This window comes from Seriola aureovittata, chromosome 17 (assembly GCF_021018895.1).
Source record: "Seriola aureovittata isolate HTS-2021-v1 ecotype China chromosome 17, ASM2101889v1, whole genome shotgun sequence".
In the NCBI taxonomy this organism is placed as follows: domain Eukaryota; kingdom Metazoa; phylum Chordata; class Actinopteri; order Carangiformes; family Carangidae; genus Seriola; species Seriola aureovittata.
This window is the reverse complement of record NC_079380.1, coordinates 25472460-25604959: the sequence shown is the minus strand read 5'-3', so window position 1 is coordinate 25604959 and position 132500 is coordinate 25472460. Positions and strand designations below refer to the sequence as shown.

The following is a 132500-nucleotide window of genomic DNA, read 5'->3' as shown; positions in this document are numbered from 1 at the left end:
TCTGACCTGTCTCTCTCTCGCCCTTCTCTCTCTGACCTGTCTTTCTCTCTGACCTGTCTCTCTGTCACCTGTCTCTCTCTGACCTGTTTCTCTCTCACCCTTCTCTCTCTGACCTGTCTTTTTCTCTGACCTTTCTCTCTTTCACCTGTCTCTCTCTGACCTGTCTCTCTTTCACCTGTCTCTCTGTCACCTGTCTCTCTCTGACCTGTCTCTCTGTCACCTGTCTCTCTCTGACCTGTTTCTCTCTCACCCTTCTCTCTCTGACCTGTCTTTTTCTCTGACCTTTCTCTCTTTCACCTGTCTCTCTCTGACCTGTCTCTCTTTCACCTGTCTCTCTGTCACCTGTCTCTCTCTGACCTGTCTCTCTGTCACCTGTCTCTCTCTGACCTGTCTCTCTCTCACCCTTTTCTCTCTGACCTGTCTTTTTCTCTGACCTGTCTCTCTCTCTCACCTGTCTCTCTCTGACCTGTCTCTCTTTCACCTGTCTCTCTGTCACCTGTCTCTCTCTGACCTGTCTCTCTCTCACCCTTTTCTCTCTGACCTGTCTTTTTCTCTGACCTGTCTCTCTTTCACCTGTCTCTCTCTGACCTGTCTCTCTCTCTGTCACCTGTCTCTCTCTCACCCTTCTCTCTCTCACCTGTCTTTTTCTCTGACCTGTCTCTCTTTCACCTGTCTCTCTCTGACCTGTCTCTCTGTCACCTGTCTCTCTCTGACCTGTCTCTCTGACCTGTCTGTCTTCAGACATTCATCGTGCTCAGTAAAGGAAACATCATCTACAGGTTTAACGCTGACCCGGCCTGCTACACCCTGAGTCCATTCAGTCGTCTGAGGACCATCGCCATCAGGATCCTGATCCACTCATATCCTTTATGATGTCACACTCTACCAATAGCTCCTTAAGACAGACTCGATCAAAGACTAGTGAGTTCAACTAATTGATCTAACAAACACAGGCAGCCAGCTGCAGTGAAACTCGACAGGATTAATAAGATAGAAATATTTGTTGTATAATTGGCTCTACTTCGTGATTGATCTTTGATCAGCAGGTTATTGATTGATGATCAGCTTCCTTAAAGCCAAAACTTTATTCAGTTTGTTCATCATGGTGACGATTCTGACCAACTGTGCGTTCATGACGATGAGTGATCCTCCAGCATGGAGCAAGACTGTGGAGTGAGTCTGACACACACACACACACAAACACACTGATACACACATAATTACACACTGACATTATACACAGTTGATGTGAAAACTACAGATCATGACCTCAGGACTGAGACAAATAACCAGTCTGTCTTCCTCTTCTGTCGTCTGTCTTCTGTCTAAAGGTCACTAAAGTTCAAACAGTTTGAACTTTGACCCCTGTGGTATGTTTGAGTTCTGCTGTAATTCTCTGTTTTCAGGAATTGAAACTCTCAGTGTTTAGATGCTTTGAACTCAGCCCATCTCTAAAGGACTGGTCTGGTTCCAAGTGAACTCTGGTGGTCTCTCTGGACCATATGTCCACAAGTGCAGGACTTTCCGTGATCACTCAGACAGTGGTTCTCCTGTAAAGTTTCTGCAGAAACACTGTGACTTTATTCACAACCTGCAGCTGATTTCAGTCTAATAACACTAATAACATTAATGACGATATACACTTAATGTGAAACGTCCATCACAGTTGTTCTTGTATCTGAATGAAAGAATGAATGAGTGTCTGAAGTGTTTCCTGTCGTTGAACAGGTACGTCTTCACAGGCATCTACACGTTTGAAGCGACGGTCAAAGTTCTCTCCCGAGGATTCTGTGTGGGAGATTTCACCTTCCTCAGAGACCCCTGGAACTGGCTGGATTTCATGGTCATCAGCATGGCGTAATAATCAATATCAATAATCAAAAACTGAAACACAAACACAAACACATCTATGATAGAAAGACTCACAAAATCACATTGTTTCAAACACTATTCCCTTGGTACATTTTTAACTTTTTAGTCCAAACTGCTGCTTAAAAACTTCAAGTTCTATACAATGAGAAAGTTGAACAGTCACTGACGACGATGACGACGATTACAATAACGCTAACAACAACGACGACAATGATGATGACAATGACAATGAAGGTGACATCGATGACTACAAAGGCATTGATGACGATGATGATGACTACAAGGCAATGACAATGGCAATGACATCAATCACTACCGAGGCAATGACAATGATGGGGACTATGATGATGAAGATGCAGAGAACAACAACAATGATGGTGAAAATGGCTGTGACGATGATGACTACGAGGCGATAGAATCAATGACGACGCAGTGATGAATGACGATGAGTACAAAGACAACGACAATGACAATGACCATGATGACTACGAAGGCAATAATGATGACAACGGTAATGACGACAACAACAATAATGACAAAGGCAATGATGGCGATGACTATGACGATGATGACTACGAAGGCGACGATAACTATGAAGGCAATGTCGACAACGACAGCGATGATGATGATGATGATGTCTTCTTCTTTCTTTCAGGTATCTTACAGAGTTTGTAGACTTGGGGAATGTTTCTGCGTTGAGAACATTCAGAGTTCTCCGAGCCCTGAAGACCATCACAGTCATCCCCGGTCAGTGTGTGTCACATCTTAAGGTGGATTTAATGCCTTAAGTCCACCTTAAACAGCTGCTACTGAGACTTCTGCTTCTTACACACACTCTGTTTTTATGAGTTGATGATTTTATACCCCCACCTCCAGGTTTAAAGACTATTGTGGGAGCTCTCATCCAATCAGTCAAGAAGTTGGCTGATGTCATGATCCTGACAGTGTTCTGCCTCAGTGTCTTTGCCCTGATTGGTCTGCAGCTCTTCATGGGAAACCTGAGACAGAAGTGTGTCCTGATGCCACAACAGCTTCGTAACCACACACCTGACGTCAGTCTCAACATCAGTTACCATGGCAACAACACCTACGGCAATGACACAGGAAGCGGTGACTTTGTTTTCTATGAGTACATCAATAATCCAGGTATGAGAAGATTCTCGTCATGACACTGAGCTCAGTCAGATCAACATCTAAATGAATGAATGAATGAATTTGTCTGTGGCAGGGAACTACTACTACCTGCCTGGGCAGCTCGATGCTCTACTCTGTGGAAACAGCTCTGATGCCGGGTACGTTCACATGAAGGACTGACTAGAATAATGATGATGATGATGGTGGTGATGATGGTGATGATGATGTGATGGTGATGGTGGTGATGATGATGATGATGATGTGTTCAGGGTCTGTCCCGAGGGTTATGTCTGTCTAAAGGTGGGGAGAAATCCAAACTATGGCTACACCAGCTACGACTCTTTTGGTTGGGCATTCCTGGCTCTGTTCAGACTGATGACCCAGGACTTCTGGGAAAACCTCTTCCAGCTGGTCAGTAACTGGTCCCAGTACAGAGGCAGGTCCTAACTAGTTAATCACTACCTCGTTCACTCCTCCCTGTAACAGAAGCTCATCAGGTGCATTGCATTGCGGGATTGTTAGCAGGCAGCACATGTTGTACTGTTTTGTTCTATGTTGACAAATCAAATGGACAGGAAGTATGTAGTAAACAGCAAGTGAAGACAGTGATTGATAGGTCACGTGGAAAGGTAAATGAGAGCAGGTTTCCTCTCAGTCCTATTAAACATGAAAAGTTTTTTTATCTGAACGGGTTTCAGAAAGTTCAAGCACCTGGAAATATATATACAACCTGTCTGTCTCTCACCTGTCTGTCTGCAGACACTACGAGCGGCAGGTAAAACCTATATGATTTTCTTCGTGGTCGTCATTTTCCTCGGCTCGTTCTACCTCATTAACCTGATCCTGGCTGTGGTTGCCATGGCGTATGCCGAGCAGAACGAGGCCACGTGTGCCGAGGCCAAACAGAAGGAGGAGGAGTACGCCGAGATCCTGGAGGCGCTGAAGAGGAGAGAGGAGGAGGTGACCCACAAACAAGTACAAACACACAGACAAACATTAACATACACTGAAACGCTGAACCTTTATTATCACTGTTGTTCCAGCAGGCAACCTGCAGGGCTACACCCTCCCAGAATCCAGACTCAACACACCCACCTGTTGACGGACAGGAAGTCGAGCAAGAACACACTGCTATGGAAGGTATACACACACACACACACACACACACACACACACACACACACACACAAATAGTTGAGGACACTCTTTCTCATTCTAACCGAAGAAGAGATATTTAAAATCAGTCTGCTGATCCAGGTTCAGTCTTTGATGATTGAGTGTGATACAATGAGGCTTCTTCACAGCCAATCAGCTGTTTCTTCTAACACATCTGATGTGAATCCTCAGACAGGTGGAGGTGACTCCTCAGACATGTGACGGTGATGACTCCTCAGACAGGTGGAGGTGACTCCTCAGACAGGTGGAGGTGACTCCTCAGACATGTGAAGGTGATGACTCTTCAGACAGGTGGAGGTGACTCCTCAGACAGGTGGAGGTGACTCCTCAGACAGGTGGAGGTGACTCCTCATACATGTGACGGTGACTCCTCATACAGGTGGAGGTGACTCCTCAGACATGTGAAGGTGATGACTCCTCAGACAGGTGGAGGTGACTCCTCAGACAGGTGGAGGTGACTCCTCAGACATGTGACGGTGACTCCTCAGACAGGTGGAGGTGACTCCTCATACAGGTGGAGGTGACTCCTCAGACAGGTGGAGGTGACTCCTCAGACAGGTGGAGGTGACTCCTCAGACATGTGAAGGTGATGACTCTTCAGACAGGTGGAGGTGACTCCTCATACAGGTGGAGGTGACTCCTCAGACAGGTGGAGGTGACTCCTCAGACAGGTGGAGGTGACTCCTCAGACATGTGAAGGTGATGACTCCTCAGACAGGTGGAGGTGACTCCTCATACAGGTGGAGGTGACTCCTCAGACAGGTGGAGGTGACTCCTCAGACAGGTGGAGGTGACTCCTCAGACATGTGAAGGTGATGACTCTTCAGACAGGTGGAGGTGACTCCTCAGACAGGTGGAGATGACTCCTCAGACATGTGAAGGTGATGACTCTTCAGACAGGTGGAGGTGACTCCTCAGACAGGTGGAGGTGACTCCTCGGACATGTGAAGGTGATGACTCCTCAGAAAGGTGGCGATGACCATGTGTCTCTTTGTGTTTCAGACTTTGAGGATGACCAGAGACCGTGTCCTCCATGTTGGTATTCCTTTGCTGACATCTTCCTGAAGTGGAACTGCTGTGGTTGCTGGCGGTGGCTCAAAATACGGCTCTACACCATCGTCATGGACCCATTCTTCGACCTTGGCATCACCATCTGCATCGTCCTCAACACCGTCTTCATGGCCATGGAGCACTATCCAATGACGGATCAGTTTGAGGAGCTACTGAGTGTCGGAAACCTGGTGAGTGCCTCAGGTAAAACCTGGATCGGGATGATGTTAAAGTCGCCATATGAAGAGTACATTAACCCTAATGTACTCTAACACTAAACTGTCAGCTATCTTTTATCTAACTGACGCTAACTTTAAAAGTAGTTTCATAATCAACTAGATCTGCAAGCAGGAATGAATGGGGTCCAAGCCTCCTGAGGTAATCGTACCCGGCCACCTGTCGAGGCGGCGCAAGTTGAACATGTTTGGGGCGCCCCCTAGTGGCTGATTAGTAGCACATTTTGTACAGACCCTCAGAGTGATATGGGGAACAAATGTGAAAGTTTCATGTCAATAGAAATAATTTCTCCAAAGATATGCAACACTACCCGTTTTGACTGCTAGCTACAGGAAGCAGTGCATTTTCCGAGCATTTTTTGTTGCTCAGAAAATGCACAAGTTACACAAGCCAGTTTTGATCAGAAGCAGCCGAGAGAGAAAGAGAGACAGGGATTGAACCATCGACCTTCTGATTAGTGGCTGACCCACTCTAGGTAGGGCTTTTTCCTTGTTTATAGCACCATTGGTTGGTGGACAGGCTCCCAGCTCCCTCAGGCTCGGACCCCTAAATGTATAACATGAAGAAAAGACACATTTTTAATTCAACAGTGAGTTTCCTCTAAGGGAAACTGTCCACAGGTTCATAACGGGGAGAGTCTCTGCCTCCAACAGCTGCTCCTCCATGGCAACGTGTTCTTTATGATCACAGTTTGACCTGAACATTTCCATGGACACAGAGTCTGTTCTTTACACTGTGCTCAGGGTCAGAGTGATGATACTGCCCCTACTGCGTAAAGACAGAACCACTAAGACCTTCATCAACCAGTGAGAGTGTAGACATGCTGACCTCTGACCTCTGACCACTGACCACTGACCCCTTTGCAGGTCTTCACAGGGATCTTCACAGCAGAGATGGTGCTCAAACTTCTGGCCATGGACCCGTACTACTACTTCCAGGTCAGGCTTCCTGTTTGTCACCAGCTCAGTGATGACGACCGATGGCTGTTCCCACTGTGACATGTGTCTGTTCTGTTACCATGGTTACAGGTGGGGTGGAACATCTTTGACAGCATCATCGTAACCATGAGTCTGGTGGAGCTGGGATTGGCTAACGTTCAGGGCCTGTCTGTGCTGCGCTCATTCCGATTGGTCAGTGCAACATCATGGTTTCATGTCTACCTGTCTCCTCACCTGTCTACCTGTCTCTTCACCTGTCTACCTGTCTCCTCACCTGTCCAGATGCGTGTCTTTAAGCTGGCCAAGTCTTGGCCGACCCTCAACATGCTGATCAAGATCATTGGAAACTCGGTGGGGGCTCTGGGGAACCTGACTCTGGTCCTCGCCATCATCGTTTTCATCTTCGCCGTCGTCGGGATGCAGCTGTTTGGGAAGAACTACAAAGACTGCGTCTGTCGCATCTCGGGGGACTGCGAGCTTCCTCGCTGGCACATGAATGACTTCTTCCACGCCTTCCTCATCATCTTCAGGATCCTGTGTGGAGAATGGATCGAGACCATGTGGGACTGCATGGAGGTCTCGGGTCAGACCATGTGTCTGATTGTGTTCATGATGGTCCTGGTCATTGGAAACCTTGTTGTGAGTCTTCTGACCTGACCCTGGTTCAGTATGTCACTAATCCTCCAAAGGCCACCAGGGCAGAAACAGACCCAGGTCTGGGTCAGTGGTTGGGGGTTCTGGTGTGAATGAGACTGACTGGGGACAATGAAAAAAAGAAGTTAGCCAAGTCTGAAATTTTCTAATTCAAGGTACAGGTCCTGAATCTGTTCCCGGTCTTGTTTCAGGTCCTGAACCTGTTCCTGGCCTTGTTGCTGAGCTCATTCAGCGGTGATAATCTGGCAGCTCCAGAGGATGAAGGTGAAAACAACTTGCAGATCGCCATAAATCGGATCAACAGGGCCGTGGCCTGGATCAAGTCCTGGATCCTAGAGCAGATTTGGACTGTCTTGGGAAAGAAGAGGCATGTCAACCCAGACCACATTGGTAGGACCATAACTGGAACTACAGTAAAGACTTTGGTCTCCCTCTGTGTTAAGGTTTAGTGTCGTGTGGTGTTTTCATTAGGTTTGTTTCCATGGAGCTAATATTATAATCAGCTGATCATGTGACATCACCAGCTGTTGTACTAAATGAAATCATCATGACTTCACAGTCGACGGTGACGACAACGACACAAAGGAGGTTTTGCATTTGACCTTTGTGACCTCAGACCAGCCAGTGTCAGAGGTCAATGCCCTCGGCTGTAGCCACGACAACCTGAGCAGCAACTACCACAACATCACCTTCCTGAAGGTGCCCATCGCGGAGTCCGAGTCGGAGTCTGAGTCCGAGTCGGAGTCTGAGTCCGACTTTGAGACACCTGAAAATGAAGATGAAGAAGAGGATGAAGAGGAAGACAAGAAAGAAAAGCTTTCCAAAGTAAACTACTAACTACCCTACTTTATTATATTGTACTCTACTCTACCCTACTCTACTCTATTCTACCCTACTCTACTCTACCCTACTCTACTCTACTCTATTCTACTTTATTCTACTGACAGTTTAAAACTCACCATTTTCATAAACATGAAAACAGCTGGTAACATGTTTTAGTGCAGTCAGTGATTTACAGGTCAGAGATCGCAGATCAGGTCACAGGTCATGGACTAGTATAACTGCTGAGCTCAGTCAGATGTGAACATGTATAAAGTTATTCATTGTAATAATATTGATTATTTGATTATTGTCTGATGTGTTTGTTCAGGGTGAAGAGTCGTCAACCTGCAGCACAGTACAGAAACTTCCTGAAGTCCAAGAGGAAGAGGACGATGAAGATCAGGATACTAATACACCTGAGGACTGCTGCACTGACAGTATGAACACACGCACGCACACGCACACACACACACACACCTGAGTCCTTGTCATGTAACTGATTATATGTTTCAGACTGTTACCGTCGCTGCCCGCGCCTGGACATAGACACATCCCAGGGCAGAGGGAAGGTCTGGTCTAACTTCAGGAGAACCTGTTTCTCCATTGTGGAACACAACTACTTTGAGACCTTCATCATCTTCATGATACTGCTCAGCAGCGGAGCTCTGGTAAACACTGTTTTTAATTATTACAGGTTATTGACGAGATGTGATCAGAGTTTGTTGGTACATGTTTGTGATTTTAGAGCTCGCTTCTCCTGGTGCTGCTTGTTCTGTTTGATCTGGTCATGTGACTGAGCAGGTCAGATCTGAATGCAGGAATGTGTCCGACGTGCATACTAACCATATGGAGACAATACGGCTGGCATGGCTAACACTGGACTACAAACATGGCTGACACTGTGACTACTAACATGGCCACAACAGGTTACAAAGGTGAGATTATATTTAACTAACACTTAATAAACTATGGATAACAGTGGTGGCTGCTGGTCTTATAATGAGGGGAAGCTCATTTTCTGCCTACATCATAAAATGTGTCCGTTTATTTATATGTAAATTTGCAGAGTGGCAGAAGAGAGTCGCCAAACACAACGCTAGTCGTTTTTGACAAAGACAAAGTCGCTGAGGATCAGTAACGTCTCCAGATCAACTCCGAACAACATAATGAAAAACTTGAAAACTGCTCCGGTGGATGCTTATACTTCAAGATTGCTGATTCGCTCATTTCGCTGTCAATCAAAAAGGGACTCAGCCTCAGACAGATCATCCAATCATCAAGTAGAAGCCGAGCGTCAGGGCCAGCCCACTGTCCCATAGACCCCCAGAGACGCTGAGCGTCCGATGGGCGGGACAAAGCCCAGCATTTATCCAATGACCGTCTAGTTTGGCTGCAGTGGAACAACCCACTCTCTGCTTCCCCATTGAAGTCAGGAGACGCTCGGCGTCTACACTGTGTAAAGCTCTGTGGCGCTGCGGGATGAATGAGAAGAAGTCGTGTCGGTTACCTGTGATAAGCAGCTGATTCTGAACAAAAGATGAACGTGTTCTAGCGCATATTTAGTCAATGAAATGTTCAGACAACAGCACATATTTGACACTTATTTTGTTGACATTTTAGGGGAAGCTGAGCTTCCCTTGCAGTCTTAGAGCAATCGCCACTGATGGACAATGACAGTGTCACACAACACTAGATAACATGACAACACATCATATGACATCATATCATATGATGACATCACACAACCAGAAGTAACAGAGAATACAATAACACAAAATAAAACAAAAATAAAATAACAAGAGGATAATGAACAGAATGATTTTCAAGTCTATTCAATTCAGTTTTATTTATATGTCACCAAATCATAACATACATTATCTCAAGGCTCTTTACAATATTGTCAAGGCCGGGTAGACGGACTCAGGAGTAGGGAAGGAGGCAGAGGCAGAGGTCAGGTAACAAGAGTGTTTATTGTGTGATGAGCAGTAGATGAGAGGCCCCGACTCCAGCACAGCAGTCTCCCATCTGTAATCAGACTTGAACACACAACTAGGGAGCAGGGGCAGAAGGCATGACAAATGTTATATAATCGCATTATAATAAACTTTGTTTATAAAGAATCTCAGCTCAAAGTGGTTTATAATATAAGTAAAAATGAGAAACGAGACAATAAAAAGACAGTGGATGATCAAATATGTGAATGAAAATAAAAACAAAAACCAGTAAGACCAGTCAGAACAAACAGAACAAATCTGCAGTGAGGTCAGACCTGTCCAGGTGCTAATTTTGGTCTGTTATAAACAGGCATTTGAGGACATCTACCTGGAGCAGCGTCGGGTCATAAAGATTGTTCTGGAGTATGCAGACCAGGTATTCACCTACGTGTTTGTGGTAGAGATGATTCTCAAGTGGATCGCCTACGGATTCAAGATCTACTTCACCAACGCCTGGTGCTGGCTGGACTTCCTTATTGTAGACGTAAGAACACGATCAATCATAGTGGTTCTTGGTAAAATCTTCAGGTGGTCACCAGTGATATGATGTTACCAGGTGTGATTTGTCTTGCAGGTGTCTCTAGTGTCTCTGACAGCCAACATCCTGGGATACTCTGAGCTGGGAGCCATCAAGTCTCTGAGGACTCTAAGAGCTCTGAGGCCTCTGAGGGCCCTGTCCCGCTTTGAGGGCATGAGGGTGAGACAGGCACTTTGAACACTGACATACTGACAGACAGGTACATCAGAGGGTAATCTGTCTGTCTGCCCACTTACACCCAGGTCAGATGATTGTAACTCTCTATATTCCTGTCAGAGTCAATACAACCGTCCAGACTTCATCTGGTCCTGGTTCTCACAGGATCCAACAGAACATGACCCTGATAATCTGTACACTGGTCTCCTGTACATCTTCACTTCTGAGACATGTCTGTCTCTGTATCTTACCTGTTAGCTCCAATGAGCCTCTGTTCGGGGTTTGGTAGTCGTTCCTGGCTTGAGGCTGAAAACCAGAAGGGGATAGTGTGTCTCTCAAATCTGGAAGAAAAGGAGTTTCTTCATTTAAATCTATTCTAACAAGAGTTTTTTATGTTTTCTGTGATTTAGTGCCATTGTGTTTTTGTTTCTCATTTCATTCTATTTTAATGTCTTTGTAAAGCACTTTGTAACTGAAAGGTACATAGGCATAAAGTTGTTAGTTTTAGTGTATTTACCTGTCTCCCTGTCTGTGTGTCTGCAGGTGGTGGTGAATGCTCTGGTTGGAGCGATCCCCTCCATCTTTAACGTGCTGCTGGTGTGTCTGATCTTCTGGCTGATCTTCAGCATCATGGGAGTGAATTTGTTTGCAGGAAAGTTTTATTACTGTTTCAATGAGACGTCAGAGGAGATGTTTCACCCTGCGGACATCAACAACAAGACCGAGTGTTTCGCTCTGATCAATGAAAACTTCTCTGAGGTCCGCTGGAAGAACCTGAAGGTCAACTACGACAATGTGGGAATGGGCTACCTGTCGCTGCTGCAAGTGGTCAGTCAACACCTGTGACTTCACTGACAAACACTGAGATATTCAATCTAATACATGAAATAGCAAGACCATCAGGCATGACATTTATAGCATCAATTTCAATATCAACTAACAGCAGTACAGCGGAGGATCAGACTGCTGTACGCTGCTGTATCCGACATGCTGAGTGTCACTGTTTGCAGACGACCAGACTTTTATTCAGCTGTAAATTGATGTGAATGAGTTTTGTGTTTCAGGCCACATTTAAAGGCTGGATGGACATCATGTACGCTGCAGTGGACTCCAGAGAGGTCAGTACTACTGGAAATGACACTGTTACTGAGACTGAAAGTATTACTGACTCTAGAACTGTTTCAGATACTTGTACTGATAGAGGTGCTGATGCTCGTACTATGAAACCATTGTTTCCATCACAGTGGTCAAAGATTAGACCTATAACTTGTCTGACTTGTCTCTGCTGAACATGGCTACCTATTTTGTAGGTGGAGGACCAGCCGGTGTACGAGGGTAACCTGTACATGTACCTGTACTTCGTCTGTTTCATCATCTTTGGCTCCTTCTTCACCCTCAACCTCTTCATCGGAGTCATCATCGACAACTTCAACCAGCAGAAAGCCAAGATATGTTTCTACTCACTGATAGGCTCAAAGATAGCTTTGTCCATATGAAGCCATGATGATGAATATTTTTTCTCTCTGTGTGTTAATTTTGTTTTTTCTTTCATCTTTACTTGGGAGGAACAGATATTTTCATGACAGAGGAGCAGAAAAAATATTACAATGCCATGAAGAAACTGGGCTCTAAGAAACCTCAGAAACCTGTTCCACGACCTGATGTAAGTTCAGTTACTTCCTGTCTAACTTCATCAGATCCAGACTGTGAGTACAGGTCTGAAGGTTCAGGTTCTCCTTCTGTATTTGCAGAACAAGTTCCAGGGTCTGGTCTTTGACTTGGTCACTAAACAGTTTTTCGACATCTTCATCATGGTGTTGATCTGCCTCAACATGGTGACCATGATGGTGGAGACGGACGAGCAGAGCCTGGAGAAAGAGACCATCTTGTACTGGGTCAACCTGGTCTTCATCATCGTCTTCACCACTGAGTGCTCTCTAAAGATCATCGCACTCAGGCAGCACTACTTTGCCGTTGGCTGGAACATTTTCGACTTTGTAGTGGTCATCCTGTCCATTGTAGGTGAGTTGGCCAATCAGTGTCTGGTGATGTCATCAGGGAGTGGTATGAGCCAACCCAGAAAGGGTTGACCCTAGACAGGTCTCTAGTCTATCACAGGGCCAACACACTCACATTCACACCTACAGCCTATTAACCTAACCTACATGTCTCTAGAACCGATAACCATCTTGCTGTGAGGCAGTGGTGTGAACCACTGCACTGCTGCGCTGTCCTCGCCATTCATTAACCTGTATTATATCAGGAAATGGCTTATTTGATTTGAGAGAGATGGAGTGCAAGGGTATGAGTCCTTTTTTAATTTACATTTTGTCTATTTTTTAATCCACAATAATCCCCTCTTTCTTTCTCTCCTTCCTCCCTCCCTCCCTTCCTTCCTTCAGGCCTTCTCCTCGCTGACCTCATAGAGAAGTATTTTGTTTCGCCCACTCTCTTTCGTGTGATCCGATTGGCTCGTATCGGTCGAATCCTTCGTCTTATCCGAGGAGCTAAGGGAATCCGGACGCTTCTGTTTGCCCTGATGATGTCACTTCCTGCCCTCTTCAACATTGGTCTGCTCCTCTTCCTCATCATGTTCATCTTCTCCATCTTCGGAATGTCAAATTTTGCCTATGTGAGGAAGGAGGCCATGATAGATGACATTTTTAACTTTGAGAGCTTTGGGAACAGCATGATCTGTTTGTTTATGATCACCACATCAGCCGGATGGGACGGCCTGCTGAGTCCCATCATGAACACAGCGCCAGACTGTGACCCAGACATCGAGAACCCTGGATCAATGGTGAGAGGGAACTGTGGCAGCCCGGCGGTGGGCATTGTCTTTTTCACCACCTACATTATTATGTCCTTCCTGGTGGTGGTCAACATGTACATCGCCATCATCCTGGAGAACTTCAACGTGGCCACAGAGGAGAGCACCGACCCGCTGTGTGAGGATGACTTTGAGATGTTTTATGAAACCTGGGAGAAGTTTGACCCCGATGCCTCACAGTTTATACAGTACAGGTGAGTCCCACCGCATGTGTACTTCTTAATCTGGGTTCTTACTGATCTTAATCTGTCTCTGGACTCTAATGGTCTCTCCTTATTACCACAGTAAACTGTCAGACTTCTGCGACACTCTCCAGGATCCTCTGAGGATTCCCAAACCCAACACCATCAAACTGATCCACATGGATCTGCCTCTGGTTCCTGGAGACAAGATCCATTGTCTTGACATTCTGCTGGCACTCACTGCACAGGTAACATCACCTGATCACATATTATTATCTTATCTTATCTTATCTTATCTTATCTTATCTTATATTATATTATATTATATTATATTATATTATATGTGTGCAGGTGTTGGGGGATTCAGGAGCAATGGATACACTCAAAGCCAGCATGGAGGAGAAATTCATGGCTAACAACCCCTCAAAGGTTTTTTTTCCTGTTTTCTTTCTTCATTCATATCAAATCTCACAACTTTTGTTGTCATCATATTTATTCATTCTGTACATAAAGTCTGTCAGACAGGAAACCTTCAGGTGTGAACTCACCTGGACTTTTTCACGTTCAGTGTTGAGTGTAGCTCAAGAAGAAAACATCAGTCATTGGCCAAAATCAATATTTTTCTATTGATGAAATATTTTCTTTATTAATATTGATTGGCTTCAGCCCCATGGTCCAAGTAACAGATGTTTATTGTCACTGCAGGTGTCTTATGAACCGATCAGCAGCACCCTGCGGAGAAAACAGGAGGAGGTGGCGGCGATGGTGATCCAGCAAGCGTACAGGAAACACCTTCTTCGGCGGACGGTCAAATTGGCATCTTACAAATACCGCGAGAAGACAGATAGACGGCGAGACGAGGATTCGCCCCCAGAGACAGAAGGACTTCTCTTTAAACGAATCAGTCAGCTGTATGGAGACAGCCAGGACACAGAGGAGCAACCTCCTCCAGCCCGAGTGGAGCTTCAGAGTGAGTTACTCCTCCATGCCACTCCTCCCCTGAGCACCCCCGACTTTCTGCAAGATGAGAACCTGAGGGAATCGATCGTGTGATGACGACTGATGTTTACTGGTTCTCCTTTTCTTCCTTTGTTCTGCTCTCTTGTGGAGCGTCACCTTGTGGAGGGGCAGCAGACAAACCTCTCTCAGCAGATCGATGACTGATGACAATCCTATTCATCTGTGTCAGTGCTGAAGACACTGTATGTCATATTATATCGATTTAATACTTAAACAGGTTGTTAGTGACACTAATAAAACACATCATTATTATTATGTTATTAGTCATTAGTCCCAGACCAGCTGATTATCAGCTGATGAGTCAAATCGCTTCACAGCTGCTCCACAGTGTTTTCAAAATGTTGAGGAGCTTTGACCAGAAAAGTCTTTTGATGGACATTTGAAATGACCAATGACAGTATTCAGTGTACAACTGCTCCCCTCAAACAATAAATCATTTAAATCTTTATTCAAACATCAGACAAAAACAAACAAGTCATTCATAACAGCTTCACTGGTGACTGACAGAGACACCAGGTGCTGGAATGTAACTCAGACTATTTACTCAAGTACTGTAGTACATTTTATTTACTTGTACTTTATTTGAGTATTTCCATTTTATGCTACTTTATAACTTTACTCATTTCAGAGGGAAATACTGCTACTACAGGAAGTTTATTTGACAGCAGCAGTAAATAAAAAGAAAAAAAAATATTTGCAAACTGCTACTGCAAAACCTTTTACAATGAGTCAGTGTGGTTGTTTCTCTTGTCATGTTGTTATCAGTTCAACCAAAGAAAGATTTCACCTCCAAACTAACATCAGCATTAGCATTAGCAGCAATTTACTTACCAGTCTAGAAGAAACATTGTGAGTTCAGCATCAAATTTCATTCCTTTACCCACCAACAGCTGTCTGCATAGGTGGAAACAAACACAAATGTTAACTCTCGTCTCTGTCACATCTTTTCTTCTACTGAAGTTAGCATGCTAACCAGCTAACCATGACTCATCTCTTCACTGTAGCCTCCGATCTGAAGACGTAGCGTCTCAAAGGACGTGTTATAACCTCTTGTATTGTAAACACAACTTACGGCTGTTATGGCTGGTCCCGGCAAGAAGCCCCTATAAACAAACACTTCAAGATTCAAAGAGGTAAAATGATCCAATGTTTCACAAAAAGAAAAGAGTTCAGTCAAAGAAACAGATTTTATTTTTTTCTTCTTCTCTCCCATGAATCATCTGACGACCTGTCAGATTTATCTGGTGACCCTTTGGAGGGGTCCAACCCCCAGGGTGGGAAGCAGTGGACTAAACTGTCTAAGAGTAAGTGACATAGTTAAAGCAGCTACAACAGTGACATCAGTCAGGATCAATGATCTGATGAATCACAGGAGGAACGTTCATTCTGCTTTTACTTGTCATGGAGTTTTGTATATTGCTGTATTCGTATTTTTACTAGTAAAGGATCTGAGTACTTCCTGCACCACTGCAGACAGCCAATAACAGCGCAGCATCTGAACACATGACTGATGAGAAGGAAACAGTATTTTTGTTTTTATAAATAGAAATGTTGTTATTTTACATTTCAGTCATCTACAGTTTGATTTAATCTGCCTACATCATGTGTGACACAGTGAATCACCTGTTATCAATCACCTGCATTTATGAACTTTCACTTTCCTTACATTCACTCTGATTGTCGCTTCAGCTGCTGTTCTTCTTCACAGATGACAGTATACTGCTGTGATGATAAGGTGAACCGGCTAATAGGAGTATACAATGGACCAGGTAACAGCCAATCAGAGCTGGTTTAGACTAACGTATTGGAAATTGATCATTCATGAATGATTTTATCTTCAGATCCTACATTTTTTCTTTCTTTTTCTTTCCTTCTTTTTAAATTTCTTTATTTTATTTTTTTTTGTATGAAGATTGGTTTATCACTAAATTATAGTATTCATGTTTTTCGTTTCTTTACTTCATACAGAGCTGCAGGGACGATGTTTTTGTAGTCCAACCCTGACGTTAGCATCTCCCTGGTTCCATCCACAAACAGCCAATGGGATGTTTCCACTGTTTTTTGGGATTATTAGACAAAATAAACAACAGTTTCTGATCCTGACAGGTTTAGTTCAGCAGGATCATCTTCACTAATGAACACCATGTTATGATGTTTGAAGCCTCAATACAATCAGAAGAAGTAAAAAGGTAATATTAAAACCAACTACAACATGGTCACGACTTCAACACCACGGTCACGACTTCAGCGTCACCACCACTAAACTTCAACTTGTAGTTTGATTTAGCTCTGATCTCTTCTACAAAAGCCTTTCCTCTGACAGAATTAGTGACAGTTTGTATAAACACAACGAGGCTGTAAAGGTGGACTGGTGAGTAGATGGATTTTCATGTTCAACATGACAACGACCTCTGTAGTCTCATTTAGACACTCGTTAGCAACCGTGATGTAAAAGCTTCAAGAAATCAGGACTTGAGTATTTACAGACTGATTTTATATCATAGAATAAAACATGAAAATGTCTTGAGCTTGTTTTAAACTCAGACCTGATTTCAGTCATCAACCAAAAACACATTCAAACAGAAACCATCTCTTCATGTGATTGGTGGTTAAGTGTCAGAGTCATCAGCTGATTAGTCAGTTTTGATGTTTGGGATGATGAATGACAGCTGTGACCTGAAAAACAAAGTGATTAAAGTTTCCAACTGAAAAATGTTCTGTTGTTGTTTTTCAAGCTCAACTGATGTTTACACCTGTACATGTTCACCTGATGTTTACACCTGTACATTTTCACATATGTTTCCACCAGTACATTTTCAGTGGCGAGGCCTAGCATCTTTGTCACAGCCAGCATAAGCTACGTTTTACTTAAGAAAAATACCCCAAGGGTCAGCGAGAGCAGGGGTGGAATATGGCTCACAGGCAGACTATACGGCAACGGACACTGGAACGGACATGTCTATGAGCTGGATATGCGAGTAAAAGCAGTGGAAAAGGGCAACAGAGGAAGGGGGGGGATTAATGTGTTGCAAGAAGATTTGAGAGGCAGACTAGCAGTACTTAGAAGGGCTGAATATCTTAGGAAAAAGAGAAAGAATAAAGAGTATGTAAGGACAGCGTTTTACAGGGACCCTTTCAAGTTTGTTAAAGGATTGTTTAACCAGGAAAAGGGAGGGCAGCTTAAGGCAACAAAGTTAGAAGTAGAAAAATATCTAAGAATCACGTATTCAGATTTTGAGCAGAATAGAGTAATAGGCCTTCCACCTGACATGCCACCAGTAGGAAAGATAGATCATGAGATGGATGTTAGACCACCCAGGTGGAAGGAGGTTGAGGAGGTAGTCAGGCGTGCAAAGGCTTCTTCAGCCCCAGGGCCAGATGGTGTTTTTGTGGAGGCAATTAAGAATAGTTTGGGAGAAACAGGTTATTCCCAGAGCATGGCGTAGGGCAGGAGGTGTTTTTATTCCAAGGAGAAGGAATCCTCAGATCTGAGTCAGTTTCGAATGATCTCTCTCCTAAATGTATAGGGGAAGATCTTCTTTAGCGTAGTCGCACAGAGATTAACTAGTTATTTAGAAAGGAAAAGCTTAATTGATACTGCAGTACAGAACGCAGGAATACCAGGTTTCGCAGGGTGTTTAGAGCACACTAGCATGATTTGGCATCAGATTCAGGCAGCCAAGACAGAGAAAAGAGACTTGCATATTTTTGGATTTAGCAAATGCGTTTGGTTCAGTGCCACAAAGCCTTATTTGGGAGGCATTTGATTATTTTAAAGTGCCTGGAGTAGTGGTTAATTTAGTAAAATCGTATTTCCAAGATATTAGGCTATGCTTAAGTACAGCAGGCTTTACAACAGGATGGCCTAGGCTAGAAATAGGCATTATGGCAGGGGGCACGTAATCATTAGAGCTTCTAAGTGGGTTGTAGGTGGAGAGAGGCCATGACGTTGATAACTACAACGGTTCCATGTATGAAAAGAATACTTGAGAGACATAATAAAAACTTAAAGTGGGCTAGTAGGAAAATCAAGCCTAGTAAGTCTAGAAGTATCTCAATAAGCAGAGGGAAGTTAAGTGATAGGAAGTTTGTAATAGACAAAGAGGAAATTCCAATAATTAGGGAAAAATAAGTAAAGAGTCTAGGTAGGTGGTACAAGGCAGACTTGAATGATGGAGAACAAGTAGTGCAGTTTCAGAAAAGATGTTGCTGAGGGACTGGATAGAATAGATAAATCAGGGCTTCCAGGAAAGTTGAAGCTGTGGTGTCTGCAGTTTGGGTTATTTCCCAGGCTGATGTGGCCACTGTCTGTATATGAGATTCCATTATCTGCTGCAGAAAAAATGGAAAGATTAGTTAGCTTTTACATTAGGAAGTGGCTAGGTGTTCCTAGATGTTTAAGCACGGTGGCACTGTATGGGAAAGGCATACTTCAGCTCCCAGTAACTAGTCTAGTGGAGGAGTTTAAATGTACCAAGGTTAGGACAGAGCTCCTGTTATCTGGGAGTAAAGATACAGTAGTTAGTAAGGTGGTTCCAAACCCAATCAAGGGGAGAAAGTGGAATCCAAGAATGGCAGTGCAGGAGGCGGAAGCAACGCTCAGGCATACAGAGATTGTAGGTAATGTCCAAATAGGCCGGGGAGACTTGGGGCTTGGCCCAGGCAAACCGGTGTGGAGTAGAGCAGGTCCCAAGGAGAAGAGAAAGGTAGTCGTGGAGCAGGTTCGTAGACAGGAGGAAATATTAAGGGGTGCAAAGGCAGTGGCCCAGGCTAAGCAGGGACAGTGGGTGAATTGGGAAGGTGTAGACAAGAAAAAGCTTAGCTGGAAAGAACTCTGGAGCATGGAGGAAAGTAGTATTAGATTTTTGATAGGGGCAACTTATGATGTATTGCCAACTCCCCAGAACCTAAAACTCTGGGTAAATGGAGACCCACTATGTTCATTGTGTTCAGGTACTGCAACTTTAAAGCACATTCTTTGGTAAGTTGGTAAGAAGGCAAGGCAGCTTAGAAGGTGCTTGTGATTGGGAAATGCAGGTAGATTTAGGAAGAAAGCTTGTTGTTCCCCAGGAAATAGCCAGTATAAAGCTAAGGCCTGACATAGTCTTGTGGTCTAGGAGTAGAATGAAAGTATATTTCATAGAGCTGACTGTTCCGTGGGAGGCCTTAGTTGAAGAAGCATATGAAAGGAAAAAGCTCAGGTATGTGGAGTTAGGGGCAGAAGCAGAGCAGCGAGGATGGAAAGTTAGGATTTGTAGGATGTAGAGGATTTGTAGCAAGGTCTGTTGTCTCTTTGGTAAGGGAGTTAGGAGCAAGTGGACAGAGTGTGAGGAAAATTGTAAAAGACATGTCAGATGAGGCAGCAAGATCCAGTCAGTGGATTTGGATGAGAAGGAGTAATGGTAGCTGGGAGCCCAGCAGGGGGAGCACTTAGGATAGACAGACTCATAGGAGAAGCAAGGAAGAAATCGAGGAAGTGTTTTTAAGTGGGGGGTGTGGCCTGTGTGAGCCTCTTTGAGGCCATGCGGTTAGTCCAGGTGAGGTGGCCTGTATTGTTTGCTTGTATTGTTTGAATTGGTTTGTAGTGTGTCTGTGGCTGTTTAGGTGAGTTTGTTTGTTTTAGGTGAGTTGAATGGTGTGGTGTTGGAGAGTGGGGGTGGGGGGGTAGAGCACAGCCTAATCCGGCGGGGGAGAGCTAGCCCAAAAACGCACATCTCCCTGACTCTACCTCCCTCATTGTCTTGGAGAGTGGGGGAGTAGGGGGAGGTAGAGCACAGCCTAATCCTGCGGGGGAGAGTTTAGCTCAAAAAGGCATCTCTCCTTGACTCTACCTCCCTCATTCAAAATGGCCACCACTTTCTCCAATTGTTTAGGGGAGTTTGTTTGCTGAATCTGCTAGTGTGTTTTGTCGGAGTTGATGATGGTGTTGTTTGTGGTAGCATAGGCAAGATAAAGAAAATAGTTGTGGTGTGAGGAGCAGTGATGGCTGGCATTAGGGGAGTGACTCTGGGACGCCAGTGATCACTGTCTAGCCTCCTGGAGGTGTCGTGGGACCAACTAGACAAAACACTGGTGAAAGGAGGTTCCCACCTGATGACCCCCAAAGACATGTTAGTTATCACTGCTCATTAGTCTGTACAGCTAAATTAATAGTTATCATAAGACATGTTAAGCTTAGGGAGCTATTCACTGAGTCTGGTCCATTTTCTGTAGCACAAGTTTCTTGTGTTTACCTTAAATTCAGGACTCAGGGATCCTGACCCAAGGACAGATGGTGTCTTATGATGTACAAACTGTTAAAAGCCCATTGAGGCTAATTTGTGGTTTGTTATGTTGGGCTTTAAAAATGAAATTTGACTCGATGGGTGTGATGTGATGAGGTTGATGGTTCCACTTCCTGCCTGGCTCAGAGGCAGTGGGGCAGCAGCTGTTGTCACATCTCAACAGCCAAAGTTAAAAGAGAAAGACAAGAAGAGCAACAGCTGCCAACAGAAGTGACATTACTGAGGATTACATCACACACACTATCACACACTAACACACACGCACACACAGAGTTTCTTGTTTCAGAGGAACAGTTCAGTTCGAATCATTTTGTTGTCAGTTAGCAATGTCTTCTCTCTTGCTCTCTCTTTCCCCCTCTCTCTCGCTCTCCCTCCCTCTCCCTCTGCTCGGTGTGTCTGACGTTTAGTTATTCCTCTGCCTCCTGCAGTAATAATGACACATGGAATTGAAATAGTTTATTTGCTGTAATTGAGGCGAGGCTCAGTGTGTTGAAGTGCAGCTTGACTTCCTGTAGTTCCTGAGCAGCCGGGAAACTAGAGTGTCTGGGGACTGCCTGAAACAAGAGGTGTAGGAGGGAGAGATGGTTAGGGTTAGGGGAGAGAGGGAAAGAAGATATCGCTAACTGCTAAAGAAGCTAGCAGATCTGAACAACATGTAAACAACAGAAACACCAACAACAGGATATGAGACAATGTTTAGTGACGTTGTCAGACGATGTTGTGGTTTTATAAAATCAGGATTTTAGAATTGTCTGCTGGTCAACATGGAGTTTTAGTGTTTCAGTCACTGTTTCAAACTTGTTCTGTTGTTATGACAACGGAAACAGAAAACCAGCTGACACTAGCTTCAACTACTGACTGTACAGACATAGACTTGGTTAGACCTGGTCTTGTTACAGTGTATCCGGTCAAACAGTCAATATTCTTCAGTGTTATATCTCTGGAGTTTTAAATTTGAAAGCTGTCAGGACACAAAATACAAGAACAATAAACAAAAATTTACAAATCTTTAGTGATAATCACTCATTATATTATCATAGAATATATTGATATAGAAGAGCTCAGTAAAATAAAGTTTACTGTTGATACAATCAAATACAAGAGGATTCAGATCAATGTGAACTGATGTGAAGAGTTTATTTACTCAGTGTGTGCTGCAGTTGCCCTCTGCTGGACAGTAACTGCACAGATCAATATATGAGGCAGACACATCACAGTTCTTTAATTAGAACAGTTCTTTAGATCAGGGGTTTTCAACTGGTTTTGTCCCAGGAACCACCATTATAACCAAGAAGCAACTCAGGGACCACTGCTTTGGCGGATGTTTGTTTTATTTTGCACCAAGCTTTAAATTAAGGAGGATAGACCTATACAGGCTATTTATTTGCATCAGTGTATGTCTATTTATTTGCACCTTGTGCTAAAAAGAAAAACAGACAAGTGGTAATGAACGGAAATAATATGTGGGAAGCCAAGAGGGCTTATAATATTACAAACTTCACTCTCACTCTGTGGGACAAGGGCTGAGTTGATAGTTTTCTTACCCATCAGTGGGATTTCTGGGCATGGTGAGTTGCACACAGTCTGTCTATTCGTGGCAATATGGTGGATAGGCACAGTCTCATGTCACTTTCAGGCTTCACTCTTGACCTGTACTTGTTCTTCAGGTAGGCCAGTGTGGAAAATCCACTCTCACAAAGATAAGTACTTGTAAAAGGTAACAGAGAGTTAACTGCCTTTGCTGCAGGTGCTGGATATTCTGCCTGACAACCCAGGGACTCACGGTGTATCATGCAATGTGTCCAAATTATCCCAGGCGCTGCTTTCCTTATGTCCAGTCTGATAGCCACTCATTGCTCGGGCTCCATCACTGCATAACGCCACACAGTTTTGCCAGGAGATATCGTTGTCTTTAAAAAAGTTGTTAATGACTGTAAATATTTCTGCGCCTGTTGTGCGCCCTGGCAGTGGTTTACAAAAAAGGAACTCCTCGCACATAGTGCCACTGTCCTCAAACTGCACAATCGCCAGGAGTTGCGCATAATTGGTAATATCCGTAGTCTCATCAATTTGAATTGAGAATCCTTGAGCTGATCTTAGTTTCTCTATAAGCTGCGTTTTAACGTCATCAGCCATTTCCACAATCCGACGTGCGATAGTGTTATCTGACAAGGGGATGGTTTTTAATTTGTTTGCACAGTCTTCACTTCATATCCAAAGCTGCTGGCAAAATAAGTTGTTCGGCGATTGTGTGGGGTTTTTTACATTGTGCAACTCTAAGTGCCACCTGGTATGAGGCTTTAAGAGTATTTTCACTGCTTGTTGCACTCTTTTTCATGAGTGACTGCTGTCCCTTAGAAATACGCAGCATTTCTTCAAAATACTGGATAGGCTTGCCTTTCAGTGAACTATGGTGGGTCTCCAGATGCCGCGTTAGTTTTGAGGGCTTCATTGCTTCATTTGACAGGCGTGCCGAGCATATGAAACATACTGGAATCTCATCTCCTGCTTTGTTGGTGATGAAAGTGAATCCAAGTTTAATATACTTTTCTGCATCATATTTTCTTTTTGCCGGTCTCTCCCTCTTACGTTTCCTTGAGTCCTTCTCTTGGGGGGCTGGTTCTTCAGGGGGGGCGTCTGGTTCTTCAGTCTCCTCTGTAACTGTCGTTCCAGCGGAGGCTGCAGCCTCAGCCTGCTCTGCAGGTTTTTTCCTGACAACGAATCGGTCCATGATTTCGATTTACAATTTCACGGACCACTTGCAATACCGCCACGGACCACCAGAGGGACGCGGACCACCGGTTGACAATCCCTGCTTTAGAACGTTGCACAGAAATGCATCACTTAAAATAACGTACAGGTAGTTTGTTGTTTGGGAGACAACCAACTCATGGTGGATGGGCCACAGAAAGTCAAACTGTATAGATGGATAGCACACAGTACAAATAGAACCAACAACAGTAACACAAGAGCACATGATACACAATATCACCAACAACATCATAAATCACTGATTAATTTTTAAACCAAAGAATCATGTTTCCCCCTGGGATAAAGCTTCAGCAGAGAGAGTAAGTGGCTGACATCAGGAGATCCTACCAGTGTCTGAAGGCCAGTCTGAAGGACAGTACAAGAGGCTCTGACTACGGCAGCACAAGAACCAGATCCATAGAGGCAGGGGTCTACCACAGCAGGAGGACCTAAGGTGCAGGCCCCCGAGTCAGTCCAGTAGGGTGTAAGATGCTGGGACACTGGGACAGTGAACAGGAACATCTGTGTACAGGATGGATCAGAAGTCCCCAGGTCCTGATGGGACAACAGGACTGAGATCCTGCAGGAATCCAGGTTCCAGACTGACGAACAGGTGCTGGTGAACCATCAGACCTGGTGGTGGCTGACCAGGAGCAGATGAAGGAACAACTGGAACAGATGTGGAGGGTGAAGCGCAAAGTGGTGCCAGTGGTGACAGGAGCATTCGGGGCTCTGACCCCCGGACTGGGAGAGTCAATCAGACTCCAGGTAAAGGTCAGAGGTCAGAAGAGTGCAGTCCCACGAACAGATAAGATACTGTGTGTTTGTGTGTGTGTGTGTGTGTGTGTCATTATCGCCATGGAGATGAGATGATGGAGGTTAAAATTAATGAGTTTGTTTCTGCTGTTCAACTTTTAATATTCAAACTGAGAAACGAGAAAATCAGACACAGATTTGTAACATACAACACACACACACGTCATCAATATACAACACACACACTGATAAAGCAGCAGCAACAGCAGGTTTATCTCATTATGACTAGTGGTACAGTGTGATACTGTTAATACACAGTTGATGTGTTAATGATGTTAACAGTTTGAGTTCATGTGTTTGTGTCAACACGATAAATGTTTAGATAAAGCTGTAAATGCATGAACTCTACAGTCTAATGTTGGTGTTCTCCATACATCACTCTTCTTTATTCACCAGATGTTTACAGCTGTCAGTGTCATGTTTCATATGTACACAACATTACAATCATTCTCTTCTGTGTTTCTAATGTAGATGAACAGGGATGATATTCTGTAAATGGAAAGTAACCAAGAACATTCACTCAAGTACTGTACTTAAATGACCTATTGCTACATAGCTAACATTAGCATTAGCAGCTGTTCACTTACCAGTCTAGAGGAAACGTGAGTTATTTAACGAGGTGAATCAGATCAGCCTGTTGTTGTCGTCTCTGTGTCAGGTGGTGCTGAATTTATTCAGTTTCCTGTGATGTAACGGTGTTAAATGTCTGACCTCAGATCAGTGACAGCTGTGAATAAATTCACAAATCTGAGTTGAAAACATCTGACTCTTTTTCTAAAAGTGGCTTCAACACTTTACATGTTTCCATCAGTTACGTGTTTCCTGTTCATCTGATTCCTCACTAGAGTTTACATCATTTATCGATTACTGTAGATTTCCTTTATGACTTTGACAATGATTTGTTCTTCAGCTGTTCTGAATCAGTCGTCCTGATAAACAACATTTAAACAATGTAAACAACCTGCTGCAGTCTCGTAGAAAACAAAATGATTTCTGTTCTGTGATCATCTGCTCTCACTGTTAAAACCTGTCTGCTTTTAGTTATGTTACATTCAACTTTATGAACTCACTTCAAAGTTTAAACTGCATCATCCGTAATAGATGAAGGCCCAAACAATAAAACAACAAACATGTCAACTGAACCGAAACAACAAGCGATTACTGTACAAAGACGTGTGTGTGTGTGTGTGTTCCATGTATATCATCACCCTCTGTGTGTCAGTGTTAAATTACTTTTGATTTTCCAGTACAACATCAAAAACAAAGTTTTGTGTGTCACCATCACTTTGTCCGTCATGTTTTTACCTCACAGTACATTTTGAAGCTCTATAAATATTATTATTTGGGTGTTAATGTTGAATGGAGGTGAAAACACACACACACTCCATGGTTGTTTGTTCGGTTCATGTTTCTGTTGATTTAATCATCAAGTTTTCTGCTATAAAACCACAAACCTATGAACTGCAAAGATCACAACACACTGAACAACTGAACTCAGCTCAGATTAAACAGAACCTGAACCTGAAGCAGACCCTGAACCAGAACCTGAACTGAACCCTGATCAGCCATGGACAGAGGTAAGACATAAAATCTGTGGTTTTATTAGCTCTGTTCAGACAGGACCCATTTAATTTTTCATGGAATACATTTATTTTATTTTATTTTAGTTAGGGACTGAACATTTTGGTGTCCTATATGAAATGTCATCATCTATCAATAGCAGAGGGCTGTGGTTTTCAAGAATCAGTTTAACTAACCCTGTAGTCTGTGTCGTTAGTCAGATAAAGTCTTTTCAACTGAATTCTCCGACTTCCTGTCTCGTATTTTTCCATTTCATGACAGACTGTTGTTCAGCTAAACCCATGGCAAGTAAACTCATACATGCCCTAGATTCTTTGGCCTTCCTCGCACTACAAATCAGTTTGCTGAAGCCTATCAAAGAAATGCCATTGCAACCTGTTTACTGCTGCTGAACTTCTGCTGAGCTCAGATAAATTAATTTCTCTCTTCCACTCCCCCTGCTCAGTTATCCTGGACTCGGTTGCCCCTCAAATATAAAAATCCCAAACTCAAATCCCATCTGTGGTTGAACAACTGAGCTCATTCTCTTAGGAAGGCCTGCTCAAAATTGGCTGTTTCTAACAGCTGTCATTCCACCAGCAAACATCTGGATTCATAGCCAATAACTAACCCAAATTGTGTGAACTGGTCCAGATCTGGATCCTGTGAGCCAGTTTCAGGGTGTACATTATTGTTTCTTATTACAGGCTTTCTTTTGCTAAACCTGCTGACAACATGATTAGTGATGAGGACACACCTGAGCCCATCCAGTGTTACCTGTATCCTGATGCATGGAACATAATGTACATGACTCTTACACAGTGATGTGAACAGCAGGTTAATGATGCTACAGCAGAGAAAAGTACCTGGAACTTTAAGGGCCTAAAGTCCCAGGAAGATTATGCAAAATCATTACTTGACATAACATTATTCAAAGCACTTTGAGGACATAACATGAACGAAAATACGGGACAAATTGCTTCCCGTATATATTCAATACAGGATGCAGCATTTTATTTTCAAAAATACGGGACTATCCCGTATTATACGGGGGGAGACCCTAGCCACTCCAGTTGTTGTGGTCCTTTATTTTTTTGAAGTCCTGTTTCAGTTTTTTTTTTACCTTATCCAGAACCTGTTTCGCAATGTGGAAAATGTGTTTGTATAATACACGGACTTTTAAACATGCAGGTGAAATAAAAATGCAGCAAGGACTCGACCAGTCAGAAATGTTAAGCACTGCAGACCACACCCCCCAAAGTTCCTGAACCTTTGGAAAGTACTACCCCCCGACCAGGTACCTTTTTGGGGGTCGATCAATTACCCTGGAACTAAATTTAAACCCTGGTTCTAAAGGTTCCTGGGGAAAGTTCCTACGGAGGAAATGCGGCTAATGATATGGTTATTATGGGAACTAAAAGTATTGAGGCTTGACAGACTTCAGTGATGTGACACTCCACTATAGCGTAGTATGACATCGCCAGGTTTAAAGCTGCAGAGTAAAGATGAAATGAAGTATAATAAACATGAATGTGAGCATCAGTAATGACTGTCTGACCTTCACCTGTCTGTCTCCCTCTCAGTTGTCCTTCTGCTGTCAGTCCTGTCTCTGGGCGTCTCCTCTCAGCCAATCACAGACAGCCAGCATCTGTTCTCCATCGCTGTCAGCAGAATCCAAAACCTCCACCTGCTCGCTCAGAGACTCTTCTCCAACTTCGTAAGTTTCCAGCCCGACAGCAGCACTGTGTATTACTGTGTATTACTGTGTGTATTACTGTGTACCTCTATGTATTGTGTTTGTTAGGAGAGTACTCTGCAGACGGAGGACCAGCGTCAACTCAACAAAATCTTCCTACAGGATTTCTGTAACTCTGATTACATCATCAGTCCCATTGACAAGCATGAGACACAACGCAGCTCTGTGAGTATACTACACTGCAATGCACTGTACAAAAGAAAACCACAGACAATAAGAATCACACAGCTGCCAGTTCTCTGTAGATACGGAAAACTACAGTAACTTTTAAACTGCAGTAACATTTAAAATCAGTTACATTTAAACTCAGGAACCGAATCAATTGTTGTACCTTCTAATCTGACACATCAGATGCTTTGTTACACAGAAACATCTGGGAGGGCTTTAGTGGAAACTGTTTGGAAGGCAGGAACTTTCAAAAATAACTGGCAGATGATTGGATGAACCATCTGTCTATCATCATCTTTCACAGGCTAACTTCGACCAATCAATTCAGCATCCTTCCCATTTTTTCACCACCAGCGGAGCCGGTTGGTAAATCAAACTCCTGCTGAATCCAGTCAGGAATCTCCCGTTCTTTCAAAGAAGAAATACCAGGAGCCACTATTATTAATAACAAACAGTCACTTCTCGCTGTCATCACACCTAAGACCCGCCCATAGCTGCCAGTAGCTCCTCCCTCATAAGACGCTGATTGGTAAAAACCAATGTGGTTCAGACATAAGCAAATAGCTTGGAGCCTGGCAAGATGGATTCTCACTGCTTCGCAAGGTTAGGTACCCTCAGAACGTTGGGTCCATTCATTGTTCTGAAGCTCTTTTACATAAAGCATCATGATTTAAAAAAAAAAAAAGTATTAAAAAAATTATTTCAGTAACATTTTAATAAGCTGTAATTAAGGAGTTCTTTTTTTTTTTTCTTTTTTTTTTTTAAGAATTTTTTGGGCTTTTTGTGCCTTTGATGGACAGGACAGTAGAGACACAGGAAATGGGGAGGCAGAGAGAGGGGGAATGGTTTCAGTTAAAACAGAGCGACCTTCAGAATGATTTTGAAATTTGTTAGGGTTGTGTTGTTTCTGAAGCTATTTCCTATCAATTGACTTGTTCTTGATCTCCTATTGATTGATTGGTTCTTGATCTCCCGTTGATTGACTGGTTCTAGGGTCTGAAGCTATTACTTACTGATTGATGGGTTCTTGATCTTCTATCGATTGAATGGTTCTAGGGTTGAAGTTATTACCTATCAATTGATTGGTTATTTATGTCCTGTTGATTGACTGGTTCTAGGTTCTGAAGCTGTTATCGATCTCCTATCGATTGGTGGAGTCTTGGGAGTTCTCCAGTCGCTTTCTGTCTGGAGGTTCTGCTCTGAGGAACCAGATTTCACCCAGACTGTCTGAACTCAAGACAGGAATCCAACTGCTGATCACAGTGAGACCACACACAGACATAAATCACACTGTACACACTGACCTGATCTAACCAAGCGACCACCAACGATCTGACCACCTGACCCCGCAGGCCAATCAGGACGGAGCAGAGATGTTCTCTGACGTCTCGGCCCTCCAGCTCGCTCCATATGGAAACTTCTATCAGAGTCTGGGAGGCGAAGAGTTGCTGAGACGAAACTACGAATTGCTGGCCTGTTTCAAGAAGGACATGCACAAGGTGGGAGTGCGGGGTGGGGGTGGAACAGTGGGAGTACAAGGGGGTGGAGGGGGAGGAAGAGGGCGTTGTGATGATCTAATGATGATGATGTCTGTGTTTACAGGTGGAGACGTACCTGACGGTGGCTAAATGTCGGCTCTCTCCAGAAGCTAACTGCACCCTGTAGCCCCGTCTCTCCACAGTGAAGCCTGTCGTTGATGATGTAATCCTGTATGTTCTCAAGCTCCGCCTCTATGTTAGCATTAGTGTTTACCTCTGTCAGGTGCTGAAGTCCAAACTGATGATGTCATAGTGATGTCATACATTCAGCTTGTGAAATAAAGTGTGTTAATTCATTTGTGTCTTCACTCTATTTCTTGTTCATGTCCTCAGATTTATATTTTTATTTTCTCATTTTCACTAAGACCTGGTCTGTGATTCTGGAGTTCCTCCTCACCACAAACATCAATAAGAGTTCTGCAGGGAACGTGTCGGTTCTGTCTGTGACAAAAAAAAGCAAAAAAACAAAAAAACACGTACACAACAATTAAAATCATAAATGAAATTAGTTTCCTGGTGGTCTGTGTGGAGGGTTAGTTCTGCTTCTGACACAAACCATGGTGACATCTTCAAACTGAAAATCACCAGAGTTACAGCTTTTGACTGTTAAATGATTAAAACATAATGAAAATAACTTACAACTTACAGATAAAACACAGAACAAGGTGTCAGTCAGCAGTTATGGAAAACGGTTCAATTTAAATTAGATTTGCTAATTAATTCCTCATTATTTATGAGTGGAGACTTTTATGTTCGCCTTCAGACACGGCAGTTAATCAGAATTAATTAATTAGAATTGCAACAATTTAACCCAGTGTGTATTTAACTATAGTGTACTCACTCTAAGATTACATAGTTCTTTCCATAAACTTCCAGTGAGATTATTAGAAATAAGACCTTTAAAATTGAATTCATTTATATATTTAAGATAAACACAAGAAACTTGTGCTACAGAGCACAAGTTTATCTTAAATATATAAATGAATTCAATTTTATATATACTTGGAAATGTTTGTAAATCGTTGTCAATACATTGTCAATATTTCCTTATTAAATTGTCATTATACTACGCCAACAGGGGGCAACAAAACGTGCTTCTCACATTTACAGCCTGTGATTTCTGACCTGCTTTATTGCAATTGTATTGTTTTTATTTTTATATTTCATTTTTATTGTTGTTAATTAATTCTTAATATGTTTTTAATCTCAATTTGTGTAACTGTGTACGGTGTCCTTGAGTGCCAAGAAAGGCGCCTTTAAATAAAATGTATTATTATTATTATTAACCTCACCGGTGGAGGGCGCCGCCCTTTCGGTTCTTTTCGTTGGCAGTCGTTACTCTCCGCCTCAACCTTCTACCCTCCTCGGTAATGTTCGACTGAACTCGGCTGGTAACGGTCGGTGTGTTCAAATCTTCGGGTTGCAGCTCTTCCAGGAGACTCAAGTAAAGCAAGAGCCGAGAGAAAAGAGGGAAAACAGACGACAGGAACAGATACACGGAGTCTCCGACCGGAATGACGGTGCTGCAGGAACCTGTCCAGGTAAAAACACATCTTCAGCTCGTTGTCATGAGCGGGGAGCCGAGTATTTATGACGCCCGTACTACCTTCTCCGTGCCGGCCTCATCGACTGGTCCAGTCCGTGGTGTGAGAGCTCTTACCCTGCATCAGGCCCCGCAACCCGCCACTAGCAGCACGGGGCGTTTTATCGGTGTTGTTGGAGTTAAAAATCCAATCAATACAATGAGGTTGGGCCATTACTGTGGGCGTCTGGATCAAGACTTTAACGTAATGCTAGTTCGTTAGCTAACGTCAGCAGCTTGGTTTCAGTTCACGTCGCTCATGCCAGACTCCTTTTAAAACATGTCATTTGAGGTGTCCCTTGGTGTCGCTTAAAAACAAGGAGAGTGGAACAACCTATACGATCCTCTGTGACTTGTTCGGTGCTGCTCATCGCTTCGGCATACATCCAATAAGTAACTTGTCTTTTACCTAAAAGATAATACAACATTCGTTTCGCATGTTGATCTCATTGTGCTGCACTCTGGACGAGGTCAGAATGCACCGCGGAGGGCGGCAGTACCGGCGCTAACAGTTATTAAAGTTGATATTCTATCGTAACAAACATTGTGTGTTTGAGTTTATGTGTGCTTAAGTTTTCGGTGGAGTGTATTAATCGCTTGAAGATCTGATAAAGAGCTGGACAAGCAGGACAATACAAAACGGTGAAAATTCAAATGGAGTTTTGTATTGATAACGCTGCTAATGCTAAGAGTAGAGTTCTGTTAGCCGGCTAACTCCGTGTCTAAAAAATCAGCCGAGCGGTTTTAGTCTGCAGAACTTGGCGTTAAAGTTCACAACTAAACATAAAGTGTCAGGGATTTATTCGGTTTGTGTTTATCGTCCGACCCCAGACCAGCCACAGACGTCAGGCTATAGTTAGCAAACAGTGACTTAGCCTCTTGTTGCTAACGTTAGCTAACGTCAACTAGCTGCCGGTTAACGTGAACAACATTAGCTATCAGCTGGTTAGCTGCAATATAAATCACAGGTAACCACACTGTAGTTCAGTCTGATTGTGTACGGCGAGTCTAAATATTTACTGATTAAACTTCAGGTCACAGGTCTGCTTGTGACGTCATGACCACGAGCGGCATATCACAGCAAAAGAATGTATGTGGAACGCCATTTACGCAAATTACGTCTTAATGATTTACGTGTTTACACGACGTTACAATGCGTGTTAACAGTCTTCCTGTATTTTACGGGTTGTGTTTGTCTTTTCTGATTGTGGCCAATGAGGGACCGTCAATACATATTTACAGAGGGTTGCATTGATGATGTAGATCAACGTCAGGCAGCATGTTGTGCATAGATTACTGATGTGGGGTTATAGTCCTTACAGGAGCTGTGTTCATGCAAGGGAAATTCTTCTGTATGAGCCATAGGTCAGAGTTAGAGTCAGAAGAATCCAATTTAAAGTTTGAAGCAGGAGAAAGCAGCTCAGTGATGTATCTGCTGCCTGTCATAATACGCTTCATCTGTAACACCTGTGGAGCCACAGGAAATGGAAGAAATCAATGCTCTTTTCCTCTGGAGAAATATTATGACACCCACTGCTATATAACACCTCTATTAGACCAGAATGGATCAACCTGTAGGCAGAGACAGGTGTTTGTCATCAGATGTAGAAAATCCATCTGTTAAAATGCTGTTTTACGATAAAATACTTCAGGCCTCTTGACTCTACTGTTATATCAACATATACTGACAGGCTCTACGATGGATATATATGTATGTAACATGTCTATAATATAATCATACATACACAGACATATTTGTATGGGCTGGATATGTGTCAATATATGAAACTGTTCCAATATTGGAATTCAATATAAGTACATATATTTATGAGTTTTAAATCTGCTGTCTGTGACTTTCCCGTGCTGCACACAGGAAGTGATGCGAGTTGGAGAGAGTCTTTAAAGTCCGTATTAGAGGACAGTGCAGAGAGACAGCAGATAGAGAGCAGGGATGCTGCTCTTACCACCCACACTGCAGGTGTTACATCAGGACAAGTTAATGCACCTGTCTGATGTCATACCTGTCTCTCTGATCAGGCTGCAGTATGGCAGGCTCTGAACCACTATGCCTACCTGGACGCTGTTTTCCTCGCTGAGAGACTCTATGCTGAAGGTAACACCTGTCTGTCTACCTGTTTGTCTGCCAGTGAGGTCATAGGAGGCTCTCTAACTGTCTGTCTGAACACCGGTCTGTCTGTCTGTCTGCCTGTCAGTGAGGTCAGAGGAGGCCCTCTACCTGTTGGCTACCTGTTATTACCGCTCGGGGAAGCCATACAAAGCGTACCGGCTGCTGAAGGCTCACAGCTGCTCCACGCCGCAGGTTCGATTCCTGCTGGCAAAATGCTGCGTCGAACTCAGCAAGTAAGAACTCACACACACACACACACACACACACACTAGTTAATGTAGTAGACCAACTCTCATTTCACGGCCTCTCTCTCTCTCTCTACACCTGTCTCTCTGCCTCTCTCTCTACCCCCCCGTCTCTCTCTCTCTCTTCCTGTCTCCCTCTCTCTACCTGTCTCTCTGTCCTTTTATGTCTCTCTCTCTACCCATCTCACTCTTTCTCTACCTGGTTCTCTCTCTCTCTACCACCTGTCTGTCTTTCAGGCTGGCTGAAGGAGAACAGGTTCTCATTGGTGGAGTGCTGAACAAACAGAAGAGTCAGGATGACATCATCACAGAGTTTGGAGACTCCGCCTCTTACACACTGTCATTACTGGGACATATTTACTGGTAACAAACCAGTCCACCTAGTCTGTTACTGGTTTTAATGATGTTCGATCTGTTGACTAATGACCTCTCTCTCTCTCTCTCTCTCTCTCTCTCTCTCTCTCTCTCTCTCTTCTCTCTCTCTCTCTCTCTCTCTCTCTCTCTCTCTGAGCAGCAAGACAGATCGTGTTGCTAAAGGTGCAGAGTGTTTCCAGAGAAGTTTAACTCTCAATCCGTTCCTCTGGTCGCCTTTCCAGAACCTCTGTCACCTAGGTAACACACACACCTGGCCTTACCTTTGCTCATGTGACCATGTGCCTTCAGTGAATAATGTGCTCTTTGTGTTGCAGGGGAGAAACCAGATCCAGACCAGGTCTTCAAGTTGTCCTCTCTACAGAACTCCTCTATAGCCCCACCCCCTCCATCTGTTAGTCCTGCCCAGAATCCCTCCCACCGTCTAGACACCGCCCTCATGGAGACACCACAGGACACACTGGTACACAATACAAACAAACCTACAGTCCAGCACTATGCTCCAGTCATCAGAACTAACGTGTTGTTGTTTTCCAGGAGTTGAATCGTTTGAATCTCGAGTCATCAAATGGAAAGCTGACGTCTGATTTGTCGGTCTCCTACATTGACTCCTCCCTCATATCCCCGGAGACTGGTTCCCTACTGGCTAACACGGTTTCCATGGCGTCAGCTGGCTCCTTATTGGCTAAGCAGAACAAGCCAAAGAGTGGGAGGAGTTTACTGGGAGGACCTGCTGCACTGAGTCCACTGACGCCCAGGTGAGTGATTTAACAACACCTGTACAGAGGCCTGAACTACGAAGCAGGATTTGAGGTTATTAGGGTAACTTCAGTTTTAACTCTGAGTTTTTAGTCCTACGACGGTGGTTCACTTGTTACTGGGGTAAATCACCATTTCAACGCTGACCTCCTAACCTGGCGCAGGTTAACTTCAGAGGATCAGATCAAAACCTGTCAGCCAAACTACTGACCAATCAAATGACTGGAAAACCGAGTCATCATTCCTACAGGATCCAAAAGAGTTTACAATAAAGTGATCAATAATAACGAGCAGTAGATATAAAATGTAAATTATCGGAATCGTTTTCCTGTTTGGGTCTTTCCATGTGTCACTCTGGTTTAAAAAAAAAAAAGCTTCTAAAAAAAATGCACGGAGCGTATATCATGCTAAAAAAATATATAATAACTATTATAGCTTCATTTGTTTGAAGAAATATTCTTTAATCCAACAGGATTCCTGACAGTGATGAAGCTTTTACTCTCTTCATCACTGCAGCTCAGAACAACATGAGGAGACTCTGACCATTAACTTTAACTGTTTTATCTGCATCACATGTTCATAACAGTTTGTTCATCATCAGACAAAAGAGCAAAAATACTCAAATGTAATGATAATTCATGCATTTATTTACAATATATCATTAGTCTGACTTTAACAGAAATTATATGTAGACATGGATATAATATTTTTTTATTCCAGTCATGTGATCATATTTACATTTCACCTCGTTGAATATCACTTGTGGACGTGGTTATAACCGAAACAACGATGTTGCTTATAATTAATAACTCCGCCTCTTTCACATGAACGCGATCGTAACCGGACATGTAAACCCAAGGTTAACTGAGTCAGCTGATAGGCAGCTTCGCAGTACAGGTTATCAGTATGGTCGAAGTTAGGTTCAGTCAAGCCAGATTGCTAAAAGTTATCCTGGGTGTGTTGAATTTGCTTCATAGTACAGGCCTCTGGTGAGTCTTTAGTTATCGTGTTGTTAGTTTATCTACTCAAACTGGAGGTGTTTAACTGTGTGTGTGTGTTTGTGTGTGTGTGTGTGTGTGTGTGTGTGTGTGTGTTGTGTGTGTGTGTGTGTGTGTGTGTGTGTGTAGTTTTGGAATCCTGCCCCTGGAGCCCAGCCCTGGAGACCCCACATATCTACAGAACTATTCAGCTACCATGGAAACGCAAACTACAGCTCCCAGCAAGAAGGTACACACATATATAAACGTGCACTAACACACACACAAAGGCTTTAGGTGTCCAGGTGTAAAAAAAGACAGGACTTTTATTTTTAAGTTGCATGATGTTATTTATCTGGGGGGGGGGCTGGCTGTTCATGGGTGATATCATTTGTGTTTATCATCCTAATGAACAAAGCGAGGGGGCACTGTACAGGATACACAGTGAACCTTCACAATAAAGGTTCTCTGGATTGTTTTGCTTCACACACTGCTGCTGCTCAACTGTCTGTCTCCTCACCTGTCTGTCTCTCTGCTCACCTGTCTGTCTCTCAGTCTGTCTCTAGGATAAGTCAGTCAAAGTCTGTCTTCAGTCAGAGTGGAAACAGCAGAGATGTTCTCCCTATCCCCTTCAACCAATCACAGACCTCTGCACCTCACACCAGGTAACTATTATAACCAATCACAGGGCTTTGCTCCTCTTACTGTATATGCAGTGACATCAGTGTCTCTGGTCCAATCAAAAAACAGCAGCAGGCAGAAAGACAGACAATAAGTGCGTCTGACGACTGCAGTCACTTCCTGTAGTGAGAGTGAGCTCAGTTCACCTGTGTCGCAGCGGCAGGTCGTTCACTCGAGTGTCACCCTCAGTTTGTCAGGCTGTTGTCAGGCTGTTGACTGACTTTTGTCTGTTGACCGTTATCATCCTGTTGTCAGACTGTTGACCGACTGATGACTGTTGTCAGGCTGTTGTTTGTTGACTGACTGTTGTCAGATTGTTGTCAGACCATGGTGACGTTCTGGGGCCGGAGTAAGGTAAGGTCAGTAAGGTCTGTCCAATGACCTGTCTCTCTGACAGCCTGTCTCTCTCTCAGTGGCTCCCCGCAGGTCCTTAGTCCAAGTATGTCTGGTCCTCCGAACGTTCAGCCCAGAAGAAGCTCCAGACTGTTTACTAGTGCCAGCTCTACTGCCAAGGTACTGCACTACTACAGTAATACTACAGTACCGTTCTGTCAGAGTACTTCTGTTAAAGTACTACAGTACATGTATCAGTACTGCAGTACTCTGATCCTCCCGTCTGTCTGCAGGAGAACAGTAAGAAGCTGAAGATGAAGTTCCCCACAAAGATCCCCAACAGAAAAACTAAATGTAAATCAGCAAAGACGTCAAACAGCAGCAACCTGAACGAGAGTCTGGACATCCTGAGACTGGATCCAGGTCTGAGTCTACCAGACACCAAGATCCCCCAGTACCAGAGAGCAGCTGCAGGTAATCATACTATTTAATATCCATGTCTAGGTGTGTGTCCAGGTGGTATTAGCAGGTTAAACCAGGTAGCCCACATTCAGGAAGTAGTTTCACAGTGACCCTTGGGGATCACTGCTGATGATCCACCTGTTGATCTCAGCTCCATCTGCAGTGACCAACAGTCCCCCACTGATCTATTGATCTACTGGTCCACTGGTCCAGTAGATCAGAGCTTTAATCATTTGATAATTATGGGGCCTGGTCATTCTGATACTACAGACATTTGTGTAAACAGTGTTCAGATAAACTGTGTGTGTGTGTGTGTGTGTGCGTGTGTGTGTTCAGACAGTGTGATGGCTTTGCTACGGGAACTGGGGCGTGGTTACCAGGCGCTGTGCTCCTATAACTGCAGAGAAGCCATCAACATCCTGACCTCCCTCCCTCCCCAGCACTACAACACTGGCTGGGTCCTCACTCACATCGGCAGGGCCTACTTTGAGCTGGCTGAGTACACACAGGTAACTCACCTGACTCACAGGTAACACACCTGACACACAGGTAACACTCACCTGACACAGGCAAAGTGATGATGATGTGTTGCAGGCGGAGCGTCTGTTCAGTGAGGTTCGCAGGATCGAGTCGTACAGAGTTGAAGGGATGGAGATTTACTCGACCACTCTGTGGCACCTGCAGAAAGACGTGGCTCTGTCAGCCCTGTCCAAAGACCTGACCGACATGGACAAGAACTGTCCTGAGGTCAGACCTGTCCCTCTGATCACCTGTCTGTCTGTTCACCTACCTGTCTCTCTGATCACCTGTCTGTCTGGTCACCTACCTGTCTCTCTGATCACCTGTCTTTCTCTGATCACCTGTCTCTCTCTCTGATAACTTGTCTGTCTATCTCTGATTACCTGTCTGTCTGTGTCTTTCTGATCACCTGTCTGTCTCTCTCTGTGTACCTGTCTGTCTCTCTCTGATCACCTGTCTGTCTCTGCAGGCCTGGTGTGTAGCAGGAAACTGTTTCAGTCTGCAGAGGGAGCATGACATCGCCATAAAGTTCTTCCAGAGAGCCATCCAGGTGAGCTGCTGTTACCATAGTGACCAAGGTCAGGCTGGCTTGGTCTTTGTAGTTTGAGGGACAGGTGCAGAATGGACTAGTGTAGTCTCACCTATTCCTCTATAACCTGTCTGTCTCTCTGTCTCTTAGGTGGACCCAGGCTTTGCATATGCGTACACTCTGTTGGGTCATGAGTTTGTTCTGACAGAGGAGCTGGACCGAGCACTTGCCTGCTTCCGAAACGCCATCAGAGTCAACAACCGACACTACAATGCATGGTATGGTCACCGTGGTAACCAACATACTGTATGTAGACACATGCAGTCAGTGAGCACTTTATTAGGAACACCACACTAACACAGGTACTTCTTCATGTCATGGATCCACCAGATGTTGAAACTTTACTCTGAGGCTCTGCTCCATGTTGACATCCCCACCATCATCATCATCATTCCTCACTGTCATGTTGATGAAACCAGTTTGTGACATGGAGCATGATCCTGCAGGAAGGAGCCATTAGAAGATGATCAACAATTCTCAGACTGAGGCAGTCAGACCAGGATTGATTGATTGATTGATTGATAGATAGATAGATAGATAGAAGAAAACATTGCCCACACCACCACCAGCCTCGACTGTGGACACAAGGCAATAAGCAGGTGTTCCTAATAAAGTGCTCAGTGAGTGTATATATACAAATGTAGTAGGGGTTTAACAAATCTGAAACTGAGACAGAAGTCAGTCAGATGGTCATATTTTAAGGTTACACCACAAGGTCAACAGACACAAGATGGTAACTATGGTAAAAACATACAAATATTTAATCTATACTATACCATTAAAACACAGTGCATCTGATAACCATGGCTCTGCATTACAGTTGTGACAGACCCCTGTTCCGTCATCACAGGGTCGTGACACAGTACAGTGTGTAATGTTGTTGTGTCTGTGGCGTTCAGGTACGGTCTGGGGATGATTTACTACAAACAGGAGAAGTTCAATTTGGCAGAAATCCACTTCAAGAAAGCTCTGAGCATCAACCCTCAGAGCTCTGTGCTGCTCTGCCACATCGGAGTGGTAGGTTAGCATGTAGCATCCTCCATTCGTAACAGCTGCTGTGTTAGCATGTAGCATCTTCCATTCACAATAGCTGCTGTGTTAGCGTGTAGCATCCTGTATTCATAACAGCTGCTGTGTTGGCATTTAGCATTCTCCTATCATAACAGGTGCTGTCTTAGCATATAGCATCCTCCAATCATAACTGCTGTGTTAGCATGTAGCATCTTCCATTCATAACAGCTGCTGTGTTAGCATGTAGCATCTTCCATTCATAACAACTGTTCTGTTAGTATGTAGCACCAACCCCATGCGATAGATCACCAATAGGTGTTTGTGGTTGTGTGTGTAGGTGCAGCATGCGCTGAAGAAGTCTGATGCAGCTTTAGAGACTCTGAACAGAGCGATCGGGATCGACCCTAAAAACCCGCTCTGCAAGTTCCACCGAGCATCTATACTGTTCGCCAATGACAAGTACAAGGTAATCAATAATGATTAATAGTGTTCAATAAATGCTGAGGTTGTAACCACCTGTCTCTCTGACCTGTCTGTCTCTCTGACCTGTCTGTCTGCAGGCAGCTCTTCAGGAGTTGGAGGAGTTGAAACAGATTGTTCCCAAAGAGTCTCTGGTTTACTTCCTGATAGGAAAGGTAACAGCTGATCCACTCTGACCCATGACCCCTGACTTGTTGTTTGACCCCGTCATGTTCATTGTGTGTGAGTTTGGTCACGTCTCATTAGTCTACCTGTTCAGAGGCAGTGATGATGTTGCGTCACCTGAGTGTTCTTTGATTGGATGGAGAACCTGGATCCACATCGAGGACCTGGACACAGAAACAATAAAAACCTGCAGCCAGCAGGTGTCTCACCTGAGACCACACACACCAGTGGACATGGAGTTAAACCTGAACCTGAACCTGTCTGTCTAACACCCCCTTTCTTCTATCTCTCAGGTGTATAAGAAGCTGGGTCAGACTCACCTGGCTCTGATGAACTTCAGCTGGGCAATGGATCTGGATCCTAAAGGAGCAAACAACCAGATCAAAGAGGCCATCGATAAGAGATACCTGCCAGAGGACGAAGGTACAGACACAACTCTACCTTCAAGTCATGTGACATCAGATTTGATGCTGCAGGTTTATACCAGGTCAAGGTCTGAAAGAACCAGGTTCTTAACATCAGTATCAGTTTTCATGTTGTCAATAGAATGAACAACAGACACTGACCACACCTGTCTCTCTCCACCTGTCTCTCTCCATCTATTTCACCTGTTAGCAGCGGAGGTGGACGACAGTCAAGACAGCAGCATCATGACGGACGCTGACGACACACAGCTCCACACGGCTGAGAGTGATGATGTCCTTTAACCACCCCACCTCAAACCTGTCCCCTGCTCAAAGTCACACCCCCTGCCCTGATTGGCTGGAGGACTGCTGTTGCTAGGCAACATTCTGACAGACAGCTCTTTGGTTTAGCTCTGCCCCCAGTCCTCCCCCTGATTGGCTAAAACAGACTGCTGCCGCCCTGAACCCCGCCTCCTTCCTCATGTCATTGAGCTTGTCCTCTGACATCACAGCTGTTTTTTTTATGTTCTTTTTATCATCGTTATGGAAATAAATCAATAAAAACATGTAAACCCTGCCCACCACTGTTTGTCCACTTCCTGTCTACCAACATCAAATCACACCAGCTCTACTCTCATTGGATCAGGTGAGTGAAAGCCACATCACACGTGACACGTCTCTGACTTGATGTGATATCACGCTGACATCATCAACGATGGCGTCATGATACAACATTTAATCAACTTTCTCCCACGTCACATGATCTTAAAACCTCAACAAGGCTCCTTCACTGACTCCTCCAGCTGGGGACCACCTCTGGGGCGACAGAGCTGCGTCCTGATTGGCTAAAGTTCAGTGACACGTGTTCTTCATTCTTATTGGAAGAAGTTTAGAGGTGCGTTCCGATCAGCTAGTAGTTCCCTGCGAAGTGGACTGCACAGGGTATTCAGCCATGTTAAGTCAGTCAGTCTAAACAGCCTGTCAAAAGTAAGCCAACGGTCTGTTGGTCTGTAAACAACCTGTCAACAGTGTTGACAGTCGAACACATTGAGGGTCACACTCTTCATTTTGAATACAATCAGAACAACCCACTGCTGTGACACAGGTGAACCCTGACATTTTGTTCACTGATGATACAGCTGTTTACGCAGTTAACTGTTTAATCAGTTGTTTACTGATGAATCAGTTGTGCAGTAGAGCAGGGTTCCTGTGTTTCTCCATGTTGATCCAGACTGACTGAATCACCAGCTGTGTGAAAATGAACGTAGCTGTAGCTGCTATGAAGGTCACGACAAACATTTCCTGTTTCTCCCTGAACATTAGCTGCTCATTGACTAATGGGTGCAGTTCTATCCTGAACCAGTTTCTGCTCTGGACCTGTGTTCTCAGGTTCTGGTCTCAGTGTGGACGTTCTTTAATAGTTGTCCCTCGCAGACAGATGTGTCAGGTCTTAGACAACGTACGAATCAGAACCTCAACAGCTCTGTTGTGAGCATCAAATGCCAGAACCCTGACCTGAGACTGGAAACATCTGCAGGACTCCTGTTCTCTGTGACTCAGAACAAACCAGGATCCAAAATGAGAATGGTCAGGGCTGTGATCACATTTTTAGAGGAGTGGACTCTGGTACCAAAATCCACCTTTAGCTCAGAAACATGTTTTTAAAACAGTACCTTCAGTCGTACAAAATAAGGTCAGAGTCAGAGTCACAAAGTCAGATCTGGGCCAGAAACATGATCAGGTCATAGTTAAAATATCTGGAGCACAGAAAGACCAGAGGGACCAGAACCAGCTGATACTATAGACTGCATGATTATATGATGTCATGGTGTCATGAACATGCTAATTAGAGTATTACATCATCAGCAATATTCAGTCACTTTCCGTTGACAGTGGTTGTTGCTGTTCACAGTCCAGACCTTTAGCAGGTTTTGTCTTGGTCTTGTTTCCAGATCTGGTCTTGGTTTCCCCAGATCAACCCCTCCCCACCCCGCCCTGCCCACCCTGAATACAACAAACATAACGCAGGTGAGATCCAAGAGAAACTTTATTGGTACAAAGCACTTTAACAGCCGACAGGCAGAGAGACTTTATGGTTTTTGGCACCTGGTATCAAAGTGCATTCTGGGCATTTTAAATGATGGAGAGGGGGGGTAATAGGGTTAAGGTGGGGTGTTTGGGGGCCATCACAAGGACCTACAGCACATCAGCATTCAGAAACATAGAAGAGATGATGATTGGCTGAAAGAGGTGACATCAGAGAGACTTTCTGTGATTGGAGGGATTTTATGAAAGAAGCTAACAGGCTAATCCAGGCTACTTAGCCATTAGCGTGTTCTCTGTTTTCTCCAGTCAGACAAGAAGATGGATCTCAGTTTCCCCTCAAGGACTCCTGGAACTTCCTGCAGGATGACCTGGAATCCTGTCAAACTTCCAATGTCCAGGATCCCGACTTGTCAAGGATCCATGGAGACACACTAGTCACTAGTGTGGACTTTGGGCAGCTAAGTGTCCCAGAATTCTGAATCATTCTGAATCAAACAGCAGCAATGGCAGAGATTCTGAGCCACGCTCAAAGATGGGTTTAACCCACAGTAGGCTATGTCATCTGATTGGTTAGATGTATTTGTTTCTGTGATCTGATTGGTTGTTAGTATGTAGGTTTTTCTTAAAAACATTTTCTATTGCAGTGTTTGGAACTTTTCAGTAAGTCCTAGGACTTTCTTCAGGGTTAATATCAGCCTCTGGAGCACTTTCTTCAAAGACCTCAAAACCTCCTCGAAGACTCAAGACCTTCAGTTTCATTTTTGTTAGTCCATAATTGCAATAGATCCAGTGTTCAGCCTAGCTTAGCAGAAATGCTGGAAGCAGGAGCGAACTTCTAGCCTAGCTTAGCCATAACCCTAACCCTACAACTTCACAAGATCTCTCAGTTTGTCTTTTAATGGACCTAGGCTAACAGTTCTCCTCTGTTTCCAGTCTTTGTGCTAAGCTAGGCTAATCACTTCCTGGCTCTGTTTCTGTACTGGATGAATGAAAGTGATGATCTTCTCGTCTGACTCTGGATGGACTCACCTGTGAGACAGAGCTTTGATTGGTTGTTGACTGAAGTTTAAAGCTTGTTTGTTTCACTTTATAAAACCCCTTCAATCCTGTCTTTGATGAAGACGCTCATGAGGAAAAAGGCAGAACATTTTTTTTTCTTTCTTTCATCAGGCAGTTTCCTTGGTAACGGGAGGGGGTGGGGTCTGCAGGCACAGGGTTTGTCCAATCACAGGCCTTGTTTGGCAAGGGAGGCTGACACCTGACAGGAAGAAGACGTTTGTGAATGTGTGTAGTTTTATTTTTGTGTTAATGGTCCGAATAGGTAAATCTCTCACCTGGTCGGCCAGGGTGTCAAGGGGCGGAGCTTCGGCAGCGTTAATGCTCCCAGGGGAGGAAGTGTTGCTAAGGTGATGAGGGGAAGAGTCAGACTGGACGATGATGTCAGCACCGTGGTCAGTTCGGGCTCTGGCCTGCTCTCTGAAGGTCAGTTTCTGACTTTCAATCTGACAACACACCATCACATCACGTTATAATGAACACATGTAACATTCTTATTAACATGTTTGATATTATAATAAACATGTAATAATCTAATGAGAACAGATACTTTTACGTACACATATAATACACAAATATATAGTTACATGTATAAATACAGTACACGATGTTTATATATATATACATATATATATACTGTCTATATATGAGTTATGTGGTGGTGTGTGATGAGCCGGTCCTTGTAGCACCACAATGAGAACCGTACGTTCTCTCAGTCACATGTTTGGTGAGTGTTGAAGAACAACGTTTGGAGGTCTGAATGATACAGAAACAACAAATATAGATACAGATATAAAAAGATGCTTGGAATCAAAGTGAATTTTGGGTAGAGACCTGGTTTAAATAGAGCTGTGATCCGTTAAACAGCTACTGAGGTGACTGTGGTGTGTCAGGTGAGTGTGTTCTCAGTTACCTTCTTCTTCCCTCCTCCTGGAACATGAGTGACGTTCTCCAGAGAACCCACTTTAGACTGAACCACTTTAAAAGCCACCTTCTCTGATTTAATCTCCACCTTCCCTCCACCTGGTTAATAATAAACAACAGATTATCATGTGTGTGTGTGTGTGTGTGTGTGTGTGTGTGTGTGTGTGTGTGTGTGTGTGTGTGTGTGTGTGTGTAGGTGTGTGTGTGTGTGTGTGTGTGTCTGTGTAGGTGTGTGTGTGTGTGTGGTGTGTGTGTGTGTGTGTAGGTGTGTGTGTGTGTGTGTGTGTGTGTGTGTGTGTGTGTGTGTGTGGTGTGTGTGTGTTTGTGTGTGTGTGTAGGTGTGTGTGTTTGTGTGTGTGTGTAGGTGTGTGTGTTTGTGTGTGTGTGTGTGTGTGTGTAGGTGTGTGTGTTTGTGTGTGTGTGTAGGTGTGTGTGTGTGTGTGTGTGTGTGTAGGTGTGTGTGTGTGTGTGTGTGTGTGTAGGTGTGTGTGTGTGTGTGTGTGTGTGTGTGTGTGTGTGTGTGTGTGTGTGTGTGTGTGTGTGTTACCTGGTTTGTGGTGGATGTTGTCTTTGGAGCCACATTTTGACGCCACATTACCAAGATCCAACTTTTTGTTAACAATCTGAACCTGCAGACAGACAGGTAAAGACAGACAAGTACAGACAGACAGGTAAAGACAGGCAGACAGGTGGGAGTCAGCTAAGCGTTTACTGGTCTTTAGCTCCAACAGTTAAATGTGTGTGTTTCAGTTGTGAGTGTGTTACCTTGCCCCCTCCAGGTGTGTGTTTCAGGTTCTCCGTGGATCCAACCTTTGACCTCACGTTACTGAGGTCAGGCATAGGGTGGGAGGTTAGGGGAGGCGTCCGTCCACGAGCAGGACCGGGAGACCTGGGAGGAGTCCGGACCACAGCCACCTGCAGGACCAGACCGGAACCAGTACACAACCATGAAAACCAGTAAAACCTGCTGAACCAGGAACACCATCAGAACCACCAGAACCATAGACCCTGTGTACACAGGTAGACAGGCGGACAGGTGGATGGGTGAACATGTAGACGACTGGACAAGTAGACGGGTGGACAGGTACACAAGTACACATGTAGACAGGTAAACATGTGGACGAGTAGACATGTGGACGGGTACACATGTAGACAGATGGACAGTTAGACATGTGGACAAGTAGACAGATAGACGGGTACACATGTAGACAGGTGGACAGGTAGACATGTGGACGAGTAGACATGTGGACAGGTAGACAGGTGGACAGGTAGACAGGTAAACATGTAGACAGGTGGACAGGTAGACATGTGGCCAAGTAGACAGCTTGACGGGTGGACAGGTAGACATGTGGAAGAGTAGACAGCTCGATGGGTGGAAAGGTAGACAGGTACAAATGTAGACAGATGGACAGGTAGACATGTGGATGGGTGGACAGGTAGACGGGTGGACAAGTAGACAGGTAAACATGTAGACATGTGGACAGGTAGACATGTGGCCAAGTAGACAGCTTGACGGGTGGACAGGTAGACGGGTAGACAGGTGGACATGTAGACAGGTGGACAGGTACACATGTAGACATGTGGACAGATAGACAAGTAGATTGGTGGACAGGTAACGGATGGACAGGTAGACATTAAGACAGGTAGGACAGACCTTCTTGACGTCTCTGTTTGGAGTGGAGGACCGACTTGCCGGAGAACGACTTCCTGGACTGACTCCATCCACTGACTCTGACAGACAGACAGGTCGAACTGGTCTCAGTGGTCGAACTGGTCTTAATGGTCGAACTGGTCTTAATGGTCGAACTGGTCTCAGTGGTCGAACTGGTCTTAATGGTCGAACTGGTCTTAGTGGTCTCAGTGGTCAAACTGGTCTTAGTGGTCAAACTGGTCTTAGTGGTCGAACTAGTCTTAATGGTCGAACTGGTCTCAGTGGTCGAACTGGTCTTAGTGGTCTCAGTGGTCAAACTGGTCTCAGTGGTCGAACTGGTCTTAATGGTCGAACTGGTCTTAATGGTCTTAATGGTCGAACTGGTCTTAATGGTCGAACTGGTCTTAGTGGTCTCAGTGGTCAAACTGGTCTTAGTGGTCAAACTGGTCTCAGTGGTCGAACTGGTCTTAATGGTCGAACTGGTCTTAATGGTCGAACTGGTCTCAGTGGTCGAACTGGTCTTAATGGTCGAACTGGTCTCAGTGGTCGAACTGGTCTTAGTGGTCAAACTGGTCTTAGTGGTCAAACTGGTCTTAGTGGTCGAACTGGTCTTAATGGTCGAACTGGTCTTAGTGGTCTCAGTGGTCAAACTGGTCTTAGTGGTCAAACTGGTCTTAGTGGTCGAACTGGTCTTAATGGTCGAACTGGTGTCAGTGGTCGAACTGGTCTTAGTGGTCTCAGTGGTCAAACTGGTCTCAGTGGTCGAACTGGTCTTAGTGGTCGAACTGGTCTTAGTGGTCGAACTGGTCTCAGTGGTGGAACTGGTCTCAGTGGTGGAACTGGTCTTAGTGGTGGAACTGGTCTTAGTAGTGGAACTGGTCTCAGTGGTGGAACTGGTCTCAGTGGTGGAACTGGTCTCAGTGGTGGAACTGGTCTTTGTGATCGAACTGGTCTCAGTGGTGGAACTGGTCTTTGTGATCGAACTGGTCTTAGTGGTGGAACTGGTCTTAGTGGTTGAACTGGTCTTAGTAGTCAAACTGGTCTTAGTGGTCGAACTGGTCTTAATGGTCAAACTGGTCTTAGTGGTCGAACTGGTCTTAATGGTTGAACTGGTTTTGTACCTGTACTCTTGGCTGAGATCATCTTGGCTGCTCTGGCGCCTCCCGTTGTCCTGGAGGCCTGAAACATGCAAAAACATTATTATTATTATTGTTGTTGTTGTTATTATTGTTATTATTATTATTATTAGTCTTAGTAGTAGTATCAGTATTATTATTCTTAGTAGAAGTAGTAGTAGTAGTAATAGTAGCAGTAGTAGTATTATTATTAGTATTAGTAGTAGTATTATTATTACAATATTTTACCTTCCCAGTTTCTTCAGCTGACTTTTCTGCTGAAACACAGAAGAAGAAACGTAAGTTATTGTAAACACAAACATGCAGAGGTCAAAGGTCAGAGTGGGGGGTGGGGGTGGTGGTTATGTAACCCTTTTTCCATGACAACCAGGAGTTCATTCAAGCTGAGGTCAACAGGAAATGTCTAGTCTGTGTCACTTTCAGCGGGAGAAATGAAAACGTGAAATGTTCTTTTAACTTCCAGAAACATGACACAGAGGAGGAGTGGGAGGAGGCCGGCTGGAAAGGGGGGGGGGGGGGTAATTAAAGGACAGACCTTTAGTCAGGGGAGGAGGAGAACTTGATTTCCTAGCTGGACCAGCCAGCTTAGTTGGAGAAGCGCTTGTTTTGCCTCTCGCTCTGGAGGGAGGAGCTGAAGTCGAAATCAAACATCCCTTCTCTCTGCTGAGCGCGCCGCTGGTCTGAGGAGTGCTTGTTTCATCAGCCAGGGCCTCCTGATCTTCAGAGGGTGGAAGGACGGGAGGTGTTTGGACATCCAGCTGCTCCTCAGCAGGAGACTCTGAGCTGGACTGTGCGCTCGTTTTTTTGACCTCCTGGGAAGGGTGGAGCTGTGTGGACTCCTCTTGCTCTTCCTCAGCTGACATCACAGCTGCTCCTTTCTCCTCCTCCTCCTCTTCATCACGAGGAGGTGTGGAGGAGGAGCTGGGAGTCCCTGGGTTCTTCGTGACTTCTTTCTCCTCCTCTTCATCAGGAAGAGGTGTGGAGGAGAAGCAGGGATTGTCTGTCTGTTCCTCCTCTTCATGCCTCCTCTTCAGTTCCTCAGTGCTGCTCCCCGTCTGTTCATCTCCATCTTCTTGCTGTTCCTTCACCTCCTGCCCCTCCTCTGTTCGGCCTGTGTCCAGAAAACTGAGAGAGTCGTGGTCTGAGGGAGGAGCAGAGGAACACAGAGGAGGAGGAGGGAGAGAGAGGAGGAGGAAGTGACAGGAGGAGGAGAGAGGAGGAGAAGAGATTAGGAAAGAGGAGGAAGAGAGAGGAGGAGGAGGGGAAGTGACAGGAGGAAGAGACAGGAGGAGGAGAGAGGAGTAAGAAGAGAGAGGAGGAGGAGGAGGAAGAGAGAGGAGGAGGGGGAAGCGACAGGAGGAGGAGAGAGGAGGAGGAAGAGAGATGAGGAGGAGGGGGAAGTGACAGGAGGAGAAGGGGAGGAGGAGGAAGAGAGAGGAGGAGGAGACAGGAGGAGGAAGAGAGAGGAGGAGAAGAGATTAGGAAAGAGGAGGAAGAGAGAGGAGGAGGGGCAGGAAGAAAGAGGAGGAGGAGAGAGGAGAAGGAAGAGAGAGGAGGAGAAGAGATTAGGAAAGAGGAGGAAGAGGAGGAGGAAGAGAGAGGAGGAGAAGAGATTAGGAAAGAGGAGAAGAGGAGGAGAAGAGAGAGGAGGAGGAGCAGGAAGAGAGGAGGAGGAGAGAGGAGGAGAAGAGATTAGGAAAGAGGAGGAAGAGGAGGAGGAAGAGAGAGGAGGAGGGAGGAGGAGGAAGGAGAGAGAGGAGGAGAGAGGAGGAGGAAGAGAGAGGAGGAAAGAGATTAGGAAAGAGGAGGAAGAGGAGGAGGAAGAAGAGAGGAGGAGAAGAGATTAGGAAAGAGGAGGAAGAGGAGGAGGAAGAGAGAGGAGGAGGAGCAGGAAGAGAGAGGAGGAGGAGAGAGGAGGAGGAAGAGAGAGGAGGAGAAGAGATTAGGAAAGAGGAGGAAGAGGAGGAGGAAGAGAGAGGAGGAGGAGGAGGAGGGGGAAGTGACAGAAGGAGGAGAGAGGAGGAGGAAGAGAGAGGAGGAGAAGAGATTAGGAAAGAGGAGGAAGAGGAGGAGGAAGAGAGATGAGGCGGGGGAATTGACAGGAGGAGGAGGAGGAGGGGGAAGAGACAGGAGGAGAAAGGAGGAGGAGGAAGAGAGAGGAGGAGGAGGAGGGGAAGTGACAGGAGGAGGAGAGAGGAGGAGGAAGAGAGAGGAGGAGGAGGAGGGGAAGTGACAGGAGGAGAAAGGAGGAGGAGGAAGAGAGAGGAGGAGGAGGAGGGGAAGTGACAGGAGGAGGAGAGAGGAGGAGGAAGAGACAGGAGGAAGAGACAGGAGGAAGAGAGAGGAGGAGGGGAAGTGACAGGAGGAGGAAGAGAGAGGAGGAGGAGGGGGAAGTGACAGGAGGAGGATAGAGGAGGAGGAAGAGAGAGGAGGAGAAGAGATTAGGAAACAGGAGGAAGAGGAGGAGGAAGAGAGAGGAGGAGGTGACAGGAGGAGGAGGAGCAGGAAGAGAAGGAGGAGGAGGGGGAAGTGGCAGGAGGAGGAGAGAGGAGTAGGAGGGGGAAGCGACAGGAGGAGGAAGCGAGAGTAGGAGGTGACAGGAGGAGGAGAGAGGAGGACGAGGAAGAGAGAGGAGGAGGTGACAGGAGGAGGAGAGAGGAGGACGAGGAAGAGAGAGGAGGAGGGGGGAAGTGACAGGAGGAGGAGAGAGGAGGACGAGGAAGAGAGAGGAGGAGGGGGGAAGTGACAGGAGGAGGAGAGAGGAGCAGGAAGAGAGAGGAGGAGGGGGGAAGTGACAGGAGGAGGAGAGAGGAGCAGGAAGAGAGAGGAGGAGGTGACAGGAGGAGGAGAGAGGAGCAGGAAGAGAGAGGAGGAGGTGACAGGAGGAGGAGAGAGGAGGACGAGGAAGAGAGAGGAGGAGGAGGGGGGAAGTGACAGGAGGAGGAGAGAGGAGCAGGAAGAGAGAGGAGGAGGTGACAGGAGGAGGAGGAAGAGAGAGGAGGAGAGGAAAGAGAGGAGGAGGAGGGAGGAGGAGAAGGAGAGGAGGAGAGAGGAGCAGGAGAGAGAGGAGAGAGAGGAGGAGGTGACAGGAGGAGGAGAGAGGAGGACGAGGAACAGAGAGGAGGAGGAGGGGGGAAGTGACAGGAGGAGGAGAGAGGAGCAGGAAGAGAGAGGAGGAGGTGACAGGACGTCACAGATGAAAACAAATTCTGGATGAAGACAGAACAATGAGGTTCATATGAAGAAACATGAGGAGCTCTGGAACCAAGACCTGGTCCACCTGATCCAGGTCCTGATCACACTCAGAACCCTGACATGGTGATCTTTGAGGTGCTGTCTTCTTCTCTGCTGTTGTCGGTGTGTTACCATGACAACACAACACAGCAGTGTTCACAGAGCTGGACCAGGTGGACCAAAGACCCTCACGGTCATGTGACTTTGAAGGTGTGAAATGGACTTTGGCTGTTAAGCCAATCAGATGTCAGAAACTGAACCCTCTCAGCTGCTACTGCAGTACACTGTGACATCGCGGCTGTGGTAAGTCTAAAAGATGGCTGCCATGAGGTGATCAATCAACAGACTATATCAGAGACCGTGAGGTGTCAAAGAAAACTTGTGGATGTGGAAGTGGATGATGATGATGATGAAGAGAGACCGATATAGGCCACGCCCATTTGCATAAGAAAAATGTTCCCGCCATTTTGAATTGTGTGTGTGTGTGTGACAGGAGAGCGTGTGTGACAGGAGAACATGTGTGTGTGTGTGTGTGTGTGTGTGTGTGTGACAGAAGAACATGTGGCAGGAGAACATGTGTGTGTGTGTGACAGGAGAACGTGTGTGGCAGGAGAACGTGTGTGTGTGTGTGTGTGTGTGTGTGTGTGTGTGTGTGACAGGAGAACTTGTGTGGCAGGAGAACGTGTGTGTGTGTGTGTGTGTGTGTGTGTGACAGGAGAACTTGTGTGGCAGGAGAACATGTGTGGCAGGAGAACGTGTGTGTGTGTGTGTGTGACAGGAGAGCATGTGTGTGGCAGGAGAACATGTGTTTGTGTGTGTGTGTGTGTGTGTGAGACAGGAGAGCATGTGTGTGGCAGGAGAACATGTGTTTGTGTGTGTGTGTGTGTGTGTGAGACAAGAGAACTTGTGTGGCAGGAGAACGTGTGTGTGTGTGTGTGTTGTGTGTGTGTGTGAGACACAGGAGAACAAGAGAAAATAAAGGCCGACACCCACCTTCCATCATCATTTGCTCATGCTGGTCGGAGCCATCTCTGGGGGGGGCCGAGTCTCCATCCATCATCACTCCTATGGGGGGGTCAAGAGGAGTCAGTGAGCATGCTCAGTAACAGAGTCGTCCATGATGATGATGATGCAGCAACAGTAAAGTCCGTTTTTATCAGACTCTACTGTCCCCTCCACCTGTCAATCACTCATGCCTCATGCACACGTTCAGCCCCCCCCCCCCCCCCCCCCCCCCCCCCCCCAAAAGCTCCTTTAGCCTGCAGGCTAACGGGCTAACGAGCGCAGCGGTGAACCGGGCGGTGACAGTAAGAGAGCGGAAAATAGTCGCGTTTGCCGCCTCTGCCGACTGAGAGCCATTGAGGCTGTAGACAGGAGCGGCAGAGACAGGAGGAGGAACGATAGACAGACTCACAAACAGACAGGTGAGAGACAGACAGGTGGGTCTGCTGGTGGTTACATTTCTTACCTCCGGGTTCTGCTGCAGCTGCTGTCCGTCTGTCTGCTGCTCCACCCTGCAACTGCTCTGAGAGGGGGGGGCGGCTCCGCTGCTGCTGCATGCTGGGAGAGGAGGCTGCTGTTACCATGGTAACCTGCTGCATCACTGCACTGTAAAACAGACAGACGCTAAAACTAAACTGAGGTTCTTCCTCACTGGAGTGTTTGTATTTGTTTGTTGTGTTTCAAAGTTTGTGACGTCATCTGCATCAACAACAAACACACGGAGCTGAGACAATAATTATAATTAAATATAATAAATCAAAACCGGAGGAAAATAAAAGACATGCAACATGACGTCATCATCAGTGTTCCCAATAAACTGATCATAGAAATCACATTAAATTAAATGTAAACACATTTTGAATTATAATCAGTGATGGACTGATTGATGATAATCAAACAAGTTTTATTGATCAGTGATCAGTGACATACTCAGACTGTTCAGCAGGTGTCACTGTGGCGCTGTGAGTAACTTCCTGTCTCAACATCTTATTTTCACCTGCAGGAATTGATTATTGATCAGTCAGGTCACCATCATGTTGACTGTCAGGGCTGATGGGTAATGTAGTCAGTCAGTATCAATAATAATCACTAACTGTACAATCAACTTCAGACACAGCTATGTCAAACATGAGGTCAAACTAATCTTGCCCAGCCAAACACAATTATATGATAATTATTATAATAGTTAATACAATAATATAATATACAATAATTATTATAAATAATATTTATAATTATTCTTTACAATTATATAATTATTAAGTATTATACAATTATAAATAATAATTGATGTGTTCTGAGGTGGTCTTCTCACTAATCAAAGGTATTATCAGATTTTTAAATGATCTGATCTTTAATCATATTGATTGATCTAATTGATTTGATTGATTCTATTGATCGATTCACTCCTTCTGAAATTTCTTCTTGTCACACCGTGGTGAGGTTGTCTTGTCCTGGGGTTGTTTTGTCCTGTCATTTCCTGTTTTATTTTGAAAAGTAATTCTCCTCTCGTTTCAGGTCATTTGCCCTTCCTCATGTGTCTCAGTCTGATTGCCCTGAGTGTTTCCACCTGTCCCCTATTTCCCTCCATGTGTTTAAATAGTCTGTGTTCCCCTTGTCTTGTGCCAGAGTGTCTTCGTTCTTGTCCTGCACCCGCGTCTTTTGTCCATGTCCACAGCCACAGTAGTTGTGAAAGTAAGCCTTCTGAACCTCGAGTGAAGAGTGATTTTTTGTTTGTAAATTTTGCCCTAGCTAAAGTTCATAGCCCCTTGTTTTTCCTCGTTAAGAGTGATTTTCATTTCATGTAGCCAGTTATTTATTATTCTAGATCCTCCGCTTAGTAGCGTGAGTAGATTATTTTTTTGGTTTATTTTTATATAGTCAGGATTTTCCTCCGTACGGAGCGTTTTGTGTTTATCAGTTGGTTTCTTTTGGTTAGTACCTTTTTCCTCCTCCTGGAGTGTTTTTTTGTTCCTTAGATTCAGAGTCTAGTGTCTAGTTTTTCATAGCCATTGGTTTGTCACTCTGTCTGAGGTCGCCAGAGAATTCAATAAAAGCCTTTGGTATTCTAATATCTCTGCATCTGAGTCCTGCTTTGAGTCGCGGCCTGACACTTCTTTTGTACTTTTTAAAGTTTTGACTCGTCACTTATTTCAGCTGTGTCCTCTCTGAACCTGAAGGTAGACTGAAGTCAGGTGTGTTCACACCAGGGACCAGCTGACCCCTCTGAAACCACCTGATGTCAGGAGGACACAGGAACTGGGTCCAGGCTGGTTTGAGGCCACAGTGAAGACTGTTCAGGCGGGAATACACTGTCGACTGTGTTACTGTGGACCCAGGTATTGTGAAGTGAGAGAAGAAACTCAGCACTCTATCACACATGAGTTTTGGATTAGTTCTACTTTACCACATACACAACAGATTCCATGAGCCTAAACCTGGGACCAGAACCATCCTGTTCCTGTGTCTTTAAGACCCAGACTGAAACCTGACTGGTTCAACCAAGACCAGACCTGAACCCAGCCTGAGACCTAAATCTTACACAACAAAATGTCCCAAACTATGCAGGTGTTGGGTCTTAGGTCAACCAAGTATGATCCAGAATAAAACCCCTCTGAATGATCAGGTTTCTACAAAAAGTAGCTGAAGGTGAAGCTCTGTGACTGTTAGTGAAATGCATCTTGGGAGTCAAAGTTGACTCAGAATCATTGCATTTCATTTGCATTTGAAGAGAAAAATACATTCAGGCTGATGAAGAATTTATTTCATGATTTGATATTATCAGATACAGAGTCACATGTAAATGTCGAACATCAGAGTGAGTCACTCAGGCTGGTGGGTGAACCAAGCGCTCCTTCATCTGATGATGTCATTATAAATTCAATACTTAGTACTACTTAATATTACCAAAAAGTCATGGGTTTAAATCAGGTATCAAGCTTCTTCCAGCTAATAATGCCACTGATTCACACACACGCACACACACACACACACTCTCTCTCTCACTCACACACACTCTCTCACTCACACACATAGGCACACACACACTCTCTCACTCACACACACTTTCTCACTCACACACACAGGCACACACACACACTCTCTCACTCACACACACACACTCTCTCTCTCACTCACACACATAGGCGCACACACACACACACACACTCACTCACTCACTCACACACACACACTCTCTCACTCACACACACTCTCTCACTCACACACACACAGGCGCACACACACACACACACTCACTCACTCACTCACACACAGGCGCACACACACACACACACACACACTCACTCACTCACTCACACACACAGGCACACACACACAATAATAAGGAGGAGCAGTTTGTGTTTCATCCTGAGTGTTTCCCTCCACAGGTACTAACCTACAGGTACTAACTATACTATGGTTACTGTGGCTACTGGGGTTACTATGGTTACTATGGTTACTGTTAGTACTACTGGTCTCTATCATCTTTGTATTTAAACAAGGTTTTAGTGCAAATGTGCACAACAATTACAATGAATAGACATTTAGCTCAAGTCAATCTGATGGAAAGTGCAAATATTAAAGGTGTGGCAGCTCTTTGTTGTTATCTGGACTTAAAGCCATGATGTTTTTCAATCCCAGGATTAACATCAGTATCTGTCCAGATGTTGTGAAGCAGAATCAGGGAGTTGATCTTCAGCAGTTAGAGGAGGTGATGTGGAACAGAGACAGTTTGTTAAGAGTGCCCCCTGCTGGCTGCTCCGCTCTCTGTGTGATGTGTTCAGGCGGAAGGGGTTTTTTATAATGCCCTGTTTAATCCCATGTTTATAGTGACAGTGATTTAATGAAATAAAAGTTTGGATTTCATAGCCTGTGTGAGGCCGTGACTCTCCAACAAAGGTCTCGAATTGTGTTTCTTACACACTGGCTTGTTGTTGCAGCATCAGAGGATGCTAACAGACTGCTAACAAAGCTAACAGGCTGCTAACAGAGCTAACAGACTACTAACATTATAACAACATAATAACATATTAGCTTGTTGCAGCATCAGAGGACAACAATGTCAAAATCAGTTTTTTGTTGTTTCAAGGTAACGACACAAACAGTAAAGTTGTGTGATTATTGTTCAGCTTCCTGTTTCCTCATGGGAAATGTTCTCAGTGTGTGTGTGTGTGTGTTTAGCTCTGTTAAATAGTAGAAAGCTGGTGATCAATATTACAATATAAACAGTTACAGCTCATCAATAACACATTATTACACATTTATTAATAAATAAATAAACTTATCGATTACAGAATGTGGACACTGTCCAGCTGCCTAAAAGGACATGTGACCCTGTAGAAGCAGCTGATCACATCCTGTGATTGGCCAGCTAATGAAAGGGGGTGGGGCCATGAAGAAACCTGACTGACAGATCTCGCCTGATTGGCTCCATAAATCTGTGTTGTGCCCTGCAATTGGCTGGTCTGATCTGATCCACTGATCCCTCTGATTGGCTGAGTGGAATAACATCACAGGTTGTGATTGAATGTGTTCAGGTCCAACAGACTGTCAGAGGTTAGAGGAATGTTTGATGCTGTGGAAAGATACTCTGCTTGGTGAGGTGGGCAGTGACGTGGCGCGCACCACCCGGCTCTGGATGGAGTGACGATCCTGCCAACGAATCCAACGCTTCCTGACTGCAGATCGCACCTGCACACAGTCAGACAGTTAGACAGACAGGTAAATATCCTGTGTACCTGTAAATGTTAATATGTGTGACCTTATATAGAAATAAAAACTAAGTGGGCTGAGTACAAAACATCAGTCTCACCTCACTGTTGAGAAAACAGTAGAACACTGAGACAAAGAATCCCTGTGGACACAGACAGGGTTAGCTGCTAAGAGAGAGCTAACAGGCTGGTAAAGGAACAGGCTGGTAGCTGCTAAAAGAGCTAATAGACTGCTAACAGACAGCTAACAGAGCTAAGAGGCTGCTAACAGGCAGCTAACAGAGCTAAGAGGCTGCTAACAGGCAGCTAACATAGCTAACAGGCTGCTAACAGACAGCTTATAGAGCTAAGAGGCTGCTAACAGACAATTAACAGACAACTAACAGAGCTAACAGGCTGCTAACAGACTGCAAGCAGACAGCTAACAGACAGCTAATAGGCTGCTAACAGACAGCTAACAGAGCTAACAGACAGCTAATAGGCTGCTAACAGAGCTAACACACAGCTAACAGACAGCTAGCAGACCGCTAACAGGCTGTTAGCAGACCGCTAACAGACAGCTAACAGGCTGCTAACAGAAAGCTAATAGGCTGCTAACAGACTGAAATGTTTGCTGTGAGATGAACCTGGAAGGACTCCAGTATGGAGTTGAAGTAGATGAAGACGATCTGAGCGACTTCGTCTTCTCCTCCAGGATTCACAAAGAACAGCATGTAGGTGATTCCTAAGAGAGGCAGCAGCACCAGAGTCGCCTTCACCGCCTTCCTGCAGGAGCCAGACCACAACGAGATCAGCTGACTGATCTGATTTTTAACTTCATACAGTGTGAAATGTCACTAACACTGTAAATCTGTCTGTGGTGAGAGAAACTGAATCTTATTTATTTAATATGAAATTATGACTTGTTGAACTTTTTCAGTTAATATGAGTCAAACTTTGCTCTGATCCTTTCGTAATAAAAGATGAAGCTAAATACTCAACTGTTATTGAAGATATTTTGAGATAACAAACTAATTTTATTTTTGCTAGAGAGGAATGAGAAAGAATTCCTCATTTCCCTTTGTCTTAATAATAATAAAGTGTCACATTAATTGACATTGACACACTTTAAAACGGAAGGTTGTAATAATGTAGTTATTGAATTTAAAAACACTGAAAATGGTCAAAAAAGAATAAAAAAGAGTTCAACAAATCTTAATGAATTCATTAAACACATTTACACAATGTTCCATAATTATTTAGATGAATCAACGTTTAGAATTAAGATATATTTTATGGATTTTACACCAAAGGACGAGAAAACTGAACACGAAAAAAACCCTCTGAACAATTCTGTGACAGAAAGTTTCCATGTCATGTGTCATGAGGTCACAAAGGTCTGTAGTTACATCATATACATGTGTGCGATGAACACACAGAACACAACATCACACAACAACGCACTCTATGTTACAGCTTATATTGTGTCTTCAGTCTGCTTCAGCTGCAAGATGTTTTCACCTGTTCTACAGGAACTTCTTGTGCTGGCCTCGTACCTGTACTGGATGGTCTCTGACGAGGTCGATGCCCTCAGTTTGGTCATCAGGATCCGAACGATGTTGAACAGGAAGACGAAGTTGACCTGAGGAGGAGACGAGAAACGTTCATACAGAGTTGTTGTTTGTATTGAGTCCTCGTCTGGCCCAACGTTTCTCTTCTGTCAAGGTTTGTTTGTAGTTTTATACATTAATATCGTTCTGTACCTGCACCAGGTGATCATAATGAACACAGCAGGACCAATCAGGTTCCACCGCTCTGTCTGGGGTTAAATGAGCTGAGAGATCATTAAAGGGGACATATTATGCTCCTTTTCAACAAGTTCAAATAAGTCTCAGACGTCCCCAAAACATGTCTTTGAAGTTTCTTGCTAAAAAATCCACTCCGATCTTATATTTCAGCATGCCTGTAAACCCCTCTTTTTCAGCCCTGTTCAGAACAGGCTGTTTTTGTGTCTGTAGCTTTAAATGCAAATGAGCTGTGCCTGACCACGCCCCTCTTCGGAAGGGGATGCGGCTTGGGCTTCTGGCACCATGCTCTAATGTTTACGGTGACCGTGACCGTCGACCTGGCGTCGGTAGCGATTTGGTTCAACCACACGACTTTTATCCAGAATGTGACCCAGAGGGAGAGGCTGCTGAAGAAGTTCAAACTCTACAACTGAATGGTTGGTAACCAATGTTGTGTATTTTGACTTTACATTTTCAGTTTGTTGATGTTTGCTGGCACACAGTTACCAACATGTAGCTAGGTAGCTAATGCTAACTGTTACTGTCTCGTCATTACTGGAGCTCTTTTGGTAAATAAGCACTATTGTGAATTGCGTAATGTAGTTATCTGTCATGCCTCCTTAGATATACTTTTACAGTCTGAAAATGTTTGTTGTATGTGGACTGCTACAGGTGTTCAGTGTCAGTACTAGTCAGATATTTTAATAGATGCTGACAAAGTAAATCATGTTTCTCCATGTTTTGAGCAGAGATGCTCATCATGACATCTTCCTTTATGTAGTAAATGTATTTTGTGTATTACAATGAAAGCTGTAAATCAGTATAAACATGTCTGACAGCAACAGTAATCTTTAGTCAAAGACTAAACTGTGCAGTTTTCTACACTACACTGTTGTCAAGCTCCACATTATATGCAATAAGTGACATGTTATAAATGACCTGTTATATGCGCCTGATATGTAGCCAAGCTTACTTCTTACCCACCTTAGCTCCACTGTCTGTCAGTGTTTGAATTTCACAAGCTTTATATTCTGGTGAATGTTTCCATTTTTCTCTATATTTTGGACAGGTGCTCCTGTGGAAACTGTGCAACCATGCCCACAGAAGCTGAGAACATCTGCTGCTAGGAGATACCACAGGTAGCATTCTCACTGGACAAACTAATCACTAATTTGTTTTGATTACATTAATAATAAACCATAGCATTTACCATTTGCAATTCACTGTAGGTTACCAGACGGCTATGGGAGATTAAGGAAGATTTATCATGTATGGTCGGCCGTCCTGGGTTGGAGCCGCTCTGCCTCATTGTGTTCTGCCTGCAACATGTACCGCACTGACTATGGTCCTTTACGGTTGAGAGGAATACACCAGTACGTTTTGCTTCTTTGTAAAAACATAGTTTCAATCTGAATAAAAGATGTTAGACAGTCTTGTTTTACTTCAGTGCACATAATTTTACAATGGTAACAACACACCACAAATAGAGTAACACACCCTCAAATAAATTAGTTTAGCTGCTCTTTGATTTGTAAAGTTCTTCTATCAGCAGATAGTGTGCATATAATATATGAATTCAGAGGAGTCATTTCTTTAGTAATAATCAAGCATTTATTTACATCAAATGAGGCAATTATAATCAGTGATAATAAAAAAAACTGTAGGATTCACTGGATCCATAAAAAAAAAATTGTGAGACACAACATAGATATATGTTTGCAAGACTAAATGCCCTGTCCAGTTGTTTCAGTCAGTACAGGTATCTAGCCTATAGGAGCTTTGTGAGCTGGTGCTTCCTTGGTTGCAGAATCCGGGTCGTCATTCCAGCCTGCGTGGTCCTACGCATCAGTGCCGAGTTTCCTGACGCCACAGGCCGGTATGTGGGTTTTAGACTGGCCCATGATAGAACCGGGACACAGAGCTGGATATGACCTCCTCCTTCTCAGGCCGCTCCAACTGTGCAGTGAGGTCCTCTGGGATGGGGATGGCCAAAGCAGCTTCTGTGTATGGTCCCAGGTCAACAAAGACTTTTTCAAATATGAGGTCCACCACATTCCCTGTTTGATAAAACACAAAAGATTTTGTTTACATTTTTCACTTTTTTGTTGTTTTTTTACAAAACAATGACTGAAAGTCTGTTTCTAAATACCTCCTGACATTTTCTTTACTGTATTTTGTTGTTGATGGAACTGTCATAACATTATATGTGCAATACTTAATACAATGTGTACAAAACATTTTTTGGTTGAAAAATAAAATAATATAACACTTATAGAATGTCGCCTCAGTCTTAACTGGTGTAGCTCTGCATTCTCCCTTCATGGCTTTTGGAAATTGGACCTTGAACAGTGGTTCACCTTCTTTTGTTTGGGCTTGTGGTCGGTCAGCAGTTTCATTGTAGTACATGGCAGCCAGGTGACAGATGATGACAGAAACCTTAGCCTACACACTCTCACAAGTTCTAAGTAACCACAGCTTCATTTACCTGCACATTATTCCACGACTGATAAATGACTGTTAGGTTTATCAAAAGTAGATGCACTTCAGATGGCTACAGACCTGTACTTCTGATGTGAGGCTGAAGATCTTCAAGGATAACTGTGTGCCTGCAGTGGGTCAGTCTGGCATGCAACATCCCCTGTTGCAGGAAGCTGTATAGATGGCCTGAACAGAGGAAACAGAGGTTACACCAACATCTCCTCAAATGTGTAGTTATGGCAACAGCTGCAAGCAGTGCATAAATGATAACAACACATGCACTCAATTATGTGTAAACTGGGTTTGTCAATAGCTTGTAAATACTGCAAATAGCTCACTATATGTGCAAAATGCAAAAAATGTGTATTACAGACTATCTCCTTTCACATATTCCCTGTAACTCTGCGCTTATCTAGATATTCCCTACAGGCACTGTATCTGTGAACATGATATAAACGTTAAAACGGACATCATAAGGCATGACTCTCAATAATAACTTTCACAGTACTAATAAACAAGCCCAGAGACCTATGCTAATCACTGCAAAGCTTGTTTAGTCTGAATTTTACTGGCTTGACTTTACAGACAGCTAAAACGCCTTTCAAGTGTGATATAGTTAGCAGGGTGGCTAATCAAGTTAGCTAATCAACGTCACACAGCAATACCAAGCAGAAGAATTGCATACAATCTGTACCCGGCTATACCCGGCTGTGTGGACGAGGCAAAACGTTAGCCACATTAGCTGCCATGCTAACAACACACGCAACAGTGTGTACATACAGTAAAGCGACATAAAATGGTGAAACTTACAGCTCCAAAGTTTGAAGTTGGGTCTCGGACAGTCGGTGCTGATCCAAGCTTTATCTTCAGAATGTAGCGAATCCCGCATTGTACTGGCCCTCATTGAGAAAGCAGTCCGACGTGAAATGGTTAGCCCGCTACAACTCCTAAAGTGTCCATCAAAAATCAAATAAAACAAATCCACTGGGTCTTCAGATCCTCAGGCGTAGGGGATAAAAAGACTTCTGTGCTGGTTTGTACAGCCAACAACCGAGCAACTAGCATCGCTCGTACCTTCGACACAGTTTTACCAGAGCCGGTGATGCGAGGGAATAAACGATAGCGGCTGCAAGGCGGACTCAGAGGGCGGAGCACACACCTAGCTCGGGGAGTGTCACCCACCTGGGGGGAGGTGTCATCTCCCTTCATGACGACATCAAGGGAAAATCTCCAATTGGCCTGTGTGAGCACACATTTTCTGAAAGGTGGCGAAAGCAAAAGACGGAGAGGATGGACTTTTCTCATGTTTGGGGGGTTTGTAGACAGGCCGGGGACACATATTACTGATAGAAAACCATGGAAAAGTGCATTTTGCATAATATGTCCCCTTTAAAGTATAACAGCTGCAGGTAGAACAGAAAACAAGTTCTCAGTATTAAATATTTAGAGGACATGAAGCTCCCTCCCATGTTGACCATTAAAAGTAAATGTTAAAACCTGGATCCTGAACCGCCACAGACAGACGTGGATCAGGAGGCTGCAGCGCCTCCTGCTGCTCAGAGGGATAAAGTGACATTTAAAGAGCAAACGAGATAAACATGGAGAGACTGAGGCGGTTTTCTGTTTGTGGAGAGGACGAAATACAACAGGCCTGTTAATGAGTTTGTGTTTAGACTCTACTGCTGATGATGAAGGACAGGGACATGAAGAACCAACACGTGGAAAAGGGAATGATGTTTAAACATCATTTTTTTAGAGCCATCCATGTGTGTTGTTTGCTGTGTTGCACACAAAGTCACACATCAACAAAAACTTAAAGGTTAAACTTATTTTATGTAATATTAATGTTGTTACGCATATAGCTGAAATTACAGCACAGATGTTGTCCTCATGTGTTTGGAGATGCTCTGTATGCCAGGTTAGGCTAGGCTAGGCTAGGCTAGGCTAGGCTAGGCTAGGCTAGGCTTATTAATGCAAAGCCAGATATGGACTGGATGAGTTCTTACCAACAGGACGAGGATCATGGGGCCCTGGTAGATGTAGTCTGTGTAAATTCCTGCCTTCTTTCCAAACCAGCACCTGTCAATCAAATACAATGGATTTATGTAGATCATGTGACTGACTTCATCCCACACCTATGACCTGATCATGTGACTTACTTCTCATTGTCGTAGTAAAGTTTCCCAAAAGCCCAGGCCACTATGATGGGAAAAGGAATACCTGTAACCACACAGACAGGTGAGCAAGTCAGCTGACAGGAGGACAGACAGGCGTTCAGACAGACAGGTGTACTGACAGACAGATTTACAGACAGGTGTACTAACGGACAGGTGTATTGATGGATAGGTGAGCAATTAAGCTGACAGGAGGACAGACAGGTGTTCAGACAGACAGGTGTTCAGACAGACAGGTATACTTACCCCAGCCGATGCAGATGAACATCCACTTCCTGAGTTTGTCGGTGGAGTAGGTGAGGACGATGGCTGTGTGGAGGTAACAGCCTTCACCAAACATCCAGAAGAAGTTCGTCACATGGAAATAATTATAGGCTGCTGTCACCAACCTGCACCACACCTGTGGGGGTGGGGGTGCAGGGGTGAATCTGTGTTTACTTGCAGATCACCTTGTCTCCATGGTGACAGTTGTCAGCAACACAGTCACTGTGTGTATGTATTACCTGGTTGCTCTCGGTTACAGCAGGATTCATCGTTAACTGCACGATGAACCAGGTGCCGTTCCTCAGGATGAACGCTGAGATCAGATTCCAGTGGATGATGTTCCTCAGACAGCGAATACTCCTGTTAGAGACGGGGACAGAGACACAGACAGACAGGCAGAGACACAGAGACAGACTGAGAGACATCTCACCATCACCACCATCACCATCATCATCATCATCATCATCACCACCATCATCACCATCATCACCATCACCACCATCATCATCATCATCACCACCATCATCACCATCATCACCATCACCATCACCACCATCATCACTATCATCATCACCACCATCATCACCATCACCACCATCATCATCACCATCACCACCATCATCATCATCATCACTATCACCATCATCATCACCATCATCACCATCATCATCATCATCACTATCACCATCATCATCACCATCACTATCACCATCATCATCACCATCACCATCATCACCATCATCACCATCATCATCATCATCACTATCACCATCATCATCACCATCATCATCATCATCACTATCACCATCATCATCACCATCATCACTATCATCATCATCATCACCATCATCACCACCATCACCATCCTCACCATCACCACCATCATCATCATCACCATCATCACCACCATCACCATCATCATCACCATCACCATCATCACCATCATCACCATCATCACCATCATCATCATCATCACTATCACCATCATCATCACCATCATCATCATCACCATCATCACCACCATCACCATCCTCACCATCACCATCACCACCATCATCATCATCACCATCATCACCATCATCCCCATCACTATCACCATCATCGCGATCATCCCCATCACTATCACCATCATCATCCCCATCACCACCATCATCACCATCATCATCACCATCATCACCATCATCATCATCACCATCATCACCACCATCACCATCCTCACCATCACCATCACCACCATCATCATCATCACCATCATCACCACCATCACCATCATCATCACCATCACCATCATCACCATCATCACCATCATCATCATCATCATCACTATCACCATCATCATCACCATCATCACCATCATCATCATCACCATCATCACCACCATCATCATCACTATCACCATCATCATCACCATCATCACCATCATCATCATCACCATCATCACCACCATCACCATCCTCACCATCACCATCACCACCATCATCATCATCACCACCATCACCTTCACCACCATCATCATCATCACCATCATCACCATCATCCCCATCACTATCACCATCATCACGATCATCATCCCCATCACCACCATCATCACCATCACCATCATCATCATCATCATCACCATCATCATCACCATCATCACCATCATCACTTCCTTTGATCTGTGTCTCTAATCCATCACAGTCCTCCAACAATGACTGGACATTAGCCACACTCACAATGACATACTATAACGCTAACACACACACACACACACACTCACAACGGTCCCCAGGCCTTAGTGTTTTATGTCTGTCTTGTCATTTCCTGTTTTATTTTGGTAGTTTCCCTCTTGTGTCTTTACTTCCTCCTGGGTGATTACCTGCTTTTTCCCTGATGTGTGTCACCTGTGTCTCGTTATCCCCACAGTATTTATGTCCGGTTTGTCCCTTTTCACTTTGCCAGTTAGTTTTCTTCCGTAGTGAGTGACTTAGAGTAGTAGTGACCTTGAGAGAGACCTTTTTTTTGTGACCCGTTTCCTGAGACCTGCCTGTCCCCTGTCGGTACCGTTGCCTTGTCCTGCCCGCCTGACCACGTCTCTGCTTTTTCCCACTGGATCCATGGCCTGTCTCCAGTGGGCTTCCAGTCTGTTTTTGGAACGCTGTTGTTGGTTTTTTATTGAGTTGTACAATAAACTGCCTGATTGTCAACTGCCTCTCGGATCGTGCTTTTGGGTTCTACCTTGTGTCCCGAGCCTGACATCTTGTTGTAGGGTTGTTACAGAGTGGGAATCAGCTGATGAACACCTGAGCTGTTTCCTCTCACACAACAGAGTCAATCTGTAACAGTAAGTGAGTGTGTTTAGACAGGTATGTTACCTGAGTCTCATGAAGAGAGTGAAGGCGAGCAGGAGTGCTCCCAGAGAGATACAGTGACCCAGGTAGTTGATGATCACAGCAACCTGATAATGGACTTTACTCTTCCTCTGAAACACACAGGTGAGACACAGGTGAGACACAGGTGAGACAGTGTGTAATGATCATTAGAAACAGAACAAACTGCAGGTTATTGCTGTGCAGAGAATCAGGTCCAGTTTCTACAGTTTGTGTTGAAATGCTGAGACCAGATGTAAAGGACTATGGGTGATTATATGTTATTGATTATAGATTGATTGGAAAAAAAATGGCAGTTTAATCCATTTACATGTACAACCACAGTGAAGGATGTGAATATTTGCTGAAGCCTCTGTGTGTTTTTATGTTTCCTCTGGTTTTCTAAAAATAATAAAAATTATATTTATCCAGTGATTTCCAGGCTGAAATGAAGCTGAGCATCAGAACCATTCAAGGGCAAACTGACCAATCACTGAGCTTTTATCATGTGACTTCACATTAATAACAGTGCTGTGATTGGCCAGCAGCCAACTGGGCTGTCCAATCAGAGGAGAGTGGGACATGGGTGACAGATTCTCTCAGTGGGAAAGAGAAAGTAACTGTGTTACATGACACAACATATGGACACACACACACACACACACACACACACACACACACACACCAGATGGTTTACGCTCTTATTCTCATGCTTGTCTCCGATTGGTTTATGTTTTTTATGTGTGTGTGTGTGTGTGTGTTGTTATTGTTTTTATTGGTGACAATATTGATAATCTATTGATCAGAGTGTAGTGATCAATGATTGTATTGATCAGTGTACTGATAAGTCTCACCAGGATGATGATCTCTGTGCACTGACTGTAGTTTCCTCGAGGAGCCCAGCTGCCATTAGACTGACATTCTCTGTACACCCGGTCTGCACACACACACACACACACACACACACACACACACACACACACACACACACACACACACACACACACACACACACACACACAACACACACACACACAGGATAATGGTTATTTACAGAAAGATTTTCCCAGGATTGTTCTCTTTTTTGAGCGACTGTCCCAGAAAATTAGGATTTTTCCGATGACATGGTTTATCCTGGTTTTAGTTTTTTTTAGTTTTCATATTACTTTCATTGTTTCAAATAAAACCTACAGTGTCTGTAAACATATGAAAACAGAACCAAGGTGTCCACTTCGCATTGTTTAATGTGAAATGTATGTAATATTACACATACTGTATGTGTAATGTGAAATATGACCAATTTGTAGTTGGATTTAGGACAGTGTTATTGCTTTTATGTGTTTTATATCACTACTTTGAAGGTAACTTGTGTGCAGCACAGAGTCAAAGACTAATTCCCCCCTTGGGATGATAAAGTGTATCGTATCGTATTGTACCCTGTCTTTACATATGGTATCGTATTGTATAATTTTGCATCATTTCATATCGTATCATTTTGTTTTGTATCTTTTCATTCGGTTTCTTATCGTATCTTTGTACAAGTCTACTGATGGTAAGAATTTATTGAATCACTCTTCACATGTTTGGCACATAAATGGTATCATTCCCATATTTTCTGATGTTACGAGAACATATCTTTAACCTTCAGAGACATTTTAGCCGTGATGGAAGAAAGCCTCAGATCCTGTACATAAGTAAAAGTACCAACACCAGAGAACACAAAGTTCTGCACTGAAAATCTTACAAACAAATATGTTAGTGTTTTCAGCTTCATTTTATTCATTTAATTCATATTAAGTTGAAATTCTAATTGTGTACCACAAGCATCTACAGCGTAACCATGGAAACAGCTGTAAGTTTGTCCTATAACTGCTGTGACAGTGACTGACCAGATGATTAGCTGGTAAGATCAATACACCCACTCAATACTGACCGACAGCTAGCTCATTAGTCTGTAGGTGGGGTAAGACATCAGCTCCAGCACACACACACACACACACACACACACACACACACACACACACACACACACACACGACTCATGCTATTAAGTCAGATCAACAACTAGACCTCTAATTAAACGGGATATTTATTGCCACCCTCCCAACCACCCACACACACACACACACACACACTTCTCATTTCTACTGGGAATTAGTGTAATCTGTCCAGTTGGCAGGAAATAAAAAGTCAGTAAATCTTCTGCTTTCTCCTCAGACTGTTGTTGTTTCAGCTATGATTGGCTAACACTTAATTTGCAGCTTCTGATTGGCTGAGGACTGAGTAGGGATGAAGATTACTGTACTAACTCCACCAGACTGACCCTTTAAAATATAGCTGAGAAACACAACCTATAACCTTCCAGCTGCTTCACTGTCAGTCCACATTCAAACTGATGTGTGGGTGTAAAGGCACAACTCAACTGTTGGGTCTGTCCAAACCTCACTGACTCTGAGGACTCGGTCACTCTGTCTACTACTGCCTGACTTCCTTCTTTGCCCTGGTCATAATTACTACAAAAGGTTGCTTAACTATAAAAACTCACTATGGCTCATAACTGATGTAATAATGTAGTTATAATACTGATTCCATTGTGAGATGGTCTCTACATTTAATTTACACCTGAATAGACCATGAGTTTGTGGAAGAGGAACAGGTTTGGTCACACGGCGCGTTGAATCCAGCTCCTGAGTTGAGAAGAAAGAAGAAGAGAAACCTGATCACAGAACAGTCGTACGTACTGGTGGTGTTGTAGTGGATGCCATTCAACTGTTCAGGACAAGGTCTGGAGATCATCTCTCCTGCTGCACTACGAGGCCAACAGGTCCCTATACCATCCACAGATAGGTCACAATACAGATCTGCAGGCAGAGAGACAATAGTTAGAAAGACTGAGAGACAGAGACACAGAGAGATAGACAGAAAGAAAGACAGATAACGACTTGGACATGCTAGCATTTGATTGCCTGAAAGGGACTTTCTGAAGACTAGCATCATGTGAGAATATAAGAGTGTTACCCAGCATCACCAGAAAAATGTGAACTTATGTTAATTAACCATGCAAGCCAACGTTAACTAGCAAGCTAATCCTGGCTTCTGTCTCCTGTGGGCTAGCAGTCAGGTTCTTAGGAGGACTAAACATAAAATGGTGGATGTATCAAAGTATGAGTTTAATTTCTGTTGAAAAAATGAAAATATTATCATGAATACTATGATGTTTTTATACCTGACTATCTTATGACGTTTTTATCCATTACTAGACTATGACTTTTTCTGCCTTACTATACTATTACTTTTTTATGACTTACTAAATTATGACATTTTTATGACATACTTTACTATGACTTTTTTATGACTTAACATATGTTTTTATACCTTACTATACTATGATTTTTTTATGCTCTACAATACAATGACTTTTTATATACCGTACTACACTATGATTTTTTATTCCTTACTATACTATGAATTTTATGACTTATAATACTATGACTTTTGTATGCCTTATATAATGTCTTTTTATACCTATGAGATTTTTAATCCTTTCTATACTGTGACTTTTTATGACTTACTGTACAATGACTTTTTTATGCCTTACTATTCTATGATGTTTTTATACCTTACTATACTGTGACATTTTTATACCTTATGATACTCTGACTTTTGAATGCCCTACTATCTATGATTTTTTTATGCCTTACTAAATTATGGCATTTTTCTAATTTACTATACTATTACTTTTTTATGCCTTCCTATAGAATAACATTTTTACGACTTTTATGACTCACTATATTATGACGTTTTTATGCCTTATTATACTATGACTTTTTATGACTAACTATAGTTTGACATTTCCGTGACTTGCTGTACTATGAAGTTTTTATGACTTACTATATTATGACATTTTTATGTCTTATTACACAATGACTTTTTGCACTTAACTATACTCTGACTTTTTTATGCCTTACTATAGTTATTTTTTATACCTGACTATCCTATGACGTTCTTATGCCTTACTTGAGAAAGACTTTTATATGACTTACTGTACTTTGATTTTTTGTGCCTTACTATATTATGACTTTTTATACCTTTCTATACTATGGCTTTTTATGCCTTACAATACTATTACTTTTTTATGTCTTACTTTACAATGACTTTTTTATGACTTATTTTACATGACTTTTATGCTTTACTATACTATGATTTGTATGACTTACTACGTTTCATCACTTCCCAATAGCGGCTCACTGTAGTTCCCACTGTGCCTTGAAGAAGTAGTTACTCACAGGGTGTATTCTAACCTCTACTATAAAGACAACGATGACTGAAACAAGAGACTATCACAACCACCTGCTCCCGGCAAGAAACCACATTCAGCAGCAGAGAAAACTCACAAATAGCCCCTTAAAGGTTCTTCTTGCGTTCTTTAACATAATCTAGGGTCCTTAGGGGAACATACATTTATTCCCTTGTAGTTCTAGGTACTTAAGAGTTCTCCAATGTTATAATTCATGCCTAATTAGGGTGGTCCTCAGAACCCAGGACACTCCTGTTTAGTTTGGGTGGTCCTTGGTATTTATGGGTACTCTTGCATTGTAGTAATCCTGAGTATTTAGAGCTACACTTGTCTCGTGAGGGTAATCCTGAGTTCTTCAAGGTTCTTGTATGTAATTATGGTAGCCTTGAAAAAGTTTCATCTATGTAGGTGCAGTAAAAAGGTTAAGATTACCCCACTCTGTCCAAAGAAAGATCAGGTTGGTGATGTTTGATCAAGATCAGTTCAAGTTTAGTCCCGAGCCTTGCAGAGTAGCTATGTGAAGTCCAAATCATTTAAGGTCATCTTGTTTGGAGTAATCATCAAAAGGTCCACAGTGATCCAGAGGGGTCCTTGATGGGAGTGTTGCTCTTATTTATAGTGGTTAACAGAGGTCAAAGGTGAAAGTCAGCTGTACAAACCTGAGGTGTTACTGATGGTGAATGTATGGTTGAATAACACCAAAGTCCTCGCTGAGAAAGAGACAGGAAGCAGAAGTTTGCACTTTTCACCAGTTTATTATTTGAGAATTGAAACTGTTGAACCACAGACAGGAAGACAGACAGAAGGTTACCTGTCAGGTTGGTCGACAGGAGGGTCAAAGTTTCACAGGTTAACTCTGCTGGAGATACTCGTCCAGTCAGCAGCGCACACACACAAACCACCTGGGAAACAGAGCGAGAGCAAGAGACGTCATCTTCTCCCATATCCCTGTGGGTGTCAGGGTGCCAGGTGGGCTACACTTAGACAGGATTTCAATCGATCACAGAGCTGATACACAGAGACAGACAACCATTCACTCATGGGCACAAATTAAGCTGCATATACTTTTACTGTGGGAGGAAAGAACAGGAAACTGACGCAGAGAGAACATACAGGTTCAGAACCTACACCTGCTACTGTGAGACAGGTCATCTTCATGAGTCACAGCTCTGAGGTCAGACAGGAAGACAGACAGGTTTGAGGATGTTTGCTCAGACTTTTCTTTTCATATTTAATATGACAGACAGAATAAAATATGAGTAAAGATGAATCAGATAAGGATCAGAGTGTGTGAGCTTCAGTTTACTCCGAATAATTTCTTCATTTTCATCTTCAGAAAATGTTTCTCTCAGCTGGTATTGGTCCAACAGACCAGATGGTTTAAACTGGTCACATGACACTGACCTGTCCATGTGTGACTATCATCTGTTCAACAATAACATGATTCACCCATTCATCAATTCATCAATTAGACTCAGTAACTGACGATAAATCAGCTGTTCAGTCTATTAATTATTCACTAATGTGACTGATTCACTCAGTCACATTCCATATTTCAACACTCTGACACACACACACACACACACACACACACACACACACACACACACACACACACACTCTGAGTAAATGTCCACAGAGATTTACTGTGGTGATGCTGTAGCTAAATTTAGAGCGACTGCAGCTCTCTCTCTCTCACACTCAGTCTTTGGGGCGTTCAGTGTAAATTTGTGGGTCTGGCTCAGGAGGAGGAGTCACGGACAACAGTCCTGTTGGTGTCCCTACACTAAACACCAAGCCCGGTCTCCCTGAGGGATTATGTGGAGTTTGTTCATGAGTTCACGATGTACATCCAAAGGCAACACGCATCCATCATTTAGCCACATAGTTCCCAGCTGATCTGGACAAGAGGCGGGAACAGGTCTCCAGTCCATCACAGGAGACACTTAGAGACAAACAACCATTCACACTGACCTCTGTGGGACATTTAGAGTCAAACTCCACACAGAACCACAACCTGGACCACGGCTCCACCAGGGAGTCACTGTGACCATCTGTCTGTCATGTGATTAACATGATGAGCCAATCACAATATAAACATTTACTAGTGACATCATATAAGCTGTTATAACCACATCAAATATATCTAATGCTTTAAAGTCCCGTCTCTGTTTGATCATGGTCTGTGTGATCCACATTCTGATGGTGCAGGAAATACTGAGTCTGCTCATTAACAAACAGAGCAGACATCATCTTCATCACACACATACACCAGCTGCCTATTCACTGCTTCATATCTATTTTTAACAATCATCATGTCTGGACCTTAACTATAGTTCATGTACCAGGACCAGGATCCAGATTCTGGATCTGCACCAAACTGTACAGACTCATAGATAAACACCGTTGGTATCTCTGATTTTGCATCAACAACCAAACCAAGGAAAATCCCTGGATCCCCCTCTCAAACCGGATCAGCACCAAAATGTGATGAGTTCTTCCCTGGACCAGGACCCAGTCTCCACCAAGACTCGTTCAAGTCAGTTTACTGCTTTTTGTGTAATCCTGCTGATAAACACACAAACAAACAGACACACAGACAAACAAACACACAAACAAAGATACGCACAAACAAACAGACAAACAAAACAAACAGTCACACAGACAAATAAACAAAGATACAAACAAACAAACAGACACACACACAAACAGACAGAAAGACCAACAGACAAATAAACAAACAAACACACATAGAAACACAGGTGGAAATATTGTCTCCTTGGTGGAGGTGACTAATGTCGAGGCCCAGACCACAGATTTACCTCCGCCACAGTTTGAGCCAAACCGTCACTTAAAACATGAAACTTCAGAGAGCGGAGGTGGCGCTGACGTACAACCATGAATGTCTTTGTTGTCTGAAGTTCAAGTTTAAAGAACAATCATACGAGAGTTTTCTCTCCAAGAATCAGCTGTTAGTTACTAGATGATTTTACTACTTACTTTACTTTTTAGACCTCAGATAATATTATCAATAATCACTAGCGCCTGAGCCTCCATATGAAACCCTGTGCCAGATGTGTTTCTGATGTAGACTGACTGTTCTCAGGGTTTGCAGTGCCATGCAGGCAGAGCGATCTGATTGGCTTAGAGGTCCCAGGGGGTGACGACCATATGTCTCTGCTCTGCTCGGATTCACCTCATGTACTTATACAGTTTATATTGTTTACACCACTGTGTCACAATACAACATCACTACTGTATCATTACTTTATATAACATCAGTGTGAACATTGTTACTGTGTTAAGGTCACGTATAACACTGTATGTCATGATATATTATCATATATATTACATTACTTTGTCGTGATATAATATCACATATATAACACTGATTCCTATATTTATATGAAGTTCACACATTATGAATGAGTGAGGGCCGAGGTGTGTTGATCCAGATCAGACCACCTGCTCCTTCTCCTCCTTCCTCTGCCGTAGTGGAGGCAGCTGGTCCTTGTAGTCCGACTCAGTCATCGTGTTCTGCATCAGTACCCAGACTCTGTCTCGGCCCTTTAATACCTACGTGGTTCTGGTTCGTTTAGTGAGAGGGTTTCTGGTTTGACAGACAAGGATTCAATCAGCAGTCCTCGTGGTCTGGATCAGGCCTGATATTCTTCCCTTTCACTTCACTGGACTAAGATTGGCTGTTGGACTGAGGCCTGCGCTCCTGACTGGGAGGAAACAGGAGGATGTTCCTCTGAACTATGGAGTCCCAGAGGAACAGAGGGCAGTGAAGGCATCACAGCAGCTCCAGCAACAGAGATAATTAAAACTCAATGAATGAGACAAACAAGCTTTTAAACAAGACACAGTTTCTCTACTGTTTGTTCTGATGAATTCACTGTCTCAGAGATGAAATGACTCTGAGAGGAAATCTAACAAAGCTCTGTGGTTTGTACTTCATTACTAATGAGTCCTTCAGGCTCCCCTGTAACAAGCGCTTCCTCTATGTGTGCAGCTCTCATAATAAAGTGGTTTCTGTTGCTGAACTCATTGATTTGAGTCCTGATCCTGGTCTCTTTGGAGTCTAATATTAAATATAGAATTAGTTTGTCATGTCTTTCATGGATCTGGTTTGGAGTATTTTGTAGTCTGGTGCTAAATATAAAAATAATCAACCTTTCTGCATCAAAGAACAGAAAGCAAAAAATCTGATGCCAGCAGTCGTAGAGATTTACATGACTGCTCACTGACACCAAAACATCTGAGTCACGACTGTTTCAAGGGTCTGGTCTGCGTGGATCCTGACTCAGAGAGATCTAAGACTGATTGGACCACCAACCATAGACGAGACCAGAGGACTCTTTAGATTTACATGAACAAACATGAGGGTTCTTTTGATGTGACCTATTTATTTATGTCCACTTTAATTCTCTGTTCTGTGTTCACTCCTGTTGTTTGAACTGAATCGTGTTCTTTTCAGCTTTGACAGTGTCAGTGAACACATCTTCATCCCTCCATCAACCAGCAATCAAACCAACTGACAACCAACCAAACAACCAACTGACCAATGGATCAACTGACAACCAACCAACAACCGACTGACCAACTGATCAACTGACAACCAACAATCGACTGATCAACTAACAACCAACCAACCAACCAACAACCAACAACCAACTGACCGACTGATCAACTAACAACCAACCAACCAACCAACAACCAACTGACCGACTGATCAACTGACAACCAACCAACAACTGACTGATCAACTGACAACCAACGAACCAACGACTGACTGATCAACTGACAACCAACCAACCAACCAACAACCGACTGACCGACTGATCAACTGACAACCAACCAACCAACAACCGACTGACCAACTGATCAACTGACAACCAACAACCGACTGATCAACTAACAACCAACCAACCAACAACCGACTGATCAACTGACAACCAACCAACCAAAAACCGACTGACTGACTGATAACCAACAGATCAACTGACAACCAACCAACCAACTGGCCAACTGACAACCAACCAACCAACCAACAACCGACTGATCAACTGACAACCAACCAACCAACAACCGACTGACCAACTGACAACCAACAACCGACTGACCAACTGACAACCAACCAAAAACCGACTGACCGACTGAACAACTGACAACCAACAACCGACTGATCAACTGACAACCAACCAACCAACAACCGACTGACCAACTGATCAACTGACAACCAACAACCGACTGATCAACTAACAACCAACCAACCAACAACCGACTGATCAACTGACAACCAACCAACCAAAAACCGACTGACTGACTGATAACCAACAGATCAACTGACAACCAACAACCAACTGACCGACTGATCAACTAACAACCAACCAACCAACAACCGACTGATCAACTGACAACAACCAACCAACAACCGACTGACCAACTGACAACCAACAACCGACTGACCAACTGACAACCAACCAAAAACCGACTGATCGACTGATCAACTGACAACCAACAACCGACTGATCAACTGACAACCAACCAACCAACCAACAGGCCAACTGACAACCAACCAACCAACAACCGACTGACCGACTGACAACCAACCAACAACCAAATGACGGAGTGACAGACTCAAACCAGAGACTCAAAACAGAAACCAGGGGAGCACCAAGATAAACTTGTTTCCAGTTTGGACTTTACTTTCCCAGTCACACTGACTGATTGGACAGATGTTTGATTGATTATTGATTTGATTTTGATTTGTTCTGGGGGGGGTCAGGTGTGGTTGAGGTTTCTGGAGAAACAGGAAACATTTCGGTCCAGGATTTTCCAAATAAAACCTTTTAGTGCAGTCATGAAATATTTTATAGCATCTTCATCATCATTCTCATCTTCTTCATCATCATCATCATCATCAGAAAGGAAACAGCTGAGATTCTCAAACACACATGTGACATAATGACATAATACATGTTGTGGTCATGTTGAGTTGTGACCTCAGCAGCTCAGACTATAGGGGGTGGGGGATGGGGGGTGGGTCACAGCTTTCAAACAAACAAACTGATCACATTAAAGCTACAAACTGTAGAGTACAGTAGAGTACTGCAGTACCACAGTTCCATACAGTACTATAGTACTACAGTACTACTGTAGTTCCAGGTTCTACAGGTGAAGGGGGGTGCAGGTTTAAAAGCTTTGCGCCCCCCCCCGTACAGGACTGTGAGAGAACAGGTCGAACACATACCTCTGATCTGGGACCAGTTGAAGGTAAAGTCCATTACCTGAACTGGTTTGATGGTCACATGATCTGATCTGGTTCACATGGAAACAGGCTCTTTTTGATGATAAAAAATGAAACGTCTTTATCAATGTATCAGTGATCACCATCATCATCATCCTCATCCAGGTTTATTATAAAAGGTAAAAACCGTTTTGTTTTTTATATTAAATAAATTCATTAGTATCATGTCACACTCTCTCTCTCTCTCTCACACACACACACACACACACACACACACACACACACACACACCTGACTCAGTAGTTTCTCCATCTCTGTCATTCAGACATCTCACGGTCGCGCGCACTATGGCACGCGGCGGTCCTTCGTTGACGGTCCCGCCAATCTCACTTCGGTCTGCCAAAAGTCCCGCGTCATGACGGTCCAGCGCGGGACAGGTGAGATGAGAGATCCGCAACTGAGGAGGAGACGAAGAGATCCAAGCTGAACCGAGCGGAGCAGAGCTGGGTTAGATTCAGGAGGCGGAGAAACTAGCCGGGTTGCAGAGAGGAGGGGGGGCCGGGTTAGCGCGGGTCTATTTGTGGTCCGAGTTCGGGGATATCTGTTGTGACTTCCTGCGGATTTACACCGGGAACACTGAGACCGGGCCAGCGCGTGCTGCCTGTGAGGAGGCTGCTGCAGAGCACGAGCCAATCAGAGAGTAGGGGGGCGGCGGGGGAGGGGGGAACCAGTGTGGACCAGTCACAAAACAAGTAATGATTCTGATGAGCAGGATTTGATTCTGGGGCTTATTGTTTCACATTAACAATGAACTGACGCTTTATTGTGAAAGGTAAGCTCTGCTTTTTCCTGTCTGAACTCATCAGTTCCAGAGACACAGTCCCGGTTCAGGTCCTTGTGAGACCAGCTGAGCTCAGATCACAGCTGCAGCATCACACACTCACTGAGCACTTTATTAGGAACACCTGTACACCTGGTCATTCGGCCAATCACGTGTCAGCAGCAGATCCAGGGAAGGAGCTTCAGAATGAAAAAACTGAGCTTCAAGATCGTAGGTGTTGGACGCTGCTCTGAAAGTTTCACTTACAACAGTCGGACATCAAAGAGGTGTGCGCGTGAGCTTGTGGGTTTAAGCATCTGACAAGAAGTTCTGATGGAGCATAAAGCTAACTTAAAGCTTGCATTGGCGTTAGCAATGATTATATTTGTTTTGTGCCACAAACAGAAGAATTAAAGTCTAAAATAAAGAATGAATTTACCAAAGTCTCCCTCAGGTGTCCACCTGTGACTCGTTACCTGTCATCAGTGAACCAGAGCTCTGAGGCTTCCAGTGACTTCACACTGACTGGAAGTTGAACTGCAGCAAAGCACCATGGGAGAAATCCAGGTTAGTTCACTGAAGCTCGTGCTAACTACGGTATAAAAGAGATCAAATTAATGAACTAATGTTCATATAAAAGTAGAACAGTGTTTCTGGGAGACAGAGTTTTGGTGAACGATGAGGAGATGATTTGTCCTGTGAGCACAGTGTGAGGCGGGGGATTTGTTTTCACAGCAGGTAGGATGAAAAAAAAAGGGATGGGGTTTGTCAACAGATATTCATTCACAGTGGAGAAGCAGTGGTAAAATAAACTATACTTTCAGTAGTCACTGTGGATTGTATTTCCATAAAATGTGTCAATAACCTGCTTTCGAGACGATGATCCACAGATCAGTTCTTAAATTCTTCATGTGCTGATTTCATTCAGTCAAATAAATCAGGTTCATCAGATACAGAGTAAATATTAAAGCTAAGCAGCATTGATCGGGCCCTCGCCCAGTCACACACCTCAGGGCCAGCAACAGGAGGCGACTCAACAATCAACATATATTATGTTCCTGTTTATCAAGTATAAACCAGACCATGAAAACATCATGTAAATCAAATGTTGATTGTCACTCAAGGGTTACTTCCAGTATCCAGTAGGTGGCGCTGTAAATACGACATCATACTACCATGCTGATGTCTTCAGTGTGGGACTGTCAACAAACGTGAAGTTTGAGGCAGACTGGACGAAGTATCGTATAGTTATAGGAATTTACTGTTTCATGGCAAAACATCAAAATTCCATTCCTGTAAATGTCAAAATGACACCAAACTTGCACAGTAAATTCAAAATATCTCACTTCCTTGTTGGGTTTAGGGTATGGGTACTTAGGCTTTTTTGTAGGTCTTGGTATGTTACATGTGCCTACTGAATTTCATACATGTAGGTGAAACACAGTGCAAGTAGTGCCTCGTTTAAATTTTCTAGGGGGGCGTTATTGAACCATTTTGCCCCCACGGGCAAAACCCACAAAATATGTAATATATTATATAATATGTATTTTGAGCAAGTTTTGGCTCAAAATGGCAATTTACTTTAGAGAAGAAGAAAAATCTGACAAACAAATTACAATAGTGTCCTCACACTGGTCAGTGCTTGGGCCCTAATTAAAACATTGTCTCATTCAGGGAGGAACTGATCTACAAGACAATCAGTCCAGGTGTGACCAGCTGTTATCAGGAAGTGATGGACTGTGAAGACTGTGTGTCTTATATAACTCTGACCACAAACAGGTGAGGATGATCTACAAACCTTCTGATGTTTGACTTGTATGAACGACAGCTGCTCTTTGTGGATTTACTTTATTGATGAATCTCCACAACATTAGGACACTCTTATTTTGTAAACACCATCTCATACTGTGGTAACACAAGATTTCACTACATGTTTGTATGATTTGTCAAACGAAGTGTGATTTGTGTTTAACTGAGCAGGACATTGGTTATTGAGCGTGGTGAGAATCACCTTCAGTTTGGTGTTGAGCTGGTGATGTCGGGTACGGAGTAGCCTACCTCGGTCACTGGGGCATCATGGGTGTCCACGACATCACACCTGTCTTGATGGTAACTGTCAGGACAAACTCAGGTGTATTCGTTGGAGTCCAGCTGCGTCTTGCACCGTCCTCCGCCTTCACAGTCGTTGTAGCAATAGACAGTCACGGTTCTGGAGTAATGGACTGACATCTTGCTGTCGTCTCCGAGCCACTTACAGTCAAAAGCCATCAGGGGTTCTGGGACTTAAACAAAGTTGTCTTTGTAGCTGGTGTGCATCACCTTAATGGGTTGACGGCATTGTGGTAGTTGGTGCTTGATGTTTTCATAAATTGTATTGTTTGAGGTGACGACTCTTCCTAACAATGTGCTGAGAATGTTCATGTGCTGCGCATGACAAAACTCATCACCTTTCACCGTGTCTTCACTTTCCTCCTCGGCTGTCAGAGTGCAGCCCACAGCCACCATGATCCCACCTACAGGGATATTCATCATACTGTCGAGGATGTGATAATTCTCCTGCTCTGTGCTGCACACCACCACCACCCATTTGTACCAGCTGTACTTGTCGTCCAGAGCCTGTTTCACCTCATCAACGATGGCTTTTTGTTGTCAGGACTGATTCCTTTGGAGATGTTCCTCCACGTCCTTCTTCATGTACTCCTCATATTTGTTCTGGCAGAACTCCATGACTGAGCTGTCAGCTCCTGTGTTCTCATAGTAGTTGGTGAATATCTCTGCCAGTTGTAATTTGTCCTCCTCACTTTGGACCAAGTCACTGTTGCCATGAAACTCGTCAAACTTCTTCCAGGTGTTAAGGATATGGACCTGGTCTTGAGAGTAGACACTGGCGTAGTTGAACCATTCCATGTCTATTGCCAGGTTGGAGATCTGGATGGAGAGAGATTCCAGTTTCCTGTTCGCCTCAGCAAACCCTTCCCTAACCTCCTTCAGAGGGTTTTCCTGCAGGAAGAAAGCCAACACCATATTCAGAAAGGACACGACAGGCTTCCAATCCCGGGGGCCAAGCTGGCGATGGTGGAGAGGCTGTTCATCACACCTGACAGCTTTTTGGTGTCGACCTTTGAGAGTGCTTCTTTGATGACAGTGAGCATGTCTTTGACCATCTGTGTGGATGCTGCCACCTTCTCTCTGGTGCAGAAAGGTCTCTCTTCACCATGTACAGTGGAGAGAGGTCAGCTGGGGTGGGGTCATGTGACTGAGCAGAGGAGGTCATGCAGTAGAGAAGAAGGATCAATGAAGCCAACAGCAACGAGGCAGACCCCCAAGGAAACGCCATGACTGCAACACATACGACAGGAAATGGAATCCTCTATAGCATTAAATAATGCCATAGATGGATAAACGGTTTAAAGCTGAAACCAACTGATGAGAGGTGAATGAGTGAAGTGAATGAGTGAAGTGAAAACTGTCTTGTACACACTTGTTCACTCAGACAGAGAGGACCAGGAAACACAGTGAGGAGCAGAAGTCTCCCGCGCAGCTGCCGCTTGGTCTGGACTGTTGTCTCCAGCCTCCCGCTCATGGTTCCCATCGCCGGCATCAGCCAGTTCCTCATTGTTCCCATGTTCCAGAGACTCAGGGATCTGTGGGTTTAAATGTCCAGCAGGTAGTTAGTCGCTGTAATGAAGAAAACAACAACATTAACTGTGTTCAGATAGAGCAGCAATAAACTCTACCGGTAACAGAAACTCCAGAGACCGGCGAGGAGACGCTGCAGTGACGTCAGCACGTAAACGGTCCCTCACTGCTGGTGATGAAAGGTGATGTACTCTGAGTAAACGTGTTACTGCGGCACATTTTTAAAAGGGGAAGAGGAGGGTAAAACATCTTATATGGGGATGATAATAATAATATATGGTAAAAGTATTAAACAACATCTTTAGGCTGCCAGGGAGCCAGTATCAGTTCCCAGGTGAAAACAGCACCAAAAGCAATCAGTTCATTCCAGTCAGGCTTTTTGCAGCCTGTGCACACAGCTGATAATTATTAATGTACACTTAGTTGACAATTTATTAGGAACATCTAGCTAAAACTGATATAGTCTAAAACAACAGCCCTGTAATAAATCGTCCTTCATGAAGATTATAGTGTTTATACAGAGGTGTTTCTGTTATTCAGCCTATCTTTGTTGATATAAATGGGTTGGACAAAATAATAGAAAATAATAGAAACTTGAAAGCCATGGCGAGTGTCTTTATGTAGCAGTAGTTTTGTGTTGGCATCGGTTCTGAATATTTCTGTCTCTTTGATTATTAATAATCAGAATCAGCCCTGAAAAATCTGTTGATCCCTATTCCTGTTAGTCAATTTAGGCTGATTCTGTCCCTGATTAATTAATGTTTTATTCAGTTAATACCAAGCAATACACCATGGATGAATGAATCCAAGTGTATGTTAAGTTCTACTTGGTTCTATACAGTAACATAATATATACAGTTCATCATACTATTTGCCTTTTTTTATCCTAATAAGTAACATACTGCTCTGATCATAGGTGCTATCTTCATCTCTAATGTGCTGTTCCTTAACTAGTTATGAAATAAGAACAATAAAGTATTTTGATAAACATGACCTACTCTGTCTCTTTACAGTCTGCTGAGATCAAGAACTGCCGGGTAAGATGCTGTGATGCATTGTGGGGTTTTTAGTATCAACAACCTCAGGCCTTCCTTCAGCCTTGCAGGTAGCACTCTTCCAAACAAACATATTTACACCTGATATAAACTGATTGATTTCCTCACTGGTGTTAAATATCTTTGGTTTGATCTGAAGTGAATGTGAACATTGATGTGTGGAGGGTAGACGGCCGTCACTGTACTAGAACCCTCCCCAAGAAGTAAGGTGTGCAGTTACTGATCTCAACAGCATGGAACTTATTAGTAAGAAACATGTCAAATATTCAAAGGTAACAGCTCTGAGATATAACTGGATATTTGTTGGTGTGTCTGTATTTAACACGGCCAAGGACCCACAGCAGCACATCACCTGTGAGATCATGATGATGCTGAAGAACCAGGAGTTACAGTAGATCACCAGGTGGTGGGGAACAGAATGAAGTGCTCCTGGTTTAAAAGCACCGTCCTCCAGCATTTCAGAAATGGAAGGTCTTTAGTTTGGTTTTAAAAGAACACATTGATGGGGCGAGTCTAAACAAAAGGTTTACTTTACAATATTAAGCATTTGTTAATATTTCATTGATTTACGCTTCATTTTATTATTAGGAAAAAGTTTCTCTGCAAAAACTTTAGTGGCGTCACTTTATTGAGGGTGTTTGATCATAATAATTTAGGAAAAATCTGTAAAATAACAGTTTTCCTCTGTAGAAATATTAATGAAACGTTCTGTAAATTTATTATTTTTACACTTTATTTGAATTAGGATATTTTACTTTAATCTTACAGTCAGCTGCTGCTGCCAATCATTTGACCGTTTTTTTAACGATTTTTTTTTTTTACAGTGGCGCTCAAAGAGACCATCAGGTTCCTTGTCTCCTCTCTTCTCCCTGATGTCTCAGTCAGTCCAGGTCCAGCCCTAGAAGAGTCCTGGTTAATCTAGAATGTTGGAGGCCACTGAGATTCGACACAATCCTGTCTCTGACCTCTGCAGGTGACAGGTGTGTGTGTCTATATGACCTTATGTAGCCAGGTGTGTGTGAGTTTACCATAGGTGGACTCCAACCAAGGTGTAGAAACATCTCAGAGATGATCCAGAGAAATGGGATAACCTGAGCTACATTAAAGTGTCTAATTACTTCTGTCAATGTGAGATTTCAGTTTTTTTTTTTTAATACATTTTGAAAAGAAAAATTTAAAATACCGTTTCAGTTACTCATTATGATGTATTGAGTGTGGACTGATAGTTATAGATGTCTACTAATTAAATGCAAAATTCAAGGGACTAGTTGTTGAGGTCTGCAGACGAAGTTTAGTTCTAATATGAACAGAGAAACCATCTCATGTTCTCATCCATGAATCAGGCTTCCAGGTAACTTCAGAATAAGGCGACTTCCTGTCTCGGTTTCCTGTCTGAAGGTCGTTCAGGAGGCTGAGTCTCTGTTTTCCAGAAACGTGACACCACACTAATGTTGGGATAAACTACATGCACGCACGCACGCACGCACGCACGCACACACACACACACACACACAGAGGGTTGTACTTGTGAGGACTCGTCATTGACATAATATATTCCCCAGGTTTAGTCATCACAACTAAACATGTGGTCTGACAGCATTGAGACAAACCTACGAGACATTATCTTTGGGTGGATTAATTAAGGTGTAGCAGTGATGTAGGAGTCATCATGGCTTGCTACACAACAAGCAAATGTGTTTCACAGACAAGAGAGACATCCCTGAACTCACCACAAACTCGAGAATAAAAAGTACAAAATAAAACAAACAGATAAATAGGCTTTTATTTTTAGCTCATATCATCAGGAAACAGCAGCTTAATGTGGTTAAACCGCTGTCAATCATCTGTCAGATAACATTAACACACACACACACACACACACACACACACACACACAGTGTTGCTGGAGGGTTTAAATATCTGAGGAAACTCAGAACTGCTTAAGTTTCTTACAGCCATTGAGACAGTGAGGACAGCTGTGATGTGTGTGTTCAGGTGTGTGTGTTTGCTGTTGTGTGTGAGTGTGTGTGTGTGTCTGAACCTGTTGGATGAAGCTGTTACGTTCAGTGGACCAACAGGAAGTCTGTTTGGATTCTCTGTTGACTTTCACACCATCAGCAACAAGTAAGAACCCTTTAATTAACCTTTGATTAACATTTAATTAACCTTTAGCCCCGAAACCTTTACCAACCTTTAATTAACTCTTTAACCAACCCCTAACCAAATCTTTAACAGACTCCTTAACTAACCCTGTCAACAATAAGTAAAGACCCTTTGATAAACCTAAAAACCATCAGTAGCGCCATAAGTTAAATAACTAAACTTAACCTATTTTATTAACTATTCTCTTTGCTAACACCATCAACTCATACCTTAGCTAACTTAGTAACTAGAACCTCAACTAACACATCAATAAACCATTTAACCTGCCTTAACCAACCCCTAATAAACACCTGAGTCAGATGCTCTTTATCCAACACTGTTCTAATCCCAGAGGTTTTGTTTAATCTTAAAAGTTTGAGCAGTGTTATAATGGTTCTAGACATCCCCCGAACGTTTCGCAGGACGCCACATCTGGAGTAGTTTTGGGGTCCTTAAAGCAGTACTATACCTTCATAAAAGTTTCATATATGAGAGCAGCAAACAAGTGTTTTCTGTGTAAAGATCATAGAGAGAAGGAAGTTCTGTTTTACGTGACTGAAGGGAGGGGGAGCTGTGGCTGACGAAGATGCTGGTGCTCTAGTGCAACATCTAGTAGCAGTGAATGTCACTTATAGAACCTTTAAAGAAGAAATTCAGGGTTAGAAAGATGGAGTACTTTACAGTTCAACAGGTTGCCACTAGAGTGGCGCAATCTTGGAACTGTTCTGGGGTCTTTGATGATCTTTTTTGATCCCAGAAGATGTTCTGAATTCCTGAAATAAGAGCTTCAGTAGTCCTCTATGAATATTTTCTGGGGTTGTTAAAGAAGCTCTGAGGTCTTCAATGGTTTAAAACCAGGTCAAACCACATTAGAAACACCTTAGAAACATTAAAATACAAGTTAGAAAACAAATTATAAACATGTTAGAAACACATCAGAGACGCATTAAAAAGCAAGTTAGAAACACATAAGGAACATGTTAAAAACACGCTAGAACACACTGTTTTTTCTGCAGGCCCTTTGTTGTGATTGGAGCTCCCAAAACCAACACCAGCCAATCAGGGGTTATGGAGGGAGGGGGTGTGTTCCTTTGCCCCATATCATCTGGAGGCGGGACTTGTGACATCATCAACTTTGACCTAAAAGGTAAATTTCTGATCTATGCTTCATCCAATCAGGTTAAAGCAGAGACAGCATCACATCTCTGTAGCCATTTACTCATATGAACTTTTCACGCATGTAGCACACAACAAGTTCTCACCTGCTGGAAATACTCAGGTGTTGCACCTGTCCTACCTGTCATATCTGTGTTATCTGTCAAACCCGTTGTCATGGTTTGCCATGATGGACAATTTCTGTTTGAACACTTTTGTTTTGACATTCGTTTCATTTCCTGTTTTATTTTGTATTACACCCTTGTGTGTCTTGTGGTTATTTTATATCCTGTCTTTGTCCTGTTGTTGATTGTCTGCCCCGCCCTATTGTGTTTCACATGTGTTCAATCACCTTTCCTCCCCTTTGTCGCTGTAGTCTCTGTGCTCCACCTTTGTCCCTTTGTCAGTTTGTCCCGTTTTCTGTGCTTCCTCTGTTCACTCTGTTTTGGATTTTTAGTTCTCAGTATTTTCACCCTTTTGCAAGTTTCTGTTTCTTCTTCATTTAATTAATCACCACTTACTTTGGATGGTCTGCAATTGGGTTCCTTATACTACAAAACCTGACAGTTGTCACACCTGTCATACCTGTTGCAGGTGATGAGGACTACAGCAGCTCCGGTCTCTTCTTTCATGCCTTTAAGAGTCAGCAGTGGTTTGGAGCTTCAGTTCGATCAGTCAGCAGTTCACACTTACTGGTGAGAACACACACACTCTTTACAAACAACATTCATGCGTTCACCAGTGGATTCAGAGTGTTACTGAAAGAACCATAAACAAACTGAACAAGCTCAAATTTATTAATTTGGGAAAACACTGAGAACTGAACTGTGTGGTCACTCTATCCTACAAAAAAAGGGTGAAAAATCTGTTACAGTCTCGTTGTGCGAGAACTCATCCAGGTTGAAGGTCTTCAAGTAATGTAAGCAGGATGCAGCACAAATCTCTTTTTGATGAAATCATATTAATTATGATCTAGAATAAATAAAACTTTGGACTTGTTGTATGCTAATATCAGGAATGCATACACCTCATCCCCCCTCCCCCCGCTGGGACGCTCAGATCACAACGTCCTTCATTCCAGCAGCTGTCAGACTCCACAACTCCTGCTCTTCCTCACCATGTGCAAACTTTTTCATGTACATATCGTGTGTATTGTGTATATTGTATTTATTAGTGTATATTTGGTATATTTTTGTTGTATATTTCCATAGATGTTTATTCTATAGATGTTTATTTTTCTGCTGTGGTAAATGAATTTCCCAGTTGTGGGATTAATAAAGTTAATCTAATCTAATTAATCAAATCTAATCTATAATTTCTTCAAGGATTTAGAGTCTGTTTCCAAAAACAGTCTATTGTAGATCCATTGAACAAAATGTCCACAGATGATAGAAATCCCAGTGGTCCCTTAAGAACTGAACTGCAATGATCCCCCAGTGTAATAACGAGACCTGATGAGACCTGATGACCCCCATGCTTTAGAAAGGGTTACTGTAGTCCAGTGTCAGGTGAGAGTGATAACCTGTGTGTGCTCATCTCTCAGGCATGTGCTCCGCTCTTTCACTGGAATGCTCAGATGGGAGGGGCAGAGTCAGGGAAAACGCCTGTAGGGAACTGCCTCCTATTGGACCACAGGACAGGACGCTCCACCACTTTCTCCCCCTGCAGAGGAATCATGATGGAGGCTGACTACAAGACCATGAAAAACAGTAAGATCGGGTTCTTCCTCAGCTGGTCAATTTAAAATCATAGATCTACTCTGATTCCTGTGGTTGGTCCTCTTCACTTTGAGACCACAAACACACCACCAGAGTCTGACTTGAACTGGACTGAGATCCCGCCTTTTGGGCAGTTTTGGCCTGGTTGTTTGGTTCATAACAGTTTTAATGACTCACCTGAGAATTAGCTTAAGGTTGTGTCTGAAAACACTTTCTGTCTCCAAGTTACAACTTGTATCTGTTTCTTGTTGCCTAGGAAACGACCAGCGGTACTGTGAGGTCGGCTTCAGCACTGACATCACAAAGGTGAGGGGGCGGTGTCCCACCTCTAGGTGGTTAATAATCTCATCTGCTATTATCAGTAATTTTCATATTGGTCTGTTTATTTGTCTGTAAATCGTCTTCAGACCAATGTCTACTCCTAATATCGTCATGACAACAGCTGTCCTCAGCTATGATGATATGTGAACATCTTCATGTCTCTGTGTTGTAGGAGGGTCGGCTGGTGGTGGGGGCTCCAGGAAGCTTCTATTTCCAGGGTGAGTGGAGACGTCTGCTGGTCACTGACAGGAAGTACAACTGATCAAACATGAACTTCATATACTGTAGAGAAAAAAACATCTGAGATACATTCACAACTTTGTGAACTTTGTTTACAACAGCAGGACAAATGATTTAAAATTATTTACAGTTCACTGACAACACGCTGTTGGTTCCAGGTCAGGTCTTCACAGTGAGTGTGAGTGACATTATCAACAGTGGAGAGAGCGACAATCCCATCCAGTACGTGGGAGGCATCAGCCAATCGGATGAGAGAGGAGATTATGACCTTTACCGTGGTGAGTAAAGATGAGGGAAGCTTTAATTCTGAAGGGTACACTTGTGTTGAATGTTAACTGAATTCATAAAACTCAGAATAAAGACTCATTCAAATAGGCTCCCACTTCAGCTGTTACTACGTTTCCCACAGTGGGACACTGTGTTCACACTGTAACACTGCTGCACTCATTTATCAACAATGAACTTCTCAGTGTCATCAGTGTGAACTGGGTTTATACACTTTTCATACATTATATGCAGTTTCCTACATACAGATTAGTTACATATAGACTAATTACGTACAGATTCAGACAAACATGTCAGAGATTAATGATGATGAAATCAAATCTATTCTCTAATATCTGTCAGAAAATGACTGGAGTTCCGTGTGTGTCTGTGTGTCAGGTTACTCTGTGGCCAGTGGTCAGCTGACTGGAGACTCCTTACCAGGTTAATATAATATAATCAACCTGCTGCATTTGTTTGATGACAAATTGATGACATACAAAATCAAATCAGTGACATCACTGCAACTGACCCATAATCAATTACTATGTGTTTCAGATTATCTAGTTGGTGTTCCCAATGACAGAAACACAGCAGGAACAGTAAGACTCTGTTTTACTCACCACACTAACTTGTTTAATTTTTCGCAAATTTGAATGATTTCTAAGAAAAGTTTTCATTTTAGTTGTTTTGAACATTTTTATTTTGGTTGTGATTTTGAAGTTTTCTGATCTTTGAGACTTTGTATTTTGATCAGGAGATGAAGTAGCCAGAGACTTTACTAAAAGCGATGGACAGCTCACGAGGTGTTGTCAGATATAACACTGTGTCATCTGCATATCGACAGATTTCCTGGCTCCTGCAGAGAATCTGGCCTGAGTCTAGCCAGAGTCACTGTGAATACTTAGTATTATTTAGATCACATGGTCCAGTGAACCAAGCTGAGAAGATGATGGACTTCTTTCCTTGTTTCTCTTTTAACTTTAAAAGTTACTGGTGATGATCCTGTGTTAGACGACCCTGTTTTAATTTACTGTAATCTACTGGGTTCTCCTGGGCTCTGTAGTAGAGAACTGTGTTCCTCTGGGTTCTCCTGGACTCTGTTGTTAGTGTGTGTGTGCTAACAGGTGAAGATCTATGACGGCAGGAGCAGTGGAACACTGAGTGTTCACCACGTCTTCCAGGGAGCTCAGGTGATGTCATCACAAACATCAATGTACCTGATGTGAAAGTGACATCCTCAGAGTCTGAATCTGGACCTGTGGTCTTTGTCTCCTGTAGGTGGCGTCATACTTTGGACACAGTGTGGCTGTGGCCGACATCAACAGTGATGGGTGAGAACAGATGAACAGACACAATGGTTACAACAGACATTCATCATCTATGGAGTAAAGTGAACCTGTCTGTCCGTCTGTAGTTTAGATGACGTGCTGATTGGAGCTCCTCTCTACATGGACAGGGTGATGGAGCAGCTGCAGGAGAGAGGGCAGGTCTGCATCAGTCCAATAAGTCTTCTGGTCTCTGTCCCTCTCTGGTCAAAATCAGTATTTTTCTGGTTCAGTCACATAGGAGAAGTCAAGGTCTTGAAGAAGCAGAGTAGAGGTTTCTGGCACAACTTCACATACTTCCAAGGATCATGGACAATCAATCAATCAATCAAACCTTATTTGTATAGCACTTTACATACAGGTTATTGCGCCAGTTCAAAGAGCTTCAGAGATGAATGAAGAAAGGGACAAATTAAGTAGGCTAATGAGTTACAATAAAATACAATAGAGTGTAACAAAAAAGTGAACAAAGTGTAATTTGCATCTCCTGTAAAATATTATCAAACGTTTTCCATCTAAAATTCATTGTGATGTCTTCACTAGAGCGAACCTGCCCTGCAGTTTTCAGCTGTCTGGACCAGTCTTAACTCGTCTTGTATACTATAAATATTATAATTAGAAAACATTTGCAGCTGCCATGTTTCACCGTCAGTAACTTGTTGTGAACAGACATGAGATGTTTTTTTCTGGTTGTTTGATGTGAAGTGAACCAAACTATAAACACTGATATAGTATGATGATATATAAATAAAGACAGTCAGTATGTTTATCGTTATTTCACTGCTGTTACTCTCAATTCAGGTGGTTGTGTACCTGCAGAGAAGACACGCCACCTTTGCCTCCCAACCTGACCAATCTCTGATCGGCTTATCCTTGTATGGGAGGTTTGGCTCCACCCTTGCTATACTGGGTGACCTGGACATGGATGGTTACCACGGTAACCAGTTAAAATTTTGTTTACTGATAAGAAATCGAGCTGCTGTCTTCAGCTTATAATGCTAGCTACAAAGTGTTAGCTAATGTTGCAAATGACATCAGCTAACATTGCAAGCTAACCAGAAAAAAGAGGAAATTCATTAAACTTTGACCATCTCTCCACAGATGTGGCTGTCGGTGCTCCCTGGTCAGGTGTGGGTGGGCGGGGCCAGGTATTTATCTACCTGGGCAACCGTAATGGTCTGTCAGCCACACCCTCTCAGGTGATTGACAGCCCGCTGCCTAGCAGCCGGACGGCATTCGGCTTTACTCTCAGGGGAGGGGCTGACATCGATAAGAATGGATACCCAGGTACGCTCTGGGTTCAGAGGTCGTTCATTCATATTATTGACTATCAGCGAATCAATAATCAGTGTCACTTCCTGTCTGTTTGTGTTGTAGACCTGCTGGTTGGAGCGTGGGCTGCAGACAGAGCTTTTGTCTACAGGTTTGATGTCATTAAATTTCAAAATCTGTAAACTGACGAGTTGTTTGAATAATTATAAAAGAGTTAAAATTATTCAGTGATTCACAGGAAAAATTACAATTAGAGGAAATATTTTTTCTTCTTTCCATGCCTTGATTTAACCATAAAAAGGTTTAATTTGCAACCCTTGTGGTTGTCCTGACCCCAACTTTAATCCAGGTAGTGTATTTGTCAATAAACTGAAGGTTTAGGGTTTGTTAGATAGATATCGGACTGTATTGACTAGTTTCTTCTCTGTAAATGTGTAAAGCTATCTATCTCAAGCAAAGTGACTGACATCTCCATCAGCAGCTAACTCTGAAGGTCTAGATGTCAAAGAGAGTTTTCAGGTGGTCTGAATGATGAAAATGTAACTTGTGTGTTCAGATCCCAGACAGTGATACGGTCCAGAGTTTCTCTCACTCTGCTTCCAGACTTCCTGAATCCAGATGTCAAACTGTGTCATCAAGAGAACACACCTTTGTCCTGGTAACACATTTAACTGATTATTTAACAAAAAAACAGACATTGGATTCAATCTGTTTTAAGAACTGATCAAAATGTTCAAAGAAAGTCAGAGTTCTGGGTTCGTTGAAAAATCTCTGCGGTTGTAAGACAAGTCCAAGGGTTCTTGAAGGAAATTTAAGGTCCTCGATGAGGACTCTTAGGTATTTGAGTCTGTTAGGTGCTTCAAGGGATCCTTAAAAATATATGAAGTAAAGACATTTCAGGGGGTCCTTAAAGGAATTCCAGGGTCTTTGAATGTTACTGTGGTTAGGGCTCCTCCCTCCTCGGTAAGGCCCTGAGTTTTATTGAGGATTTTTTTCAGTGGTCCGCATATATGTTAAGGTACCTCAAAGACTCCAGGAAATAGTATTTAAAAAGAGTCCAAGGCCGTCCTTACAGTAGTTCCAATGTGCATGAGGGAGGAGTCCAGGTTCCAGCTGACAGCAACAGGAACAACGTTTATATAAAAGCTGGTGTCATCTGCATGATGTCGAATGTAAATACTGTGAGAGCTGATAAATTACATATACACACATATATATATATATATAGATATATATATATATATAGATATATATATATATATATATGTAAAACAATGTTCCTGTAATTTCATCTTCACTGAATTTCAAGAGCAAATATTCTCTCTCCCCATAGCTTTGTTATTCAAATGTGTGTCCACGTGTCTGGACACAGAATCCCACAGGAGACAGGTAAACCAACCTCAGACGGGTAAACTAACATCAGACGGGTAAACTAACATCAGACAGGTAAACTAACCTCAGACGGGTAAACTAACCTCAGACGGGTAAACTAACCTCAGATGGGTAAACTAACCTCAGACAGGTAAACCAACCTCATACAGGTTAACTAACCTGAGATGGGTAAACCAACTTCAGACAAGTAAACTAACCTCAGACAGGTAAACTAACCTGAGACAGGTTAACTAACCTGAGATGGGTAAACTAACCTCAGACAGGTAAACTAACCTGAGACAGGTTAACTAACCTGAGACGGGTAAACCAACCTCAGACAGGTAAACTAACCTGAGACAGGTAAACTAACCTCATACAGGTAAACCAACCTCAGACAGGTAAACCAACCTCAGACAAGTAAACTAACCTGAAACAGGTAATATCCTCCTACAAAACTGTATAATTACCTCATTTTTCTGTCTGCATTTTGATTGGCTGATGCAGCACTGTGGGTGGACCTACAGCTTGACAAGATGAAACAGCCAATGGCGCGACGGACCCTGCTGCTGTCAACCAATCAGCCACAGGAGATGATGAAGCTGATGGTTCAGAGGGAAGTGGGCGTGGCCTGTGTGAATCAGACTGCCTACCTGAGGGTGAGTGACAGAAAAGAAACACATGAAGATGAACAGGTGAAAAGAGTCACACCTGTGTGTGTGTGTGTGTGTGTGTGTGTGTGTGTGTGTGTGTGTGTATGTGTGTTAGCAGTCTGAAGAGGAGGTTCGTGATAAATTGAGTCCAATCTTCATCACCGCCAACATCAGCCTCCTCAACACTACCCAGCATGCATTGCTTTATGGACAGACACATGCTGCTGCACAGGTGAGTCTGAGTCACACCTACACACCTGCATTTCAGGCACCAGGTTACTTTTGTTTTCATTCGGTCATCTCATTTATTGACCATCATGTAGATACATGTAACCATGGCAACATGGAGGTGGAGGTCATTACTAGGGTTGCTCCATTCAGGTTTTTTTTTCCAATACCGATAATCTATGAGTGAGATCAGCTGATACCGATCATGTTTGTCATCATTGCAGATGTCTTTCGTTCTATTGGTCTCTCACACTTTGTTTTGGCGGTCTGTTGGTGGGAGGCGGGGCCACACCACACAGCTCACAGTGCTTCTCTTGTATTAACCACAGGCGTTTGGTTTGAAGGTGATTGATGGCTAGGAGCATTAGTTCAGATCTACCAGCTGATCAATTGGGGCAACCCCTAGTCATCACATCATGTTTCATACTTTGAGTCTGAGTGGATTCTAAATGTGAACATTCAGTGTCATTGATGATGTCAGAGAAAACTGCTGAACAAAAACAGCCTTTTATAACATGACTGCAGGAAGTTAATAACAATGATTCCAGAATGAGTGAAAGGAGGGAAATGACTGATCACTCAAACACCTGGGTAACCTGGACCATCACATACATAAAGATGAACAAATACTGTGTGTGTGTGTGTGTGTGTGTGTGTGTGTGTAGACCAGGATCATTCTGGACTGTGGAGATGACAACATTTGTGTTCCTGACCTGAAGCTGAGGGCTGAGCCGTGAGCAACACACACACACACAGAGAAAGAGTTCTGTAGTTTCTGTTGTTTTTAGTTTCTTCACTGATTCCCCTGGAATCTACTGATTTACTGTGTGGTGTGTGTGTTAGGGTGTCAGACAGTGTGTTGGTTGGTGGGGATCAGTTGGTGGTGATTTCAGTGTCGGCAGAAAATGACGGTGAGGGAGCATATGAGACCGAGCTGGTGGTCCGAGTCCCGGAACACACACACTTCCAGAGCAGCCAGGTGAACACACACACACACACACACACACACACACACACACACACACACACTACCTTCAGTTAATATTGTGTGTGTGCAGGGTGTGGACAGACTGGTGTGTGTTCAAAGGAAGGAGAATCAGACCATCATTGTGACCTGTGACCTCGGGAACCCGATGAGACAAGGACACACAGTAACACACACACACACACACACACACACACACACACACACACACACACACACACACACACACACACACACACACACATTTATCATAATGATAATAAAGTTAATTTATAGGCCAAACAGGAAACAACAAATAAACAAGAACAAAACCAGTCAAAGGTCACTAACTGTTTGTCCACAGAAAATATTCACCCTCTGTGTGAAATCTTGAGTTATGGCTAAAAAGTAATTTGTGAGATCACACTGACCTTGACCTTTGGCCTTTGACCACCAAAATCTAATCAGTCCGGTCCTTGTGAATGGTTTTGCCAAATTTGAAGAAGTTCTGTTGAGGTGCTACTGAGAAATCTAGTCCACGAGAATGAGATGGTTGGACAACCTAAAAACAAAATGGCCACTGGCTCTGACTCCATCAGCTGGTCTCAATGGTCCAGAGGACACAGTCCAAGTCCACATGTCAGACAGGTGTTCAGGACCAGTTTGAGAGCTGATGCGGTCCTGCCTCTTAGTCCTGGTCCTGAGTCCGGTACATTTGCGTGTGTATACTGCGTGTATATTAGTGCAATTTTAAATGGACTTTTACCCGTTTATTTACAGGTGTTCGATAATATTGGTTGTGTGCAGCCATGAGCTTTTTGCTTTGTAGTCTTAAAAAATTCTGGTCTTAATCTTATTTTTGAATAATGATCAGATTTTCCTGTGCCTTAAACTATATTGTACATAAAATAGCATTTTGGAAAGCCTTAACATAACACATTGATCTATTGAGTCCAGGACCAGGACTCCTGAACAGGGACCAGACATCAAACCACTGAGTCCCCAGAACTGAATTTAGAACCTGGTTCCTCTGGTGTATAGTCCATCTATATTGAGTCTGTCTCTCTCTGACCTGTCTCTCTCTATCTCTCCTTCTGTGCCTCCCTCTATGACCTGTCTGTCTCTCTGTAGCTGCAGACAGATCTTTTGTTCAGTGTTGGTCGTCTGGAGGAGGTACAACACATCACCTTCAGCCTCAGAATCAGGAGGTACAACCCGTCTCTCTCTCTGACCTGCCTCTCTCCACCTGTCTGTCTCTCTCTCTCTCTCTGACCTGTCTGTCTGTCCACCTGTCTGTCTCTCAGTAAGAACTTGGTGAACTCCAGCAGTGAGCAGGTCCAGGTCCAGGTCCAGGTGAGGTCTGAGGCGATGCTGGAGATCAGAGGGTAAATCCACAGAATAAGTCTTTGATCCACAAGGGGGCGGAGTCACAGACTCAATATGATGACGTCTCTTTGTGCTTTCAGAGGCTCCTCCCCTCCAGAGGTTGTCCTGCCCCTCCCTGACTGGCAGCCTGCAATGCATCCTGGAAGTTTAGAAGAAGTGGGTCCACTGGTGGAGCATGTTTATGAGGTGAGGCGGAGTGGATCAGATCCAGTCTGAGGACTAGGGGACCTGAGGGTCCAACTCTGAGGGTCTCACAGTCCTGTCTGGTTCTGACATGACCTCAAGTGACCTCATTCCCCATCTTCGTCAGCCTGGTGATGATGACGATGATAATGATGATATTGGTGGTATTGAATCTATTCATAGTATTCATGACATTGATTTTATTGGTGTGTAGTTGAGGAACCAAGGCCCGAGTGCGGTGAACGCCCGGCTGACGGTGGACTTCCCCTCCACCTGGCAACATCGCCTGCTGCTCTACATCTTCTCCAACGCCTCAGAGGAATCACTGAGCTGCTGGACCCTGAATGCATCACAGATAGACCCCTTCAAGGTCCAAGACCTGTCTCTCGCTGACCTGTCTCGCTGTATCTGACCTGTCTCTCTCTCTCTTACCTGTCTCTCTCTCTTACCTGTCTCTCTCTCTATGACTTGTCCCTGTCTCTCTTACCTGTCTCTCTCTCTGACCCATGTCTACCTCTCTTACCTGTCTCTCTCTCTGACCTGTCTGTCTCTCAGCTGGGTGGTAACAGGTCCAGTGTGTCTGCAGTGTCTCCCTTGGTCCAGGAGGAGGAGACAAACAGACAAACTGTCAATGTGGTAAATAAATGAATAAACATCATCAACATCATCAAATACATCGTTTATACACCTGAAAGTCTGACCGTGTGTGTGTGTGTGTGTGTGTGTGTGTGTGTGTGTGTGTGTGTAGAACTGCAGCAGCAGTGAGACGGGGTGTGTTAGGTTTGTGTGTGATGTCACAGTGTTGGGGCGGGGCCTCAGCGCTGTTGTCAGAATCTCAGCCCGACTGTGGACACACACTCTCAAACAGGTACACACACACACACACACACACACACATACAGGTGACGGTGACAAGGTCATGATGTCATCGTGTTTTTTCGCCAGACTCCATACCTGAACTATGAGCTAGTTTCCTCCGCTTCCTATGATGTCATCAACACATTATCAATGGTACAGCCAACGCTACTTCCGAGTGGACACACACAGGTGCTGACACACACACACACACACACACACACACACACACACACACTTCAATCTGTGGTAAGATCTGTTATTGAACTTTGTGTGTGTGTGTGTGTGTAGACTCAGGTCAGTGTGATATGGCGGCGTCCTGATGGAGAGAAAGAAGTTCCTATTGGTTATATCATCCTGTCAATCATTTCTGGACTCCTCCTCCTGGGCCTGCTCTGTTTCATCTTCTGGAAGGTATCAACTAATCAATCAATCAATCAGTTAAATGATATTCATAACTGGTAACATTTACTTTACTGGAATCTGATTAAAGTTTAATGTCTCTCTCTCCTGGTGTGTGTGTGTGTAGCTGGGTTTCTTTCAGCGGACTCGCCCCCCCACTGATGATGGTGAGGATAATGATGAAGAGCAGCAGCAGCTGGCTGAGCAGGGTCACATGACTGGATAACACTCGCACACACTCTCTCACACACACACACACACACACACACGCTGTCACGTGTGTTGGACATGAACACATGATGACTGCATGATGACAGAGGAGCGTTTTTTTTCTGGTGAAGGTCACGACCTCTGGAACTAAAGCCAATCACTTCTCATGTTATTGATCGAGTCTGATCGGATTTCCTGTTATTGACACTGATCAGGGTTTCTGTCAGGATCCTGGATCAATAACAGATCAGCTTCCATGCATGAAGACCTGGTCCCAGATGGTTTTAGCAGAGGGCTCAGTCAAACACCTGAGCAGGTCAAAACATCTGAGACTAAGGGGCCCCGCTCACAAGTTTTACATTTACCTTTAAATTAATTAAATTTTCTTAGTGAAATATTATGAATATTATTATAACATATTAACACGTGTCTCTGCTTCATTTTTATTTTCATTTGTTTTTAAGATTCATTTATTTTGTATTGAATTCTTCTGTTGAACCCCCACAATACCACCTGTAAAGGACAAGTGATATCTTTATGTATTTTTTACATTTTTGTTTATAAAATATATATATATCTTCAGCAGCTGTGTTTGTTTTTATTTTATTGTTGTTATTTACTCTTGAATATTTAATAGAATAATAACATAATGTAACAGAAGAATTGGACACTTTAAAGGTCTTTATACCCTGGGTATCACCTCTCAGGCAGCACCTCCTCTTCGGCAGTGACCCCACCCCAACACTGTGATTGGATAACTGTAATTCTAACCTGATGAGTCTCAATACAAATGGAACCGTGTGATAGGTGGAGCAGGTTGGAGGCAGTTCTTAGCCTGTGAGACAGAGCTCAGGGTTTGAAACCCGGCATGCACTCAGGAGGATGAGGAGGATTAGAGCAGATTACAGAGCAGTTTATAACTGCAGAGAACAAGAGAGAAAACACACCAGTACAGACACAGGCACACTAACTGGACTAAGTGGACCAACCTGGACTAACAGGACTGGACCAGATGCAGTGAACTGGGACCAACTTGTCAGACTTAAATCTAAGTGGACTGAGCTGGGAGGAGGTGGTGGAGGGTTAAAGTGGACTGACCCAGGCTGAACTGGTCCTTACTGGTTCTTACTGGTCCTTACTGGTGTGAGCTGGTCTGGGGGAAGGGAAGTGGACAGATGGATGGTTTCCAAGCGTATGGGGCAGGGAAGGCGGGCGGTGCTTTTGACCCACTGACCTTCATCCGACAACCTCAGACTGTGGTGAGGATCCTCTGCTGGGTGAGTCTGATGATGTAATGATGATGTCCCAGTTTAACAATCAACCTCACTTTTGTTCAAGAGTGTTCAGGGGTGTATTCAGGTGTGTTCAGGTGTTCTGACTGATGACATACTGACTCTGGGAGGAGGTACAGGTACAGGTAGACTGTACCTGTTTTGATAGGTTAATGTTCTGACACCAGTTTCAGTTGTTCACTTTGTTTCTGTGGAATCAGGTTTTGTTCATCAGTTTGATGGATGAATACTACATTACCCATGAGCCTCGGCCGCTGTGTTAATCATAGTAAACTCAAAACTTTTCTTCATCATAGAACAAAACATGTTGCCATGGTTACTAAATTCACAGCTGATCCAGAGGACTTAGATTCAGTGTGTGTGTGTGTTGTCAGTGTTTCAGTCATGAGACTGGTGTTAACATTCCTGAGGTTCAACACAAGACTCCTCAAACAAAACCTCACTGTTTAACTCTGCTGCTGCTCTGATTGGACAGTTTGATGAATATGAGTCACACACAGTCGGTGACGTAACAGACAGTCAGTCACAAACAGACAGCCACAAACAGATGACCACACAACAATACGATTCCCTGAAGAAGCTGATTCTTCACCTGCTGTTTCAGAGCAATAAGATCAATGTTGTGATTGGCTGACACTGAAGCCCACACTGTCTGATGTACAAGCACCTTTTCAACACTTTGTGCAGCTGCAGAAACATGAGCCAGAACAGAGATGAACTTGCCCTCACAGTCTGTGAGACCAGGACCTCCTCCAACTGTTATCATCCAGCCTCTTCTACTAAGAATGAATGTATCTGTTAGCATTGAGCTAATTGTCTCCTCTGATCTTAGATCTTCTCCATTGTGATCCTGGGCTGTGTTGCTAACGAGGGTTACGTTAACCGGCCTGAAGAGGTGGAGGAATACTGCATCTTCAACCGTAACCACAATGCCTGCAACTACGCTGTCGCAATGGGAACACTGTGTTTTCTCTGCAGTGCTGCTCTCTTGGCGCTGGATGTTTATTTCCCACAGATCAGCGGCGTGAAGGACAGGAAGAAGGTCGTCATGGCAGACATTGGAGTTTCAGGTGAGACTCTGCTTCCTCAGGTTCTGTCACCTTTAAACAACCATGTGTAACCTGTGTTCTATGAGTTTTATAGACATTGCGTAACCTGTGTTCTCTGAGTTTAATAACCATGTGTAACCGGTGTTCTCTGCAGTTCTCTGGTCTCTGGTCTGGTTCGTGGGTTTCTGTTTTCTGGCCAATCAGTGGCAGGTTTCTAAAGAAGAAGACAACCCTCTGAATGAAGGAGCTGATGCTGCCCGGGCCGCCATTGTCTTCTCCTTCTTCTCTGTCTTCACCTGGGTATGTACCTGAACTATCACCTGACAGAATACAGCTCGCCAGAACCGTGTCACAATTTAGCAGCAGCTGTATTATAAGAAGCAGATACCGGACTCAAAGATGGATCCACTCATTCAAATGAAAGCTGTTCAGTGGGTTTACTTTAGTGTAGTGCAGTCCAGTTGAATTTACATTTTAAAATCAAAGAAAGTTTTACAAACATAAACCTCTTTTGATAAAACATTGTGTACTGTAATAGCCTGTTAACTGTAGATCATGTCCTGTCAACAGTTTTACACATGTGATGATCAGTGGGGGAACCAAATCACATCTATGAATCCATCCATGATCTACAAAGCAGAACAACCACAGAAGAACCTGTCAGGTCTTGGTTTTAGGTTCTGCCTCGTTTTCACTGTGTTTAACAAACCAGAACGTTTCAGATATCTATTGTTGAAAAGGTGATACTGTATGGAGACACCCGCACAACATTTTTATGTTCTGTTTGGTCAGAGAGTACATTAAGTAGAGTTAGTAAAGCGGTTCCTGAGCTCCTAAAACAGCTTCCCAAGTTCCTAAACACTTATCTCAGCTCGTAGAAAGGTTCCAGAGTTTTGAAAATGTTCCTAAGCTCCAAAGTTCCAGAGCTACTCAAATTTTCTTGATCTCCTAAGATGGTCCTGCCATTCTAGAAAAAACTACTGAGTTCCTCTAAAAAGGTTCCTTATGTGCCTGAAAAAAGGGCACTACATTGGAAAAGGGCTGGTAAGAGGTTTCCTAATGCGTTCTCCTGTTGTGTCTGGCTTCATCCTCAGCAGAACAGCTAATTCTCTTTAAATGGGTTCTCTTTAACAGTCGGTTCTCTAAAAGTCGGTTCTTTCTAACAGTCTGTTCTCTCTAACAGTGGGTTCTTTCTAACAGTCTGTTCTCTCTAACAGTTGGTTCCCTCTAACAGTCTGTTCTCTCCAACAGTCTGTTATCTAACAGTCTGTTCTGTTTAACAGTCAGTTCTCTCTAACAGTCTCATCTCTAACAGTCTCTTCTGTCTAACAATCGGTTCTACAACTGATCCTCTCTAATAACTGCCTCTCTCTAACTGCTGGTTCTCTCTAACAGTCTGTTCTCTAAAAGTCGGTTCTTTCTAACCGTCTGTTCTCTCTAACAGCCTGTTTTCTCTAACAGTCTGTTCTCTAAAAGTTGGTTCTCTCTAACAGTCAGTTCTCTAAAAGTCAGTTCTTTCTAACAGTCTGTTCTCTCTAACAGTGGGTTCTCTCTAACAGTCTGTTCTCTCTAACAGTGGGTTCTCTCTAACAGTCTGTTCTCTCTAACAGTTGGTTCCCTCTAACAGTCTGTTCTCTCCAACAGTCTGTTATCTAACAGTCTGTTCTGTTTAACAGTCAGTTCTCTCTAACAGTCTCATCTCTAACAGTCTCTTCTGTCTAACAATCGGTTCTACAACTGATCCTCTCTAATAACTGCCTCTCTCTAAAAGTTGGTTCTCTCTAACAGTCAGTTCTCTAAAAGTCAGTTCTTTCTAACAGTCTGTTCTCTCTAACAGTGGGTTCTCTCTAACAGTCTGTTCTCTCTAACAGTTGGTTCCCTCTAACAGTCTCTTTTCTAACAGTCCGTTCTGTTTAACAATCGTTTCTACAACTGATCCTCTCTAATAACTGCCTCTCTCTAACTGCTGGTTCTCTCTAACAGTCTGTTCTCTTAAAGTCGGTTCTTTCTAACAGTCTGTTCTCTCTAACAGTGGGTTCTCTCTAACAGCCTGTTTTTTCTAACAGTATGTTTTCTCTAACAGTATGTTTTCTAACAGTCTTTTCTCTAAAAGTCGGTTCTCTCTAACAGTGGGTTCTCTCTAACAGTCTGTTTTCTAACAGTCTGTTATCTAACAGTCAGTTCTCTCTAATAGCCTGTTTTCTCTAACAGTCTGTTCTCCAAAAGTCGGTTCTCTCTAACAACTGATCCTCTCTAATAACTGGCTCTCTCTAACAGTCGGTTCTCTAACAGTCGGTTCTCTCTAACAGTCTGTTCTCTAAAAGTCGGTTCTTTCTAACAGTCGGTTCTCTCTAATAGCCTGTTTTCTCTAACAGTATTTTTTCTAACAGTCTGTTCTCTAACAGTCTGTTCTCCAACAGTCGGTTCTCTAACAGTCTGTTCTCGAATAGTCTGTTCTTTAACAGTCTGTTCTCTGACAGTCGGTTCTCTAATAGTCGGTTCTCTAACAGTCTGTTCTCTAATAGTCTGTTCTTTAACAGTCTGTTCTCTGACAGTCGGTTCTCTAATAGTCGGTTCTCTAACAGTCTGTTCTCTAATAGTCTGTTCTTTAACAGTCTGTTCTCTGACAGTCGGTTCTCTAATAGTCGGTTCTCTAACAGTCTGTTCTCTAATAGTCTGTTCTTTAACAGTCGGTTCTCTAATAGTCGGTTCTCTAACAGAACTTCTTTCTAACAACATGTTGTTGTTGGAGATAAAATGTATATTTAAAGATGTGTAACATGTTTATTTCTTTTTGTTTATTTCTCTTTGTTTGTTTGTGTTTGTTTGTGTGTTTGTCTGTCTGACCTGTTTCTGTGGTTTTGTGATTTATTGTGTTTCTATTCATGTGTCTGTGATATGTTGTGTATTTATGTGTGATATTGTGCATGTTTATATAAATGTATTTGTGTGTGTTATGTTGTGTGTATATGTTATATGTTGTGTAGGGAGGTCTCACTCTGCTGTCACTGGAGCGTCTGAAGAGAGTGTCTTTCGAAGAAGAATACAACAAACTGTTCAGCCCTCCACTTGCCTGAAACGCACGCACACACACACACACACACGCACGCACACGCACGCACACACACACACACACGCACGCACACGCACGCACACACACACACACACACAAACACACAAACACACATGCACGCAGACCTACCTAACGTCACTTTTCTCCTTTAGCTAATCAGAGACAAGAATTCCTCTGCCTCCTCCTCCTCCTCAACTCAGTCAGGACTCTGATTGGTTGATCTAAGTGCCTGTCATCCAAAGTGCCTTCCTGTTACCATGGTAATAAAGTGATGCTGGTTTCCTCCTCAGATGAGAGCTGAAAAAAGTTCATGTTCTTACAGTGATGTCATGATGCTTGATGATGTCATAATGTATCCTGATTAAAGACAGTTTAACTTTAAGAGTTAATGTGACGTGTGTTTCTCTGTGATTGTGTGTGTGTGTGTGTGTGTGTGTGTGTGTGTGTGTGTGTGTGTGTGTGTGTGTGTGTGTGTGTGTGTGTGTGTGATCTGGTGTGTATATTTCTGTACGTGTGTGCTACCCTATGCTGACTCTTTGATGTCACTACAGTCATCATTTTGTCATAATGGTGTCATCAGATGAAATCAGATTAATATGTTAAAGGTGAAAGTCACTCGTCCCAGCAGCAGAGAATAAATACACTTGATCTTTCAGCATCCTTTTGAGTGAAAAGAGGGAAATAAAAGTGAAAAACAATAAAAACATTAGCTCATGTTGTAATGATGATGATGATGATGTAATACACCAATTAGCATACAGTATATAGACATCATCACATTGTATGATCATTCAGTCTAGTTGGTGACATCATATCCTCTATGATCATGTGTCAGTGTGTTTGTCTGACAGAAGCTCAACATTGACTTTTATCTAGTTGTAAGTCAGAGACACTTTTTACACCTTGGTGGTTTTCAGCTCTATATTTGAACCAGATGATTTTAGTAATCGGACGTCTGGATCTGAAAGTATCAGGAACAAGCTGAGGAAATGTTAGACAGCTCAGCTCCCAGCTGTTGGAGACGTCCTCTCCTGTGTCACCGAAGAGTGAATCTCTGATGTTTAAAGTCAAACTGTTTTATTCAGCGTTTCTACTGGTTTTAATCCCCTGGTCTGTTTGTTATGGAGAGGAGGACACCTCTATGGATAATTCAGCTGCTAGTAAAAACTTCCTCAATGTCTGGTTCATAAGTAATCAGAGAAACAATCAGAACAAAGGTTAGCATCAACCCAACCTCTCTAACCCTAACCCTGATGTCTCTGTCTTCCGTACAGCGTCAGTGAAACACAATCACACACACACACACACACACACACACACACATATATGTACACATAATCAGCTGGTGTGTTTGTTGTGGAGAGGAGGAAACCTCTTTGGATAATTCACCTTCTGGGAAAAACCTCCTGAACCACTGACACTGAAGGAATCAAACCAGGAGAAGCTGAAGACTACAAATCCCATGATCCCACGCTATTTCATGATGTCACCAAACACTTGGTTGGTTGAAGACGTGATTGACAGAGCTCTAGAGGAAGATGTTTGGCTGTGTATTTAAAATCCAGGTAGGGTATACTGCACTGGACAGTGACTGGCCCAGACAACAAACAGATTTAAAGAAACTTCATGTAGAGAACAGAAGAAGAGCAACCGTAAACACAAAATACAACAGGTGAAACCAGCAGGTAGGACATTAAGATATCGTCATACAGTATTAATAAAGTTTTGTCATTTGAATCTGTCTGCAGGCTGTCCAGGGTCTGCTGGGGCTCTACAGGTTTAAACTGGGGGCCAACAACGTCACCTTCAATCAGGACTACGTAGACCCTAACCAACAGAACCCTCCTGAAGCTCCTCCCACTGAGGAGTAGAGGCACCGCCCATCGACGAGTAGAGGCTCCGACCACCCATGAGTAGAGGGGGGGCTTGAACAGTGATACATTCTGGGTAGTTGTGTATGGTGATAGGTCATATTTAGGAAACAGAATTGGACTAAAAAATCACCAGGTTTATAGTCCAATGATGTCACTCACCAGGGGGCGTGTACTCTCCGTCAGTAGCAATTCAGAGTTCAGAACATGAGTGAAGAATAAACAGTCTTAAAACTTTGATTTTAAACGCACACAGAGTTCATTGGAAAGAAAATCATTTCCTCCCAACAATGCTACTTTGTTAGCAAAATGTGCTAACTAACCAACTAATGTTAGCCTGTAAGCAGCAAAGGTTAGATAGCCAATCAGACAAATCAGATGAAGTTAGCCACTGAGCTATCATTTACTATCATTTACACACTGTGAACTGAGTCAGACTTGAACCATGTGTTGATCTGGTTCAGTGTGACATCACTTCCTGATGATGTCATTATCTCTGATGTCCATCCAGAATAAAAAAGAGTCTGCAAAACTTCATTCAGAATCCTCGTGTTGTTAAGTTTTTTCAGTATCACAGTAAAACATAATACACTGACAGCTGATCACTGCTGATCACAGCTGATCACTGCTGATTCAGACTGAAGATCACAGGGCTCATAGAGAAGCAGCATCAGCTCCACTCTCTGTTTAAACCTGTTAATTTAAATTCACAAACTGATACATTTCTCCAGCCTTAATACAGATAACAAAGGTGATCCAGGTAACAAACGTGGTACAGGTAGCAAAGGTGGTACAGGCAGCAAAGGTGGTACAGGTAACAAAGGTGATACAGGTAACAAATGTGATACAGGTAACAAAGGTGATACAGGTAACAAAGGTGATACAGGTAACAAAGGTGATCCAGGTAACAAAGGTGGTACAGATAACAAAGGTGATACAGGTAACAAATGTGATACAGGTAACAAAGGTGATACAGGTAACAAAGGTGATCCAGGTAACAAAGGTGGTACAGGTAACAAAGGTGATACAGGTAATAAAGGTGATACAGGTAATAAAGGTGGTACAGGTAATAAAGGCAAGTGTCTCATCACAGACACTGACTGCTCTGTCTGTTCATTCAAGAAGTGCAGCTGAAGTTTTCTCTGATCCTGGTCCTGGTCCAGTCAGACTTGGACTCATCAGAGAAGAATGAAGCATTAAATTAACTCTGTGATTGCTGTGACTCACTGTCCTGTCTTTGAATCAGAGCTGATTCACTTTGTTGACAGTCTGAACCTGACTGAGGAGGGAAAGTGAAAGTAAAACTCTGACCTGGTTTGACTTTAACAATCACATTGGATCAGTTTGACAATCAGCAACCAGGAGCAGGACTGGTTCTTCAGATCTACTAATCCACACTAACATATTATTGTCACGCTAAACACAACAGTTTATTCTCATCCCGCCTGAACACCATTGCGCTCTTATTTTGAAGTTATATAAACCATACACTTCAGTGGTTTCTGTGAGTGTTAATGTAACTACAGGTAAACAGTGTCATAAATAATTTACTTTAATTAAAATAATACTAATAACGTCAGAATGTGATGAATCTGTATAGCATGTTTTCTGTTTCCCTCAATTTTGACCAGCTTTGTGTCTTTTTCATGTCAAATATTATTTTGTTGTTTTTATTCCATTTTCTTTTCAGGCCATCCGTCCATCCATCTCATTCTCATGGACACGATATCTCAGTAACGCCTTGAAGGACCTTATTCAAACATTCACCTGGACTCAAGGATGAACTGACGATGATTCATTTTGGTGGTCAAAGCTCAAAGGTCAAGGTCAGTGTGACCTCACAAAACACTTTTAGCCATAACTCACTCAAGACTTCACACAAATGGTCAATATTTTCTAGGACTGTGGACAAACAAGATGTGACCTGAGACTGGTCTGAGGGGAGGAAGAGGAGATTCTAGTTTTCAGTATTTAACTCTTTAGTGTGAAAACTAAATAAAAATATGAGAAATGAAGAGTTTCTAAACAATCTGCATCACCTCATTTAAACTCATCACATCATTCTTTCTTCAAATTCATCTTTTATTTATTTTGTGCTGCTGATGCACATGAAGATCTTCTGAATAAAACCAGTCGTGGCAGGTTTGGTCTCTGTGGTTTGTAAAGATCATCATGTACAGTTGTGCTCATAAGTTTACATACCCTGGCAGAATTTCTGATTTCTTGGATTTTTCAGAGAATATGAATGATAACATAAAAACTTTTCTTTCACTCATGGTTAGTGGTTGGGTGAAGCCATTTATTATCAAACAACTGTGTTTGCTCTTTTTAAATCATAATGACAACAGAAACTACCCAAATGACCCTGATCAAAAGTTTACATACCCCAGTTCTTAATACCGTGTGTTGCCCCATTTAACATCAATGACAGCTTGAAGTCTTTTGTGGTAGTTGTGGATGAGGTTCTTTATTTTCTCAGATGGTAAAGCTGCCCATTCCTCTTGGCAAAATGCCTCCAGTTCCTGTAAATTCTTGGGCTGTCTTGCATGAACTGCACGTTTGAGATCTCCCCAGAGTGGCTCAATGATATTGAGGTCATGAGACTGAGATGGCCACTCTAGAACCTTCACTTTATTCTGCTGGAGCCAATCACAGGTCTTGGCCTTGTGTTTTGGATCGTTGTCATGTTGGAACGCCCAAGTACGTCCCATGCGCAGCTTCCGGGCTCATGAGTGCAAATTTTCCTCCAGTATTTTCTGATAACATGCTGCATTCATCCTGCATCAATTTTGACCAAGTTTCCTGTGCCTTTGTAGCTCACACATCCCCAAAACATCAGCGATCCACCTCCGAATGTCACAGTAGGAATGGTGTACCTTCCATCATAGGCCTTGTTGACTCCTCTCCAAATGTAACGTTTATGGTTGTGGCCAAAAAGTTCCATTTTGGTCTCATCACTCTAAATGACTTTGTTCCAGAAGTTTTGAGGCTTGTCTCGGTGCTGATTGGCGTATTGTAAGCGGGATGCTTTGTGGCATTTGCATAGTAATGGCTTTCTTCTGGCGACTCAACCATGCAGCCCATTTTTCTTCAAGTGCCTCCTTATTGTGCATCTTGAAACAGCCACGCCACTTTTTTTCAGAGAGTCCTGTATTTCAGCTGAAGTTATTTGTGGGTTTTTCTTTGCATCCCGAACAATTTTCCTGGCAGTTGTGGCTGAAATTTTTGTTGGTCTATCTGACCATGGTTTGGTTTCAACAGAATCTCTAATTTTCCACTTCTTAATTAGAGTTTGAACACTGCTGATTGGTCCTTGGATATCTTTTTATATCCCTTTCCTGTTTTAAACAGTTCAACTACCTTTTCCCGCAGATCCTTTGACAATTCTTCTGCTTTCCCCATGACTCAGACTCAATGACCTTTTATACACACACACTGATTACAAGCAAACAGATCACAGGTGAGGATGGTTACCTTAAGTAGCCATTCAAACACATTTGTGTCAACTTGTGTGCATGTTATCCGGCCAAAATCTCCAGGGTATGTAAACTTTTGATCAGGGTCATTTTGGTTGTTTCTGTTGTCATTATGATTCAAAAAGAGGAAACACAGTTATTTGACAATAAATGGCTTCACCCAACCACTAACCATGAGGGGAAAAAAAGTTTTTCTCTTATCATTCATATTCTCTGAAAAATGGCCAAAAAATCACAAATTCTGCCAGGGTAAACTTACTAGCACAACTGTAGATAGTATGATGTGAAGTTATTAAAGTTGCAATGAGCCCCTCTGTGTCACATCCTGTTTTATTTTGAAATAATTCACTGTATGAGTTTTTTTTTTTTCAGGTGGCAAAACGTTGTGTTTGGGTTCTGCGTTTTCTCTGGTTCTAACAGGATCAGCTCTGTGTGTGTGTAACAGAAGAACATGTTGAACTCAGTGGAACCTGTGAATAGAACCTGAGTTCTACCTGAATTTAAATGTGTTTCCACAGGTTGAATGTGTTCAGACATGTTGTATTACGGTATGTGTGTGTGTGTGTGTGTGTGTGTGTGTGTGTTTGTGTGTGTGTCTGTGTGTCTGTGTGTGTGTGTGTGTGTGTGTGTGTGTTTGAGCTATAGATGGAAACTGTACTAACACACATGTTGAAACATGTCACACTCAGTAGAAGCTGTTAATGTACATTACATCAGAACAGTTTCTTGCTGCAGCCCTATCACTGTGATGTGTAATGTACCTCTGTTGATTATGTTTATTATGTGTATGTTCATTCAAAAAAAAAGTATTATATATGTTTAATATATACATTTGTTATGTTTATCATATGTATGTATGTTTTTTTTAATACATATTTAAATGATATATTTGTATGTTAGGTTGTTGAAACTGAACTTCTATGCTTCTTTCTTCAAATGTTTTTTCTAAACGTCTGTTTAAACTATAAAACTGTCCAATTTGAATCTCCATGTGACGTTTGTCTTTTGCTGTGATTTGATTGGCTGTGGTTCCTGTCAGTCAGACCTGGTGTGACCTAATTGTCTGATCACCATCAGTTGTTACAGGCTGTGACACTGTCTCACTGTTGATGATCTGACTGAGGCAAAGAGGGACACTGTAACAACCTGCGGGAAGTCAGTGTGTGTGTGTGTGTGTGTGTGTGTGTGTGTGTGTGTGTGTGTGTGTGTGTGTGAGTGCTTGCGTGCGTGCGTGTGTTTGTGTGCATTTCAGGCAAGTGGAGGCCTGAACAGTCTGTTGTATTCTTCTTTGAATGACAGCAGGGATAAACAACTGTTAGAGAACCTGCTGTTACAGAAAAGAATGCTGGAGAGAACCGACTGTTAGACAGAACAGATAGTTAGACAGAACAGACTGTTAGAGAGAACCGACTGTTAGAGAACAGACTGTTAGAGAGAATAGACTGTTCAGCAGAACAGACTGTTAGAGAGAACTGATTATTAAAGAGAACAGACTGTTAGAGAACCAGCCGTTAGAGAGAACAGACTGTTGGAGAGAACAAAATATTAGAGAACCGACTGTTAGAGAACAGACTGTTGGGGAGAACCGACTGTTAGAGAGAACTGACTGTTCGAAAAGAGATTGTTTGAGAACCAACTGTTAGAGGGAACCAACTGTTAGAGAGAACCAACTGTTAGATAACCGACTGTTAGAGAACAGACTGTTAATGAGAACCGAATGTTAGAGAGAACCGACTGTTAGAGAGAACAGACAGTTAGAGAACCAGCTGTTAGAGAGAACAGACAGTTAGAGAACCAGCTGTTAGAGGACACCAACTGTTAGAGAGAACTGACTATTAAAGAGAACAGACTGTTAGACAGAACAGACTGTTAGAGAACCGACTGTTAGAGTCAACCGACTATTAGAGACAACCGACTATTAGAGAACAGACTGTTAGAGAGAACAGACTGTTAGAGAACGGACTGTTGGAAAGAACCGACTGTTTGACAGAACAGACTGTTAGAGAGAACCGACTGTTAGAGAGAACAGACAGTTAGAGAACAGACTGTTAGAGGACACCAACTGTTAGAGAGAACTGACTATTAAAGAGAACAGACTGTTAGACAGAACAGACTGTTAGAGAACCGACTGTTAGAGGGAACAGACTGTTAAAGAGAACCAACTGTTAGAGAGAGAACAGACTGTTAGAAAGAGAACAGACTGTTAGAGAACAGACTGTTAGAGAGAACCAACTGTTAGAAAGAGAACAGACTGTTAGAGAGAACAGACTGTTAGAGAACAGACTGTTAGAGGGAACGACTGTTAGAGAGAACCGACTGTTAGAGTGAACCGACTGTTAGAGAGAACCGACTGTTAGAGAGAACCGACTGTTAGAGAGAACCGACTGTTAGAGTGAACCGACTGTTAGAGAGAACCGACTGTTAGAGGGAACCGACTGTTAGAGGGAACAGACTGTTAGAAAACAGACTGTCAGAGAACCAACTATTAGAGAACCCACTGTTAGAGAACAGACGGTTAGGGGGAACAGACTGTTAGAGAGAACCGACTGTTAGAGTGAACCGACTGTTAGAGAGAGAACAGACTGTTAGAGAACCAACTGTTAGAGGGAACAGACTGTTAAAGAGAACCAACTGTTAGAGAGAGAACAGACTGTTAGAGAGAACCGACTGTTAGAGTGAACCGACTGTTAGAGAGAACCGACTGTTAGAGTGAACCGACTGTTAGATAGAGAGAACAGACTGTTAGAGAACAGACTGTTAGAGGGAACGACTGTTAGAGAGAACCGACTGTTAGAGTGAACCGACTGTTAGAGAGAACAGACTGTTAGAGAACAGACTGTTAGAGGGAACAGACTGTTAAAGAGAACCAACTGTTAGAGAGAGAACAGACTGTTAAAGAGAACCAACTGTTAGAAAGAGAACAGACTGTTAGAGAACAGACTGTTAGAGAAAACAGACTGTTAAAAAGAGAACAGAATGTTAGAGAACAGACTGTTAGAGAACAGACTGTTAGAGAGAACAGACTGTTAGAGAACTGACTGTTAGAGGAACAGACTGTTAGAGAACAGACTGTTAGAGAGAACAGACTGTTAGAGAACTGACTGTTAGAGAACAGACTTTTAAAGAGAACCAACTGTTAGAGAGAACAGACTGTTAGAAAGAAAACAGAATGTTAGAGAACAGACTGTTAGAGAGAACCAACTGTTAGAAAGAGAACAGACTGTTAGAGAACTGACTGTTAGAGAGAAAAGGCTTAGATTGGAACAGATGCTCATCCTTTGTGTGTGTGTGTGTGTGTGTGTGTGTGTGTGTGTGTGTGTGTGTGTGTGTGTGTGTGTGTGTGTGTGTGTGTGTGTGGTTTAAATTAGAGCAAAGTTCAAGTTGTCAGTTTTCAAAATGCTTTAATTTGGTTTAATTTAAATAGAAGACACAAACAAACCGAATTTAAGTAAAGAACAAAAATAGTAAAAAAAAACAAAAATACAAAAAATACAAAGAAACAAAAATACAAAAAAAAGAAAAACATAAATATAAAAGTATCAAAATTTATTTAAATAAATAGATAAATAAATAAATAAATAAATAGGTCAATAAATAAATAAATAAATAAATAAATACTGATAATCAATATAAGTAATTCACTTTTGGGCGTGGCCTCTGTCATTAACGGGCGTTGTCTCTGTCGTCAGTGGGCGTGGTCAATGTCAAGCTCTCCGGGCGAAGCAGCTGTGATATTTGTGAAGGGCGGTCTTTAGGACCCAGAGGACATCTCTCCTCAGAGCCTTCCAACCACAGGCAGCGCTGTCCTGTGACACACAGAGACACCCCCCCCCCCAGCTCCGATTGGTCAACACATTCTGACTGACAAACTCATCATCCAATCATTATGCATGTGTTAAATCTGAAGAGTTGCTTTGAATTATTTATAATTATTTATTTACAAATGACATAAACAAACAACAATCAATGAACATTTAAGCGATGAATGAAAATTGATGAAAAACTTAATTAGATAAATAAATGAAATGATTATAACATATTCATAAAATTTGTTATATGTTATAATTCATATAATTTATGTGGAGTTTTTTCTTAAGTATTTGGTTTTTCAAAGTAAAATCTGTGATGGTGAAACAAACAAGATGTTTACCTGTTGCTGCACAACAGCTGTGACGTTGCTGAAGTAAGAAGACAGCACACCTGGAGCCTCGGCGGTGGCCAGCTACAGAGAGAGAGGGGGAGGTGAATAAGCAGTGACACAGGGACGGGGTGGTCTCTGAGGATCCTCAGGTGTGATACTCACACAGCTTCCCTTCTCCACCAGTCCATACTGCAGGTTCAGGAAGTCAGCGAGTTTCTTACTGTCCCAGGTGACTCCGCCCTCTCCGACAGGTAAGTCCAACTCCTGAAACAACTCCTGCGTCTCCCGCAGAGTCTCATACACCACCCATAATGCCTGGCGGCACTGCAGGGAACCAATTAGACATCAGAGTTTCAAACTGTTTGAACATAAAAATACATCTCTTTGATTTGCTGAGAGGCTCAGGTGAGGTCAGAGGCTTACCTGAGGGTGACTGACTGTGGCAGCAGGGAAGGCAGAGTCAGGGAAAGAGATGTTAACATTGTACTGCATGCAGTGGACAGGAAATCGCCCCCCCTACAGGACAGACAGGAAACAGTTCAGACCAGACTGACGTCAGCTAAGACTAAAGCTAAACTACTGAAAGCACAGGTGAAGGGGCAGGGTCTTACCAGGTCTCTGAGCAGGTTGTGAGTGGTCTGGACAACGTCTTCCAGCAGCTGGCAAGTCGGCATGGCAACCACCATCAGCTGGAGGCTGCAGAGCTGCAGAAGGATGAGGGCGACTGAAGAGGACTTCATTGTTCTGGGTCTGATGGTCTTCAGCGGGTCCTGGTTGTTCTGGTCCTGAGGTTCAGAAACAGATCTCAGTTTTAGCTGAAGTTTTAAACAAAGACAAACTGACATTCTGAGTTTTAAAAAACTCCACCTGAACTGGTCCTGGTCCTGATCCTGGTTCTTCAGGCGGTCTTGGTCAGAGCTGGACTGAGCTGGACTAAGATGCTTCAGGTGTGCTGAATGAGCCAGCAGCTTCAGGTGAGTTCAGATAACCTGGAACAGAGAGGAGCAGATTGGACGAATCAGTCAATCAGAGGCCGTCTACCTGTGTGAGTCATCAGACCACAGAGACTATAATCCCAAACACAGTGGCAGAGACCTGGACCAGGACCAGGTGAGTCACTGCAGGTTCATTCAGTTACAAAAGATTAATGAATAAGTGTCTTTGTCTCCAAACGTTCGACAGTCTGATCCTGATCTGACTGTGGTCTGGTCCTGGTCTGGTCCTGATCTGATCCTGGTCTGATCCTGGTCTGATCCTAATCTGATCCTGATCTGACCGTGGTCTGGTCCTGATCTGATCCTCATCTGACTGTGGTCTGGTCCTGGTCTGGTCCTGATCTGATCCTGGTCTGATCCTGGTCTGATCCTAATCTGATCCTGATCTGACCGTGGTCTGGTCCTGATCTGATCCTCATCTGACTGTGGTCTGGTCCTGATCTGGTCCTGGTCTGATCCTGATCTGATCCTGGTCTGATCCTGATCTGACCGTGGTCTGGTCCTGATCTGATCCTCATCTGACTGTGGTCTGGTCCTGGTCTGATCCTGATCTGATCCTGATCTGATCCTTATCTGATCCTCATCTGACTGTGGTCTGATCCTGGTCTGGTCCTGATCTGATCCTGGTCTGATCCTAGTCTGATCCTGATCTGATCCTGGTCTGATCCTGATCTGATCCTGATCTGACCGTGGTCTGGTCCTGATCTGATCCTCATCTGACTGTGGTCTGGTCCTGATCTGGTCCTGGTCTGATCCTGATCTGATCCTGATCTGATCCTGGTCTGATCCTGATCTGACCGTGGTCTGGTCCTGGTCTGATCCTGGTCTGGTTTGGTCCTGGTCTGATACTCGTCTGGAACCACGAGTCTGGTTCCAGTATGAAAGATGAACTCTGACCTGAGTCCGTCGCAGCTCAAGCTCCAGGTTCAGAGCGATGGAGAGGACGTTGATATTTATCTGGAGGACGCCGCGTCATGTGACACAGTTGCCATTCGTCATGATAACGTAGCTCGATTTCTGATGAACAGGTTTCCCTGTTCAGCGCTTCAGAGACGTCAAGCGTCATGGCGCAGATGGAAACTGAAGTCATAGATGTCGGTTTCATTTCAGCGCCAGCAGCAGGGTGGGAACGGGTTTCCATTCAGGCTGGAAACTTCAACCTTCAATCAAAGGTTCCTCCTCAGTGAGATGGACTGAAAGTGAGAGAGCTGCTGAGTCACAGCGATCAGGGACTGCTGGACTGTGTCAGACCAGGACCAGGACCAGGCTTCACTCTATCTCTGAGCTGAAATGAAACTTATCTGTTCATCATTATTTCTATTAGCTCTGTTTCCATCTGCGCTGCGATGCTCGACCTGCTGACGTCAACACTTTGAGCCTCGACATGGAGACGCTCATTCACTCAGACTGAGATTCAGACTGTGACCGTTTGATGCTGTTTGTTCAATTACTGCCAAGACTCCTCATATTATCTTAATTATTATTATTATTATCATTATTATTATTATTGTTATCATTACAGATTGTTTTGAAGGGAAGAACTAAGGTTAATTAAGATTGAACATTAGAAAGAACTGATCGCCACAGGTGTTTGTTGTTTCCTTTCAGTCAAACTGACCCCTCAGATTCACCTGGTGATCCTCTGGAGGGGCCCAACCCTGGGTTGGGAACCAGTAATTGAAGTGTATATGACATAGTGAAAGCAGCTCCACCTACATAGTACTTTTATTGTGATACTTTAACTGCAGGAAGTACTTTTATTGTGACACTAACTGCAGCAGCTTTATTTAAAACAATAAAACTGAACAAAAACAAAGTAAACAGAGAATTTCACAGTTTATAAAGTTTACATCACTGATCCTGAACTTGTGATCAGTTTGACATTTTAATGATTATTGACTGTTTTTTATTTTTAAAGTTCAGTGTTTAGTTTTTTTAATTCATTTTAAAACTAAAATTTTTCAAACTGAACCAGAAAAAAATAATCTTTGTTAGTTTTCTCCTCATTACTCTGCAAACACAAAATGAACACATGACACAAACTCACTGTCTGCTGGAGGTGCTGGAGGTCCTGGAGGTTTTGGAGGTTGGAGGTCCAGGAGGTTTTGGAGGTGCTGGAGGTCCAGGAGGTTTTGGAGGTTGGAGGTCCAGGAGGTCTTGAGGTAGAGGTACTGGTCTTGGTTGCTCTGGGTGCTGGTCTTGGTTGCTCTGGGTGCTAGTCTTGGTTGCTCTGGGTGCTAGTCTTGGTTGATCTGGGTGCTGGTCTTGGTCCCTGCAGTTTAAATAAATCCTGATCCTGGACAGAAACTGAAACTCTGATGCTTTGAAAGCAAAAAATTCTACGAAATCTGGAAAATTTCCCTTTTCACCCCCCCCCTCCCCTCCCCCCACCCCCCCTCCCCAGCTGAGTGCCAGGCAGTGTAGTATATCATTATGACTGTTCATACAACACTACCTCACATGGATCATAGAAACAAGTATAAGAAATAGGAATTATTAAGGAGTAAAACTCGGCAAAAGTATGTGGACAAAGGAAGTTGCAGATAGATTTATTAAAATGGGATGAACACGAAAGTGTGTCCATATACTTTTGGCCAAAATGTGTTGAGTTAGTGTTGGAAATACGCTACATGGCCCAAAGTATGTGGACAGCCAAAGTGCACCACAGGGCAACACTAATGATTGATTCAGGTGCTCATCAATGACACTTTAATGTGTTTATTGATCTGTGACAAGTTTGCTGAGATGAGGTTTTTACTCAGAATTAGGATCCGAATCAGAATCTGGTTTATTGCCAAGTAGGTTTTCAACATACAAGGAATTTATTTTGGTGTTTTTGTTCATGACAATAAACATAGAAGAAAAGAAATATAAACAAATATGAAACAGGCGAGTTCTGCAGACATCATAAATAGAAACATCAATAAAATAAAATATTTACAATGTAAGATGAATTAATGAATGAATGATTTGGTTATAATACATGAAGGGGGGATTAAAGAATGATCTAAAAACCAGATCAGCAAGGTTCATGATGGTTTGATTTGACTTGATTTGATTTGGTCTTTGAAGCTGCTGAACACAGTTTCTATTGGTGTCTGTTGATTTATCCATAAAACACTTGAATGACTCAAATTTTAATGTGACGACATGTTGTATATCTGTGACTCAGCTTCATGTTAAAACGGTTGGAAACTATACATCATTAACATGAGGACAGGCCCGTTCACAGACTTTTGGCCACAATGTGCTTTAGATTCCATTTTACAATCCTTTTTTTTCCTGTATGAATCAAAGTAAAACTCGTCTGTGTCGTCACAGATCAAAGTGGCTCAGGAAGCGGTTCAACCCCCAAACCCTCAGTTTACATTTACAGAGAAGAGAGGAGAGACAGAGGAGAGAAAAGAAAGAAGCGAGAAAAAAGAAAGAAAAAAGAGATGAGTGTGAGGCGGACGACAGGAAGTTCACACTCAGTTTACATTTAGACAGAAAAGAAAGGAGAAAAACAAGTGGAGCCTGAAAACAGTACTACTACTGCAGGTCTTTCTGAATGACTGATGATGATGATGATGATGATGATGAAGATGATGATGATGAGGAGGAGGGGGAGGAGGAGAAGGAAAGTCATCCTCTGTCCCACTGAAGTTGCTCACTCACTTTCCAGAGTCTCTGAGCTGCATCAACGTTTTTTTCTGCCTGTTGTCTGAAAACAGCGACATCACTGATGACATCACTCTGAGGTCAGAGGTCAGTGGACCTGTAAATCACCTGGTTTTCTGTATTAATCTTCATCAGTGGTGGACAGATGTGAAGAGGGTTGGACAGTGACGAAGTACATGTACTTCAGTGTATCTTTACATGAGTTTTATTTTGAATAAACTTTGACTCCACTACATCTCTATGAAAGACTCTTATTTTGAAGAGCTGTCAATCAGTGAATTAATTTTATTTCATTAACACAGGAAGGTTCTTGGTCTTTAATGTTCTCACTGTGAACATGAAGATTCTGGACCTGTGTTCCTCTCTTGTTCTCCACAGTCCTGTTCTCTTAAAGAACCAGTAGAACTTGAACCACCAGCTGGATTATAGAGTGCTTCTCCAGATCTGGACCACAGAGACCTGGACCAGAAATCTGGACCATAGACCTGGACCACAGAGACCTGGACCAGAAACCTGGACCATAGACCTGGAACACAGAAACCTGGACCACAGAGCCCTGGACCAGAAACCTGGACCATAGACCTGGACCACAAAGACCTGGACCATAGACCTGGACCACAGAGACCTGGACCACAGAGACCTGGACCAGAAATCTGGACCATATACCTGGACCACAGAAACCTGGACCAGAAACCTGGAAGACAGAGACCTGGACCACAGAAACCTGGACCACAGAGACCTGGACCACAGAGACCTGGACCAGAAATTTGGATCACAGAGCAACAGTTAATGTGAAACAGTAAGATGTGAAGGTTTGATCAGGGTCAGAGGTCATGCTGTACTAGCACAGAGTATTACTGCTGTACTAGCACAGGGTATTACTACTGTAACTGCAGTACTAGCACAGAGTATTACTGCTGTACTAGCACAGAGTATTACTGCTGTACTAGCACAGAGTATTACTGCTGTACTAGCACAGAGTATTACTACTGTAACTGCAGTACTAGCACAGAGTATTACTGCTGTACTAGCACAGAGTATTACTGCTGTACTAGCACAGGGTATTACTACTGTTACTGCAGTACTAGCACAGAGTATTACTGCAGTACTAGCACAGAGTATTACTACTGTAACTGCAGTACTAGCACAGAGTATTACTGCAGTACTAGCACAGAGTATTACATCTTATACTGCAGTAACAGTGATAGTACTGTGTGATAGTACTGTGTGATAGTACTTTAGTAACAGTAACAGTAGTACTATTACAGATGGTAGCTCAGTGATGGTCAGGTGTGCAGACGTCCAACAGAGGGAGCTCTCACTGTGTCTGTGGTTCATCACGACCTCTGACCCTGATCAAACCTTCACATCTGTCTGAGCCAGCTGTGCTCGCTCTCATTTTACTCTTTCACATTAACTGTTTATCAGCTCATCGTTTGGTCAACTGTGACCAAAGCTCATATATAAATATAAATAAATATAAATGAATATAGATCAATATAGATATAGATAAATATAGATTAATAGAAATAAATATGAATAAATTACTTTCCCTCCACGTCACCTTCACAACCTGAAGTTGATTTAGACCACTGGTTCCAAACCTGGGGGTCAGGCCCCTCTGAAGGGTCACCAGATAAATCTGAGGGGTCATCACATGATTGAAACAAAGTCCTGATTCACTGATCTGGATGATATATTGATGATTGGAAACATGAGCTGTTCAGAGAAGAACTGTTTATTTTATAGTCGTAATCTGTGATTGGCTGCAGCCTCAGATGGGTGTGGTCCAATGAAAGTAACTCAGAAATCTATCCTGAAGTACTAAAGTACATGTACTTACTTTCTGTGTGTGTGTGTGTGTGTGTGTGTGTGTGTGTGTGTGTGTGATGAGCAGCAGTGAGATCAGCTGTTTCCGGTCTGACATCAGTTTAAAGGTCAAACTCTGAACTCAGAGGAAATGTCTTTATTGTTGTTCAAGTCAAATTCAGACAAACGTCACATTTAAATAAATAAATACAAATAAATAAATAAATATAAAAATGATAAATCAATAAATATAAACCTGATAAATCAATAAATAGACAGAAACAGTTGATGAGAGGCATTGTGTCAGTGTTGGTGTTGACTTGGTGTAGAGCGCCTCCTGCTGGCAGCAGCTGAAGACCTGATGGAGTTCACAAGCAGGTCCAACTGATCCAGGTGCAGCAGAGTCTCCTTCCTGATCAGCTCCCAGGACGCAGGCCCCGCCCCCTGTACACAAAGTACTACAGTCAGTACACACAGTACTACAGTCAGTACTACAGTCAGTACACACAGTATTACAGTCAGTACTATGAGCCCATACACTGCAGTAGTTATACTTCACAGTACTTGTACTCACAGTGCGGTCCAGAGTACTTGTCCTCAGTCTCCTGTAGTATTTCCTCAGACTGTTGTCGGCTCTCTGCTCAGTCGACACCTGAAAACAAAGACATTGATTTTCTGCGTTTGGTGGAAAAAACTGAAGCTGAACATGTAAAAGGAATTGAAGTGGAAACGTGAGTTAGACTGAGAGCTGAGCTCAGTGAAAGAATCAGGTTTATTGAAGTGTAAAGACTGAAAGGAGCTGAAGCGTCTGAAGTGACAGCAGCAGTATCTTCAGTGTCAGTTGAAATTAAAGTGCTGAAAGGAGTTGAAGTGTCTCTGTTCACTCACACAGGTGTTCAGGCCGTCTATCTGTCTGTCGATGCTCATCCGGAATCTGTTAGTATTGTCCATATCCCAGGTAACGGAGGAGAGGTTGTCGTGGCGATAAAGGTCAGAGATCTGGACCAGACTGTCTCTGATGAAAACCACCTTGGACCTCACCTGGAGAGAGAGGCAGGAGTGACTAGGAGCTCTCTGATTGGCTGATAGAGCTGATGTCATCAACATAACAGACAACATCTGGGTTTGTTTACATGGTTGTATGTAAATGTCTCCTGACATGTTGATGTATACATGTAAATAATAAACAAACAATAACAAACAAACAACTATCTGAGAGAAATGGAAGTGGTAGAAATCTGCAGTTAAAACCTTTGAAAGAAGATAGATAGATAGATAGATAGATAGATAGATAGATAGATAGATAGATAGATAGATAGATAGATAGATAGATAGATAGATAGATAGATAGATAGATAGATTACCTCAGAGTTGCGTATGTGTTTGTAGAATTTGTATGGAAAGGAAACTGGACTGTCCTGTTCAGTCAGCTGACCGCCCTGAAACATAAAGAGATGATGCTTCATTTTACCACATCTGGAAAACCTTCATCATTCACATCTGTTGATCAGTGTCATGTTATCTGCTGCACGCCTTTGATTCTGATCAGTTCTCCTTATGAGATCATTGCTCTTATTTGATTTACGTAAATGTTGATGTTTAATATGGATCAGATATGTAAACACACAGTCTGTGATGCCTTCAGGATCATTTCACTCCTCAGGAACCTCACAGGGACTAAGTACCAGTAAAACCTCCTCCAGGACCTGGAGTCAGTGCTGTACTCACCATGAGGCGGATGAGGGTCAGAGAGATGTTGCTGTAGTGACCGTAGTGTCTGAGCCAATCACAGCAGAGAGCAGGACTCAGGACGCTGCAGAGGACGAGGAGGCTGGTCCAGCTGATCATGATGAAGGTGATGAAGATGAAGATGTGAGCTGTGCTGAGTGTCAGTGTCTCCAACATGCTGCTGATCTGAGTTCAGGACTTTTATTCCAACAGGACAGGAAAGAGAAAGAGAGAGAAAAAGTCCCACAGTCCCACTGTTTCTACTCTCCCTTTCACACACACACACACACACACACACACACACACACACACACACACACACACACACACATATACTCTGTCTGTCACTCATCGGTCTAGCTGATATTTGGGGGGGGGGTCGCCAGTCCATCATAGGGCGGACACACAGAGACAAACAACCAGTCACACACACATTCACACCTGGGCACTTCAGAGTCGTCAGTTCACCTGTTGTGTGGGAGGAGCCACTCTCTGTCACTAGTTTATATAAAGTTGAGAAGTCGCTCAGTAAAGTGTGTTTGAGCCTTCAAAGTAAAAGCACACTGTGGTTGTATCATGTTAGATTGACTTGATGCTTCATATTGTATAAAAGCTGTGAAGATGTGATGACAGATGTGGAGCAGTACAAGTACAATATGGAAGTAAAAGTACCTCCTCTGTGTACAGTACTGCAGTAAATGTACTCAGTTACTTTTTAAAATACAGATGTGGATGAATGAGTGAATCAAACATCTTCATTCATTCACTCTGTGGGAATATTTTCTCATTTTGTGCTTTGGAAGTCCCTTCACTTTCATTTTCTAAACCTCACAGGAAGTCACACACTCACATCTACAAAATAAAAGCTGGGACTTTGTCACGGACTGAATAATAAACGACTGAAATAAAAATGTAACTTAATACAAATATAAAAGGTTCACATTCAGAAACACAGAGTTTTGAGTCCGATTTTTATGAAGCAGATTTAATGATTATTGGTTAAACTTTTATTTTGAAGGCTGAATCCTCTACACATTGGCTCTTACTTCATAAAGTGATGACATCACAGTTTTCACTTTCAGGCCACACATTCACTTTCTGGTTGTTATGGAAACATTCAGTGATGGAGCGATCACTAAAACAATGAAACAATGACATCATCATCATAATAATTAAATGCATTTTATTTATAAACACAATAAGAAGTTTATTACCATGACCTTCTTACTCAAGGTTGCCTAGGAAACACTCAAGAACCTTCAGATCAAGATTCAGATTATAATATGATTAATCTGATTAATCAGATTAAGATTCAAATTATAATTTGATTAAGATGGAAAATGAAAAAATGTTCAACAATAAAGAAACGCATCCAAAGAATCAAGGAGTGAGTTTTTATTTATTAATTAATAATTTTCAGTATGAATGACTGTGATGAGTGTGATGTCCATGCCCACACACCTACACCTGTTTGGATGCTATATAAGATTATGTGTCAGATAAATGTTGATTTAATCATAATATTCTGGCTAAAAATGAACTTCCTGTTTCCATGGGGGCAAGTGAGGTGTCCCAAAGCTCACTGGTGTATTTCGACCAAAGATCCTCTATACAGAAGATGCCGCATTACAGGCAGCGCCAATGGTATGAAATAGGACACAGTTCCGGTCTCTTAAGTGGGCGTTGTCCCATGAAATGGGACAGTAGCTGATAATAAAATCTATCCCTGTCTCGGGCATTTTTAAGATAATTTAAGAAACTTATGGATTACTTGTCCCTGCCAAAAGAATACAACAATAGTTGATAAAAGATTTGCGCCTTTTTTGCCGCTGTTTCTATCTACTAAGGACATCTGATCAGCCCAGTAGAAAGTAATATCAATTTAACAGACTAATAATCTGTTTTAGCAGTTGTTAAGCAAAGAAACAAGTTTTATTGAAGTTTTAAAGTTTAACCCATGGTTTCACGTATAAGTAAGTCAATCCAAAAATAATTTAGTTCCATCTAAACATCTCGTTATCGGTTGGCAAACGATGTCGGCAGCTGACATATTTGGCAAGAGTATGGCACTGAGACAGAGGCAGGTCTCCAACAAAGTTAATTTTCTCCTGATCTGTTTGCTTCAAAAATGTCATTTTGATGTCAGAATGTTCTGAAGACGTGTGGCTTGTGTAAACTGGGTCCAATATGTATTTCGGTGACTATAGAGCTAAAGAATCTGTGATAAACTGTGATCTCGTTCACTTCACCCATTAGAATGAATACACTGAATAAAATGAATACACCTGCTCCCGGTCTCCTAAAGGGGCGGGGGGTGCAGAAACCCACGTCACACGGATACAGGAAATAAAGGGAGATGAGGCGTCTCCGTTTCTCTACTGTCTCTGTTTAGACCCTCCCCCTGAATGAACAGACCCTCCACAGAAGAAGAATAGTAAAGTAAAGAAGAAGAGGAGGGAGCAGCGCGCGGACACGGTAAGTCTGTGATGTTTCATGAGTTTCTTGTTTCTCTTTTCGTTTCTGTTTCCGGTTGTCTCGCGGAGGTGAGAGGGTTGATTAGCGGCTCGCGCCAAACACGGAAATAAGCTGAGATGGAGCAACAGATGATGTGTAGAGGATCAATAATTAGTTGGTTATGGCCGTGCGTCGGTGTGATGTCACACACCTGGCCAGTGCGGTCAGGTGGAGGTGAGCTGGGGGTTTTAGTGACGCAGCAGACTTCAGATCAGTTTTTCCAGCAGGTAACAGACTCAGCTGTGTCCTAATATACTCCAGTTTTCTCCATGAAGTCTGGTGGTTGGAGTCTATCGAACTCTGATTGGCTGTAGGTCTGTGAGTCAGTGGTCATGTGGTCTGATGTGTAGCTGCGGGGGGGGGGGGGGGTGTTTCTGAAGAAGTCATGAGTCAAACTGACAGTTGACTGTTTCTACATACATGATGACATCAGAGGTCACACTGTTTACAAAGAACATGCTGCTATGCATGTTTTTATTTGACTGTGATTCAGATTATAATCAGTTAGCCTGAACAAGCTAACGTTAGTCTAAAGCAGCTAATGTTATTCGTAAGCATCAACCTCCAGACTGAACGATGAAGCATCAACCGTGAAGAACCAGCAGCTGCAGTTCCTCTAACGACCACTAGAGTCTGGCTCCAACAGTGAGTCAGTCCCCACAGACTCCCATGTTAAAATGTCCAACTTTACAGCAGAAATAAACATGTTTACAGCCTGGTACAAAAACTGTTTTGGTCTCTAGAGCTAATTTCCTCCTTCATGACACCTGTTTATATAACTCACCTGCTTACATTTTATTAAGGACTAAAGTTATGGAGGATTGAGGGCGTGGCCTCTTTGAGTGACAGGTGGGTGACTGTATGTTTGCCACAAACTGTCGTGTACAGAAGTCTTAGCTCCACACAAGCCCCTCCTCTTTGACTATTATTGGATTAGCTGAGCATTAGGGGCGGGGTCAGACACTGCCAGGATGGCGACGGTGGAGCAGCTCACTCTGAGCTTCAGAAACCTGTGGGTGACGTCACAGAGGCGACGTCCATCTTTATTTACAGTCTATGGTAAATCAAAACCAGCTAACATTAGCCCAAACAAGCTAACTGTTGTTGCTGCAATTCCACAGTTGTTGTTATTGTTCACTGTTCCTGTCTTCTTCTTCTCTTCCAGTGTGATGTCAGAATAGAACAGGTTTAGTTATTATACTGCTCCTATCAGTCCTTCACCCCCTGCCACACCCCCACCACGAGCACCCGCTCCTGGCAGGAAACAAAGCACTAGCATGTCGCCCCTTCAGAGTCCACATTAGTACAGGCTTGTTGGTACTTTGTCACATGACAGTCTGTGGTGTTAAAAACTTATTTTTATCTTTTAAATTCTTCTTCTTCAGTGGTTTAATGGCAGTGTCTGCATACCCAGCTCCAGCTGTTTCCCTCCACCAGATTCCCACAGCAGCAGAGGAACAAATCCCTGAGCTGAAACCTGACTCTAATGTTAACCCCCCCCCCTGTCTCTCTCTCTCGACAGTGCAGCTCACTCGACCGTGGCTTCCTGGTTGTTGCTGTTTCCCATAACACTGGAACAAGCACAAATGAACAATCAGAATTTGTCAGAACCACTTCACTGAAATCTGGACCGGCTGATCCACAACAGACTGAACTGAACTGGGACACACTTGGACAAACGGAGACTAACAACTGTGAGAGGACTGGTGTCTTCAGACCTGCTGTATACTGACTCAGATCTCGGATCTGGTCTCAGTGGATCTGATTTTTAGTGGATCTGGTCTCTAGTGGACCTGGTCTGGACTGAGGATTCACACCCTGTGGATCAAGACTGGTCCTGGTCTGACTCGGACTGTGAGATGCATCTATTGAATGGAAAAATAGTGACAGGGATTCTGCTGCTAGCTGTGCTGCTGGGGTGAGTACTAATACTACAAATACTACTAATATTTTAGTACTAGTACCAGAAATACTAATACTACTGATACTGTTGTACTAATAGTTCACATTAGGGGTGGGTATGATTAATCGATGATCAATAATTGATTGTTAACAATTTTGTCGATCACGTGGAATCTGATTGATCTAATGTGTGTATCAATGAGGTTGTGTTTCACTACGTGGCAGCAAGAGAGAAAGGAATACTCAGCTGGCGGCGTGCGGGTTGCCGTAGACACCGCAGGTGAACATGAAGAGAGCAGGGTGAAGTTTGGCGTGGGAACATTTTGAGCTGAAAAATAACGAACTCATTGTAAACATTGCAACGGCGTGTATAAGCGCCGTAGCTTTGGCTTGTTATTTGTGAAGAGGTTTGGCTCAGAGCCTCGGGCTCCGCTGCCTTTAGGAGCGCTAAATATCTTTTTGTTCTGTTTAACAGTTAAACTATTAAAGCTGTTAAGCTATTAAACTATTAAAGTTTAACTATTAAACTTTGGACCTGATATCTCAGTAACACTTCAATAGAACTTCTTCAAATTGTTAAGTGGTAAATTCACTTGGACTCAAGGATGAACTGATCAGATTTTGGTGGTCAAAGGTCAAGGTCAGTGTGACCTCACAAAACACTTTTTAGCATAACCCAAGACTTCACACAAATGGTTAATATTTTCTGTGATTGTGGACAAACAGGATGTGACCTGAAACATAATCAAGAAAATAATCATCAGGTGAATTGATAATAAAACAATGGTTTGACAGGTTCACCTTGGTGAACTCTGATCCGGATCCTGATCCTGGTCCTGATCCGGATCCTGTTCCTGGTCCTGAGCTCCATTCAGCTGAGCACAAAGCAAAGTCAATACATTTATCAGGCTCAGGTCATGCAGTGCGGCAGCTGCTAAGTGCTACACAAACAGTCACACACACTGGTCTTCATCATCATCATCATCATCACTGTGTCAGGACACGTCAGTGTGTGGTTAACAGTGACACATGAGTCAATCAGTAAATCATTAATAATATTAATGATAGATTACAATCAGAACAAATGTGGTTGGTTAATCCAGAAGTATTGATCAGTTACAGTCCAGGTGATCGGTAATGATGGATGACTATTGATTAATCATTGTGTTTCTGCTTGAACCCTCAGAGTGCTGTACTGCTACATCTTCCAGTCGTACAGGTAACACACACAAACACACACACACACAGCTTCAGTCCTCACAGGTGGAGACAGGTGGAGTCTCACCTGCTGATCTGGTCTCTGTATGTTTGTGTGTTGCAGAGTCGTGGGGTCCTTCGAGCAGACAGACGTCACACAGGTGGACGGGTCAGTAACTCAAACACACTGTGTTTGTCCAGATGGTGTTTTCTCCCTCAGTGTCGTCTAACAGGCTCCTCCCGCTTCTCTCCCCTTCACCTGTTCACCTGTTTATCTCTTTACCTGTTTATCTGTTTTTTTCGCTCAGAAATAACAAGTTTCCCACTTGTTTTACTTGAACACTTTCAACTCAGGTGTGATGTCATTTCCAGCTGTGACATCAGAGGTTCATGGACCACAGCAATAAAAGCCCTATTGGGTTTCTGTCCACTGAAAACTGGGCTTTTAATTTGTTAAAGGAAGTGTTATTCCAGTAACTGGATCAAAACGAGACTGCACTCTGAAATATGATCCGTCACACATCTCACAGAGACAGCTGAGGTGAATACAGGCCCCGCCCCCTCTGAGCATCTGTACCTGCTATAAATGACCCCCCCCCCCAGTCTGAATAAGAGCTTCAACAAACACACACACCTCCTCAGTGACAGTCTACATGTTCAAGTGTCCATGATACTGAACCCTCGACTGATGGCTGTGTGTGTGTGTGTGTGTGTGTGTGTGTGCGTGCGTGCGTGTGTGCGTGCGTGCGTGTGTGTGTGTGTAGGCCTCCTGAAGCTGTCATCAGGACTCATGACTTCCCCCTGGTGGTTCCCAACCAGTAAGTTCACTCATCTTCATCTTCATCAGTTTAAGTATTAACACACCTGTCAGTCATGGGTGGGTGGAGCTTCATGTACATGGGGACCACTGATTGGATGTCAGTACAGTACAGCAGTAAGTCCAAACAGGTGATTGTGAGCAGTGACATGCTAATGCTAACTACTAACTGCTCACAGTTGAAGGTGCAGGTAAAGGTAACTGATGGTGGCCCCTTGACAGGTGTTCACAGTCAGTCTGACAGGGGAGGAGGCGGAGTCTGTGCTGACAGACTGATGTTTTATACAGTTTAGTTCATGAGCATCATATAAAACAGAGCCTCCCAAACATTCCACCCTGTGACCTCATGAACTGAAGCATGGTCAGGTGTGTTATCAGTCAGCTGAGGTTCAGGTGTGTCAGACGACTGGGAGGTGTTGTGAGTCTGACTGGGCTGACTAGGCTTTTCAAAATAAAAGCAGTGACGCCCTCTTTGTGTTTCAGTCTGCAGTACAAACAGCCGAGCATCCTGCAGGGGTGAGTATCATTCACCCTCATCACTGTTGCTGTTGATGTTTGTTGGTATTTGTTGATGACATCAGTGTGTGTCTTTATCGTAGTCGTACTGACGTGGTGACGGTGACGCCCTGGTTGGCTCCGGTGGTTTGGGAGGGAACCTTTAATCCGGTTCTCCTCGACAGCATCTACAGACCGAGGAACATCACCGTCGCAGCCACCGTGTTCGCTGTGGGAAAGTACGACGTCACAGTGAACGCAACATGTCTGGTTTAACCTTTGACCTGAAGGTGACCCTTCTCATCTGCTCCACAGGTACATCAAGTTCCTGAAAGACTTCCTGGAGACCTCAGAGCAGCACTTCTTCGTTGGGTTCAAGGTTCACGTGTACGTCTTCACCGACGGGGCGAAGCAGGTGCCACAGGTCAAGATGGCTGCCGGTAGACAGGTACAGGAAGTTCTATCTCCAACAAACTGACCCCAGATCAGCAGCACTCTGTCTAAAACTCCTCCTTCTCCTCCTCCAGCTGACGGTTCGTTCGGTGCCCAGCTCCAGGCGTTGGCAGGAGATCTCTGCTCGCAGGATGGAGATGATCCAAACGCTGATCGAGGAGCTCCGTAACTCCACTGACTACATCTTCTGTCTGGATGTGGACTCCAAGTTCCATGGCCACTGGGGGGTGGAGTCACTGGGCAGTCTGGTTGCTGTGATACACCCAGGTCAGAGGGTCCGTTCTTCCACAGCGACACATCGTTAGCTTGTGGGGTCCTCCGACATGAATCTAAATAAGTGATATTGATATAACCTGATGTGTCCATACAGTGACTTCGAGAGGCGTCGGCCGTTCAGAACCTTTAAGACCTTATTTATTTGGACTTATTTTTTATAAAGTTGAATATAAAGTTAAATAGTTGTTTGTTGTTTTTATTGAAAAGCTCTTTAGCAACATCTCCTGCCTGAAAAGTGCTTTACAAATAAAGTTCAATGTTGGACAGCCATTAAAGGTGTTCTGCTCAGACTGTCAGCTGTGATGAGGAGGACTATGTTCTGGGGCGGAAGGATACGCACTGGAGTATAGTTATTTTAGGTTGTGTTTTGGCTGATCTGTTCCCACCTGTGTCTGCAGGTTACTACAGAGATGACCGCAGCAGGTTCCCCTACGAGCGGAGACCCACCTCCAGGGCGTACGTTGCTCCTGGGGAGGGAGACTTCTACTACTGTGGGGGGGCGTTTGGAGGCCGCCTGCAGGAAGTTCACCTGCTCGCCAAAACCTGCCGTGCCAACTTTGAGGCTGACGCCAAGGATGGCATCGAGGCTGCGTGGCAGGAGGAGAGTCATCTGAACAGGTAGATGGAGTGACCATGAACAGGTGATGGTTTTATGCTGTGATTACTTTACTTCCTGTGTTTTCAGGTACATGTGGACCAACAAGCCCAGTAAGGTTCTGTCACCTGAGTACCTGTGGCAGGACTTCAAATCCAGAAGCCCCGAGGTTCACATTGTCAGGTTCTCTGGAGTCATCAAGAACTACGCTGAGGTCCGACCCAATGTCTGAGAGACCTGGACTAAACCAGACTGAACCGGAATGACCCGGACTAGACCACACTGGATTGGAAGACCAGAATCCCTTACAGTCATGGTTTGAAAAGCCCAGCTGCACCTCCACACACCTGTGGACCTGGTTCATACCTGTCTCGAACACTTACCCAGGATTTACCTCCTCACCTGACATCTGGTTCTGGTTCTGGTTCTGGTTCTGGTTCTCAGTCCTCAGCTTCATGGCTCAAACTCCAAACACCACAGGTTTAGATTAAAGGTCCGGCCCCCTCCAAGACTCAGGACCTGCAGCTAACGTGGCTTCACCTCTGCTGCACATGTGCAGCTGAGGCTTCTGTTCCTCCACACACAACTGTGACGCTCAGATGTCAACAAACATTTGAACTAAATGAAAATGTAAATTTTTCACACATAGAAACTCTGATGTTTCATGAGTTGATTCTGTCTCTGGTTCAGTTTATTAAATATTAATATTAATATGTTGAACCTCAAACTGCATTTGAAAATCCAGTTTATTCTTCATTACAACTGTAAAATATAAAAATGTCAAATATACACATGAAATAAAATGTACATGTGTATATAAATGCCCCCCGCCCATCTGTTACAACAGGAGAAAGAATGGGAGAAAATAAATATACATGAATATATACAGTAATAAAACGGCTCCATCTGCTGGTGGAGGCAGAGACACACACACAAACACACACACACACAGTGACACAGAGATTTAATATGTAAAAATCCCCACCCCCACCCTCGTGTTCCCTGTTATCACATTGCAAACAACAATCAGTCTCTTCCTGTTCAGCCCTTCTACTATCAACACGACTTCCTGTCCCACAACAGGAAGTGACACGACAAGAAGATCGGGACTGACTGGGAAGTAACTGTTGTCTGATTGGTTGATTGTAGACATGACCACAGCAGCATCAGAGAACCTCTGTGTGTTTTTGTATGAGAGAGAGAGAGAGAGAGAGAGAGAGTCTTTCTTCATGGGGGTGCTGATGCAGCTGCAGATATGACGTGTGTGTGTTGTTGTCTGTCTCTGTGAGGACCAGTGTGACTCACTTTGATCCCGACCAACAGCAACAGTGTGAGGGTTTTGGAGTTAGATTCAGATCTGAAGACCAGGTCTGTGGTTAGACCTCCTCAAACTTCAACTAAACCAACACCATCATTCTCATGATGTTGAAGAGTCGAACCTCATTCTACATTCTCCACATTGAACCAAATCATCTGTTTAACAGACGTTCACCTGAGCTCACGTCTCCATCTCCACACCAGTGACTTCTATACAAGTAGCCCTTTACCTTCAGCATCGTTGTGTTTACAAGACCAGAGGTTATAACACATCCTATGAGCAGCTCCAGGACTCACTGGAGGCTACAGTGACAGGAGCTAACTGGTTAGCATGCTAACTTTAGTGGAAGAGAAGACGTGACAGAAACAGGGTTAACGTCAGTGTTTGTTTCCACCTCTGGAGACACTATGTAACTCATCTGCATAATCCCCGCCTACCGGACAATTTGACACGCCCTCAAACGAAGCTGGTCAGAGCGCAGGCTGAGGGGAGTGTGGATAGTTTCAGCCTGTTGCCATGTTGACAAGACGCTGTTTCCCTCGTGAACAGGTTCAGCAGAGTAACATTTCAGTAACGTTAACGTTAGCTTTCACCTCCTGACAGTAGACGTTCACCTGTCAACAGAGCAGCTACCTAACCATGTTATAACATTACATCAGTGTGATGTCACAATCAACAGCAAACAGGTAAAGAATTCAGTCAACACAGGCTGTGACCTCTGATCCTGTCCCCCATCTGATCCATGGTCACATTCAGGCTCAAACATGAACTGATGGATCAGACAAGTCTCCATGGCAGGTTAGCTACATCCTGTTAGTCCTGAGTTTGGGTACTAGTTACTGAGTTTAGGTACAAGCTACTGAGTTTAGTTACTAGTTAGAGATGAGTCACTAGTTACTGAGTTTAACAGTTTGCTGGTAAGAAGATGAGTGGGTGCTGAGCTCAGCTGATTGGGTGAACAACAGTTTGAGATTAAACCATAGAGCTACAAGTACAAACGTGTGTGTGTGTGTGTGTGTGTGTGTGTGTGTGTGTGTGTGTGTGTGTGTGTGTGTGTGTGTGTGTGTTGTGTGTGTGTGTGTGTGTGTGTGTGTGTGTGTGTGTGTGTGTGTGTGTGTGTCTGAGTGAGAAAGGGAGAGTAGAAACAGTTGGAATAAAAGTCCTGAACTCAGATCAGCAGCATGTTGGAGACACTGACACTCAGCACAGCTCACATCTTCATCTTCATCACCTTCATCATGATCAGCTGGACCAGCCTCCTCGTCCTCTGCAGCGTCCTGAGTCCTGCTCTCTGCTGTGATTGGCTCAGACACTACGGTCACTACAGCAACATCTCTCTGACCCTCATCCGCCTCATGGTGAGTACAGCACTGACTCCAGGTCCTGGAGGAGGTTTGTGTGTAAGTCTGACTGATTAACTGTTTTTGAAACTCAGAAGGAGAGAAAGAGGAAGTTATCACAAAGACAGGAAGTGTGTGTGTGTGTGTGTGTGTGTGTGTGTGTGTGTGTGTGTGTGTGTGTGTGTGTGTGTGTAAGTAGTCAAAGTTCAGACCTCATAATATTAGGGTTGAAACATTCACTTTCTCACACACATTAATAACAGGAGGGTGTGTGTGGAGAGAGACAATCAAGGTGCCCTCGCACGCCTGAATCCTTTTATGGTCTGTGTATGTGGGTGGGTTAAAGCACACACACACACACACACACACACACAAACACACACACAAACACACACACACACAGACATGATTTCATTTCAGGGCAAGCAAGCACAACTGAAGAATGAGAATGAGAGAGAGTGGGCGGGCGGGTGGGGGGGGGGGACCAGAGGTGAAACAGAGAGAAAGAGAGAGAGAGAGAGGGGAGGGGGCAGCTCAGTTGTTGGCAGACTGAAGAGTCAGACAGAGCAGAGCACGAATCAAACCGACGACCTGAGGACGAGGAGCTGCTGCTTTCATTTACCTTTATTAACAAACGGACAAACAAACAGAAGACGAGCTGCTTCTGTCGACGGCAGAGAAACAGGTTTGAAATCTTTTCTTCTGCTCTCTTATGTTCTAAAGTTCATTTGTTTAACAGTGAAAAGTCTTTATCACCTGTGTGAACCTGAACATGAACCTGAACCAGGTTAATCCTCATCTTTACACCAACAACACTGTAAAAACGCTCTTCACTCACAGAATCATTACCATCAACAACAGGCTGAGTTTTATTAGTAAAATTAATGTTCAATATTTCTTCATTAGCTGAGAAATAAATGCATTAAATGTTTTTTTTATTTTAAGATAATTGTAATTAGAGAAAATTTCTAATTTAAGTGTGTACATGCAATTGATGTTTCATGAGAAGCAGTGCTGAAACGAGTTCACTGTGAAAATACAGTTTATTATTATTCAGCATCATAAACAACATTAAGCTGCTTCCGTCTGACTGAAGAGAAACTATCAGCCAAAAACTCATTTAATTAACAGTCAAATGAATCATTTAATGCCTCCTTATGACCATAGACACTAAAACACAATAAAAATGCCCCAGTTTGTTTGGTGCATTTAATTAAACTAAAGACCACAGATTACTTAAAGTGTTTAACAGCTGCAGTTACTAAAGTCTGAGTGATGTTCAGATGGAAGTCTGATTCAGAAAGTGTCAGTCAGGTGTGAACAGACAGGAAGGAGACCAAATCTGAAATCTGAGTCATTTAATAGGCTGATCAATACAACACAGGGTCATTTGCATAATGACACGTACTCAGTGACATGAAAGTGATAGTTCAGGTGATCTGACGTGGTGTTGTGTGAGGTCGTCTTTTTTTTATTTCAGGTGTGTGTCTCCATGGCGTCAGGTGTGTGTGTGTTGCTAATTGTTTGTGTCGGTGTGTGTGTGGCCTTTAACCTCGACACGTCATTCCCGCTGCTGAAGACGGGCGGAGATGGGAGTCTGTTCGGACTGTCTGTCGCCCTGCACCAAGACCTGAAGACAGACGCTTACAGGTGAGTACACACCTGTCTGACAGTACGCCTGTCTGTACACCTGTCTGTGTTGATGTGTATCATATGTAGCATTAGCTCGGAGAGCTAGCCTTCAGTAATGGATAACTGTCAAAGCTGTTGCCACCAGAGTCCACTTGGAACCAGGACCTTCAGTCTGTGCTGGTCTGTTGTCAAATGGGTTGATTAACTGAAGTATAGCCTCAGTCTTGATTTGGGTTGAGGTCTGAAAACCAGCAGCAGCAGGTCGGTTCAGCTCATGCAGGTCTGTAGTGAACCCGCTCTTCTGTCTGAGCATAGGTAAATAATTGACAGTCACTGCTCAGACTTCCTGTTTCAGTGAACTGGCTGTGGTTGTGGTTCAGTTGTTGTTCAACTGTTCTCACGGACCCGTGAGACCAGGTCCTTCTCCTGCAACAGGAAAACCATGAGAACAAGCTGCTCTCTGATTGGCTGACACATCTGCAGTATGTGATCATGTGGTTAATTTACATATTTATCAGGTCACAGACGTGTTTGTTTCCCACCAGAGTCTCTGAACCACCTGCAGAGATCTGGTTCTATTCAGACCCTCACAGATTCTGGTTCAGGTTAAAGATCCTGGTCTGGTTTCATACACACAGTTCAACCTGTTTATTTACATTTAACATAAACCAAAGGGACAAGTCTCTTCCAGAGACCTGGTCTCTGGGTGTGAACCTGGTCTCTGGGTGTGAACCTGGTCTCTGGGTGTGAACCTGGTCTCTGGGTGTGAACCTGGTCTCTGGGTGTGAACCTGGTCTCTGGGTGTGAACCTGGTCTCTGGGTGTGACCTGGTCTCTGGTGTGAACCTGGTCTCTGGATGTGAACCTGGTCTCTGGGTGTGAACCTGGTCTCTGGGTGTGAACCTGGTCTCTGGGTGTGAACCTGGTCTCTGGGTGTGAACCTGGTCTCTGGTGTAACAGTCCTGAGTCAAGACAAGACAGACCGGACTGTGCTCATCTATCTGAACACAACCTGTGTGTGTGTGTGTGTGTGTGTGTGTGTGTTGTAGTGTAATAATACACTGCACATGTTCTGTAAATGAAAAATACTTTAAACTCTGTTACACAAGAGGAATTCACACACACACACACACACACACAC

General features: G+C 43.4%; 11 protein-coding genes, 1 long non-coding RNA gene and 1 pseudogene across 23 annotated transcripts in view; 8 read left to right on the top strand and 5 right to left on the bottom strand.

Annotated features, from left to right (window-relative positions):
- The window catches only part of scn4ab (sodium channel, voltage-gated, type IV, alpha, b), a 19327-nt gene extending 2011 nt beyond the window's left edge, over positions 1-17316 (top strand). Inside the window, exons 4-31 of one of the 2 annotated variants that reach the window (XM_056401445.1) lie at positions 742-860; positions 1084-1173; positions 1729-1857; positions 2528-2619; positions 2749-3018; positions 3101-3164; positions 3276-3417; positions 3766-3966; positions 4053-4146; positions 5185-5423; positions 6336-6407; positions 6498-6599; positions 6690-7046; positions 7253-7451; positions 7621-7886; positions 8212-8320; positions 8397-8551; positions 10188-10361; positions 10452-10574; positions 11115-11399; positions 11636-11689; positions 11882-12019; positions 12130-12234; positions 12323-12593; positions 12974-13595; positions 13687-13831; positions 13935-14012; positions 14289-17316. In XM_056401445.1, the coding sequence (XP_056257420.1) occupies positions 742-860; positions 1084-1173; positions 1729-1857; positions 2528-2619; positions 2749-3018; positions 3101-3164; positions 3276-3417; positions 3766-3966; positions 4053-4146; positions 5185-5423; positions 6336-6407; positions 6498-6599; positions 6690-7046; positions 7253-7451; positions 7621-7886; positions 8212-8320; positions 8397-8551; positions 10188-10361; positions 10452-10574; positions 11115-11399; positions 11636-11689; positions 11882-12019; positions 12130-12234; positions 12323-12593; positions 12974-13595; positions 13687-13831; positions 13935-14012; positions 14289-14636 (5043 nt within the window). In that variant the 3' untranslated portion in view covers positions 14637-17316. Of the gene's footprint in view, positions 1-741; positions 861-1083; positions 1174-1728; positions 1858-2527; positions 2620-2748; positions 3019-3100; positions 3165-3275; positions 3418-3765; positions 3967-4049; positions 4147-5184; positions 5424-6335; positions 6408-6497; positions 6600-6689; positions 7047-7252; positions 7452-7620; positions 7887-8211; positions 8321-8396; positions 8552-10187; positions 10362-10451; positions 10575-11114; positions 11400-11635; positions 11690-11881; positions 12020-12129; positions 12235-12322; positions 12594-12973; positions 13596-13686; positions 13832-13934; positions 14013-14288 lie in introns of both variants that reach the window. The other variant, XM_056401444.1, reaches the window with a different exon arrangement.
- Positions 17317-25872: 8556 nt separating this feature from the next.
- Positions 25873-29772, top strand: gh1 (growth hormone 1). Its single transcript, XM_056401706.1, has 6 exons — positions 25873-26031; positions 27598-27731; positions 27819-27935; positions 29057-29200; positions 29291-29437; positions 29541-29772. Exons 1-6 carry the CDS (start codon positions 26022-26024, stop codon positions 29601-29603), a joined length of 615 nt encoding a protein of 204 aa, XP_056257681.1. The 5' UTR covers positions 25873-26021; the 3' UTR covers positions 29604-29772.
- A 1091-nt stretch (positions 29773-30863) lies between these two features.
- Positions 30864-40760, top strand: cdc27 (cell division cycle 27). The gene is made up of 20 exons (XM_056401705.1): positions 30864-31017; positions 33096-33171; positions 33272-33419; positions 33669-33794; positions 33946-34043; positions 34121-34266; positions 34341-34561; positions 35690-35789; positions 36095-36204; positions 36634-36733; positions 36847-37027; positions 37352-37524; positions 37610-37762; positions 38004-38084; positions 38214-38341; positions 39023-39140; positions 39472-39600; positions 39695-39769; positions 40073-40202; positions 40395-40760. Exons 1-20 carry the CDS (start codon positions 30991-30993, stop codon positions 40484-40486), a joined length of 2412 nt encoding a protein of 803 aa, XP_056257680.1. The 5' UTR covers positions 30864-30990; the 3' UTR covers positions 40487-40760.
- Positions 40761-42212: 1452 nt separating this feature from the next.
- maptb (microtubule-associated protein tau b) lies at positions 42213-51831 on the bottom strand. Its single transcript, XM_056402556.1, has 11 exons — positions 51699-51831; positions 51224-51295; positions 47532-48137; positions 47225-47253; positions 46982-47039; positions 45864-45940; positions 44975-45124; positions 44757-44838; positions 44199-44308; positions 43564-43731; positions 42213-43487 (listed from the first exon to the last, which is right to left on the bottom strand). Exons 1-11 carry the CDS (start codon positions 51829-51831, stop codon positions 43455-43457), a joined length of 1518 nt encoding a protein of 505 aa, XP_056258531.1. The 3' UTR covers positions 42213-43454.
- Positions 51832-53974: 2143 nt separating this feature from the next.
- crhr1 (corticotropin releasing hormone receptor 1) lies at positions 53975-76150 on the bottom strand. Of its 2 annotated transcripts, XM_056401552.1 has the most exons (14): positions 75816-76150; positions 70083-70173; positions 69931-69981; positions 67716-67835; positions 65829-65911; positions 64981-65087; positions 62866-62986; positions 62609-62762; positions 62348-62408; positions 62195-62267; positions 57480-57565; positions 56571-56709; positions 56046-56087; positions 53975-55924 (listed from the first exon to the last, which is right to left on the bottom strand). In XM_056401552.1, the coding sequence occupies exons 1-14, from the start codon at positions 75843-75845 to the stop codon at positions 55784-55786; spliced, it is 1299 nt and encodes a 432-aa protein (XP_056257527.1). In that variant the 5' UTR covers positions 75846-76150; the 3' UTR covers positions 53975-55783. The 2 variants fall into 2 exon arrangements, with proteins under 2 accessions (XP_056257527.1, XP_056257528.1); XM_056401553.1 differs by lacking the exons at positions 69931-69981; positions 70083-70173; positions 75816-76150 and adding an exon at positions 69704-69909.
- Positions 56674-62187, top strand: LOC130185212 (uncharacterized). Its single transcript, XR_008830112.1, has 3 exons — positions 56674-56803; positions 57456-58849; positions 58940-62187. It is a non-coding gene; the product is annotated as an uncharacterized LOC130185212 (long non-coding RNA).
- Positions 76151-76789: 639 nt separating the features above from the next.
- Positions 76790-96309, top strand: itga2b (integrin, alpha 2b). Of its 5 annotated transcripts, XM_056401551.1 has the most exons (34): positions 76790-76911; positions 78019-78123; positions 80997-81020; positions 81863-82018; positions 84197-84327; positions 84930-85030; positions 85879-86044; positions 86310-86359; positions 86547-86592; positions 86773-86892; positions 87278-87322; positions 87437-87480; positions 88006-88071; positions 88160-88212; positions 88296-88368; positions 89008-89143; positions 89308-89493; positions 89584-89629; positions 90035-90136; positions 90812-90867; positions 91354-91505; positions 91615-91731; positions 92393-92460; positions 92571-92706; positions 92786-92878; positions 93823-93899; positions 93996-94076; positions 94158-94263; positions 94475-94630; positions 94816-94896; positions 95009-95128; positions 95206-95307; positions 95407-95529; positions 95645-96309. In XM_056401551.1, the coding sequence occupies exons 5-34, from the start codon at positions 84249-84251 to the stop codon at positions 95741-95743; spliced, it is 2880 nt and encodes a 959-aa protein (XP_056257526.1). In that variant the 5' UTR covers positions 76790-76911; positions 78019-78123; positions 80997-81020; positions 81863-82018; positions 84197-84248; the 3' UTR covers positions 95744-96309. The 5 variants fall into 5 exon arrangements, with proteins under 5 accessions (XP_056257526.1, XP_056257525.1, XP_056257524.1 ...); XM_056401550.1 differs by lacking the exons at positions 76790-76911; positions 78019-78123 and adding an exon at positions 80033-80165; XM_056401549.1 differs by lacking the exons at positions 76790-76911; positions 78019-78123; positions 80997-81020; positions 81863-82018 and adding an exon at positions 82058-83162 and having other exon boundaries at positions 88338-88368.
- On the bottom strand, positions 78766-79681 carry LOC130185211 (uncharacterized; annotated as a pseudogene).
- Positions 96310-96693: 384 nt separating the features above from the next.
- On the top strand, positions 96694-103507 carry syngr1a (synaptogyrin 1a). 2 transcript variants are annotated; one of them, XM_056401911.1, is made up of 4 exons: positions 96694-97004; positions 97852-98089; positions 98223-98368; positions 102890-103507. In XM_056401911.1, exons 1-4 carry the CDS (start codon positions 96903-96905, stop codon positions 103010-103012), a joined length of 609 nt encoding a protein of 202 aa, XP_056257886.1. In that variant the 5' UTR covers positions 96694-96902; the 3' UTR covers positions 103013-103507. The 2 variants fall into 2 exon arrangements, with proteins under 2 accessions (XP_056257886.1, XP_056257887.1); XM_056401912.1 differs by lacking the exon at positions 102890-103507 and adding an exon at positions 101056-101415.
- Positions 103508-109928: 6421 nt separating this feature from the next.
- ifnphi3 (interferon phi 3) lies at positions 109929-111369 on the bottom strand. Its single transcript, XM_056402447.1, has 5 exons — positions 111241-111369; positions 111053-111145; positions 110792-110953; positions 110639-110710; positions 109929-110294 (listed from the first exon to the last, which is right to left on the bottom strand). Exons 1-5 carry the CDS (start codon positions 111367-111369, stop codon positions 110193-110195), a joined length of 558 nt encoding a protein of 185 aa, XP_056258422.1. The 3' UTR covers positions 109929-110192.
- A 6027-nt stretch (positions 111370-117396) lies between these two features.
- Positions 117397-119075, bottom strand: ifnphi1 (interferon phi 1). The gene is made up of 5 exons (XM_056402386.1): positions 118822-119075; positions 118458-118532; positions 117982-118134; positions 117668-117745; positions 117397-117537 (listed from the first exon to the last, which is right to left on the bottom strand). The coding sequence occupies exons 1-5, from the start codon at positions 118996-118998 to the stop codon at positions 117397-117399; spliced, it is 624 nt and encodes a 207-aa protein (XP_056258361.1). The 5' UTR covers positions 118999-119075.
- Positions 119076-121169: 2094 nt separating this feature from the next.
- Positions 121170-127883, top strand: LOC130185886 (globoside alpha-1,3-N-acetylgalactosaminyltransferase 1-like). Of its 2 annotated transcripts, none has more exons than XM_056402634.1 (11): positions 121170-121296; positions 122863-123253; positions 124424-124456; positions 124559-124603; positions 125199-125252; positions 125735-125767; positions 125851-125985; positions 126062-126194; positions 126274-126466; positions 126874-127093; positions 127161-127883. In XM_056402634.1, the coding sequence occupies exons 2-11, from the start codon at positions 123195-123197 to the stop codon at positions 127300-127302; spliced, it is 1047 nt and encodes a 348-aa protein (XP_056258609.1). In that variant the 5' UTR covers positions 121170-121296; positions 122863-123194; the 3' UTR covers positions 127303-127883. The 2 variants fall into 2 exon arrangements, with proteins under 2 accessions (XP_056258609.1, XP_056258608.1); XM_056402633.1 differs by having other exon boundaries at positions 122858-123253.
- A 2379-nt stretch (positions 127884-130262) lies between these two features.
- The window catches only part of LOC130185790 (integrin alpha-3-like), an 18648-nt gene continuing 16410 nt past the window's right edge, over positions 130263-132500 (top strand). For 2 of the 4 annotated variants that reach the window (XM_056402448.1, XM_056402451.1), the window contains exons 1-2: positions 130263-130413; positions 131209-131378. In XM_056402448.1, the coding sequence (XP_056258423.1) occupies positions 131221-131378 (158 nt within the window). In that variant the 5' untranslated portion in view covers positions 130263-130413; positions 131209-131220. The other 2 variants (XM_056402452.1, XM_056402449.1) reach the window with 2 other exon arrangements.

Bases quoted from the DNA above. Each gene is read 5' to 3' on its own strand.
- gh1 (XM_056401706.1), top strand. The intron at 27,936-29,056 runs GTGAGTATACTA...GACTGGTTCTAG, and splicing joins ATGAGACACAACGCAGCTCT to GTTCTGAAGCTGTTATCGAT. The intron at 29,438-29,540 runs GTGGGAGTGCGG...CTGTGTTTACAG, and splicing joins TCAAGAAGGACATGCACAAG to GTGGAGACGTACCTGACGGT.
- cdc27 (XM_056401705.1), top strand. From the start codon at position 30,991: ATGACGGTGCTGCAGGAACCTGTCCAG. The intron at 36,205-36,633 runs GTAACTATTATA...TCTCTCTCTCAG, and splicing joins ACCTCTGCACCTCACACCAG to TGGCTCCCCGCAGGTCCTTA. The intron at 37,525-37,609 runs GTAACTCACCTG...GATGTGTTGCAG, and splicing joins AGCTGGCTGAGTACACACAG to GCGGAGCGTCTGTTCAGTGA.
- maptb (XM_056402556.1), bottom strand. From the start codon at position 51,831: ATGCAGCAGGTTACCATGGTAACAGCAGCCTCCTCTCCCAGCATGCAG. The intron at 47,254-47,531 runs GTCTGTCCTTTA...TCTGTGTTTCAG, and splicing joins TCCTCCTCCCCTGACTAAAG to CAGAAAAGTCAGCTGAAGAA. The intron at 45,125-45,863 runs GTCTGTCCTACC...CTGGTCCTGCAG, and splicing joins CAAACAGAGACGTCAAGAAG to GTGGCTGTGGTCCGGACTCC.
- crhr1 (XM_056401552.1), bottom strand. From the start codon at position 75,845: ATGACAGAGATGGAGAAACTACTGAGTCAG. The intron at 70,174-75,815 runs GTGTGTGTGTGT...TCTGTTTCCCAG, and splicing joins TGGAGAAACTACTGAGTCAG to GTGGTTTGTGTGTGTGCGCT. The intron at 69,982-70,082 runs GTAACCTTCTGT...TCTCTTTCTCAG, and splicing joins CCTGTCGACCAACCTGACAG to CGAGGACTTTGGTGTTATTC.
- itga2b (XM_056401546.1), top strand. From the start codon at position 83,020: ATGTGTGTGTTCAGGTGTGTGTGTTTGCTGTTGTGTGTGAGTGTGTGT. The intron at 85,031-85,878 runs GTGAGAACACAC...CTCATCTCTCAG, and splicing joins TCAGCAGTTCACACTTACTG to GCATGTGCTCCGCTCTTTCA. The intron at 95,129-95,205 runs GTACACACACAC...TTTTTTCGCCAG, and splicing joins GGACACACACTCTCAAACAG to ACTCCATACCTGAACTATGA.
- syngr1a (XM_056401911.1), top strand. From the start codon at position 96,903: ATGGATGGTTTCCAAGCGTATGGGGCAGGGAAGGCGGGCGGTGCTTTT. The intron at 97,005-97,851 runs GTGAGTCTGATG...CTCTGATCTTAG, and splicing joins TGGTGAGGATCCTCTGCTGG to ATCTTCTCCATTGTGATCCT. The intron at 98,090-98,222 runs GTGAGACTCTGC...TGTTCTCTGCAG, and splicing joins GGCAGACATTGGAGTTTCAG to TTCTCTGGTCTCTGGTCTGG.
- ifnphi3 (XM_056402447.1), bottom strand. From the start codon at position 111,369: ATGAAGTCCTCTTCAGTCGCCCTCATCCTTCTGCAGCTCTGCAGCCTC. The intron at 110,954-111,052 runs GTAAGCCTCTGA...GGTTCCCTGCAG, and splicing joins CCACAGTCAGTCACCCTCAG to TGCCGCCAGGCATTATGGGT. The intron at 110,711-110,791 runs GTGAGTATCACA...CTCTCTCTGTAG, and splicing joins TGGTGGAGAAGGGAAGCTGT to CTGGCCACCGCCGAGGCTCC.
- ifnphi1 (XM_056402386.1), bottom strand. From the start codon at position 118,998: ATGTTGGAGACACTGACACTCAGCACAGCTCACATCTTCATCTTCATC. The intron at 117,746-117,981 runs GTGAGTGAACAG...CTTTGTTTTCAG, and splicing joins TAGACGGCCTGAACACCTGT to GTGTCGACTGAGCAGAGAGC. The intron at 117,538-117,667 runs GTGAGTACAAGT...CTTTGTGTACAG, and splicing joins CAAGTACTCTGGACCGCACT to GGGGCGGGGCCTGCGTCCTG.
- LOC130185886 (XM_056402634.1), top strand. From the start codon at position 123,195: ATGCATCTATTGAATGGAAAAATAGTGACAGGGATTCTGCTGCTAGCT. The intron at 125,253-125,734 runs GTAAGTTCACTC...TTTGTGTTTCAG, and splicing joins CCCCTGGTGGTTCCCAACCA to TCTGCAGTACAAACAGCCGA. The intron at 125,986-126,061 runs GTACGACGTCAC...TCTGCTCCACAG, and splicing joins ACCGTGTTCGCTGTGGGAAA to GTACATCAAGTTCCTGAAAG.